The 144,179-nt window shown below is 45.7% G+C and overlaps 1 protein-coding gene across 2 annotated transcripts; it reads left to right on the forward strand.

Annotated features, from left to right (window-relative positions):
• The first annotated feature begins 23,200 nt into the window (after window positions 1–23,200).
• On the forward strand, window positions 23,201–120,467 carry LOC143930753 (cytochrome P450 2J6-like). Of its 2 annotated transcripts, XM_077455328.1 has the most exons (9): window positions 23,201–23,387; window positions 67,112–67,274; window positions 73,621–73,773; window positions 75,786–75,946; window positions 80,153–80,326; window positions 80,866–81,010; window positions 81,218–81,405; window positions 117,572–117,713; window positions 119,986–120,467. In XM_077455328.1, exons 1-9 carry the CDS (start codon window positions 23,226–23,228, stop codon window positions 120,171–120,173), a joined length of 1,476 nt encoding a protein of 491 aa, XP_077311454.1. In that variant the 5' UTR covers window positions 23,201–23,225; the 3' UTR covers window positions 120,174–120,467. The 2 variants fall into 2 exon arrangements, with proteins under 2 accessions (XP_077311454.1, XP_077311461.1); XM_077455335.1 differs by lacking the exon at window positions 73,621–73,773.
• The last annotated feature ends 23,712 nt before the right edge of the window (window positions 120,468–144,179 follow it).

The raw sequence follows: 144,179 nt of genomic DNA on the forward strand, positions 1-144,179 counted from the left end.
GGACGCCTGTGGGTCTAGACGTTCCCTGATGCTGTATCCGGATGAGACCTGTCGATGGGTCGGCTGAAAGAACGACCTCATATCAGAAGTCACCAACACATCTTCAAACTGCCCTCTTCTTGCAAGCGCTGTTGGATTGGTAGATCTTTAAAGAATTACCGAATAATGTCGAAATCATTCGTTATATCCACTAAAATTTCTTTCATATTCGTTGTAATTCGTTATTTTTTTATTCGGACATTCAGATGCATCCGAATGTCCGAAAGACGCAAAATTCGGCCGAATTTCGATTCGTTACAAAACGAATTGCACAAGCCTTACTCTCAGTGCCCATCCATGTGCAAGTCAAGCAGACCACAGGAAGTTGTATTATAGAGAGCAGGACCTTTGTTGAAACGGACCGCCCCAAAAAACAGTTTTTTAAATTTAGTTAGGCCTGACTGTAATTAATTCCATTCAAGACTTCTTAAAACAAACATAAAAATTATGTTTTAAGGTCCTCTGTGTTTCCCAGTACTTTGCCCAGTCTTGGTCCAATCATCTTGTCTGTGTATTTCTCCTAAAGTATGAAACTCAAAAAACATTAATAACACCTCCACTGTAGCTCTCTGGGGGGTTCATAATGGACTAACAAGTAGTGGATGCTTGGAACAGACTTCCAGCAGAGGTAATGAGTCCATCAGCATATCTATACTCTGACTGACAGACAAAAATTATAGGAAAAACTTGGAGGGTTTGTAAATACTTAAATTCTAAGAAGACAACATGTAGACCTATAACCTTCACACATATTAGCATCACAGGAGTCAATTTGGAAAGAAAAACAAAACAAAACACAAGACTTTCTGAATCCATAAGATGCTACAAGGTGCAAAGTAATGTATGATGTAGTTTCCGAGTGTGAGAGTGAATGAAACTTCACTCTAAGCCACAGGAAAGGGGAAAAAAATCAAAACAAAATCCCTACAGTTCCTCAGTGTTATAGGGATCGAGATCTCATATCTGTGCACAGGTTATTTATTGGTGAATATATTTAAACTTGTAAAAAAAAGGTATAAATTTAAACTGGTACCAGTATTGAGCTCATTATAAATGGAAAATAATAATAATAATAATCATACAGTACAAAGCATGCGCATTGGTGTGATCACACTTATTGATGGCCATAAAACAATGGTGAGTACACAAACCAAAAAAAAAAATCTTTGTCTACACATGGACAGTTCACACCCATCCATTCCATTACTCAAACACACACATTCATTTAGATTGAATCCCATACATTCTGGATAGAGCTTTGGTAATTGCACAATGGAATATTATACTTTACCATCTGTTAGGCGTGTATTTACGTATATGTACAGCTATCTACATAGCTGCTTTATATGTACATATAACTTTCAGGAACTCGCTTAACCTGAAAAAAAAAAACTTGTAAACAAGTTATTCTTTTCCCCATTTTTTTTTTTTTTTTGTAGTAATAGTAAGGCCGCGTACACACGGGCGGACTGTTCGCCCAACCTTGTCCGCTGAACAGTGTTTGGGCGGACAGTCCGCTCGTGTGTGGGCTTTCAGCGGACAGTTTCAGCGGACAGTTGGACGGACAAAGTCTTTCGGAAATTCCGAAAAACTGTCCGCTGAAACTGTGTTTGAGCGAACAGTCCGCCCGTGTGTGGGCTTGTCCGCTGTACTTTCGAAATGAGCGGACTGTTCCCGCTCGGAAAGTCCGCCCATTTCGAGCGCGTGTACAGGTAGGCGGGGCCCGCGAAGGAGACGTCGCGGGCTCCGCCGCCTGGAATGGGCTTAAAGGGGAACCCCAACGCCGAAAAAAATCGGCGTGGGGGTTCCCCCCAAGTCCACACCAGACCCTTGTCCGAGCACGCTACCCGGCCGGCCAGGAAAGGGGGGCGAGCGAGCGCGCCCCCCCTCCTGAGCCGTACCAGGCCGCGTGCCCTCAACATGGGGGGTGCCTTGGGGAAGGGGGGGCCGCGCGGCCCCCCCACCCCAAAGCACCTTGTCCCCATGTTGATGAGGACAAGGGCCTCTTCCCGACAACCCTGGCCGTTGGTTGTCGGGGTCTGCGGGCGGGGGGCTTATCGGAATCCGGGAGCCCCCTTTAAGAAGGGGGCCCCCGGATACCGGCCCCCCACCCTATGTGAATGAGTATGGGGTACAATGTACCCCTACCCATTCACCTGTGAACTAAAGTACAATAAAAAACACAACACAGAGAAAAAAATATTTTATTGCACAGCTCCGGGGGTCTTCCGTCTTCGGGGGTCTTCTCGCCGGACTCCTCCGCTATGTGTGTGTAGCTCTTTTGCTAGCGGAGGAGTCCGGCTTTCTTCCTCCCCGCCGCCGGCCTCTTCTCCCGACTTCGGGGGTCTTGTCCCCCTCTTCGGTTCTTCTGCCGGGCCACCGCGCCTGGTCCGGTGGCCCGGTCTTCTGTCGCCGTCTTCCGTTCTTCTGTCGCCGCCTTCGGTTCTTCTGCCGGGCCACCGCGCCTTCTTGTAGCTCTTTTACAGGCGGTGGCCCGGTCTTCTGTCGCCGCCGCCGCCTTCCGTTCTTGTTCTTCTTCTTGTTCTTCTTCTTCTCCTGGAGATGTTGACTCGACGAGCTCTCCGGCCGGAATGCCAGAGCCGCGCTGTGCGGTCACTTATATAGTGACAATGGGGCGGTGTCACATGGTATATGTCACATGGGTTGGTCACATGGGTTGATGTCACATGGGGACTATGACATCGTAAGGGGGCGGGGTCACCATGTGACCAACCCATGTGACATATACCATGTGACACCGCCCCATTGTCACTATATAAGTGACCGCACAGCGCGGCTCTGGCATTCCGGCCGGAGAGCTCGTCGAGTCAACATCTCCAGGAGAAGAAGAAGAACAAGAAGAAGAACAAGAACGGAAGGCGGCGGCGGCGACAGAAGACCGGGCCACCGCCTGTAAAAGAGCTACAAGAAGGCGCGGTGGCCCGGCAGAAGAACCGAAGGCGGCGACAGAAGAACGGAAGACGGCGACAGAAGACCGGGCCACCGGACCAGGCGCGGTGGCCCGGCAGAAGAACCGAAGAGGGGGACAAGACCCCCGAAGTCGGGAGAAGAGGCCGGCGGCGGGGAGGAAGAAAGCCGGACTCCTCCGCTAGCAAAAGAGCTACACACACATAGCGGAGGAGTCCGGCGAGAAGACCCCCGGAGCTGTGCAATAAAATATTTTTTCTCTGTGTTGTGTTTTTTATTGTACTTTAGTTCACAGGTGAATGGGTAGGGGTACATTGTACCCCATACTCATTCACATAGGGTGGGGGGCCGGTATCCGGGGGCCCCCTTCTTAAAGGGGGCTCCCGGATTCCGATAAGCCCCCCGCCCGCAGACCCCGACAACCAACGGCCAGGGTTGTCGGGAAGAGGCCCTTGTCCTCATCAACATGGGGACAAGGTGCTTTGGGGTGGGGGGGCCGCGCGGCCCCCCCTTCCCCAAGGCACCCCCCATGTTGAGGGCACGCGGCCTGGTACGGCTCAGGAGGGGGGGCGCGCTCGCTCGCCCCCCTTTCCTGGCCGGCCGGGTAGCGTGCTCGGACAAGGGTCTGGTGTGGACTTGGGGGGAACCCCCACGCCGATTTTTTTCGGCGTCGGGGTTCCCCTTTAAGCCCATTCCAGGCGGCGGAGCCCGCGACGTCTCCTTCGCGGGCCCCGCCTACCTGTACACGCGCTCGAAATGGGCGGATTTGCCTCCGCCTTACGTGGGCGAGTCCGTTCATTTCAAAAGTTGAGCGAACTGTTTGCCCAACCTTGTTCGTCAAACAGTCCGCTCGTGTGTGGGCAAGTCCGCTCATGCAAATTTTGAGCGGACTGTTTGATGAAACTGTTTGCCGAACAAGGTTGGGCGAACAGTCCGCCCGTGTGTACGCGGCCTAAGGCCACAAGGATCAAATAGGGTGAATAACCCTCTCAGTTTACAATAGAAAGGTAAACACAGCCATGTTTACACCAATGTTAAACCCATTGCAGTTTAAAAAAAAAAAAAAAATCTACCACAAACTCAGATTATCCATTTTTTTTTGTAGGGTTCATCCTTAAAAAAAAAAAAATTCAAGGTATAATATGCTAAACACACTATATAATATATATATATATACCGTATATACTCGAGTATAGGCCGACCCGAATATAAGCCGAGGCCCCCAATTTACCCCCAAAAAACTGGAAAACTTATTGACTCGTGTATAAGCCGAGGGTGAGACATGGCTGTCCATCCCTGTGTGTGTGTCCGTCCATCCCTGTGTGTCCATCCATCCCTGTGTGTGTATCCATCCATCCATCCATCCATCCCTGTGTGTGTGTGTGTGTGTGTGTGTGTATTCATCCATCCATCCATCCCTGTGTGTGTGTGTGTGTATCCATCCATCCATCCATCCCTGTGTGTGTGTGTGTGTATCCATCCATCCATCCATCCCTGTGTGTGTGTGTGTGTGTGTGTGTGTGTGTGTGTGTGTGTGTGTGTGTGTGTCCGTGCAGCCTTGTGTGTGTGTGTGTGTGTGTGTGTGTGTGTGTGTGTGTGTGTGTGTGTGTGTCCGTGCAGCCTTGTGTGTGTGTCCAGCCTACCTGTGTCCCAAGCCTCCGTCCCGAGCCGCCGTCGTCCCGAGCCTCCTCCGACCCGTGCCGTGCCTCCTCCGTCCCGTGCCTCCTCCGTCCCGTGCCGTGCCTCCTCCTTCCCGTGCCTCCTCCGTCCCGTGCCGTGCCTCCTCCGTCCCGTGCCTCCTCCGTCCCGTGCCGTGCCGATGGATCGCCGCTCTTCTCGGCGGCCATTCTACAATTCAAAATTCCGCCTCCGCCTGTGATAGGCGGAACACTCAATTTCCCAGCAGCCTGTGTTCCGCCTATCACGGACATCCTCTCATACTCGTCCGTAGTATGAGAATGAGCGGATGTCCGTGATAGGTGGAACACTGACTGCTGGGAAATTCAGTGTTCCGCCTATCACAGGCGGAGGCGGAGAAGGAGGCGCGGCTTTTAAATTTTAATGTCCGCCGTCTGTCTGCTCGATACGCTGATCGAGCAGTCAGACAGCGGTGACTCGAGTATAAGCCGAGGGGGCACTTTCAGCCTCAAAAAAGAGGCTGAAAATCTCGGCTTATACTCGAGTATATACGGTATATATATATATATATATATATATATATATATATATATATATATATATATATATATTGTATTATTATTATTTATTTTTTATTTTCTTACAACAAAGACAGTAAAAACACAACAAGTATCGTACAGAGGATCTGACATAAGGTAAGTAATAACATGACTTCAACATTGCATGTGCATGGGGTATTCAACGACATCAATCTATTTTCCAGAATATGCAATGTACATATCGCTGAATTGTATCATTGTATAGTGAGCATTACATTGAGGGGCGGTCATAGGAAGACTATAAGTAAATGGAAGCATCTGGACTATGTTGGTCCAGTGGGGGCCGACCTTGTCCCCCCCCCCCCCCAGCCAGGAGGGCAGGGGGGAGAGGGGAAGGGGGATCCCCACCTCTGGTCAAAATTGAACAGGATATGCCCCCAAGATCTAGGAGGGAGCGATCACGGTCTCTTCCACAGACAAGGGTGATTTCTCGGTACGAGGCGTCTCCCCTTGACAGGGATTCAACAGCATGCGTTGACCCAGTTTGATCAGACTTTATCATACTTCTGTGGACAATTTCTACTTTCATACGTAATGCGGTATAGTGGCAACACATTATTTATTGTCTTTTGCCATGCTTCCTTGGATGGGGACACTTTTAGCTTCCATTTAAGGAGTATTTCCCTTCTAGCATAGAATAGTGAGTAGGTTAAGGCATAGTTTAACAGAACGGTCACCTTCTATATCCTCCAGGTGGCTCAGTAACAGGGTTAGGGGATCTAGTGGTATCGTAAACCCCACATACCATTCCCAGGGTGTCTGCCACTGTACTCCAGAACAGGTGTAGTTTAAGACAGGACCAGACCATGTGAAAGAAGGTGCCCGTTTTGAAGTTGCATCTAGTACAATTGGGGCTAAGTCCAGGGTAAATACTCGCTAGCCTTTGTGGCGTGAAATAAGCCCTATGTATACATTTTTAATTGTGTGAACCTGTCCTCAGACGCAATCATGGATGGAATAAATGTAGCTAGGCACTCCTTCCATTCCTCCTCTCCTAGAGAGGGGATATCTGCCTGCCATTTGATCATGGACCTGTTATTTTTAATATCATGGGCTACTGTTACATAGAGGTATAAGGAAGAAAGAGAGTTTTTCCAGCATCCCAGAGATCAAGAGGCGCTCAATTGAATCTGGCTCAAGCATGACCTGGGAGGGGAATTGGGCTCTAAGGGCATACTGCAACTGCCAGTACCAAAAAAAAAAACTTCTCGGTAGGTTGTGAGCTTGTTGCAACTCTCGGAACAGGGCTATGACTCCACCTCCCCCCCCCCCCCACCCCCGTGACATAACCTGTTTTAGTGTAGTGATACCCTTCTTGGCCCAGCTTGCCTGATCTAGGATAGTGGACAGATGAGGAAGCATGGGGTTATCCCAAAGTGGGGTGTGGGGTGAGATGCATGTTTGCTTCAGGAGGGCTGCCCTGGAGGATCTCCACACCTGAATCGTTTTCATAGGACCCGTCACAGCCGAATTGGCCCTAGCCCCCCTGTATGGTAAGTTGGACAGCGCTGCGTATGATCCTAGGAGGGCTGCCTCCATGGTAACAGCTGGGTTTTGCTGCGGTTACGAGAACCACCACCTCACCGTCACTAGGACTGCCGCCCAATAATATACCAGGAAGTTGGGCAGTGCCAATCCGCCTCCAGATAGTGGAAGGTAAAGTATGTTTTTTGATACCCTTGGGGTTTTCCCTGCCCATATAAAGGAAACAGCTATACTTTCAAGCCTGCGAAAAAAGGATCATTGATGGGGATTGGGGTGTGCCCAAAAAAGTACAGGAATTTTGGTAGGTAGATCATCTTTAAAAGGTTAGCTGTTCCTACCGGGTCAAAGGGAGAGATCTCCAGGTGGAACACTTCTGTTGGAGTTGGGTCAGCAATGGGTATACATTTTTATCCATTTTGTTTCCTATTCTGACTCCCAGATAGGTAAACTTCTCCACCCATTTCAAGGGAGTTCCTTTATCCAGTAGGGGCAGTGACTGGCAGAGGGGAAATAGGACCGATTTGTTCCAATTTATTTGGATACCTGAAAATCTGCCAAATTGATCAAACACGGCTAAAACTGCTCGTAAGGAGTGCATGGCATCTGCCAGATACAGGAGTGAGTCATCGGCATATAGGGAGATCTTCTCTTCCACTGTGCCCACCTGTAAGCCCTAACTGACTCGTCTGCTCTAAGAAGAATAGAAAGGGAAAATGCACCTTATTTTACCTTTTTAATAATACGATTTCTCAGATATTAGCTTCAGCATCAACACCAGCATTCAACAACAAGACTTCTACAGTTTTGTACTTTAACTGACAACAATGATAATATTACTGCTTGTAAATTCCCACAGCTAAAACAAACAAACTACTCTCTTGCAGCTATGTTCACTGTCCTACACACCAATATTATGCATTTAGTGGACACACCATTTAAATGAAAACAAAAATCTGTTGAACCTTTTCAACAAAACCAAGACCACACTCAAACAGTGTCTTTCCAATGAAACAGATGTGCTCCCCATGCAGCACACTCAAACAATGGTTAGAGAGCAATGAAGCTTGGTGAGCACAAGAGAACAAAATGGGGGAGAAAAAAAAATTCCCCGCCAAGTTACTTCCTCCCCATTACATTGACCGGAAATAATGGTACTTCCAAAGAACTTTTTCAATTAAAATTGGGGGATATTAAGCGAAACAAAATATGTGGTGTATCCTCCCTCCTTTTTAGAGTTATTCTAATACCCACTGATAAAACCAAACATTTACCTGTATTTTACCCTAGATAGATTTGCTGTGACCTTCAATCTCCCAGGACAAATTACCCCCAATAACCTTAATCTGCATTACACAAATCTTGGTATTATATTAAATACTTTCAGTCCTGTACTCGTTGGTCGCCACTACTCATAAGGCAACACCTTCCCTAACAATCCATAGAGCCACGCAATGAATGCCCGGTATGCAGTTTTCCTTAATCGCCTAAAAAAAATTAATAAAGAAAAGAAAAATTATAAGTAAAATGCGTACTAAGACGGAGTTATATTTATTTTACATTAAAAAAATAAAAATAAAATTATAGTATAAATAATCGATTTACCTATTGTTGTTGGCATCCACGACAGGTAGGTCCTCTAGATGCATGGTTATAAATATTAGCCTAACATGTTGCAATTTGGGAGCAGAACATATCTGCATTTATGATGCATTTGCTGCCTAGGACCTCTTGTATTTCAAGACGAGTGATGGGCGAACTTCCGACGGGACGTTTCGCGAACCGTGAACGCGGCCAAAAGTTTGCGAACCGTAAAGTTTGCTGTGGACACCATTGACTTTAATGGCAGGCAAACCTTAAAAACCTACAGGTCATATTTTCAGCCACAAAATACTTAGCTGTGCACACATAGTCCCACAACATGGACACTGACATAACAAAAGTATTAAGTGAATCTGGGATCGACAACGACAAGCATTCTTTTTTTATCTGTGAAATTTTGACAATTCAGGAGCACATGAAGGCCATGGAGGAGAGGCAAGGTCAGGGCAGGCTATGAAGGGGGTGCAGCAGATGATCAGGGCCACAGTCAGGGCAGCACAGTCCTGTGCCAGTGTCCCAGTGTGCCAACCTGTGCTTGAGCCCCTCCCTCTGCCCGGCCCTTACCCCCACCTATGCAGGGCTCCACTGCGGTGGTCCAGAGGTGCCAGTCCAATGCTGCTGGCACTGCCTGCTGATTGGCTTCTCCGCTGCTATCTCCCTCACTGCCTGAACGTCCTTTCGGACAGAACACTGGACGAGGGGCAAGCCAACAGTTCCATTGCAAATTGGGCAAGCTCTGGCCAGAGGTCACAGGTCACAGACCCTTGTCCGAGCACATGGCTTTATGTCACATGGGTTGGTCACATGGGTTGATGTCACATGGGGACTATGACATCGTAAGGGGGCGGGGTCACCATGTGACACCAACCCATGTGACATAAAGCCATGTGACACCGCCCCTTGTCCCTATATAAGTGGCCGCGCAGTGCGTCCCTGGCATTCCGGCCGGAGAGATCGTAGAGGCAACATCTCCTGGAGAAGAAGAAGAAGAAGAAGAAGAACGGAAGGCAGCGGCGACGGCGGCGACAGAAGACCGGGCCACTGCCTGTAAAAGAGCTATAAGAAGGCGCGGTGGCCCGGCAGAAGAACCGAAGAGGGGGACAAGACCCCCGAAGTCGGGAGAAGAGGCCGGCGGCGAGGAAGAAAGCCGGACTCCTCCGCTAGCAAAAGAGCTACAAGAAGATAGCGGAGGAGTCTGGCGAGAAGACCCCCGAAGACGGAAGACCCCCGGAGCTGTGCAATAAAGTATTTTATCTCGTGTGTTGTGTTTTTTTTGGTACTTTTATTTTACAGGTGAATGGGTAGGGGTACATTGTACCCCATACTCATTCACATAGGGTGGGGGGCCGGTATCCGGGGGCCCCCTTATTAAAGGGGGCTCCCGGATTCCGATAAGCCCCCCGCCCGCAGACCCCGACAACCAACGGCCAGGGTTGTCGGGAAGAGGCCCTTGTCCTCATCAACATGGGGACAAGGTGCTTTGGGGTGGGGGGGCCGCGCGCCCCCCCCTTCCCCAAGGCACCCCCCAATGTTGAGGGCACGCGGCCTGGTACGGCTCAGGAGGGGGGGCGCTCGCTCGCCCCCCTTTCCTGGCCGGCCGGGTAGCGTGCTCGGACAAGGGTCTGTTGTGGACTTGGGGGGGACCCCCACGCCGCGGGCCCCGCCTACCTGGAGATGCGCTCGAAATGAGCGGACTTTCCTCCGCGTGTGTGGGCGAATTCGTTCATTTCAAAAGTAGGGCGGATAGTATGGCGGACTTAGTACGCCGTATTAGTCCGCTCAAAAAGTGGTGTGTGTGGTCAAGTCCGTTCATTCGAAAGTATGACGGACTGTCCGTCGGATTGTCTGACGGACTAAGTTGGCCAGACAGTCCGCCCCGTGTGTATGCGGCTTAAGTTCCGCCTGCTTCTCCTCCCTATCTGCTGGTCCATATCTCCCTCTGAACTCCTCTCTTCTTCCTCTCTTGTGGGCACCCACGTGACATCACTAGACACGTCATCATCAACGTCACCTTCCCCACCTCTATAATTAGAGATCTCAGAGTAGGCAACAACACCGGGGACCAACCTCCTCCTTGAGCTGATCTGGGTACTGTCGTCAGACTGCCGAGTGGCGGTTGTTGCTACCTCCTCTTCCTGATCCAATGCCAAGAATGGCTGCACATCGGAAATGTCTTGTGATGGATCGGAAAATAATTTCTGTGACTCAAGCGGAAGGTATATGGTGGTGTTGGTGGTAGTGTCTTTGGGGGTGCAAACAGCAGAGAGTGAAGAGGGTGCAGATCGAAAGGATGAGGAGGGTGCAGAAGAGTAAGGCTGAGTGAGCCACTCAACCAAGTCTGGTGCGTCATTGACGTAATTGCACACACCTTCTGCAATTTGCCACTTTGGCTCAAGTCTGTTGCTTCTGCGCTACCCCTACCACCCCTGCGGAAGGGCCTGCCTCTTCCTCTGCCTGTCATATTTTTTAAATGACCCTGTGACAAAAGTCTCTAGAGAAGTGCAGCATGTATGTGGAAGAAGGTATATAACACCCCACTTCAATCTGTTGTTTTTGGGGGCCACTGGTCTATCACACCAGTTATAATACTTTTTTTTTAATTGCGTTTGTCACTCTTTGTAGTATCGCTGCAGAACCACTCAGCAGTCACAATGCTGCACAGTGGAAATGCACTATACTATGCTTTCTATATGTGCAAGTATTTTATACGTGTATTACACCCCTATATACTGCACACCAAATAGTACACCTATACCAGTCCTTACAAGGACCTTTGTGGACCTAGTAGCTAGTGATTTGCAGACTGTCCCTCAGTCCCTACACTGATAAAAGACAGCTGCAGAATCGGTCAACACTCAGCTCAGCAGTCAAGTATAATAGGCTTGCTATATTTGAAAGAAAGTATATTATACGTTTACAACCCTATATACTGTACACCTATATCAGTCCTTAAAAGGACCAATGTGGACCTAATAGTAATAGCTAGCGATTAAACTGACTGTCCCTGCTCCACACAGCGTCCTGTCCCTACACTGACAAAAGACAGCTGCATAATCGGTCAGCAGTGCACTCAGCAATCACCAGCACAGCAGTGCACCAGAACCCTATATACTCTACACCTATACCAGTCTTTAAAAGGACTTTTGTGGATCTAGTAGCTAGTGATTTGTGTCACTACAGTCTGTCCCTGCTCCACACAGCAACCTCTCCCTACACTGACAAAAGAATGTAAAATGGCCGCCAGATCAGGTCTATTTATAAGGTAGGGGGAATGTCCAATTGTCTATGTGCTGAAATGTCTCAATTGGCTGTCCTGTACCCCATGATGAATGTGTCATCATGGGTCAAAGTTCTTTCACAATGTAAACGCATATGTCCGCCACGTGAACAGCGCCACATGGCCAATAGTTGTGCTATTAGCAGATTTCACTTAAAAAAAAAAAAAGATTAAAAAAATAACATAATATTTAGGTATGCAAACAAACTAGACAAAAAAATATATTATTCGTTTTATAATGTAACCAAAAAATACAGCATTTAAATAAAAAAAGTTTTACTTTTGCACAAGTTAAAAAGAAAAAAATCAACGATAGAATGATATATGTATACATTTTTGTTATTATATTGAAGATATTACTTTACTCTTTCCTCTTGTGTCATGGAACTATAACTCTTGGATACAGATCCTGTGTATTGTCCTAAAAATAATTAAACAAAAAAATGACAATTATTAGTTATAGAATAAAAAATTTAAAATATAAAATAAATCTTAGAATGTAAATATTAAACATTTACTTACCATTTCAACGTAAATAAAAAAAAAATGACAGTTACGAGTATATATTCTATTTTCTGAAATAAGAGAAACCCACATTTAATTTAAACATATGTGTACCATTGCTATCGAAAGAGATAAGATAGCATTGAAACCTTGAAATTATTAACTAGCTGGTTAGTCAAGCAAAAAAACAGACATTTGAACTCAGCCATTTAGTCATAAATGTGCATGTGATGTTATATATATATGTATATATATATATATATATATATATATATATATATATATATATATATATAATATTGAATGACGTTAAAAAAATGATGTGATAGATATACATATATATTTAAATGAATTTAAATAACAAAACTTTTTTTTTTTTGCACACCTTTTTTTATTTTAATTTTTTTTTTTTTTTACATCTCTATCTCTCTTGCTCTCTTGCTCTCTTGCTCTTGCTCTCTCGCTCTCTCTCTCTCTTTATATATATATATATATATATATATATATATATATATATATATATATATATATATACACACACACACACACACACATGGAGAGAGATTTATTTGTGCAGCAGTATAAAAATATATATCTCAAACGTGCTAATTAATACTGAAATATTCATAATTTTAAATATTTCAAATCAAAATATATTTATTGTTTTAAATATATATTTAAATCAACATGATTATAAAAGGTAATATTTTAAATAAATATATAGTTAATGTTTTATTTTTCTGGTGTTGTCTAATCGTATATTGCCAGAGCGCCTAACCTTTACAGATGCTGGTCTCTCCCCGTAGTGAGCTTTGCTTTGCTATCTATTTTGTTTGTATAGGTTTGGTTGCCATCACAACGGGGCGGGAACTTCCGACAACGGTGTGCGTTGTGATGGGAGCTCAGCATTCACCACATCCAGGAAATCAATGCTTGTGGGCTTCACATGCCCACAAGGAAGATGGAAACGTCCATCGTCACATTTTATAAGTTCTTCTTAAGTACAAAAACAGACAGAGGCGGAAAAACCCAAACTGTGAGTATTACTTTGGGATTAAGAAAGTGTCTCAATGACCTAAAAAAAAAATGTGGTCGCCGGATTTCCGCTTTAATGTCTAAACCACTGGTAACAAGTGAAAATGCCCAAATTGGGCCCAAAGAGTCAATATTTTGTGTGGCCGCCATTATTTTACACCATTATTTCCCAGCACTAGGCTTGTGCAATTCGTTTCGTAACGAATCGAAATTCGGCCGAATTTTGCATCTTTTGGACATTCGGATGCATCCGAATGTCCGAATAAAAAAATAACAAATTACAACGAATACGAAAGAAATATAACGAATGAATTCGAATGAATTCGACATGATTCGAAATTATTTCAACCGCATTCGAAATTATTTCAACATTATTCGACATTATTTCAACTGCATTCGAAATGAATGTTTCTAGCACCAAGTGACCCCGAGATACATGGCCCTAAAGTTGGGTCACAAAATATTTTCGAATGTGGTTGAAATAATGTCAAATCATGTTGAAATCATTTCGAATGCGGTTGAAATAATGTCAAATCATGTTGAAATCATTTCGAATGCGGTTGAAATAATGTCGAATCGTGTTGAAATCATTTCGAATCCGGTAGAAATATTTTCGAATTTGGTTGAAATATTTTCGAATGTGGCCGATTTTTTGAATTCGGTAGAAAACTAAACGAAATCCGAAAACGAATTTAAGGAAGTTAACGAATATAACTAAACGAAATGAATGAATTAACGAATTAAAACGAAACAAAACTAAACAAATTTTTTCCTTTTGCACATGTCTACCCAGCACTGCCTTAACTCTCTTGGGCATGGAGTTCACCAGAGCTTCACAGGTTGCCACTGTAGTCCTCTTCCACTCCTCCATGATGCTTAATAGGGTTTAGGTCTGGAAGCATGCTTGCCAGTTCATCACGTTTACCCTCAGCTTCTTTAGCAAGGCAGTGGTCATCTTGGAGGTGTGTTTGGGGTTGTTATCATTTTGGAATTCTGCCTTGTGGCCCAGTCTCCGATGGGAGGGTATCATGCTCTGCTTCAGTATGTCACAGTACATGTTGGCATTCATGGTTCCCTCAATAAACCGTAGTCAAGTGAAAGAAAGAGGTGGAAGGCGTGTGATCTAACACTTGAATCATACAATTTATTCATATATAAAAAGCATACAAGAAAGTGTCTACGTATTCATAAAAACTAGGTTACAAAATATACACATTAAAAGTTAAACATGTCCATGCAATGGCAAGTGCTCAAAGTTAGGCTAATGCGTATCGAGGAGTTCCCTCTTCATCAGAGCCTTGGAAAACAAAAAGAAAAGGCTGTACAAAATGGTAGACCAATATAAAGAGGAGTGGCTAATTGGGAGGTGTATCACATGGTAAGTGATGGATTCTCCTTTTTTCTAGAATTGTCCACATCCCAGCACTCTACATTGCGTAGAGAGATATTTTGTGTGTTTTTATGGAGATTCCATGTGTGTCTGTCATTTGTACCTGCATCAGAGTTTGTGTTCTCACATGAAAGATATAATAAAATATTTACCAAAAATGTGAGGGGTGTACTCAATTTTGTGAGATACTGTACATGGCAATCAGTTTTTTGTATTTTTTTTTTACCTTTTTATTAGGAATGCACCAATACCAAGCATTTGCATGAGTATTGGTACTCGTGCAAATCCTCTGACGCCTAATCCGATACCTGTTGTATTGGACCAAGCATCCTCAAGCACAGCAGGGGGTGGGGCAGCCTCCCAGGTGACTGGTGCGGCGGTGGGGGCAGTTAAAAGCATCGGTCTCCCTGTATAGCTTTTCTGACAGCCGCTCCTTCTTCTCTCCCTCCCGCAGCTATCAGGTGCTTTGTTGAAAGTTATACAGGGAAATCGGTGCTTTAACTGCCCCCACTGCCGCACCGATCACCCCTGACTGTCCCCTGTGTCCTCCTCCCTCTCAGCTGTGTCCTCCTCCCTCTCTCTGGGTCCCTGACTCCCTGTGTTCTCTTCCAGTCCCCCCCCCCCCCCCCGTCCCGGATCTATCAGGATGGAGAGCGGAGGAAGTAGCCAGTAAATCTGTAATTCACTGACTGTCCATTCATAACTGAAACATTGTAACCTGTGTTTACGATGCTTCAATTTATGAATGGAGAGGAGCCACTGTCTCCTGTCCATTCATTTTCAGTGCAGCTGAGGCTACAGAGAAAGGAACTGGGCAATCTGTGTCCATTAGGGATGAGCTTCGAGTTCGAGTCGAACTCATGTTCTACTCGAACATTGCCTGTTCGCCTGTTCAGCGAACAGTGAACAATTTGGGCTGTTCGCAGCAAATTCGAAAAGCCGGAACACCCTATACAAGTCTATGGGAGAAATCTAAAGTGCTAATTTTAAAGGGTAATATGCAGGTTACTGTACTAAAAAGTGTTTGGGGACCCGGGTCCTGCCCCAGGGGACATGGATCAATGCAAAAAAAAGTTTTAAAAACGGCCGTTTTTTCAGGAGCAGTGATTTTAATAATGATTAAAGTGAAACAATAAAAGTGTAATATTCCTTTAAATTTCGTAGCTGGGGGGTATCTATAGTATGCCTGTGAAGGGGCGCATGTTTCTGGTGCTTAGAACTGTCCCTGCACAAAGTGTCATTTGTGCAGGAAAAAAAGTCTTTTAAAATCACTTGCGGCTATTGTCGGGTCCTGTAATACAGAGAACACTCAATGAGTGTTCTCTGCATTAGCCGACAATTCATTCATTCATTGATAAAAAAAAAAAAAAGCGTGGGGGTTCCCCTAAATTCAATTACCAGGCCCTTCAGGTCTGACATGGATATTAAGGGGAACCCCGTGTCAAATTAAAAAAAAAATTGATGTGGGGGTCCCCCTAAATATCCATAACCAGACCCTTCAGGTCTGATATGGATATTAAGGGGAACCCCGCATCAAATTTAAAAAAAAATTCACGTGGGGGTCCCCCTAAAAATCCATATCAGACCCTTTATCCGAGCACGCAACCTGGCAGGCCGCAGGAAAAGAGGGGGGGACGAGAGAGCGCCCCCCCTCCCTCCTGAACCGTACCAGGCCACATACCCTCAACATTGGGAGGATGCTTTGGGGGTCTGTGACCCCTCAAAGCACCTTGTCCCCATGTTGATGAGGACAAAGGCCTCATCCTCACAACCCTGGCCGTTGGTTGTGAGGGTCTGCGGGCGGGGGGCTTATCAGAATCTGGAAGCCCCCTTTAACAAGGGGACCCCCAGATCCCGGCCCCCCCCCTGTTTGAAATGGTAAGGGGGTACAAAAGTACCCCTACCATTTCACAAAGAAAGTGTCAAAATGGTTAAATAAGACAAACACACTTTTGAAAAATTCCTTTATTAAAAATAAAAAAAATAAAAAAAAGATTCCAGCGGTGCTCATCCAGCGACGGGTCTCCGGGGTCCAGCGATGGATGATCATATCCAGCGACGGGGGATCTCTCAGTCCAGCGCTGTCCATACATCCTTCTTCTGTCTCCACTCCGGAGACACTGCACAGATCCCAGCGCTGACGTTTCTTATATTAGGAGGGCGGGGCCACCCGTCACCTGACCCCGCCCCTCTGACGCTGGAGAGGGAAGCCAGGGGTTCCCCAGTGACGTGTGGGTGACCCCGCCCCCTCTGATGTAACGGAAACCTGCAAGAGTGGATTAGCACCGCTGGAATCTTTTTTTTATTTTTTTTATTTTTAATAAAGGAATTTTTTAAAAGTGTGTTTGTCTTATTTAACCATTTTGACACTTTCTTTGTGAAATGATAGGGGTACTTTTGTACCCCCTTACCATTTCAAACAGGGGGGGGCCGGGATCTGGGGGTCCCCTTGTTAAAGGGGGCTTCCAGATTCTGATAAGCCCCCCGCCCGCAGACCCTCACAACCAACGGCCAGGGTTGTGAGGATGAGGCCCTTGTCCTCATCAACATGGGGACAAGGTGCTTTGAGGGGTCACAGACCCCCAAAGCATCCTCCCAATGTTGAGGGTATGTGGCCTGGTACGGTTCAGGAGGGAGGGGGGGGCGCTCTCTCGTCCCCCCCTCTTTTCCTGCGGCCTGCCAGGTTGCGTGCTCGGATAAAGGGTCTGATATGGATTTTTAGGGGGACCCCCACGTCAATTTTTTTAAAATTTGATGCGGGGTTCCCCTTAATATCCATATCAGACCTGAAGGGTCTGGTTATGGATATTTAGGGGGACCCCCACGTCAATTTTTTTTTTTTATTTGACACGGGGTTCCCCTTAATATCCATGTCAGACCTGAAGGGCCTGGTAATTGAATTTAGGGGAACCTCCACGCTTTTTTTTTTTTATTTTTATTTTTTTTTTATCAATGAATGAATGAATTTTCGGCTAATGCAGAGAACACTCATTGAGTGTTCTCTGTATTACGGGACCCGACAATTTAGCCGCAAGTGATTTTAAAAGACTTTTTTTCCTGCACAAATGACACTTTGTGCAGGGACAGTTCTAAGCACCAGAAACATGCGCCCCTTCACAGGCATACTATAGATACCCCCCAGCTACGAAATTTAAAGGAATATTACACTTTTATTGTTTCACTTTAATCATTATTAAAATCACTGCTCCTGAAAAAACGGCCGTTTTTAAAACTTTATTTTGCATTGATCCATGTCCCCTGGGGCAGGACCCGGGTCCACAAACACTTTTTAGGACAGTAACCTGCATATTACCCTTTAAAATGAGCACTTTAGATTGTGAACGTTCAAGTCCCATAGACTTTAATAGGGTTCTAAAGTTCACACGAAGTTTAGGTCTGTTCGCAGGTTCTGGTGCGAACCGAACAGGGGGGTGTTCAGCTCATCCCTAGTGTCCATAAATAAAAATTGGGGAATCCGTACCCCAAGAAAAGAAAGCATTGTAAAAAAAAATAACAAAAAAAATGTAAATTTTAAAAAATAATAAATTATAGAAAATAAAAGTGTAAAAATAAATAAAAAAACGACTGACACAGTCCACACCTCATCAGTGCCTATCAGTACTGCATATTAGTGCCACTGTCACATGACATTAACAAAAAGTATTGGTAAACTGTATCAGCAAGAACTTGTAAAAAAGTATCGGTACTTGTGTCTTAAAAAAGTGGTATCAGTGCAACCCTACCTTTTTATGTAATATACTATAAGTAAAGAATTATCTGGTTCTACAGGTTGGCACCTTTCAGGAGGCCACAGCAAGATGGTCTTGAATATGAAGGGCCCCTGCTATGCTCATGTGAACCTCTGTGCTAATTAAATTGCACCCAGTGTTTCTGTTAAAATCAGTTTTTTGTGGGTATAAGCCCTTGTACACACGGTCGGACATTCCGACAACCAAATCCGTCAGATTTTGTCCGACGGATATTGTCCGAAACTGTTGCATACACACGGTCGGACAAAGTTGTCCGAAAATCCGATCTTTCAGAACGTGATGACGTAATTTCGTTACGATGGGACTACGTTCAGGCTAGTAGCCAATAGCTTTGATGTAGGAATTTGATCTGAGCATGCGTGGCACTTTGTCCGATCGGAATTCTCTACACATGATCGGAGTATGTCCGATCGGAGCAGTTTGTCGGAAAATATTTCCGGCAAGTTGGAAAATTTGGTCCGACGGATATTCCGATGGAAACAGTCCGATGCATACCACACACAGTCGGAATATCCGACAAAACGCTCCGATCGGACACATTCTGACGGAATCTCCGACCGTGTGTACAAAGGCTTAGAGGAGAATAACAAAGGTCACACCCACGCAGGGGCTAAAACATCTGATTAGCTAATCAGAGTAACAATGAATAAACATTTCGGGGCCTATGTGAAGGTAATTCTAGAGGGCTCTTTGAAGGGCTGTAGTCCCAGATGGGTCGACAAAGGCCACAAAGACAAAAAAAAAGACTAAACACTCCTAATCTGAGTAACCTAAACAATTTATTAAATACTAAACAAAGGGCAGTAAGCGTGAAAGCACCAGGCTAGCTCCCCTAAAAAAAGCACATACTCCACTTCCCCACCCAGCATGAAACCTCCACTAAACCACTCTCTCCAAAAGCAACACCAAATGGAACCACCCCACAACAAATGCAGAGGAGTGGGTTGGAGGATACAATCCCACAAGGGAGCTAAGCCTACCCTTCCCAAACAGACCCCCTAGAGATCAAAGGCCCTAACAACCACCTCAACGGAGACATGTCTAGCCCCACTGTTTGTGGAGTCGCACCTTAAAGCCACAATGGGCAAATGGGCCACCTCATCACAGTACGACACACTATGGACCCATCCGTAGTAACCCACTAATGGCCAGCAGTATTGTATCATAAAGCAAATAGTCAGTCAGCTGAATGTACAAAGTCAGATATAGTGGTATCAAAAGTACTCACAGCTCTATGTCCATGCCGTTCATCCATAAACAGTAGTTGGACCCAACCACCGTTCACTCCAGGACTGACAACTGACTGACAGTTCACTTCATTGTTATCTTTGTCCAGGTCTCGAGGACCATTACATTCACTGAGAAAAATGGTGCAGTTTTTCTGGGCTCTCTAGTCCAAGGGGTGCTCAGAATTTGTAAAAATGTGGATATAAGTTGGGAGCTGGATGTATTAATTGATGTCCACTTTCTACAGAAATATTTGGCCTCTTCTCTTACTCTGTGCTGTGCAGTAGACACAGGGAACCTCTGTGTCATTCAATAACCACTTTGCATTAGCCCCACAAGTTACACCTTCCACTACAGTTGGTCAAATGGGAGACCTCAAAGAAGCGAACAAACAAAGAGACTAGACAATGAGTGTCTTGTGATGGTGGGAGTGTTCTTGGAACAAAAGAGGTCCACCTTCAACTGCATCTCACCCCAGGCACCTGAGGAGCTTCTACCAACTCCGCTATCTCACTCCGTCCTTCTCTGCCTATGTAGCTTGTTCTGGGCAAGGCAACAATTGACATCATAAATACATTCAATATATAAGCAAATGTTAGCCATATATACCAAGCAAGAAATAAGTAAGAGCAAAGAACAATACCAAAAGCAACATCAGAAATGAGTAATGAAAATGGAAATGAAAAGTAGGAGAGGAAAATGCTCTAATTTAGGCTAAGAAAACAATTGTGTCTGACCATTTACTGACTGATTTCTATTACCTTTAGCCCCGGTTCACACAACTGCACAGAAATGTAGTGTGTAAATCTAGTGTGAACCAAGGCTTAAAGTGAAACTACATTCTAATATAAAATACATGAATTGATTACATTTGTCTTTCAACTGTGAGCAGTATATGCATTTGATTTTTACCTGGCATCAGTCTCTTACATTTCCTTGTACAACAGAGCTTGGACTGGGTGAGGGAGAAGTTGCACAAGCAGCCGATCATGTGGTTATAAAAAGCATGCTGATAAGAGAAGGCTGCTGGAGGCAAAAGACCTGTAAGTGTTAACAGAAACCAACTAAAATGCCAGGCAGGACTGTGCTGTGTGGCAGAGCAGTGTACATCTCAGGACTGGAATAAAAGAACTACACATTCTTTGGCAGGTACAACAGCTCCCATATACTGTATGTATTTCATCTTGTGTTTAGCCATGTAATGCCGCATACACGCGATCAAACAATCCGGTGGAAAAGTCCAGCGGACTCATGTCCGGCGGACAATCCGCCTGTGTGTAGGCTCCGGCGGACTTTTTTTTTACCCAAAAGTCCGGTGAACTAAGAAAGTCGTTTTGCACACCAATCTGTCCGCCGGACTCGCATTTCGGCAGACAGTACGGCTGTGTGTGTGCCAGTCCACCGTCTTTTGAAATGAACGGACTTTTCCCACCCGGAGAAAAGTCAGTTAATTTTGAGCATGGCTCCAGGTAGCCGGGACCAGCGAAGGAGGCGTCGCTGGCCCCGTCACCTGGTATGGACTTAAAGGGGAATCCCTACGCCGAAAAAAACGGTGTGAGGGTCCCCCCCAGGTCCATATCAGCCATATCAGACCCTTATCCGAGCACGCTACCCGGCCGGCCAGGAAAGGGGGTGGGGACGAGCGAGCGCCCCCCCCCTCTCCTGAGCCGAACATGGGGGGTGCCTTGGGGAAGGGGGGGCCGCGCGGCCCCCCCACCCCCACCCCAAAGCACCTTGTCCCCATGTCGATGAAGACAAGGGCCTCTTCCCGACATCCCTGGCCATTGGTTCTCAGGGTCTGTGGGCGGAGGGCTTATTGGAATCCGGGAGCCCCCTTTAATAAGGGGCCTCCGGAAACCAGCCCCCCTCCCTATGTGAATGAGTATGGGGTACAATGTACCCCTACCCATTCACCTGTGAAAAAAATGTAAATAAAACACAACACACAAGGGTTAAAAATTGTTTATTGCACAGCTCCGGGGGTCTTCTTCCGTCTTGGGGCATCTTCTCGCCAGACCGCTATCTTCTGCTCTTTTGCTAGCTCTTTTACTAGCGGAAGGAGCCCAGCTTTCTTCTTTGCCGCCGTCCGGGGGTCTTCATCCTCTGGGACTGTGATATCATAATGAGCAGGGACATCATCCGGCGATGTCCCTATATAAGTCGCCGCACGCCGCGTGCCTGTCATTGTGACCGGAGACAGCGACGAGTCAACACCTCAAGAAGAGAAGAACAGAAGGCAGCGGCGACGAAGACCAGGCCACCGCTTGTAACAGAGCTAGAAGAAGGCGCGGAGGCCCAGCAAGAAGAACCGAAGAGGGGAACAAGACCCCGGAAGTCGGAAGAAGACCCCCGGATGGCGGCAAAGAAGAAAGCCGGGCTCCGGCTAGCGGAGGAGTCCGGCGAGAAGAACCTCCAAAATGGAAGAAGACCACCAGAGCAGTGCAATAAACTATTTTTAACCCTTGTGTGTTGTGTTTTATTTACATTTTTTTCACAGGTGAAAGGGTAGGGGTACATTGTACCCCATACTCATTCACATAGGTTGGGGGCTGGTATCCGGGGGCCCCCTTATTAAAGGGGGCTCCTGGATTCCGATAAGCCCTCCGCCTGCAGACCCCGATAACCAACAGCCAGGGTTGTCGGGAAGAGGCCCTTGTCCCCATGTTGTCGGGAAGCGCCCCCCCCCTTCCCCAAGGCACCCCCCATGTTGAGGGCACGTGGCCTGGTATGGCTCAGGAGAGGGGGGCGCTCGCTCGTCCCCACCCCCTTTCCTGGCCGGCCGGGTAGCGTGCTCGGATAAGGGTCTGATATGGACCTGGGGGGGGGACCCCCATGCCGTTTTTTTCACCGTAGGGATTCCCCTTTAAGTCCATACCAGGTGACGGGGCCAGCGACGCCTCCTTCGCTGGTCCCGGCTACCTGGAGCCGTGCTCAAAATTAACGGACTTTTCTCCGGGCAGGAAAAGTCCATTCATTTCAAAAGTATGGCGGACTGGCACACACACGGCGGACATATTTTGGTGCAAAACTACTTTCTTAGTCCACTGGACTTTTGGGTAAAAAAAGTCAGCCGGAGCCCACACACGGGGGGATTGTGACTTTTACACCGGATTGTTTGATCGTGTGTACGCGGCATTAGAATTCCTACACATATTTTACCAACTGATGTCAGTCTAACTGATGGTGTTACGATAATACATTTTTTTTTAAAAAAAGGGTCATTTAAAAAAAAAAAAGAAGGTAATACGTATATAAAAGGTATTTAATTATAATCATATTCTGAAACCGCAAATTAATTTTTATTTTTGTGTAGAAAGAATTCTGGTTAATTTTTTTTATACTTTCTAATTATGTTTCCTAATCCTCTTACCAAATGATCATTTTTTGGACCCATGGCATTACAGGTTACAGCAAAAAATGAGAAAAAAAACTTTTTTTGAAATTGTGATATTTTTATTTCTATTTTGCGCTGTCCTGTGTATACATTAAATCAGAGTTATATATTTAAATTTATATAATTCCTTGAAATACTTTTTTGTTGTGTCTTTCTGTATTGTGCTGAGCAATTTTAATCCTATTTGTACTCATCACTGTTGTGGTTAGAACTCAAAAATCTTGTTTTGTCGGTTTAACTAAACACCAATGGGGATCACATCAGACTCTGAGGGAGGTGTAGTCTCAGTGTTGTACTTTGTGTTCTAGGACGTAGAAACAGACAGTGTGAATTCTCCATCATGGAGCTGAGTACTGCACTGCTGCTGGGCATCCTCCTCTTGGCTTTGTTATGGAAGAAATTATCTCGGCCAAAGGATTTTCCTCCTGGTCCTCTAGCATTGCCTGTACTGGGTAATATACTGCAATTGGACTTCTCTAATCCTTTAAAGAACCTGAGAGAGGTGAGTTAAAGGATGATAATAATAAAACTAAAGAACATCTATATATATGCTGACAGTAGCTCAGCAATGAGTATTATAGCCACCCACCTGATTTAGAAGGTCAATCTAGGGTTTTGAAGATTTAGCATTGAATATATTTGCTTGTGGAAAAATGTCCTGTTCTCAAAAGTCACAATATATATCAACAGCAAACCGAGGATCATCAAAATTAACGTCCAAATAATTATTTGAGAGGATCACAATACAGTGGTAAGGTGCAACATTTCGTGGCCATGCTTTGTCAGGCATGTGATCCATGTCTGATGAAGGTGCCTTGTGTGGCCCCAAAACATTGCACCTTACCGATGTTAGGTGATCTTAGCATATGTTTGAACATTTTTACAATTCACGGTGTGCTAGCAATATATATTTTGATCTATGGTGTCACCAGTCTCCAGCTGGTATCTGCTACTAGTGATGGCCGAACGGTTCGCCCGGCGGTCGTTTCGCGGCGAATTTCCGACTTTCGCCGTCCGCGGGTTCGAACGCCTTTTTCCGTCGTTCGCCCCGGCGGACTTACGTGTTTAATGTATACAAGAACTTTAACCTTTCGTGACACGTTTATCATGTGTTACAGGACAACCAATTGAGACATGACAGCTCATGGACACTTGGACATTCCCCCTAACCTATAAATACACCCGATCCGGTGGCCATTTTACATTCTTTCTTCTGTCACTGTAGGGAAAGGATCCTGTGTGGAGTAGGGACAGAGAAAACGCTAGCTATTTGGTACACAAAAGTTCTTTTCAGGACTGGTATAGGTGTTAGGTCAGCAGCCTGAGTTTCTTTTGTCAGTTTAGATAAAGGGACAGAGCGCTGTATGCTGCTATTTTAGGGACAGCTCAGCCAGATTAGTCTTTCTTCATCATCATCATCATCATCATCATTAGCTGTTACTATCAGGTCCACAAAAGAGCTGTTCCAGCTAATCGTTCCAGCCTACTCTTTTTTGCCAATTTGTATAGGGACAGGCAGGAAGCAGTGTTGTCAGGCAGTGAGGATAATTTTAAAGACTTGCTGTTACTATTAGTTCCACAAAGGTTCTTTTCAGGACTGGTATCAGTGGTACGGTAATAGGCTTGTACACGTATAATATTCTTTCTTCCAAATATAGAAAGAATATTATACTTGACTGCTGCCCTTCTGCTGCAGTCTGCTAATCATTCACAACTCACTTGTTCCACAAAAGTTCTTATAAGGACTGGTAACTTGGTCTGTCTAGGGTGCTACGGTACATAGGCTTGGGTGCGGTACAGTCTGCTGTTCTGTAAGGACCGCTATCGGTCCACAATAGATAGGGTTGCCGTGCACTACTGCTGACCGCTGCCCTATACTGCAGCAGTCCTTCAGCGGTATAGGGACTGACGCACAGTCTGCTAAACACTAATACACAACCTGCTTGGTCCACAAAAGTTCTTATAAGGACTGGTAACTTGGTATAGGGTGCTACGGTACATAGGCCTGAGTGCGTTACAGTCTGCTGTTCTGTAAGGACCGCTATCGGTCCACAATACATAGGGTTGCCGTGCACTACTGCTGACCGCTGCCCTATACTGCAGCAGTCCTTCATTGGTATAGGGACTGACGTACAGTCTGCTAATCACTAACACACAACCTGCTTGGTCCACAAAAGTTCTTATAAGGACTGGTAACTTGGTATAGGGTGCTACGGTACATAGGCCTGAGTGCGTTACAGTCTGCTGTTCTGTAAGGACCGCTATCGGTCCACAATACATAGGGTTGCCGTGCACTACTGCTGACCGCTGCCCTATACTGCAGCAGTCCTTCAGCGGTATAGGGACTGACGCACAGTCTGCTAAACACTAATACACAACCTGCTTGGTCCACAAAAGTTCTTATAAGGACTGGTAACTTGGTATAGGGTGCTACGGTACATAGGCCTGAGTGCGTTACAGTCTGCTGTTCTGTAAGGACCGCTATCGGTCCACAATACATAGGGTTGCCGTGCACTACTGCTGACCGCTGCCCTATACTGCAGCAGTCCTTCATTGGTATAGGGACTGACGTACAGTCTGCTAATCACTAACACACAACCTGCTTGGTCCACAAAAGTTCTTATAAGGACTGGTAACTTGGTATAGGGTGCTACGGTACATAGGCCTGAGTGCGTTACAGTCTGCTGTTCTGTAAGGACCGCTATCGGTCCACAATACATAGGGTTGCCGTGCACTACTGCTGACCGCTGCCCTATACTGCAGCAGTCCTTCAGCGGTATAGGGACTGACGCACAGTCTGCTAAACACTAACACACAACCTGCTTGGTCCACAAAAGTTCTTATAAGGACTGGTAACTTGGTATAGGGTGCTACGGTACATAGGCCTGAGTGCGTTACAGTCTGCTGTTCTGTAAGGACCGCTATCGGTCCACAATACATAGGGTTGCCGTGCACTACTGCTGACCGCTGCCCTATACTGCAGCAGTCCTTCATTGGTATAGGGACTGACGTACAGTCTGCTAATCACTAACACACAACCTGCTTGGTCCACAAAAGTTCTTATAAGGACTGGTAACTTGGTATAGGGTGCTACGGTACATAGGCCTGAGTGCGTTACAGTCTGCTGTTCTGTAAGGACCGCTATCGGTCCACAATACATAGGGTTGCCGTGCACTACTGCTGACCGCTGCCCTATACTGCAGCAGTCCTTCAGCGGTATAGGGACTGACGCACAGTCTGCTAAACACTAACACACAACCTGCTTGGTCCACAAAAGTTCTTATAAGGACTGGTAACTTGGTATAGGGTGCTACGGTACATAGGCCTGAGTGCAGTACAGTCTGCTGTTCTGTAAGGACCGCTATCGGTCCACAATACATAGGGTTGCCGTGCACTACTGCTGACCGCTGCCCTATACTGCAGCAGTCCTTCATTGGTATAGGGACTGACGTACAGTCTGCTAATCACTAACACACAACCTGCTTGGTCCACAAAAGTTCTTATAAGGACTGGTAACTTGGTATAGGGTGCTACGGTACATAGGCCTGAGTGCAGTACAGTCTGCTGTTCTGTAAGGACCGCTATCGGTCCACAATACATAGGGTTGCCGTGCACTACTGCTGACCGCTGCCCTATACTGCAGCAGTCCTTCATTGGTATAGGGACTGACGTACAGTCTGCTAATCACTAACACACAACCTGCTTGGTCCACAAAAGTTTTTATAAGGACTGGTAACTTGGTATAGGGTGCTACGGTACATAGGCCTGAGTGCAGTACAGTCTGCTGTTCTGTAAGGACCGCTATCGGTCCACAATACATAGGGTTGACGTGCACTACTGCTGACCGCTGCCCTATACTGCAGCAGTCCTTCAGCGGTATAGGGACTAAGAGTTTTGTCACAGGGTGATTTAAAAAATGACAGGCAGAGGAAGAGGCAGGCCCTTCCGCAGGGGTGGTAGGGGTAGGGCAGGAGCAACAGCCTTGAGCCAAAGTGGGAAGTTGCAGAAGGTGCGTTCAATTACTTTAAAGGACGCACCAGACTTGGTTGAGTGGCTCACTCAGCCTTATTCTTCTGCACCCTCCTCATCCTCTCGATCTGCACCCTCTTCTTCACTCTCTGCTATGTGCACCCCCAAAGACACTACCACCAACAACACGACCACCACCACCACCACCACATACCTTCCGCTTGAGTCACTGGAATTATTTTCCGATCCATATCAAGAGGACATTTCTGATGCGCAGCCACTCTTGGTATTGGATCAGGAAGAGGAGGCAGCAACAAGCGCTACTCAGCAGTCTGACGCCAGTACCCAGATCAGCCCAAGGAGGAGGTTGGTCCCCGGTGTTGCTGCCTACTCTACTTATAGCGGTGGGGAAGGTGACGTTGATGATGACGTGTCTAGTGATGTCACGTGGGTGCCCACAAGAGAGGAAGAGGAGGGGAGTTCAGAGGGAGATATGGACCAGCAGATAGGGAGGAGAAGCAGCAATGACTTACATTGCACAGCAGGGACAAAGCAGACTGCAAATGTATCAGGAGCGAGTCATCGACCATGTACGGTCACATCTGGCGCTCCCAGGACACCGGCACATGGCTCCGCAGTGTGGGCTTTTTTTAACGTGTCCGCTGCTGACAATAGCGTTGCCATCTGCAATCTTTGCAGTCAACGCGTTAGTCGCGGTAAGCCCAATACTCACCTAGGGACGACCGCCTTAAGAAGGCACATGAGCAGCCATCACCGAGCCCAGTGGGAGCAACGGAACACACAAAGCCACACTGCAGGCTCTCACCGTCCAGCCTCGTCTTCTACTTCTCCTTCTCCTCTCTCCTCACAATTGTCCTCCACTCCACCTTCCATCACGCCAAGCTCACATTTTTCTGCAAAAAGGCAGGCTTCCGTGGGCCTAATGTTTGAGCGTAAAAAAATGATGACGCCGGATAACCCTCTTGCCCAACGGTTGGCGGCTGGCTTGTCAGAACTCATAGCCCGCCAACTACTGCCATATAAACTGGTGGACTCGGAGGCCTTTCGCAAATTTGTGGCCATTGGAACACCACAATGGAAGGTCCCAGGAAGGAAGTATTTCTCAGAGAAGGGCATCCCAGAGCTATATGGCCATGTTCAGTGGCAAGTGAATGTATCTCTGGCACACAGTGTCGGTGCCAAGATACATCTGACCACAGACACGTGGTCTAGCAAACACGGGCAGGGAAGGTATATCAGTTTTACTGCCCACTGGGTGAACCTTCTGACGGCCGTCAAGCATGTAACCCGTGGCACCCGTGTAGATTTGGTTTTACCGCCACGGATTGCATGCAGGCCTGACTCTTCTTCTCCTCCTCCTACTCCATCCTCCTCCCTCTCCTCCTCAGCTGCCTCCTCCTTTTCCGCTGCTAGCGTCTCTTCCACTGCACCGCCCAAGCTCCCCAGAACCTATTCCACATGCCAGGTGAGACGTTGCCATGCCGTGCTGCGTCTGTTGTGCCTGGAAGCAAAGAGCCACACTGGCCCGGCACTCCTTTCAGCTTTGCGTTCACAGGCAGATGAGTGGCTAACACCGCTCAATTTGACAGTTGGTAAAGTGGTGTGTGACAACGGTGCCAATCTGCTTAGCGCATTGAAACAGGGCAAAATCACGCACGTGCCGTGCATGGCACACGTCTTAAACTTGGTCGTGCAGCGATTCCTTGTCAAATACCCTGGGGTCCAGGACATCTTGCGGCAGGCAAGGAAAATCTCGGCCCATTTCAGAAGATCTTACACGGCCATGGCTCGCCTTGCTGACATTCAGCGGCGACACCATCTGCCGGTCAGACGTCTTATTTGCGATTGCCCGACGCGATGGAACTCAACCTTCTATATGCTTGATAGGCTGCTCCAGCAGAAACGTGCAGTTAACGTCTACCTGTATGAACTCTGCGAAAGAAACGGTTCTGGGGAGCTGGGTTTTTTTTCACCGCGCCAGTGGCTGCTCATGCGCGACACATGCAGACTTCTGCGGCCATTTGAGGAGATCACCAAACTGGTCAGTCGCAGCCATGGCGCCATCAGTGACATGGTACCTTATGCCTTCTTTCTGGAGCGTGCATTGCGTCGTGTCATTGATCAGGCTGTGGAGGAGCAGGAGCGGGAAGATGAGGAAGTCGCAATGCTGGATGAATTCCCAGGGGGGGCTACTCTATCTGAGACAAGTCAACAACAGGAGTCTGATGAGGAGTCAGAGGAGGATGGTGCCGGGGCGGATGAGCAGGAGCAAGAAGAGCATGCTTTAAACCTTTCTGGGATCCCTGTTGTGCGAGGATGGGGAGAGGAGAATGAAGAGGACGACATTATCCTGGATGATGAGCAGGAGCCAGGCCACCACACCGCTTCCACTTTAGTGCAAATGGGGGCCTTCATGCTCCAGTGTTTTAATAGGGACCCCCGTATAAAAAGCATGAGGGTCAAGGACCAGTACTGGGTGGCAACGTACTTAGACCCCCGGTACAAACACAAAATGGCGGAAATGTTACCGCCGTCGCAGAGGGCTGTCAGAATGCAGCACTTCCAGGCCTTGCTTCGAGAAATGCTGCATTCTGCTTTTGCGTGCGCTGGCAGAGGAGCAATTCCCACTCCCAGAGAAGGATTTGCGGGTACCAATCCAACAGCGCCTGCAAGAAGAGGCCGGTTTGAAGATGTGTTGGTGACTTCGGATATGAGGTCATTCTTTCAGCCGACCCATCGACAGGTGTCATCCGGATCCAGCATCAGGGAACGCCTAGACCGTCAGGTGTCCGACTACATTGGGTTAACGGCCGATGTGGACGCTCTGAGGAGTGATGAACCCCTAGACTACTGGGTGGGCAGGCTTGACCTCTGGCCAGAGCTTGCCCAATTTGCAATCGAACTGTTGGCTTGCCCCTCATCCAGTGTCCTGTCCGAAAGGACGTTCAGCGCAGCAGGGGGGATTGTGACCGATAAGCGTACTCGCCTAGCTCACCACAGTGTTAACTACCTCACATTTCTAAAAATGAATGAGGCATGGATCTCGGAGGAATTCAACACATGTGATCAGTAGACCATGTATATGTCTATAAACAATTTTTGGAATCAAGCACACAGACCTTCTTAATTCATTTGGCTCACTTCCCTGACCCAAAAAAGCACACCGTACTATATGCCCCTACCCTCCTCTTTGAAGAGGTTGAGCGGTGTCATATTTCTACTGGGGCTGCTTATTATGAGGGGTTCCCACCATCCCTGTGCTGTGCTGACTTCCTCCTGGGTGTTCTTATTATGAGGGGCTCCCACCATCCCTGTGCTGTGCTGACTTCCTCCTGGGGGTTCTTATTATGAGGGGATCACACCATCCCTGTGCTGTGCTGACTTCCTCCTGGGGGTTCTTATTATGAGGGGATCACACCATCCCTGTGCTGTGCTGACTTCCTCCTGGGGCTGCTTACGGTGCTGCTGTCAGCGCTGTATGTCACGGAGCTGCTGTCAGCGCTGTATGTCACGGAGCTGCTGTCAGCGCTGTATGTCACGGAGCTGCTGTCAGCGCTGTATGTCACGGAGCTGCTGTCAGCGCTGTATGTCACGGAGCTGCTGTCAGCGCTGTATGTCACGGAGCTGCTGTCAGCGCTGTATGTCACGGTGCTGCTGTCAGCGCTGTATGTCACGGAGCTGCTGTCAGCGCTGTATGTCACGGAGCTGCTGTCAGTGCTGTATGTCACGGAGCTGCTGTCAGCGCTGTATGTCACGGAGCTGCTGTCAGCGCTGTATGTCACGGAGCTGCTGTCAGCGCTGTATGTCACGGTGCTGCTGTCAGCGCTGTATGTCACGGAGCTGCTGTCAGCGCTGTATGTCACGGAGCTGCTGTCAGTGCTGTATGTCACGGAGCTGCTGTCAGCGCTGTATGTCACGGAGCTGCTGTCAGCGCTGTATGTCACGGAGCTGCTGTCAGTGCTGTATGTCACGGAGCTGCTGTCAGCGCTGTATGTCACGGAGCTGCTGTCAGCGCTGTATGTCACGGAGCTGCTGTCAGCGCTGTATGTCACGGTGCTGCTGTCAGCGCTGTATGTCACGGAGCTGCTGTCAGCGCTGTATGTCACGGAGCTGCTGTCAGCGCTGTATGTCACGGTGCTGCTGTCAGCGCTGTATGTCACGGAGCTGCTGTCAGCGCTGTATGTCACGGTGCTGATGTCAGTGCTCTGTATTACGGTGCTGCTGTCAGTGCTCTGTATCTCCTGCACCCTCTTGTTTGCCTACCCTGGTCCCTGACCTTCCCTCTCCTCCATTGCCTTCATTAGCTCCATAGTCCTGAATTGTCAGAACAATTTCCCAAATAAAAAAAAAATGCTTGTAGTTATCGATCCCAAATTCACCTCATACATGTATTATGCTATTGTCCAGGTGGTGGGACTACGTGCTACCCCCTAATAATTACCACGTGGCCGCAAATTCGACCTAAAGGTTTGCGAAATTCGCCTCCCATTGAAGTCAATGGAGCCCGCGGCGAACGGTCGTTTTCGCGAACGTTTGTGCCCGTTCGCGTTTCGCGTTCGCGAAACGTCCCGTCGGAAGTTCGTCCATCACTATCTGCTACAGCCTATGGTTACCCCATGATGGGCAAAGCCTAGAACTAAAGGGCTTTCAATTACATTTTGACTGCTGAACCACATTCAAAATGATTTAATATTTCAAGCCTATAGTTTTAGCCATAGACAGGAGAGCAAACGTATACAGTACATGGTGAAATAATTGCTCTGAAATGACAGAGAATCCTGTGATACAATTTATACATTCTGAAGGGGGTGGCACCTATCCAACTTGGCACCTGGAGTCTTTTGAAGTCCTAATCAATTTGTTGGTTATTTACATGGATAAACAGATGGTCGTTTAGCACCTATACATCCCTTCCAGAGTTCTCTGGGAAAATGCCTTTTCACAGCTGGAGGTGTGAATGGCATTTGACCACAAACACAAACAGCTTCTACATACATCCTGGGTAGGGATGAGCCGAACACCCCCCGGTTCGGTTCGCACCAGAACTTTCGAACGGACCCCAAATTCGTACGAACGTTAGAACTCTATGAAGTCTATGGGACTCGAATGTTCGAAATTAAAAGTGTTAATTTTAACGGCTAATATGCAAGATACTGTCCCAAAAAGGGTTTGGGGACCTGGCTCCTGCCCCAGGGGACATGGGTCACCGGCCGTTTTGGCGGGAGCACTGATTTTAATGATGATTAAAATGAAAAAAAAAGTGAAATATTCCTTTAAATATGGTGCCTGGGGGGTGTCTGTAGTATGCCTGTGAAGTGTCACGTGTTTCCGGTGTTTAGAACAGTCCCTGTACAAAATGACATTTAACGGAAATAACGTCATTTAAAGCTGCTTGCGGTTTTAATGTTATATCTGGTTCCTGCAATATGGTTGAAAATCATTGAGAAAAATGGCATGGGTAGCCCTCCCTGCCCATTACCAGCCCCTTTGGGTCTTGTACACATATTAAGGGGAACCCCGTACCCATATTAAAAAAAGGAAATACGTGTGGCCCCCAGGCCCTATATACTCAGAACAGCAGTATATAGGCGGTGCAAACAAGACAGGGACTGTGTAGGTTTGTTGTGTTAAGTTGAATCGGTTTGTAATTTTCAACTGGTACATTTTTAAAGTGTAGCTCCAGTCAAAAAAACTATTTTTAAGCTTTTTGGAAAACATAGGGAAGGGTTATCACCCCTGTATAATTTGTTTTGCCGTCCGTCTTTTTCAGAGCACGCAGACAGCACACACAATCTCCTAACACTGACTGAGAGCTCTATTTAAAACGAGCAAGATATTTAGCTAGATAGGTGGATATAATGGTGTATACTGCGTTCAGAGCACGCAGACAGCATGCACAATCTCCTAACACTGACTGAGAGCTCTATTTAAAACGAGCAAGATATTTAGCTAGATAGGTGGATATAGCGGTGTATACTGCGTTCAGAGCACGCAGACAGCATGCACAATCTCCTAACACTGACTGAGAGCTCTATTTAAAACGAGCAAGATATTTAGCTAGATAGGTGGATATAGCGGTGTATACTGCGTTCAGAGCATGCAGACAGCATGCACAATCTCCTAACACTGACTGAGAGCTCTATTTAAAACGAGCAAGATATTTAGCTAGACAGGTGGATATAGCGGTGTATACTGCGTCCAGAGCATGCAGACTGCATGCACAATCTCCTAACACTGACTGAGAGCTCTATTTAAAACGAGCAAGATATTTAGCTAGATAGGTGGATATAGCGGTGTATACTGCGTTCAGAGCACGCAGACAGCACGCACAATCTCCTAACACTGACTGACAGCTCTATTATAAAAAATAGATATATCGCTAGATATATAGGTGAATATAGCGGTGTATACTGCGGTCAGGGCACGCAGATAACAACCACTACAGAAGAGCAAGAACGAAAAATCGGCCGATAACGATCGGTGTATACTGTGTTGAAGGTACACAGAACACCCATTAACTGCTACAGATGCCAACACACTACACAAGGCCGCCGCGCTGGCGGCCTTATATAGTGTGGTGCGTGTACTACACAGCCTGAGCTATGATTGGCCACAGGCATCCTGCCTGTGGCCAATCATGGCTCTCCTCGCTGCCGGTGCTGTGATTGGCCAAGCATGCAGGGTCACAGTGTATGCTTGGCCAATCATGAGCCAGCAATGCACTGCGCCATCGCAGTGCATTTTGGGCCATGAGCGCCACACGAATTTGGTGCGAACGGCCCTTAACGTTCGGAATTCGCCGAACGGGCGAACAGCCGATGTTCGAGTCGAACGAAGCTCATCCCTAATCCTGGGCCTTTGTAACAAGTAGAAAGATGTGAAGGGGCGAGTGGCACTACCTATGTGTCAAATAGTGCTCTACCAAATCACTCTTTAGTGACTAATAGGGATGAGCTTCGGCTGTTCGTCCGTTCGGCGAAGTCCGAACATTTTGGTCCGTTCGCGCCAAATTCGTGTGGCGCTCACGGCCCACAATGCACTGCGATGGCGCAGTGCATTGCTGGCTCATGATTGGCCAAGCATGCACTGTGACCCCGCATGCTTGGCCAATCGCAGCGCCAGCAGCGAGGAGAGCCATGATTGGCCACAGGCAGGATGCCTGTGGCCAATCATAGCTCAGGCTATGTAGTGCACGCCCCACACTATATAAGGCCGCCAGCGCGGCGGCCTTGTGTAGTGTGTTGGCGTCTGAAGCAGTGGGTGTTCTGTGTACCTTCAACACAGTACACACCGATCGTTTTTGGCCGATTTTCGATCTTGCTGTTGTGTAGTGGTTGTTGTCTGCATGCCCTGACCGCAGTATACACCGCTATATTCACCTCACCTATATAGCTAGTGATCTATCTTTTATAATAGAGCTTGCAGTCAGTAGTGTTAGGAGCTTGTGCATGCTGTCTGCGTGCTCTGTACCCAGTACATACTGCTATATCCACCTACATAGCTGTTCTCTATTTGAGCCCACTTGCCATCTGCAGGAGTTATTGGAAGTTGTGTGTGCCTCCAGCACAGCACAGTATACATCTGTATATACCCCTTTATCTCTGGTGTTCTATAATAAAGGCATCTGCAGGAGTTAGTGGGTGTTCTGTGTACCTTCAACACAGTACACACCGATCGTTTTCGGACGATTTTCGATCTTGCTGTTGTGTAGTGGTTGTTGTCTGCGTGCCCTGACCGCAGTATACACCGCTATATTCACCTCACCTATATAGCTAGTGATCTATCTTTTATAATAGAGCTTGCAGTCAGTAGTGTTAGGAGCTTGTGCGTGCTGTCTGTGTGCTCTGTACCCAGTACATACCGCTATATCCACCTACATAGCTCTTCTCTATTTGAGACCACTTGCCCTCTGCAGGAGTTATTGGAAGTTGTGTGTGCCTCCAGCACAGCACAGTATACATCTGTATATACCCCTTTATCTCTGGTGTTCTATAATAAAGGCATCTGCAGGAGTTAGTGGGTGTCGTGTGCCTCTAGCACAATATACACTACCCAACTGCTTTTTTACCCAACTCCCTTCAGGCCATTACCATGTCTGGAAGGCCAGCAAGGAGAGGCAGACAGGCGCGTGCCGATAAAAGAGGGCAAGCAGGCTCTGTGTCTAGAGACAACAGTGCTGGTCGTGGACGCGGTGCATTGTCATCAGCACATGGCCATGGGACACGTTTGTCCTTCTTTTTGGCAGCTGGACATGTTGAGCCGCAACATGCCAACGACTTGGTAGAGTGGATGACCAAGCGCTCTTCATCCTCCTCATCCTCTCTCACCCAGTCTCAGGGTACTAGCAAAGCAGCTGCCAACGCATCGTCTTCCCTCCTCTCAATGTCATCATCAGTGACTCCTTCCCTAGACCCACCACGTCCTCCTGAGGAGTCTCCTGAACTCTTTGAGCACAGTGTTGGGTACATGCTCCAGGAGGATGCCCAGTGTTTTGTGGGCTCTGATGATGACACTCAGCTAGAGGAAGGCAGTAGCGTGAGCGCAGAGAGAGGGGATGCTCAAGAAGGACAGCAATCTGGCAGTCATGTTCCACAAGCTGCAGCATACTGCCAGGTTTGCTACAGCGATGAAGAGGGAGGGGATGATGAGGGCACTGACTCCACGTGGGTGCCTGGAAGGAGAGAGGAGGAGGAGGAGGCACATGTCCAATGAGGCAGGATGCCCTCCGGGGGCCAGCTTAGGGGCAGCACACCGACTGAATCACACCGCAGAGCTCCGCCTGTGCAGGGCGCTGCCTCTGCGCGTTATTCTAAAAGTTCTTTGGTGTGGGCCTTTTTTGAGACGAGTGCATCAGATCGCACCGCTGCTATTTGCAACATATGTCTCAAGCGTATCTCGCGTGGCCAAAACATCAGCCGCTTGGGCACCACATGCTTGACCAGACATATGTTGACCTGCCATGCAGCTCGTTGGCAAGCGTACCTCAAAGACCCACACCAAAGAACAAAGCGGACCTCTCCTTGCTCCTCATCAGCTGGCATCTCCAACCCCACTAGACCTTCAGTCCTCTCTGAAACCTGCTCTGAGAGGAATGAAGGTGTAGAATTAGGTGTGTCACAGCCAAGTGCTTCCGGGAACTCTGCTAGCGGTACACCCACGTCCGATTATAGCAGGCAAATGTCCCTGCCCCAGCTGCTGGACCGGCGAAAGAAGTTCACTCCCAGCCATCCACATGCCCAGCGGTTGAATGCTAGCTTGGCTAAATTGCTAGCACTTCAACTGCTGCCTTTTCAGTTGGTAGACTCGGCCCCCTTCCGTGAGTTTGTACAATGTGCGGTTCCTCAGTGGCAGGTCCCCAAACGCCACTTTTTCTCACGGAAGGCGATTCCGGCTCTCTATCGGCATGTGGAAGGCAATGTCCTTGCCTCGCTGGACAGGGCGGTCAGCGGTAAGGTGCATATTACCGCTGACTCATGGTCCAGCAGGCATGGACAGGGACGTTACCTGTCTTTTACGGCCCATTGGGTCACTCTTCTGGCAGCTGGGAAGGATGCAGGACAAGGTGCAGTAGTGTTGGAGGTTGTTCCGCCACCACGCCTCCAAAATGCTACTATTGGTTGTGACACACCTCTCTCCTCCACCCTCTCCTCTTCTTCTTCCTCCATGGCCTCTTCCAGTGCTCTGTCCTCAGAACCAGCGGTGCTTCGTAGGCGTTCCAGGGGCTACGCAAGTACGCAGGCAAAACGATGCCATGCCGTGCTTGCGCTGGTTTGTTTGGGGGACAGGAGCCACACTGGGGCGGATGTTTTGTCAGCTCTGCAGGGGCAGGCCGAGAGGTGGTTGACGCCATGCCAGCTTAAGCCAGGAATGGTGGTTTGTGACAATGGCACCAACCTCCTCTCCGCCCGCCGACAGGGACAACTGACCCATGTGCCCTGTGTAACTCACGTCCTTAACCTGGTGGTGCAGCGGTTCTTGGGCAGGTACCCCGGCTTACAGGATGTCCTGAAGCAGGCCAGGAAAGTCTGTGTGCATTTCCGCCGATCATTTAATGCCTGTGCTCGGCTGGCTGAGCTCCAAAAGGAGTTGAACCTGCCCAAGAACCGCCTTATATGTGACATGCCCACCAGATGGAACTCAACGTTGGCCATGCTGCAGCGGCTGCACACGCAGCAGAGGGCCATCAATGAGTACCTGTGCGACTACGGCACCAGGACAGGGTCAGGGGAGCTCGGTTTTTACTCACCACGCCAGTGGGGCATGATCAGGGATGCATGCACTGTCCTGTCACCGTTTGAGGAGGCCACAAGGATGGTGAGCAGTGACAGTGCATGCATCAGTGACACTGTACCTCTTGTCCACCTCTTGGAGCATACGCTGTGTGGAATAATGGACAGGGCACTTGAGGCAGAACAGAGGCAGGAAGAGGAGGACTTCCTTGCCTCTCAAGGCCCCCTTTATCCAGACAGTGTTCCTGCTGTGCCACCCATCACACAGGAAGAGGATGAGGAGGAGGAAGAGGAGGAGGAGGATGATTGTGTCAGCATGGAGGTGGAGACTGGCACTCAGCATCAGCAGCAGCAGCAGCAGCAGCAGTCTTGTAGGGATGATTTACAGTCCCAAGAAACACGTGGACTTGTACGTGGCTGGGAGGAGGTAGCTGCGGATCATGTTGTCCTTAGTGACCCAGAGGACTCCAGACCGAATGCCTCAGCTAACCTACGCTGCATGGCCTCCCTGATCCTGCAAAGCCTGCGGAAGGATCCTCGTATTCTTCGGATCAAGGAGAGGGACCATTACTGGCTGGCCACTCTCCTTGATCCACGGTACAAGGCTAAGGTTGCCGACCTTATCTTGCCATCGCAGAGGGAGCAGAGGATGAGACATCTCCGGGAGGCCTTGCAGAAAGGTCTGTGCAAGGCGTTCCCAGAGACTGGGAGGTTACAAACTCCTGGTCCTGGACAACTTGTTGATGAGGCATCGGTCAGAAGGAGCGGTGGAGAAGGTGGCCGTCTGACTGATGCTTTCAGACAATTTTTTAGTCCGCAGCCCCAAGGTATGATCGGTTCCAGCACCCATCGCCAGCGTCTGATTTACATGGTACAGGAATACCTAGGGGCAAGGTCAGACTTGGACACCTTTCCCACCGAAAATCATCTGGCTTACTGGGTCTTGAGGATGGATCACTGGCCAGAGCTTGCACAGTATGCAATTGAGCTACTGGCCTGTCCTGCATCCAGCGTTCTTTGGGAACGCACCTTCAGTGCTGCTGGTGGCTTTGTTACCGATCACAGGGTGCGCCTGTCCACCGAATCAGTTGATCGACTGACCTTCATCAAGATGAATCAGTCTTGGATCACCCACAGCTACCAAGCACCTGAAGCTGATGTAACAGAATAATTTTTTTTGAAATATCACATCCCTTCAAGACTGCCTATGCTGATGCTGAGTGACTGTCCTGTTATGTTGATTGTCTATCCTCTTCCTCCTCCGCTGATATGTTGGAAGAACATTTCTGGTTCTGGTTGATGCCATCAGCCCAATTTTTCTGCCCCTGTTTAACAGGGGCGTTTAAGTACAATTTTTGATGCAATGCTTTGCAGCAGGGCTAATTCCTGCAATCAAACAAGAGTATATGGGAGAGGTTGCAGTGTGGTGGCACCAGCACCAGTGCCTAAGGCCCAATTTTTCTGCCCCTGTTTAACAGGGGCGTTTAATTACAATTTTTGATGCAATGCTTTGCAGCAGGGCTAATTCCTGCAATAAAATTAGAGTATATGGAAGAGGTTGCAGTGTGGTGGCACCAGCACCAGTGCCTAAGGCCCAATTTTTATGCCCCTGTTTAACAGGGGCGTTTAAGTACAATTTTTGATGCAATGCTTTGCAGCAGGGCTAATTCCTGCAATAAAAGTAGAGTATATGGGAGAGGTTGCAGTGTGGTGGCACCAGCACCAGTGCCTAAGGCCCAATTTTTATGCCCCTGTTTAACAGGGGAGTTTAATTACAATTTTTGATGCAATGCCTTGCAGCAGGGCTAATTCCTGCAATAAAACTAGAGTATATGGGAGAGGTTGCAGTGTGGTGGCACCAGCAGCAGTGCCTAAGGCCAAATTTTTCTGCCCCTGTTTAACAGGGACATGTATTTACAATTCTTGATATAATATTTCACAGGAGGGCCCCTTTCTGTGCCCACCCAGAGTAACGGTGAGGACTTATAGTGTTGTGGCACCAGCACCACAACCACCAAAGGTTAATTTTTCTACCACTGTTCAACAATGGCATGTAATTACAATTCTTGATATAATCGTTCACAGCAGGGCACTCCAGCGCCCACCAAGAGTCACTTTGAGGGCTTACAATGTTGTGGCAAAACCAACATCTTGTTCCGCCATTTCTGCAGAGCATATAGGGCAGGCCCCTACTTTCAAACATCCAATTTACAAACATCTCCTACTTGCAAACAGAAGGAGACAACAGCAAGTGAGATGAAAAAAGATGGACGACAAAACTAATTATACAGGGGTGATAACCCTTCCCTATGTTTTCCAAAAAGCTTAAAAATAGTTTTTTTGACTGGAGCTACACTTTAAAAATGTACCAGTTGAAAATTACAAACAGATTCAACTTAACACAACAAACCTACACAGTCCCTGTCTTGTTTGCACCGCCTGTATACTGCTGTTCTGAGTATATAGGGCCTGGGGGCCACACGCATTTCCTTTTTTTAATATGAGTACTGGGTTCCCCTTAATATGCGTACAAGACCCAAATAGGCTGGTAATGGGCAGGGAGGGCTACCCATGCCATTTTTCTCAATGATTTTCAACCATATTGCAGGAACCAGATATAACATTAAAACCGCAAGTAGTTTTAAATGGCGTTATTTCCGTTTAATGTCATTTTGTGCAGGGACTGTTCTAAACACGGGAAACACGTGGCACTTCACAGGCATACTATAGACACCGCCCAGGCACCATATTTAAAGGAATATTTCACTTTTTTTTTTCACTTTAATCGTCATTAAAATCAGCGCTCCCGCCAAAACGGCCATTTTTAAAAACATTTTAGGCATTGACCCATGTCCCCTGGGGCAGGAGCCAGGTCCCCAAACCCTTTTTAGGACAGTATCTTGCATATAAGCCGTTAAAATTAGCACTTTTAATTTCGAATGTTCGAGTCCCATAGACTTCAATGGGGTTCTAAAGTTCGTTCGAATTTGGGGTCCGTTCGAAAGTTCTGGTGCGAACCGAACCGGGGGGTGTTCGGCTCATCCCTAGTGACTAAGTATTAAAAGACACAGTGTTATTGTGGAATAAATTATAACAAAACAGTTTGCATAAAGGTGATAGTGTAATAGTTATCACATCTCACCTACCCCAGTAGGTGAGTACTAAAACCCTCTAGGTGTGGACACCAATCCTACACAGGGGTTATCAGCAAAAAATATAATGGCTTACAAATTGGTGTATAAAACATCCAGACATGAATAACATGATAACATGAAAGTATAGTGATCCTCTGCTTGTAACAGTGTGTATAGTGTCCAAGCCTAAAATACAGGATGTGAGTAAACCCAAAAATCAAATCCAAATAAAAATGCAAAAAAATCACACCAAAAAACAAAATGTAATTATCGTACCATATACAAAACATATAAGTGTATATATATATATATATATATATATATATATATATATATATATATATATATCATATATGTCCCAATCATAAAATCAAGGTGTGTATATAAACCGAAAATGCAAAAAAAAATTGCACCAAAAAATGAAAAATTACACCAAGATGCAGTTTATCGCACCGTGTACAGAGAACCCATAGGTGCATTCATCCCAAAGAAGGTGACTGTTCGTGTTTAGAGGAGTTGTAGCAGGTGACTTTATTGATCACATAATCTTGACAGGCGACTTGCATGCTCCCCCTCAAGGGTCCCCACTCACCAGATCGTACTACCCCTAAAGGGGTAATGCGCATGTAGCTCCTTAGGTTGGCAGGCAACCACTGGTGTCAGCCTTTGCAGTTGCTCAAGCAGCGTTGGGATATCTGAATTGTGATAGATGTAATTTTCAGAATCCTCATAAAAAAAAGAAATTGGCTCCCATAGTGCAGTATAACCAAAACTTCTGTTTATTAAAAGATTATTTTTTAAAAAAATGTAACACGTATATCTGCTTAACCACTTCAATACAGGGCACTTTCGCCCCCTTCCTTCCCAGCCCAATTTTCAGCTTTCATCGCTCTAGCGCTTTCAGTGACAATTGCGCAGTCATGCTACACTGTACCCAAATGAAATTTTTATCATTTTGTTTGCACAAATAGAGCTTTATTTTGGTGGTATTTATTCACGACTCCGTTTTTTATTTTTTGCGATATAAGCGCAAAAATGCGGAAATTTGGAAAAAAAAACAATATTTTCTTTTTTCTATTTTAAAAGAAATCCAATAAAATCAAATTTTGTCATAAATTTAAGCCAAAATGTATTCTGCTACATGTTTTTGGTAAAAAAAATTCCGTTAAGTGTATAATAATTGGTTTGTGTGATCACGGACATATGTACGCAAATGATCATGTACATATGTGTGCAGGTGAGCACGTACATACCGTGTTTCCCCGAAAGTAAGACAGTGTCTTACTTTCTTTTTATCCCCAAAAGCCCCACTATGTCTTACTTTCGGGGTATGTCTTATATTGGAAAAAAATTGTCGAATTTTTGGTTTTAACCATAAAATTAACATTTATTAACAACCTGAACAGTATTGTATTCACCACAAAACAGTTTTATAAAAGGAAGTGCCAAGAATGTCTTGTTACAACATTGCATAACATGTAAAACAATGACAAATGGTAAGAACGAACAGTGGAATACTGGAAGATAAAACAGATTTATGTGTGATACAGTACCACCTGCTGTATTTAATACAGTGTGACACCTGCTGATACCCACTGGGTTACATACAGCAGATGATACCCCAGTATGCCAGTGTGTATGTTTTACTGATGTATGATTAATACTGTGTGCATTACTGTATTTTAAGCAGGAGGCGGCAGTGACAAGTGAAGGGGACGGCACGGTGACGTATGGAGAGGGGGACGGCTCAGGCGTGGGTAGGAGGCGGCGCTCATTAAGATCAGAGGGAAATGGCAGACGTGGCGACGTATGGAGAGGGGGACGGTGCGGACATGGGCAGGAGGCGGCGCGCAGCTAGATGAGAGGGAGGCGGCAATACCCCCATGTTTCCCCGAAAGTAAGACATATGTCTTACTTTCGGGGTACGGCTTATATTAGTAGACCCCTCTGAAACTCCCGATACGTCTTACAATCGGGGGTGTCTTACTATCGGGGAAACAGGGTATGTGTGCAGATAATCATTGGGACATGTGATTTTAGTGGGACATATGTGGGGGACATGTGTTTTTATTATTAGGGACATGTGTTTTTATTATTTGGGGACATGTATGTTTTGGGGACATGTGTGGGGACATTGTGTTTATACTGTGTGGTGTGTTTACTGTGTGGTGATTTGTGTGTACACTAGACTGATGATCAGTGAGTAAAAAGCTGTAAAAAACAGCTCATACTCACTGATCATCAGCCGGCTGCAGCGATCCGCTCTCCTCTCCTCAGCGATGACTTCTGTGTGAGGAGAGGAGGAGCCGATTGCCTAGCAACCGGCTGTTTGTTTACATCACATGACGGCCGTGATTGGACACGGCCGTCATGTGATCAGGAGGGCCAATCACAGAGCCCTCCTGCCGATCTGAGATGCGCCGTGTCCGGGTGACACGGGTGCATCGGGATCGCGCCGCTGCGCGGGCACGCGCGCGCGCGATCCCGCTACTTCTGATGGACGTTCCTGAACGTCCTATCAGGAGTAGACGGCTCCCACCCGGCCGTATATGTGCATTGGCCGGGTGGGAAGTGGTTAATCAAAATACATATTTTGATAATCATAACTAAATGATTGATAAATAAATGGCTATTCCATTTACTCGATCAATCCCATCTCTTGGGCAAATTAAAAATGTGACCACAAAATTGACCACATAACTAACAAAACATAACATAACAGCACTATAACAAACAATTCATATACTGGTTGTGGACAGTTGGGTTCTTGACTATTCAGTGTAGAGATTCTTTTGGTGACAGTTAAAGCTGTGTAGGGCCTAACTGGATGCGAAGTCTCATAAAGTCTCATAACACATACAAAACCTAACATAAATGGCATTTTAAAGAAAAGCAGATACAATTGCAATTCCTATCAATCGCTGCTAAATTCCAACATCTCCCTTTAACTGCCTAATCTTAGTTTAAATATATATATGTTTTAGTTCATATTCCTCCTAACCCAATTTACTTCTGCAGAAAAATCTAATTAAAAATATAAAAATACAAAAATGTCTAAAATAAAATACACGTTGGTCTAATAATGTATGAATGCAAAGTCCTTAGTTGATTCCTCTGCTGTAACTTTGACAGCTAGTCCATAAGACTCCACTGCAACGCCTTAAGAACGCATACAATGTTCATACAATCTTCTTTTCTTCAGGACTATCGCAGTTCACATGACAAGAAACTTCCAGTAGGTGTGCAGATTTTTTTGCAATTATAGCAAACTGAGCTTTGATTTTTTTCAGACAGCTGACATGATAAGTATCAAAGTTCTTCAGACATCTAAAAAAGCTTTTCCATCAATGGTGTTTGTGGCTGATGTCATAAAGCCAAGGAATGATGGAGGATACGTTTGAAGATGACGTCACTCAGATTATTAGTCCAACATTAGATCATTAACAAAAATGTCCATAAAGCCGTTGAGTTTTTTTACTGCTGAAGTAAATCTATGTTCTAGAGGTAATAAGACCGAGAAGAAAAGAAAAACGTCTTAATACAAGGAGAAACCATTCTCATTTAGTATAAAATGTTATTCAACTGTAATATAATTTGTCTAGACTGTCCTGAAATCAATGAAACATTTATCATGAACAATAGGCTTCTCGGGGGGGGGGGGGGGGGGGGATAAGTGATCCTGCAGGCAGGGCTGCTGATAGGCCAGTACAACTGGCCCTGTTGTATCGGGCCCAACCAGCAGGGGGGCCCGGGCAACCTTAACAGAAAATGAATTAATGTAATGTAAAAAAAAACAAAAAACTCTTCCGGCCACCATGACCTAACATCGCCCCCCCCCCCCCCCTATAACGACTGCTTCACACACAACCCCCAACAGTCCCCCCCCCCCCCCCCCCACTTTTAATTTTTTTTTTTTACGATGTAGGTGGCTGCAGGGAGAGGGACTATTTCTCCTATTTTGGGCACGGAAGAATGTCAGAATGTCTCCTCCGCGCCCACTCCTCATGCTGGCTCCAGTCCCGGCCAGCGCGTACTCTGTAGTGTCTTCCCTGGCGCCGCGGAGTGATTCCTCCCCCTCTGCTCTGTTCCTCACTCTGCCTGAGAGTAGAAGCAGTGAGGAGAGTGGCGGCGCTGGTGGGAGAAAAAAAAAAGAAGCAGCTGGCATCTGAATCAGATAGTTTGTGGACACTCCAGTCCAGGCAGCAGGATCAGGGAGAAAGTGACTCCTGGGACCCGTCTAACAGGTGTGTGCTTGCTTGGGGGGGGGGGATTCAAGATCTACTACTACTGCAGCAGCATCTATACATTACAGCATTGGTGGCATGGGTGGCACTGTCTCTGCAGGCAGCACATGCAGTACGGGCCATAACGCATGTGCTGCCTGCAGACAATGCCACCCATGCCGTAATGTGCTGCAGACAGTTCTACCCATGACGCTATTGCCATAATGCATGTGCTGCCTGCTGAGAAAGTGTCACCCATGCTGACAATGGCATTATGCCATTGTCAGCATGGGTGGCACTGTCTGCAGCACAATATGGCATGGGGGGCACTGTCAGCAGGCAGCACATGCGTTATGGCATTAGTGTAATGGGTGGCACTGTCTGCAGCATAATATGGCATTGGTGGCATGGGTGGCACTGTCTGCAGGTAGCACATGCGTTATGGCCCATACTGCATGTGCTGCCTGCAGAGACAGTGTCACCCATGCCACCAATGCCGTAATGTGCTGCAGAGACAGTTTCAAGGCGGGGTCTGGGGAGGGGCCACGGGCGGAGCCAGGGGTGGAGCTGAAGGGGGCCCTGTCAGGTAGGCTGTACAGGGCCCCATGATTTCTATGAGCGGCCCTGCCTGCAGGAACATAGAGAGCACAGAATACAGGATTTACAAGAATGACAGGAGTATAGTGCAGTACTGGGGTTCAGGGTTCACAGGAAGTCAGGTACACAAGATACAGTTGATGTGTACAAGGATTCTAAGGCAGGAAGGATACCTAATGGTACAATCTGGGGAGAAAGCAGCATGTCCGCACATGCAACTATGGTGAGGGCCCTTGAAAGGGCTGAGGCGCAGAGTCTAAGGAACTGCCTTGTCTTCTCCAGAGCTCTTGATGGTAGAGATGGTTTGTGCTGCACAGTTCCCCTGTTGCGGCCCTCTTACTCACCCAGGCAGGCAGATACCTAGAACTAAGGGCCAATAGACAAATAAAAATCCCTTACAGCGCTGAGGTTCTGGGATCACTAAACAGTAGGGCAGGGATATGCAATTAGTGGACCTACAGCTGTTGCAAAACTACAAGTCCCATCATGCCTCTGCCTCGGGGTGTCATGGTTGTGGTTGTCAGAATCTCGCTATGCCTCATGGGACTTGTAGTTCTGTAACAGCTGGAGTTCCGCTAATTGCATATCCCTGCAGTAGGGAGTGAAATTCAAGCTGACAGGTGTGTGCCTGGACACACACAGATATTGGGGACAGATCCACAAAGACACATAAGATGGCTAGAAATGAGTAGCCATGCAAACAGTCACACAGCAATCTATAAGAGTAGTGAAGTTGCATTGTGTTACCAAACAGGAAACTAGCTTACAATACAATTGGAGACACAAAGGCAGACTTGCTTGGGACATTATTATTCAAAGCCTAAGGCAATCTGCTTCAGCTTGAAAAGGCAGTACTGGCTGGGCATGTAGCTAATTCAATTAACAGAAGGTCTAATCTAGTCTTAAAACAGGTATTGTGGGACAAGATACAACCGCAGAAGTTATAAATTAAAACATTGGAACTAAATGCCAATACCAATACATTAATCACACACATAGGTTGGACTTAATGGACTTGTGACTTTTTTTTTCAACCTCACCTACTATGTAATACCAGCATACCTGCTGATCTTTAGAAATAGAGGAGATAGATCTGTAGAAAAGCTGAAGATCTAAGCATGTCTAATTTTAAAATCTTAATAATATCCATGTAATCTTAATACTCAATGTAGTAACACTGACATACATGTAGTAATACATAAAAAAAATTTTTTTATCATCATAGGTGTTTAAACTAGAGCAGCAATAATTCAATTCGATCTTAATAACTTTTTCATCTTAAAATAATATACAAAAACTATATAAGGCTCAGTTCCCACTGTATAAAAAGAATAAAAGTTGGAGCGACTTTGAAAAGGTTCTTGTAGTACCTTGATGCAACCTTCGATACAACGCTGATCTAGAGACTGTAAAGATGGACCAAAGTTACACTGCAGAGTCTCTGAATCACGTGACTTTGGGGGTCATTCTAGTGGAAACATAGTTTAAGACAGGAGACGCTTAATTATCTAGGGCATTGAAACTCGTTAAATTTTAAAACTCATACATGTCAGATCATAACACAACAAAAAAGATTTAGCACTTGATACTGTAAATAGGAACAGGAAACTGGGCAGTACAGACTCCAATGGCTGCACCAATATCTAGCTAGTGGGGGGGAGTGAAACCCATAAATGTTTTCCATATGAAAATAAGAAACACTTTAGAACAATACTTCTATTGGTGAATTGTCTTTGAAGGCTGTGGTCTCCTTCTGTTCTGTTCTGAAGACCTTAAATAAATCAACTCAGGGCATAGAACTAATCTGAGGAATATGTAACAAAACACATATTTTCCTCCTAAAAATAAACCAAACGTTAGAGATATTTAACATTTTCTTTCTTAGATGTTTTACCAGTGCACTTTTTCTAATACCAAAAATTGTTTGACGTCAAACTAAATGTTACCACATGAATTTTATGTATGGTATACCACTACTATAAAAAAAAAACTATTATTCACCATGGTTAAAAATGAGCAGCTCAAAAAATTTTTTATTTTTTTATAAGTTCCCCTTTGTTTTGCAAGACAGTTATACTTCACCATACTGAGCATATTGGGAAACTTCCTCAAAAACTGTTTCTTCTATGGAAACCAAGATTAGCATTAATATACACACACACGTAAATATACATTATTATGAGGTATTTTACTTTATTTTTTTTATTTTTTTTTACAGTTCACTCAGCTCACACAATTTGCATGACAACACAGCTGTTCACACACACACAAGCCATGCAATTTAACCAGTGTTAAAGAAGGGGGGGGGGGGGGCGGTCATTGTTCCTATAAAACACCATTTCTTATTTTTAAACTTTAATCATCAGTGAAAAAGTATATTTTTTTTACGTCACTAATCTTTTAACATTTCACTTTAATTATTTTAATAAATTTTATTTAATTGTGTTATGGTGTGGCTTCAAATAACCACATGATTAGCGACCCAAGCAAGTATTTAAATTAACGATTTTCACCTCACAGTTTTTAGATTAACTTTTCTTTTAGAATAGGCAAAATATAATATTTTTACTTTTTCTTTTTCATATTAAACTGACCACAGTGCAAAATGACTACACAGTGCACATGATTTCACAATTTTAAGTCAATTTTTTTTATACCCAAATTGTTCACGATTATAAGTCAGAAACATTTTTTTTAGTCTTTTGTAAGGTCACACTGTCATGGTTATGCAGTAATCTTCCTCTGTCTGCTTACCTCTCCTCATGTGTTCAGACTAAAAGGCCAGCCACTTCCACTTGGTGGTTTTTATAACCTCTCCTCTAAGCCCTTGTACACACGGTCGGAGAATCTGTTGGAATGAGTCTTATCGGACCGTGTCGTCAGATAATCCGACTGTGTGTGGTATGCATCGGACTGATTCCAACCGAATCTCCGTCCGACCCAATTTTCCAACATGTTGGAAATATTTCCTGACCAACTGGGCCGGACGGACCTAATCCGATCATGTGTAGAGCATTTTCATCGGACCAAGTGCCACGCATGCTCAGATCAAATTCCTACATCAAAGCTATTGGCTACTAGCCTGAATGTAGTCCCATCGTAACGAAATTACGTCATCACGTTCTGAAAGATCTGATTTTTCGCAAACTTGGCCCGACCGTGTGTATGCAACAGTTTCGGACACAATCCGTCGGACTAAATCCGACGGGCAAAATCCGACGGATTTGGTTGGCAAAATCTCCGACCGTGTGTACGTGGGCTAAGCGTGGCCCTAACAGGGAACCCTATATTTACCTGTACACTACAAGCCAGCGGTGCTGATCAACCATTGTGTGTTTGGCTTCCTGTTTCCTGCTTGTCGCGTGCTCTATGTTTGTCTCTATTACCGACCTTGGTGTGTTCTCGACTATTCCTGTCTGCTTGTAAACTTGACCTTTTGGCGTGTCTCTGACTATTCCTCTCTGCCTGTGACCCTGAATCTTTGGCATATAACCTGTTGTTCCTGTCTGCTAGTTTCCCTGGCGCTGCATTATCCCTTTACTATCCTTGTTGTTCCAGCCTGCTGTTTCCTTCTCCTGTAGTCTACCGTGAGCTGTGAGACCCTAGGGGCCGTGACCTGGAGCCAGACTGCAGCGCAGTCCATCCTCACCACTAGAGGCTCTGGTGAACACCTGTTGGCTCTTAGACTCCGCACCCTGGGGAATCTATGCTCTAGCTCAAACTGGGATCTGTGTTAGTGATCCAGTAGACCTACTTCTGGAACCTCCCTGGGTACAATCCGCAGCAGTCAGTCCTAGGGTCCACTATCTTAGTGGTGCACTTCCGATTCCTACGGAGTGCATCTGTCACCTGGTTTCAGGTGACCTGACAGTTTGATCAGCCTTGGACCCGGCTGATGTGCTGCTACCCGCAGATGATCCGTTGCAGGGCCTAGTTTGCAGACTTGAGACCCAGGAATCGTATCAGACCCAGGTGATGCGATTCCTTCCTGATTTGGCCTCCAGTTTTGAACAGGTTTAGGCCTCATTAGGATCCCCGGTTCAAAAATCTCAACCTCTATCTGCTTCTGCACCTATCGCACCAGTCGCAGCGACACGTTCATTACAACTGCCAGTTCTGGGCCACTTCTCTGGGGACTCCAAGGCCTGCAGGGGGTTCCTTAGCCAGTGCACAATTAATTTTGAACTCCAGCCCCAAAACTTCCTGTATCGGGCAAAGGTAGCCTATATTATATCTCCCCTGTCTGGCGAGGCGTTAGCCTGAGCTGCTCCTCTGTGGGAACTGAATGATCCAGTGGTTTCTAGCCTGTCTGATTTATTGAAACTTTTTCGGAATATCTTTGAGGAACCGGCTCGTGTCTCCTCAGCGGCTAGCGCTCTTTAACGCTTCCATCAAGAGTCCACTTCTGTGGGACAGTATGCTCTTCAGTTCAATATCCTCACAGCTGAATTGAGTTGGAATAATGAGGCCCTAGTTGCAACCATTTTACATGGCCTCTCTGATAGAGTGAAGGATGAATTGTCAGGAAGATCCCTCCCTGCTGATCTGGACGGTGTCATCACCTTGTGTAACCAGATCGATATTCGCTTTCAGGAGAGGGCCCTGGAAAAAAGATGCCAGCACTCCCCGTTCTTTAGGTAGCCTGAGCTCCCTGTCCCTTCTTTGTTCCGAGGAGCACCCCCTGTCTGCTGAGGAACCTATGCAGCTGGGCCGGACCAAGTTATCTCCCAAAGAACGAGCTAGGCGCAGAACTCTGGGCCTGTGCCTCTACTGTGGGGTCAAAGGTAATTTTCGTGACACTTGTTCTCTTCATCCGGAAAAACGCTTGAGGCTAATACATTATTATTATTAACGCTTTATACAGGGCCAACAGTTTACGCAGAGCTTTACAATGTATAGGGGAGACAGCACAATTACAGTACAATACAAAAGGTACAGGAGGGCCCTGCTCATAGAGCTTACATTTTAAAAGGGAGGGGGTGGTGGTACAAAAGGTAATAGCTGCAGAGAATGATTTGAGACTGACATATCACATTCACCTTCTCGTCTTCTCCTTTCTGTATTCCTTCATGTCAGCGATTCCTCTCGTTCAGTCTCGGCACATCTGGATTCCGGAGCCGCTGGCAATTTCATGGATTGGATAACTGCATCTTCCATGAGACTTACCCTTTTGCCCCTTACAACGCCATTGGTGGTCTTGCCGATTGATGGCACAGTTTTCCCAGGGGGCCCTATCCGATTCCAGACCCTCCCTGTTAAGATGTCGGTAGGGACACTCCACCGGGAGTGGATATCCTTCCTTGTCTTACCTAAGGCTTCATCTCCTATCATATTAGGTCTTCCTTGGTTACGGCTCCATTCTCCACACATTGTACTACTGGACAGATCCTGGCTTGGAGTTCTTCTTGTTCCCCTTCCTGCCTACTCAAGGTTACCCCAAAAGAGAAACTTCCTGTTGCCACCATCCCAGTATATTCTCTTCCCACTGTATATAGCAATTTCTGGGATGTGTCCTGTAATAGTCGGACTGATGCACTCTCTAGATCATGTGACACTCTGGATGAGGAGCACACCTATGAACCTGAGCCGATCATTCACTCCAGTTTGCATAACCATTTACCTTTTCCTGTCCCTAAACTCCCTTGGATGCACAGCCAGGCTAACTTGTCCGCAAGTTTCACAGTCGCTACGCCATGTGATGCGATTGAGATAGGCGCTACACCTAGCGATACTATTCAGTCAGCCTCTGCACCAGTTATGCCAGTCCAGCCCATGCCCAGTGAGCTTCCCTCTTCTTGTTCAGGACCTTCTAACCAACCTGACCTCAGGGATCTACTGACCTCTGCCCAGTCTGATGGTCCTGTGCTGGATCTCCAGCTTATCTTTAAGGGTCTGGGGGACCCTGTTCAGACTCCTGATGGCCTTCTCATGCCCTTACCCATTCCTAAAAAGCCTTTAGTCCTCAATAAGTCCTCTTGTCCTCTCCCTACCTCGGTTCCGGTCTCTGAGGATAATCTAAAATACGAGGTTGGTCAAGTTTTGGATTCCCGGCTCCGTAATGGCATTCTTCAGTACCTCGTACATTGAAAAGGGTTTGGCCCTGAGGAGAGGTCTTGGATCACTGCATCTGAGGCATTTGTTCCTCGTCTGTTGAGATGGTTCCATCTGGAGTTTCCCTTTAAGCCTGGACCCAGGCGGGGGAGGGGGAGGCTTCGTAAGAGGGGGGGTACTGTCATGGTTATGCAATAATCTTCCTCTGTCTGCTTACTTCTCCTCATATGTTCAGACTAAGAGGCCAGCCACTTCCACCTGGTGGTTTTTATAACCTCTCCTCTAAGCATGGCTCCACCCCAGGCCCTATCAGGAAACCCTATATTTACCTGTGCACTGCAAGCCAGTGGTGCTGATCAACCATTGTGTATTCACTGTGTGTCTATCTTCCTGTTTCCTGCTTGCCGTGTGCTCTACATTTTGTCTCTGTTACCGACCTTGGTGTGTTCTCGAGTATTCCTGTCTGCTTGTAAACTTGACCTTTTGGCGTGTCTCTGACTATCCCTGTCTGCCTGTGACCCTGAACCTTTGGCATGTAATCTGTTGTTCCTGTCTGCTAGTTGCACTGACCTTTGCCTTATCCCTTTAATATCCTTGTTGTTCCAGCCTGCTGTTTCCTTCTCCTGTCTACCGTGAGCGTGAGCTGTGAGACCCTAGGGGCCGCGACCTGGAGCCAGACTGCAGCGCAGTCCATCCTCACTACTAGAGACTCTGATGAACACCTGTTGGCTCTTAGACTCCATGCCCTGGGGAATCTGTGCTCTAGCTACAACTGGGATCTGTGTTAGTGATCCAGTAGACCTGCTTCCTGAACCTCCCTGGGTACAATCCGCAGCAGTCAGTCCTAGGGTCCACTATCTTAGTGGTGCACTTATGATTCCTACGGAGTACACCTGTCACCTGGTCTCAGGTGACCTGACTCGCACTTTACAGACAAAATATTTTTCTTGCTTCTAAAAGTTGCAATGACCAACATGTCACTGACTTGTTACCTGGAATTGCCCTTGTGGCAATGTCCTATCACTTTAAAACATATATAGAAAACACAAAACAAATCATCATGCCACCCATATTCATACTGTGTTACTATTATTTCACATACATCAGTCCCTACCCTCAAGGAGCTTACAATCCTAAGGTCCCTAACTCACATTCATACATACACTAGGGCCAATTTAGACAGGATCCAATTAACCTACCAGCATTTCCCCAGAGTGTAGCAAGAAACTGCAGTACCCGGAGGAAACCCATGCAGGCACAGGGAGAACACGCAAACTCCATGTAGGTAAAGTCGTGGTTTGGATTAACTGTTTTGCTGATACAGCACTTTGGGCATATTAATACAATTTACATGGCATAAAAATCCATGGATCACACACACATATATACAACAAACATAACTCTCACACTTAGCCAACTACACCTTGTAGACAAAAATATTAGCACATATTTCTAATAAAACTGTACTTTCCCTTCTTTTTTTTTTTTATAAGTTCACTCATCTACAATGGGCTCTAAGCCATATGTCTACTTGGGTCATTATAAGTAAGCTGGGTGGTAGGGTATAATGTCTTTGCAGTTATTTTAGCAATGTTGTTATTAGGTTCATATTCATATACAAGACAATACGTTTCTTTCATTTCCTTTTTTCAACATTTTTGTCATTTGTTTTAGCCTTCTAGTGGTACAAAACCCCTGTGTGCCTTTGTTCCATTCCTTGAGGGACTCAGCCACTCCTGTTCCCAAGATGAATCTTTGGCAATCCAGGAGAAGCTCCCGGTGGGACCACACAGATACCAATCTGGGGTGTACTCGGTGGTACAATTCCCCATCTCACACAGTGGTGAGACTTCCTCAAGAATTCATCTATTATTAAACCCAATGGTCACACAGAGTCCAGACATACACACTGACCCCCGAGTCACACAGACCAAGGAAAGGGGGGGGGGGGTTCAGTCACAGAAGCTGCTAAAAAGCTTCTACAAAGGAAACTGGATTTAAGATGTAAAAACATACTCCTTTCTAAATAGAAACGGTCCACAATATATAAAAGATACATGCCAGCACATATGACATGCACACAACTGAATAGGGGTTCAGTTACACAAACTGAATGCGGTCACACAGACAGATTAAAACAGTTCAAGAATGTAAAAAGTAGTCCCTTAGACAAGCAACTCGTGCAGGACACACAGCATCACATATTCCAACACATTGTGCAGTACAGTAACAAAAAAATCTCAACAGGAGGAAGTTCTAGAGTATAGATTCTGACAGTTCTGCTTCCCTATCAGTTTATAGGCACTGTGCAGAATGGGAGAGATAGTACTTCTGCTCATTGTGAAGTTTTATGGAGAACTACGCAGAAGAGAAAAGGAAAACAGAATTTCATTTGAAACTGATACAAAGGATTCAATGTTTTTTAAGCAGGCTGTTACCCTCGACAATAAACCAGGGCCTTGCCACACATAGTACCTTATCAGCCATAGACTATGAATGATCCCTTGAATTCAAAGACCTGATTTTTGACCTGGCTGGTCGCCCCAGACTCGGGAACTGCAAAAAATCTTAGCTAAGCACACATTGCACCTGAAATGGGGCAAGCCATTTGCACAACACATGCATGCAAAGACAGTAACGCCAGGTCTGCAGTCAAACATAGACTGGAAGTACACGACTTCATCATCGAGAACAATGTAGACTGCCTCTTCATCACCGAAAGCTGGTTAACCTCTGACTGCAACACCATCCTCACCGAATTGGTGCCGGAAAACTACAGGATCCTAACCGAACACCGGATAGGGAAAAAAGGAGGAGGCCTAGCAGTGATCTTTAAAGGTCACCTGGATCTCACTAAACCATCATCTCAGAACCCAGTGTCTTTTATGGAAACCCTGACGCTACATTTTCAACCAACACCCCATGACACCACTCATATACTACTGTGCTACAGACCACCGGGACCAAAGTCCAATCTTCTTTCACCCCTCACGGAATCCTTTGCAATGCACACCCTAAAATTCAAAAATTTCCTGGCACTCGGAGATTTCAACCTTTGGGCAAACGAGCCTAAAGACCCCATCGCGACTGCCTGCATCAATCAACTAGAAGAACTGGGTCTACAGCAACTGATAAAGACTCCCACACATGGGTCAGGACACACCCTGGACCTCATTTTCAAACAGAACATCGACGTCAACATACTCGACAACATAACTCTGCCATGGACGGATCATCACGCCATCAAATTCAAAATCACTACCAACATCACCAACGCAAAACGGAAACCTGTAACAACGCACTGGACCAGATCGCATAAAAAACTGTACTCCGAAGCCTTCAAAACCACTCTGTCCAAAAAAATATCTACAATAACCTTAAACCACTCTACGGAGGAAACACTCAACTCCCTGAACAAGGCATTACTGCAATCAGCAGACTCGGTAGCACCAAAACGCAGGGCTCTCATCAGGAAGAAAAATGCTGGATGGTTTAATAGCTCCCTCTCCGTACTAAAGCAAGAACGCAGAAGAGCGGAAAGAACATGGAGAAGAAATCCCACCGAGGAAAACCTATTTAACTACAAAGGCCTGACAGAGAATTATCGGAAAGCAATCTTCAAAGCCAAAAAGGACCACTTCTCATATACAATCTCAACGGCCGCAAACCAACCACGGGAACTGTTTAAACTGGTTAATCAATCAATGAATCCGGTGTGCCTAGAACCCCCAGAAAGCGAATCCCAGGATTACTGTGACAAACTGTCTGATTTTTTCATCGATAAAGTCAAAACCATCAGGGAAACAATTTGTCAGAAGAAAACATCCAACCTCAGCCAGCAAATACATAAAGAGGATGTCCGCACCAACATACCGCAACCGCCAAAATTTTCACTATCCCCAATTACCGTAGACACCGCAAAAAACATCATTAATAAACTGCGTGACAGTACCTCACCTATTGACATCATCCCCACAAAACTACTGAAAGAATGCTGCGACATCGTGGCTCCAACCATAACCCACCTCATAAACCGATCATTCCACGAAGGGATTGTTCCCAGCATCCTCAAACAAGGCATCGTCAAACCTCTACTCAAGAAACCAAACCTGGACCCTCAGGATCCAAACAACCGTAGGCCAATTACAAGCCTCGACACCATTTCTAAGATCATGGAGAAAGCTGTAGTACATCAGCTACAACTTCACCTGGATACTCACAAACTCCTGGACCCGCTGCAATCAGGCTTCCGCCCGGGTCATGGAACGGAAACAGCTCTCCTCAAGATTTGGGATGACGCCCTCGAAGCGGCAGATGACGGAGAGCCGTGTCTCCTCGTACTGCTAGACCTAAGTGCAGCGTTTGATACAGTAGATCACAATACTCTACTCATCCGCCTCACAGAAGTAGCCGGAGTCCAAGACATAGATCTCCATTGGTTCGCGTCCTTCCTAGGAAATCGGTCACAGACAGTGAAACTAGGAAAATTCCTCTCCGAAACTCGGGCAGTCACCTGCGGAGTCCCTCAAGGCTCTCCGTTGTCACCCGTTCTCTTCAACATTTACATTCGCCCATTCCTTCAAATCATCAGATGCTCAGATCTCTGCTTCCACTCTTACGCTGATGACACGCAACTTTATTTCCGGATCAATGGAAAAAAAGATCACCAACAACAACTTGAAAACTGCCTCAAATCAATAGAGGACTGGATGACCACCAACTCCCTCCAGCTGAACCAATCAAAGACAGAGCTTCTTATCTTACACCAAAATCATAAGCCCGCAACCAAAACCTCCTGGTCTCCACCAACCGTCTTTGGGCAGACTATCTCCCCAAAGACCAAAGCGAAGAGTCTCGGGGTTATTTTAGACGTACAAATGTCAATGGATGCGCAAATAGGAGCAGTAGTCAGTCGATCTCACCATCTGCTGCGCATGCTTCGCAGACTCATCCCTTTTATCCCAAAGAATGACAAAGCAGTGGTAGTTGGAACAATCATTAATTCACGACTGGACTACGCAAACTCGCTTTACATAGGATTACCACAATATCAACTTGCGCGATTACAACTGATCCAAAACACAGCGGCAAGGCTGATAACAGGAAAAAAACCCTGGGAATCCATTTCTCCTTCACTGAGGAGCTTACATTGGCTAACCGTAAAAAATCGGATCACGTTCAAGACCCTTTGCCTCACCCACAAATGCGTGCATAGAGAAGCTCCGCAATACCTAATGGAGAAAATAAATCATTACACACCAAACCGCAGTCTTCGATCAGCCAACAAAAACCTCCTCCTCGTGCCCAAAGCCCGGTATAAATCCAAGGGGGATCGGAGATTCGCTGTCCAAGGGCCTCGGCTATGGAATGCTCTACCAATCAACATCCGCCTGGAAGAAAATCACCTGGCTTTTAGGAAAAAACTCAAGACCTTCCTCTTTTAGCAGATGATCAAAGCTCGCCACAGCGCCTAGAGGCGATTCAGTTCGCATTGTGCGCTATATAAGTATTTCATTCATTCATTCATTCAGTAAGGGCCGGTTCACACAGCGAGCCGCGGCGAGGCGTCTCCGACTTACCTCGCCGCGACTTGCGGGGAGCTCAGCGGCGACTTGCAGAGGACTTCTGCATAGAAGTCAATGCAAGTCGCCCCCGAAGTCGCCCCGAAGTAGTACAGGAACCTTTTTTCTGAGTCGGAGCGACTCGAGTCGCTCCTCTCAGAACGGTTCCATAGTACTGAATGGGGGCGACTTGCGGGAGCGAGGCGAGGCGAGCCGTGTCGCCTCGCCTCGCCTCGCAGTGTGAACCGGCCCTTATAAGTACAGATAGCATTGAAAGTAAAAACAAACATAAAAAGAACAAAATTCAACAGTCAAGGTTCTTGGAAAGAGTACTCCATGACAACAACTTACAGAAATAAGCACAGAACAAGGGGAAGTCACAGAAAGCAAAAAGTTAGCCTATCTTCACCAGCAGAAGTGAATTCCCAGCTTGTGTTGTTCATTTCTTTGCAATGTCTGTAGAGTTATCATTTCCGGCTGCGAAGGACCAATTGACGGGGAAAGCCCAGAACTTAAGGGCTTTCAATAACATTTTGACTGCTGAACCACATTCAAAGTGATGTATTTAATATTTCAAGCCTATAGTTTTAGCTATAGGCAGGGGAGCAAATGTATATAGTGCATGGTGAAATAATTGCTCTTAAAGGACAGAGAACCCTGTGATACAATTTATACATTCTGAAGGGGGTGGCACCTTGACAATTTGGCACCTGGACTCTTTTGAAGTCCTAATCGGTTTGTTGGTTATTTACATTGATAAACAGATGGTCATTTAGACTCCTTTCACACCAGGGCGTTTTGCAGGCACTATAGCGTCAGAAATAGCGCCTGCAATCCGCCCTAAAAAAGCTGCACCATTGTTTGTAGTGTGAAAGCCCGAGGGCTTTCACAGTACAGCGGTGCGCTGGCAGGACGTCAGGGAAAAATCCTGCCAGCAGCTTCTTTGGAGCGGTGAAGGAGCGGTGTGTTTACCGCTCCTCCACCGCTGCTCCCCATTGAAATCAATAGGGCAGCGCTGTAATACCGCCGGCAAAACGCTGCTATTGCGGCATATTGCCGGCGGTTTTAACCCTTTCTCGGCCGCTAGCGGGGGTAAAAGCGCCCCGCTAGCAGCCGAAATGCGCCGCAAATCCGCCGGTAAAACATCGCTAAAAATAGCGGCGTTTTACCGCCCACGCTATGGGCTGTGTGGTGTGAAAGGGGTCTTGGCACCTAAACATCACTTCCAGAGTTCTCTGGGAAAATGCCTTTTCACAGCTGGAGGTATGAATGGCATTTGACCACAAACAGCTTCTACATACATCCTGGGCCTTTGTAACAAGTGTAGCACAGGTGTTTTTGCAACCCAAATTGTAGTATGAGTGTGATATTCTTTGGACAGAGTTTGGTTCCCTCTAGTGTACTTCCTTTATATTTATATTGTTAAGACTTTTGTTTGGCTTTTACAATAGCCAGCTCCAATGCATTGTGGGGTATGTAGTGAATGAGGAAGTGACTCATATGTAAATTACCAGTCAAGGAACTACCTATCCACAATGATCACTTACCTACCCACAAGGCCTAGTTAAAGAACTGCATGCTGGGTAGGGGAATAAAAGACACAGAGCGGCCATGCTTCGCTCTCTTCCTCCGAGGACGCCATTGAGGACCTGCCTGCAGGGAGCTGCGACTGTGTGACTGTGGCCTGTTTGGCGTGGAGCGGTGTCGCGAGGCCTCTAAAGAGTTCTGGAACACAGTAATGCTGGATCAGCATGTGTACGGTGAGGAGGGCCACAGATAAACCTGCATTACGGTCACCAGTCATTTGACTGAGTGGTGTGTTGTGACGGTGCCAGCTTGGTGCAGGACTGTACTATCTGAAGCAGAACAGGACAAACGTCTGGGCCCTGTGTGGTGAGTGGGCACTTTCCCATATAGATATAACACTCTATTGCTACACAAACTAGTTTCAGAAGGCTGGTGTAGCCTTCTGAACCTGGACCTGTAGTCCCACAGGACAGTTTTCATTTGATTAGACTGTGTACAGCGAGGCCTCAGAATTTGTTTTACTCTGCCACCAAGTGAATGCAGTGTTGCACCCTTCAGTATGCAGAGAAGTTCCACCAGTGCTCTAGATAACACAGCACACAGTTACTTACATCATCTTTTCTGGATTACAAATACTGCAGTCTAAATGCTAGCTGAAGAAAGAAGACCAAAGACTTTGCTATTCACTATAAAGCGCTTCTTATGCCGCGTACACACGTAGCCGACTATCCAACGGACTTAGTCTGGCGGACTTCCCATCAGACTATCCGTCTGACTTTTCGAACGGGCTACTTGCCCACAAACGCCACTTTTTCAGCGGACTAATACGGTGTACTAAGTCCGCCGTGCTATCTGCCCTACTTTTGAAATGAACAGACTCGCCCACGCACGCGGGGGAAAGTCCACTCATTTCGAGCGCGTCTCCAGGTAGGCGGGGCCCGCGAAGGAGACGTCGCTGGCTCCGCCACCTGGTATGGACTTAAAGGGGAACCCCAACGCCGAAAAAAATCGGAGTGGGGGTCCCCCAGATCCACATCAGACCCTTCTCCGAGCACGCTACCCGGCCGGCCAGGAAAGGGGGGGACGAGCGAGCGCCCCCCCTCCTGAGCCGTACCAGGCCGCGTGCCCTCAACATGGGGGGTGCATTGGGGAAGGGGGGGCTGCGCGGCCCCCCACCCCAAAGCACCTTGTCCCCATGTTGATGAGGACAAGGGCCTCTTCCCGACAACCCTGGCCGTTGGTTGTCGGGGTCTGCGGGCGAGGAGCTTTTCGGAATCCGGGAGCCCCCTTTAATAAGGGGGCCCCCAGATACCGGCCCCCCACCCTATGTGAATGAGTATGGGGTACAATGTACCCCTACCCATTCACTTGTAAAATAAAGTACAAAAAAACACAACACACAAGATAAAATAGTTTATTGCACAGCTCCGGGGTCTTCCGTCTTCGGGGGTCTTCTCGCCGGACTCCTCCGCTATCTTCTTGTAGCTCTTTTACTAGCGGAGGAGCCCGGCTTTCTTCCTCGCCGCGGCCTCTTCTTCCGACTTCGGGGCCTTGTCCCCCTCTTCGGTTCTTCTGCCGGGCCACCGCGCCTTCTTCTAGCTCTTTTACAGGTGGTGGCCCGGTCTTCTGTCATCGCTGTCGCCGCCGCCGCCTTCTGTTTATCTGTTCTTCTCTTCTTCTTCTTCTTCAGATGTTGCCTCGTCGAGTCCTCCGCTCACAATGACGGGGACCGGGCACGCGGCGACTTATATAGGGACATCCCGGATGATGTCCCGGCCTATCATGATGTCACAGTCCCAGCAAGGAAGAAAGCCGAGCTCCCCGGAGTCACTTCCGCTAGTAAAAGAGCTACAAGAAGATAGCGGAGGAGTCCGGCGAGAAGACCCCCGAAGACGGAAGACCCCCGGAGCTGTGCAATAAACTATTTTATCTTGTGTGTTGTGTTTTTTTTTGTACTTTATTTTACAGGTGAATGGGTAGGGGTACATTGTACCCCATACTCATTCACATAGGGTGGGGTGGGCCGGTAACCAGGGGCCCCCTTATTAAAGGGGGCTCCCGGATTCCGATAAGCCCCTCGCCTGCAGACCCCGACAACCAACGGCCAGGGTTGTCGGGAAGAGGCCCTTGTCCTCATCAACATGGGGACAAGGTGCTTTGGGGTGGGGGGGCCGCGCGGCCCCCCTTCCCCAAGGCACCCCCCATGTTGAGGGCACGCGGCCTGGTACGGCTCAGGAGGGGGGGCCGCTCGCTCGCCCCCCCTTTCCTGGCCGGCCGGGTAGCGTGCTCGGACAAGGGTCTGATGTGGACCTGGGGGGACCCCCACGCCGATTTTTTCAGCATTGGTGTTCCCCTTTAAGTCCATACCAGGTGGCGGGGCCAGCAACGTCTCCTTCGCAGGCCCCGCCTACCTGGAGACCCCCTCGAAATGAGCGGACTTTTCTCCGGGCGGGAAAAGTCTGCTCATTTCAAAAGTACGGCAGACTGGCACACACACGGCCTGATTGTTCGCTGAAATGTGAGTCCGGCGGGAAGATTGGAGTGCAAAACTACTTTCTAAGTCCGCCGTACTTTCGGGTCAAAAAAGTATGACGGAGGCTACAAACGGGGAGATTGTCTGGCGGACTTCAGTTTGCCAGACTTTTCCACCCGCTTGTTTGATCATGTGTACGCGGCATTACTTTTCCTTGTGCACTCTGAGGACTGTAGTACAACCTAGGGGAAGCCCTTGAGCATATGACATAAGTATATGTGCTGTACTACACTGCTGTATTGTACTTTATAGCATATTGCAGGTCTAATGTGTGTGTATGCTCTGAGGAGGGAGTGGAATGTGCTCAATAGAAAGGATATACCATATTGAGTGCAGATTCCACTTTTAGCCTGTCTGCTAATGCTCTCAAATGATTGAGTTTGGGTGTTCACATAGACCCTGATTATTATTATTATGCTGTCCTTTCTTATATCAGAATTACCACTGTTACTAAAGTGTTTAACCAAGTTCCAACAGTAAACTGTTTATGTGGTTAATCTACAACTTGTGTGAGATTCTATCTTTTATCACAGCCGGAAGAGTGAAGGATTCCCGGGTAACGGTAAATTGCAGTATATTGTGTTATAATTGTGTTGCTCTGTATCATTGGGTCCCACACAAACATTACCACACAGTTGTGTCTAGGGGGTCGAGCCTATATTCAGGAGTTGATAGGCAGAGTGCAGGCCCAAAACAATTATCAGCAGCTCCTGAGGGGGTCAGTGCTACACAAGAATATCTGCTTAATCAAAATACATGTTTTGATAATTATAACTAAATGTTTGATAAAAAAATGTCTATTCCATTTACCCGATCACCCACAAACTTTTCCAGGTATGCACGCATTAGGAATATTATTTTCATTATTATACAGGATTTATAAACAGCAGTGGCGGCTGGTGTTTTTTTGTTGGGGGGGGGCGGCAAACACCCCCCCGCAGCACTTCAACACCCCCCGACTGTCTGATATCTGTCTTACCCCATCGGCAGCGGGGATCGGCGGGCACACAGTATCGGGGATTGGCAGGCACTTGAGTCAGGGGATCAGGTAACGGCGGCCATCTGTCTTCTGAGATCACGGCAGCTTTAGCCATCTCCTCCCCTCCTCCTAGGTGTCCAATAGGATGCACTTTCAGCATATCAGACCCGCGCTTCCTGATTGGCGGAGAGGCAATTCAGTGTTAGACAAGCGAATATTCATTTGCTTTTCTAACACACCTGGGTGGGATCCAAGCACATTGCTCTGCACTCTGAGTCTGCCCTATTTTTAAGCCTATTAGAGCCTATGGCTCTAATCTGGTGATTCAAAAAACGCCCACGCCACTGTAATTCATGTGTCCTGAAAGGGGCCGGACACATGAATAGGGGAAAATAAAAGAAAATAAAAGAAAAGAAAAAGAATCGCGCTACAAATTCAAATATAAAATTATACACATCCAATACTGCTGCAGTTCTACTATATACCAAAAGTTATATACATATAAACATGACCCAAGAAAAGAACCGCGCTGTCATGAATAGGGGGTGGACGTGGTGGCCATGGACAAATTCATGTTATGCATGAATCTATCCATTAACCATATAGGGGGTGGCATGGATAGAGGGGGCGGCGTCCGTGCGCCCTTAATGGATTGCCGCCCCTGATAGACAGTATCTCCCGAAAGTGAGTACACCCCTCACATTTTTGTAAATATTTTATTATATCTTTTCATGTGACAATACTGAAGAAATTACACTTTGCTACAATGTAAAGTAGTGAGTGTACAGCTTGTATAACAGTGTAAATTTGCTGTCCTCTCAAAATAACTCAACACAGCCATTAACCACTTGACCACTGGACACTTAAACCTCCTTCCTAACCAATTTTCAGCTTTTGGTGCTCTCACACTTTGAATGACAATTACTCAGTCATGCAACACTGTACCCATATGAAATGTTTTTTTTTAAAAAAACAAATAGAGCTTTCTTTTGGTGGTATTTAATCACTGCCGAGTTTATTTTTTGCCCTATCAAAAAAGACTGAAAATTCTGTAAAAAAATAAATAAAATTCTTTGTTTCTGTTAAAATTTATTGCAGAGTATTGGCAAGTATTGCAGAGTATTTCATAGTATGGCAGAGTATGGGCACTGAGCGGAGCTGTGGGCTGGATCTGTAGTGCCCACAGTGATGCAAACGATCTCTCCCTCTCTCCTCTCACACTGTAATGATCAGTACAGAGAGGGGAGAGAGAGGAACCGGCGTTATGACATGACGCCGGTTTGTTTACAAGTGATGCTCCATCATTTGAGGGAGCGATCATGTGGTAAACGGCCGCTATCAGCAGTCATTTACCGTGATCCGTCATGTGCTGGGTCCCCCGACTACGGCTTTCACGGATGTCCACCCAGAATAAGCTGACCGCACTGTAGCAGTATTTCGGCTATGGCCCGGTTGGCATGTGGTTAATGTCTAAACCGCTGGCAACAAAAGTGAGTACACTCCTAAGTGAAAAAGTGTCAATATTTTGTGGGCCACCATTATTTTCTAGCACTGCCTTAACCCTCTTGGGCATGGAGTTCCCCAGAGCTTCACAGGTTGCCACTGGAGTCATCTTCTACTCCTCCATGACGAGATCACGGAGCTGGTGGATGTTAGAGACCTTGCGCTCCTCCACCTTCTGTTTCAGGATGCCCCACAGATGCTCAATGGGGTTTAGGTCTGGAGACATGCTTGGCCAGTAGGGATGAGCCTGCGGTTCAAGTCGAATGTAAGTTCGACTCAAACATCGGGTGTTCGTTTGTTCTAAAATTAATCGAACATATGGGGCGTTCGCTGGAAATTTCGAGGGAATATAGGAATATGGGACGAGATCTCAGTGCATTGCTGTATGATGTTTGGCCAAAGCATGCACCTGACCTGCATGCTTTGGCCAATCACAGTGCGCTCTGCTGAGAGAGCCATAATTGGCCAAAGGCAATGTAAGCAGCCTCATACTATATAAGGCTGCTTACAGAGCGTCTGTGTGTAGTGTTGTTGGCGTGGACAGAGATATAGCTTGAGTTAGATTAAGCAGACAGGTTATTCAGTTGGTGGCAGTGTATTTGATTTTATATATATATATATATATATATATATATATATATATATATATATATATATATTACAGTCAGTCTAGTGTGTATATGATATTTGATTGGGTCTGTACTCTGCTCTCTTACCCCCAAATCAATTGGCTCAACCCGCTTGACACAGCTGTGTAACAGTGTTGATATGAGAATTAACAGCCAGGAACAATCCCACAATAACAATGTGCATATAATGTTCCTTTGCCGTTACCTGGGCATCCGTGGTTCCACCTGTTAAAATAATGAACAGGCCTCACACCAATAGTGATTAACCAGAATATAATTTTACTGTAGTTGATATAAAATAATGGTTACAATAAACTGTATCAACATCCGAACTTATTGTGATGATTCAGTGAGTATTCACAAATTATTATGTAGCACTGACCCCCAAAGGAGCTTCTGGTTTTATTGAGCTTACCGTTACCTTCTTGAGTGCTTCTCTGTCTAGGGGTTCCCATGGTAGATGGCCCAAAGAACTGTGAAAACTGATACTGAATCTTCTTTTGGGTTACTTATTTGAAGCAGAAACAGAATCTCACAGGTTAGGGTAGAGGGTTAGGAATAAGTTCAGGTACTTTTGACTGCCAAAAATTGAATGTCTCTTATAGAAAAAATCCAGAGAATAGCAACCCTTTCACAGCTGGACTCCACAACCTCCAGATAGACCTCCTCTCACTAGGCCTAGCAGCCGGCAGGGTGCTAAGGAAAGTCTCTGCCACAGACTTGAGCGTAGAATACTTGAGTAGAAGTTTCTGTCACAGACTTGAGTAACTGAGGGACATAGACAAATTTAAAGAGCTATCATACGGTGCCAGTATCTCTCAGCCGATCCGGCGATACCGTATGAGTGTAGATCCATGAAGTGTCTTTCAACTGAGCCTCCAGGCTCCTTCAGAGATGCCAGCCTTGCGCATGGGCCTTCTCCTGAAGAGCCCTCCCCTGGGGTTTCTCCAGTTGCTGGGCCCCTCCATTAGTAGGCCCCGAGATCCATTCAGGCCTGTCCCTGCAGTTGCGTTGCCTCCTGCTAGCCAGCCCCGAGACTTGGAAATGCATGGTTCCACACCCCAGGCCAGGAGGTGTACACCGCAGCTCGTCCCAGAAATGCAAGCAGCCCCATTGCCAGGAAAAAGGCACTTTTAAAAGTAAGGAGCCATTTGGCTAAACATTTTTTATGACTTTTAATAAAATTGTGGTACGCTATGGAGGCTCTCTATCTGTTTTTCATATTCCATACTTCTCTGTGAGGAGGAAGGTTTATACTATCTACAGGTCAACATATGTGAGCAGGCACAATCCTGCACAGGCGATTATTGATCTTTTTCAGTAAAGTAGTCAATGACATCTGGTAAGCTGAACTATATTGCATGTCACGTTTTGGGTATTGATTACCTAGGCTGTGGTGAAGGATCACGTGGAAGGTTGTGGATACATTCTTCTATACTAAAGATCTGTTATCGTTCTGTGTATGCAATCACATCACGTTCAAAGGATTTATGAACTGGGACACTTTGGATTACAAACACTTTATTATTTTATTTTTTTTTTCTATATTTTTATATATTTTTTGGAACATTTGTTGTCACCAGGGTGTTGTTGCACAAGTTTTTTGTGTTCTTTTAAATATGAATATTTAATGGAGTTTATCATGGATCACTGTACTAGTTATATTTGTTGATTAATAGTATAACAGTACTGATTATTAGCGATAGTGGAATTAATCACGTTAATATTTTTTTTTGATAAATAGTGCCCCCTACATGTTATTTATACATATACTACCCTAGTCTGCCCATATACACTACTATTTAAAACATAAAAGGTTGGCGTTAACTCTCATATGTTTTTAGCTATGAATATAGTGCATACCATATAACCACACAAATAAAATTAAATCAAATAGTGTCCATATAGTACCCCGGCCTGTCCATATACTACCCTAGCCTGTCTATATACTTCTAGAGCCTGTCCATATACCTGTGGACCACAGCTGGCATGAGGAAGCAAGCCGGTGCCACCACGATTTGTCTTCAGACCGGGTCCAGAGGCTGAAGAAGAAGGTGGAGAGGTGCCGCAAAAATATCCACCTCCAACGTATACATGGGCAGGGCAAAGGGGGTGGAGTCCGGGGTGGAGCTAATGGGGGAGCGCTAAAATTAGGTTTCACCTGGGTGTCAAAAATCCTTGCACCAGCCCTGCCACTAACCCTGCACTGTTCATATAATGGAACTGGGAACTTCATTGGTTTACCGCTTGCCAACCAGTGCACACTGATGTACGATGGCAGAATGGCACTGGAGGGCAAAAGGGAATACAGGTATGTCCCCTTTAAGAAACGGTCTCCCGGGGTGTGCACACGCACCTGCCGCAATCTCCATGACCGTGACCGTGGGTCCTGCAGACTCGATGTCCGTCGGGTGCCCACAATCGTGTCACAGAGTGCAAGAATGGGAAGATGCTTTTGTAAACAAAGCATTTCCTGGTTCTGCCTAGTGACAGGACAGTGATCACAGCTCTCTGTCATCGAGAGCAGTGATCGCTGTCCTGTGTGTTGAAGCCTAGCCCCCTCGCAGTTAGAATCACTCCCTAGGACATGCTTAACCCCGTCACTGCCCCCTAGTGGTTAACCTCTTCACTGCCAGTGTCATTTACACAGTAAACAATGCATTTTTATAGCACTGATCGCTGTATAAAGGACCAAAATAGTGTCAAAAATGTCCGATGTGTCCGCCATAATGTCGCAGTCCCGATAACAATCGCAGATCACTGCCATTACTAATAAAAAAAATTAATAAGAACATGCCATAAAACGATCCCGTATTTTGTAGACCGTATAATTTTTGTGCAAACCAATCAATATACGCTTATTGCAATTTTTTTTACCAAAAATATGTAGAAGAATATATATTGGCCTAAACTGAGGTAAAAAAATGTTTTTTTATATATTTTTGGAGGATATTTATTATAGCTTTTTTTTTGTTTATAGCGCAAAAAATAAAAACCGCAGAGGCAATGAAATGCCACCAAAAGAAAGCTCTATTTGTGGGAAAAAAGGACTTCAATTTTGTTTGGGTGCAGCATTGCAGGACTGCACAAATGTCAGTTGAAGTGACGCAATGCCGAATCGCAAAAAATGGCCCGGTCATTCTGCAGCCACATCCTCCGGGGCTAAAGTGGTTAAATACAGTTGAGATTTAACTTTGTGCAGTTTTCATAAATCAGTTCTCCAGTGTTTATTTATAGCATACAAAACATTGTTTGTAATTTTTCTTCCAGTTTTCCAAGGTGTACGGCCCAGTGTACAGCATTTACTTGGGATTTACCCCGGCTGTGGTCATCCGAGAGTTCAAAGACCTCAAAGAAGTCCTGGTGAACAAGGGAATAGATTTTGCAGACAGACCTAAAAATAGAACATTGGAAGCAATTTGTGATAACCGAGGTAATGTGATTTTTTTATTGACTGTGAATATTTTAATTAGATTACTGACCAATTTGGTCACACAAATTACACAGAACTGACTTAACTTTGATAATTTACCAGTTACATCAATAAAAAATATAAAGTTGTATACACAGAAATATAAAACACAATTTAATTTATTGCATCATTTAAAAAAATATAAAATGTTTATACAGTTGTGCTCAAAAGTTTGCATACCCTTGCAAAAATCATGAACTTTTAGCATTGATATTGAAAATAGGATTGATCATGCCAAAAAACTGTCTGTTATTAAGGATTAAGATCATATGAAGCCATGTATTATCACATAGTAGTCTGGCTCCTTTTCAAATCATATTGATAACAGAAATCGCCCAAATGGCCCTGGAATATTTGGTTTTGGTACACACACACACACACACACACACACACAGTTTAAAATTGCAAATAAAGGTTAATTTCCCATATCTGCAATTAGTGTCTGTGTATAAACAGTTAATGAGTTAGCTCTTGCGTGGATGCACTCAGTAGGCTAGATACTGAGTCATAGGGAGCAGAAAAGAACTGTCAAATGACCTGCGTAACAAGGTAATGGAACATTATAAAGATGGAAAAGGATCTAAAAATATATCCAAGTCTTCAATATGCCAGTCAGTACTGTTCAATCACTTATTAAAGAGGAAGTAAACCCTGATGAGTTTACTTCCTCTTTCATTCCCTGCAAAGGCAAAGCATAATGGACTACTATGTATCGCATAGTAGTCCATTATGTGTCACTTACCTGACACAGGAGCCAGCGGTGTCACCGCTGTCCCCTGTAGTCCGACGCATCCATCTTCTCGATGGGGTCTCGCTGCTCCGCCGCTGGCATGCGCATGGGAGCCGACACGTGCAGCATCTTCATCGTTGACGGTGCCGCGCTCAGTGCGCCTGCGCGCCGCTGTCTACGGCGCATGCGCCATAGACAGCGGTGCCTGTCTTTCGGCAAATATCTCCTAAACCGTGTAGGTTTAGGAGATATTTCTTGGACCTACAGGTAAGCCTTACTCTAGGCTTACCTGTAGGTCAAAGTATGTTGTAAGGGTTTACAACCACTTTAAGATGTGGAAAATTAGGGATCTCTTGATACCAAGCCAAGGTCAGGTAGATCAAGAAAGATTGCAGCCACAACTACCAGAAGAATTGTTTGGGATACAGAAAAAAAACCCACAGGTAACCTTAGGAGAAATAAAGGCCACTCTGGAATAAGACAATATAGCTGGTTCATGGAGCAAAATATGACGATAGTTGAACAAAACTGAGATGCATGGTCGAGTTGCCAGAAAGAAGCCTTTACTGCGCCAATGCCACAAAAAGGCCGGTTACAGTATGCCTGAAAACACCTTGACACGCCTCATAGCTTCTGGCACACTGTAATCTGGAGTGACAAGACCAAAATAAAGCTTTATGATCACAACTATAAGGGCTATGTTTGGAGAGGGATCAACAATGACAAGAATACCATCCCCCCTGTGAAGCATGGTGGTGGCTCACTGATGTTTAGGGGGTGTGAGAGTGCTAAAGGCATGGGGAATCTTGTGAAAATTGCTGGCAAGATGAATGCAGCATGTTATCAGAAAATACGCACATTCTTCTGCACAAAAGATGCACATGGGGCACTCTTGGAATTTCCAGCATGACAATGACCCTAAGCACAAGGTAAAGTTGACACTCCCAGTGGTTACAGCAGAAAAAAGGTGAAGGTTCTTGAGTGCCCATCACAGTTTCCTGACCTTAATATCATTGAGACACTCTGGGGAGATCTCAAACGTGTAGTTCCTGCAAGACAACCAAAGACTTTGCATGACCCGGAGGCATTTTGCCAAGATGAATGGGCAGCTATACCACTTGCCAGAATTCAGAGCTTCATAGACAACTGTTACAAAAGACTGCATGCTGTCCTTGATAATAAAGGGGGCAATACACATTATTAAGAATTAGGGGTATACAGACTTTTGAACAGGGGGGTCATTTAATTTGTTTACGTGTTGCCATGTGTGGTTTTTATGATTGTGGCATTCTTTTATGACCTACAGTTGAATACGAATCCCATAAGAAATAAAAGAAATGTGTTTTGCCTGCTCACTCATGTTTTCTTAAAAAATGGTACATACTATATATTACCAATTGTCCAAAGGTATGCAAGCTTTGAGCACAACCGTATGTAACTAACATTCAACATCTCCTGTCCTGATATCCCAGGGACAGCAGAACTCCAATGGGAGCATTATTACTGTGTAGAGTGGTGTCAATCAACATCCTAAACATGTTCACAGTAGAAGAGTCCTAATGTTAGCAGCTGATAATGGTAGAAAGTTTCTAGTTTAAGTGTTTCTTTTTATTGTCTAACAAGTTATAAGAGATGTAAGCTTTTGGGATCTAAACAGACCCCAAAGCTTGCATCTTTACTAGCTTAAGTTAACCAAAAAAGGTATCAGCAGGGAAGCTTCCTGATGATGCAATACAATTTGCGAAACGCGTAGAGGCTGTTGGGAACTAAGTTTCATCACTTCCGGTATCATGAAAAAATGAGGCTTGGAACGCACCCGGAGGCTGTGGGACGCCCGCTACTTGGAGGGGATAGGAGCGATAGGGTGACAGACCTGGACCCCATCCCCACGTACACGGCTGGACATGCTTGGTGCCGGCATAGGCACATGCACATGTGAGTTTAAACTTTGTTTTTTACCTTTAAATACATTTTTTTATTATATACTACACTATGATGGCTATTCCTATATCTTTATGAGAAACAATTAGCGCGAGAGGCTCCTAGAAAAAGGAAAGGCTGTTGGGGAAATCCTTAATGGAGTGGTTATCCTAAATGAACTAAAGGCGCATATACAGATTTAATCTGGTGAGTGACCATTTTGGCAGGTGGTGGTGAAGTCACTCGGTTGGTGGATAAAAGAAGCACTTTATAAAAGAAGCACTTTATACAGGAGGAATTTATTGGCATTGGAGTGATCACTCCCTTAGGACATTCATTTTTCACTGGAATTGTTTTTCTGTTTATATATATATATATTTTTTTTTTTTTTAGGTATTGTTTACAATAATTGCACTTTATATAGCCAGATAGAAGATATATGCTCTTATTAAGGGTGGAGTGAGGTATCTAATTGATGCTCGGCACTTTTTGTTTTTTATAAAACACTGTGAAAGTGACATTTGATATTGAATACTTGTGGTGGTAGTTGGCACAATCCATATTACACGTATATATTGCTAAATTGAAGAGTTTGTGCATTACTAGGAACTATAAACCACTTATATACAGTGCCTTGAAAAAGTATTCACACCCCTTGAAATCTACAACCAAAAATAAATGTATTTTATTGGGATTTTACGTGATAGACCAACACAAAGTGGCACATAATTGTGAAGTGGAAGGAAAATGATAAATGGTTTTAAATTTTTTTTACAAATAAATACCGTATGTCAGGGATATGCAATTAGCAGACCCCCAGCTGTTGCAGAACTACAAGTCCCACCAGGCATAGCAAGACTCTGACAGCCACAAGCATGATACCCAGAGCCAGAAGCATGATGGGACTTGTAGTTTTGCAACAGCTGGAGGTACGCTAATTGCATATCCCTGCCGTATGTGAAAAGTGTGGCGTGCATTTGTATTCAGCCCCTTGTACTCTGATACCACTAACTTAAATCTAGTGGAACCAATTGCCTTCAGAAGTCACCTAATTAGTAAATAGAGTCCACCCATGTGTAATTTAAATGGGTTGTAAACCCTCTAGATTTTTCACCTTAATGCATTTTATGCATTAGCCCTGGTTCACGCTGACTGCAGGAATAAAATTGTGTGTCAATAGACGCAGCAGCAGGACACAGGAGCACGGCCGCTCTCCAACGGGGCACTCGAGAAGAGGAGGAGCCAAGAGCGCCACTGAGGGACCCCATAAGAGGAGGATTGGGGCCACTCTGTGCAAAACCAACTGCACAGAGGAGGTAAGTATGACATTTAAAAAAAAAACAACTAACCTTTAGTTACCCTTTAATCTCAGTATAAATACAGTTGTTCTGTGAAGCTCTCAGAGGTTTGCTAGAGAACCTTAGTGAACAAACAGCATCATGAAGGCCAGGGAACACACCAGAGAGGTCAGGGATAAAGTTGTGGGGAAATTTAAAGCATTGTTAGGTTGTAAAAAAAATCCAAAGCTTTGAACATCTTACAGAGCACTATTCAATCCATCATCTGAAAATGGAAACTGTATGGCACAACTGCAAACCTACCAAGACATGGCCATCCAACTATACTGACAGGCTGGGCAAGGAGAGCATTAATCAGAGAAGCAGCTAAGAGGCCCATGGTAACTCTGGAGGAGCTGCAGAGATCCACAGCTCAGGTGAGAGAATCTGTCCACAGGAAAACTATTTGTCGTGCTCTCCACAAATCTGGCCTCTATAGAAGAGTGGCAAGAAGAAAGCCACCGTTGAAAGAAAGCCATAAGAAGTCCCGTTTGCAGCTTGCGAGACGATATGTGGGGGACACAGCAAACATGTGGAAGAAGATGAGACCAAAATTGAACTTATTGGCCTAAAACCAAAACTGTGTGTGTGGCAGAAAACTGACACTGCACATCACCCTGAACACACCACCCCCTCTATGAAACATGGTGGTGGCAGCATCGTGTTATGGGGATGCTTTTCTTTAGCACCTGTTAGCCCTTGTACACACGGGCGGAAATTCCGACCACAAAATCGGTCGGATTTTTTCAGATGGATTTAGTCTGAAACTGGTGTTGCATACACACGGTCGGACAAAGTTGTCGGAAAATCCGATCGTTCGGAACGTGATAACATTCGTTCGTTCCGACAGGACTACGGTCAGCCTAGTAGCCAATAGCTTTGCTCTCATACTTTGATCTGAGCATGCGTGGCACTTTGTACGATCGGAATACTCTACAAACGATCGGAAAAAGTCAGATCAGATTTTGTTGTCGGAAAATTTGAGATCCTGCTCCCAAATGTTTTCCGTCTGAATTACAAACAGAAAAAGTCCGATAGAGCCCACACACGATTTTCCGACAACAAAATCCGATCGGACCGCTCCCTTCGGAATTTCCGACCGTGTTTACAAGGGCTTAGAGTCTGCAAAAGAATTGAAACTGGGGCAGAGGTTCACCTTTTATCATGGCAATGACCCTAAACATACAGCCAGAGCTACAATGGAATGGTTTAGATCAAAGCATATTTATGTGTTAGAATGTGTCAAAGTCCAGACCTAAATCCAATTGGGAACCTGCGGTAAGACTTGAAAATTGAAATAGTGTGCGAATGGTGTGCTTATTCTAATCACCTTTTATGCCAAAACATGCACCGTGCTTGAAATAATCAGATGAATAGTCCTTCTAAGGTAGGGCTAGCAAGAACTAAACAGTTTTCTGCAGTTCAAGTGGCTGACAAAACAATGTGCATGCCATACTTGGAATAATAAAATGATTAATCCTTCCAAAAAAAGGGGATGTAAATAAATACTAGCAAAAACTATACAATTTTCTGTAGTTCAAAATAGCTGAAAATAACGAGATAGGGGCTGCTCCACACCTTTAGGAGAAATGGCCGCTCACTTCAAAGTTTTGACCAAACTGGTCAAACAGCGTTTATATGCTGGCATAAGATGGCCAAGATAAATGTTCTCCAATACATGTGACACTCCTCCCCAGCGTGGTCTGGATCTCTGGGTCAGATAGCCTCTTACAGGGCTTTCGGTTTGCAACACTTATCTCTCAAAGGATGTTGTTCAAAGCAAAGGGAAAAGGAAAATCTTAGCACAATACTGTTAATAAAAACACATTTATTTGAAGCTAAAATCCATCTGCTTGTGACCAATGACGCAACACGTTGGGTGGAGCCAGTGACATCAGTTTCAGTGACTCAGATTCCCAGAAGTGCGGTGAGGAGGGGATTCCTTTTGTTCCTATTGTTCTATGTGTTTTACAAGTTTTCTTCATGTAAGCAGATGTATTTTAGCTTCAAATAAATGTGTTTTTATTAGCAGTATTGCGCTATGATTGTCTTCTCCCCTTGGCTTTAAACAACATTTTGAGAGATACGTTTTGCAAACCGAAAGCCCTGTAAGAGGATACCTGACCCAGCGATTCGGACCAGAAATCATTTTATTTTTTATTTTTTAGAAATCTAAAAGTTCATCCAATAGAGTGAATAATAGACTCCGCATTGGCAAAGTCGATTTTCATTACTCGTTCATCACTGCTATGGAAGTGATAAGCTGTACGTAAGACTATTGGATTAGAGTACATTATTTTAATAATTTAGCTTATTCCAGGTCTGGTGGGTGCACCCTATGGGCGAGCATGGAAAGAACACAGGCGCTTTACCCTGTCCACACTGCGTAACTTTGGCCTGGGCAAAAAGTCCATGGAGGAGAGGATTCACGAAGAGAGTGTGTACCTAATTGATGAATTTAGGAAGAATCAAGGTGAGATTACATGGCATAGGTGTCCTAGAGCCCAGTGCCAAAAAAGTTCAGCCACCTGTCTCCCTTAACTTGCCTGGCAGGGGGGCAGTAGTGTGAGCACCTGGGGCAATTGTCCTGCATCTCTTGTAGGGTGACAAGGGTCACAAAATGCCATGATATTCCTTTTCTTAACAGCCAGCATCTCTTTTAATCCGGGGTGGGGGAGGTCACAGCCAGCTATCATATCCAAGATGGCCACATGCCCCGTACACACAATCAGACATTCCGACAACAAAACCGTGGATTTTTTTCCAAAGGATGTTGGCTCAAACTTGTCTTGCATACACACGGTCACACAAATGTTGTTGGAAATTCCGAACGTCAAGAACGCAGTGACGTACAACATGTATAACGAGCCGAGAAAAATGAAGTCCAATAGCCAGTGTGGCTCTACTGCTTGATTGCGAGCATGCGTGGACTTTTGGGCGTCGGACTTGTGTACACACACTCGGAATTTCCAACAAGTTTTGTTGTCAGAAAATTGGAGAACCTGCTCTCAAACATTTGTTGGCGGAAAGTCCGACAGCAAATGTTCTATGGAGCATACACATGGTCGGACTTTCCAACAACAAGCTCACATCCAACATTTGTTGTCGGAAAAAAAACATTGTCACAATGTCCAAAACATTCTACTTTATCCACTCAGTGAGTAATCTTGCAGCCAGTTTTATGCCTGTAAGAATGGGAGGGGAGATTTATCCAGAGGTTCTTGTTGCTTAGGAGTCACTACAGCAATGGATGGATCTGGAAAGGCCTAACCAGCCCAGGGATTGAGTTCTACGGGTTACAGTCCACACAAGAGAATGCCTTTTAACAGAGATGAGAGATTTTTCATAGTTTAGCCATTTTATGAAGGTGCCGGCACACAGCTTAAGTTACAAACAGTCCATAGTTCAGAAAAGTGTGACATGAGAGGAGAGCTCAGACTATTGCATTGGGGTGTGCACCCCAAAGCTCAAACACATATGTGCAAGTAAGTATATACTGAATATAGAGCGTCAGCTGCACTGGACAGTGATTGAATGGGACATGAACTGTACTGTGTTGCTTCCTGTTCGTTTACAAACTGAAGCCTAGTAAACGCAGTTTACTAAGGCTTCAATTATGAATAAACATAGTGAGTGATCTGTACCAATCACTCTCTGTGCTCATTCAGAAAAGGAAGCGGCCAGTAAATGACATGAGCCCAGGCAGCAGGGGGAATCTACACCACACGGAGGTGATTACGGTGTGCCCAGGCATTCCTGGCACACCCCCTGCGCACGCCTATGGAGGATAGACAAAGGGCCCATTACTCACAGAAGGGTTGTCCCAGCATGCGGCATCCCTATCAATTCAGGCTTCCCCCTAAGGCTAGCTGCCTATATACAGATCTGGTCCGGTCCACCCACAGAAAAAAGCAGTAGTCACTTTCCTTGTGGTAACTAACCCAGGAAGATCATTCTTTTCCTTTCCTAGGGTAGCCATTTCCTGGCAGGGGCAGGGCTGGCACTTAGTTCATACAGCTTCTAAGCAAAATATCACCCTCAAGCTATAGGGGCATTTAATGGTCAATGTGGGAAAACAACGGGCCATATCCATGCCCTACCCTACAAAAGTATAATTAAAAATGTAAACAACAGTATACAAGTAACTTAAATCACTGCCAAATATATAAAAAGGAACAAAAACACATATACAAACATTCAATAAAAAAAAACTAAACTAAAAAAAAACAAAAAAAACCTCAATATAAAAAAAAAAAACAAGCTCCTTTTTTCAAGTACATTTCATCTCCATGAGTGAAGTTTCTGCTTTGACAATAATCCACAAAAGCAATCATTTAATCACATTGATCACATTTATTGTCATTCTGCAAAATAATTACAAAATAATTGGAGAAAATAGGAAATTGTTCATATAAATTATGTTTATACTTATCTAACTCCATAATTAACTAAGTAACAGTAAGTAACTACTACTGTCATTTTCAGATACACTGGTTGACCCCCATTTTGTTATTGAGAATGCTGTATCCAATATTATCTGTTCCACTGTGTTTGGGAGACGCTATGGCTATGATGATACCACATTCCGAGATATTCTTAATGTCATCCATGAACATATGAAGATGGTCACTGGATTTTGGTGTCAGGTAGGGTAGGTCCTTCTCTGAATGTCCAGGTAGGGTAGGTCCTTCTCTGAATGGCCAGTCCTAAAGTAGAAGTATTTATTCAATAATGAAGTGCAAAAATAAGTCACTCTCGACTAATCAAATGGTTTGCTAAAGCCAAATGATGTAAAGCTAAATTCCTTGTAGATATACAGTGGTGTGAAAAAGTGTTTGCCCCCTTCCTCATTTCCTGTTCCTTTGCATGTTTGTCACACTTAAGTGTTTCGGAACATCAAACCAATTTAAACAATAGTCAAGGACAACACAAGTAAACACAAAATGCAATTTGTAAATGAAGGTGTTTATTATTAAAGGTGAAAAAAAATCCAAACCATCATGGCCCTGTGTGAAAAAGTGATTGCCCCCCTTGTTAAAACATACTATAACTGTGGTTGTCCACACCTGAGTTCAATTTCTCTAGCCACACCCAGGCCTGATTATTGCCACACCTGTTCACAATCAAGGCATCACTTAAATAGGAGCTGCTTGACACAGTAAGGTCCACCAGAAGATCCTTAAAAGCTACACATCATGCCGAGACCCAAAGAAATTCAGGAACAATTGAGAAAGAAAGTAATTGAGATCTATCAGTCTGGAAAGGGTTATAAAGCCATTTCCAAAGCTTTGGGAATCCAGCGAACCACAGTGAGAGCCATTATCCACAAATGGCGAAGACATGGAACAGTGGTGAACCTTCCCAGGAGTGGCCGGCCGCCCAAAATTACCCCAAGAGCGCAGCGACGACTCATCCAAGAGGTCACAAAAGACCCCACAACAACGTCCAAGGAACTGCAGGCCTCACTTGCCTCAGTTAAGGTCAGCGTTCATGCCTCCACCATCAGGAAAAGACTGGGCAAAAATGGCCTGCATGGCAGAGTTCCAAGGAGAAAACCACTGCTGAGCAAAAAGAACATCAAAGCTCGTCTCAATTTCTCCACAACACATCTTGATGATCCCCAAGACTTTTGGGACAACATTCTGTGGACCGATGAGACAAAAGTGGAACTCTTTGGAAGGTGTGTGTCCAAGTATATCTGGCGTAGAAGGAACACTGCATTTCATAAAAAGAACATTATACCAACATTAAAATATGGTGGTGGTAGTGTGATGGTCTGGGGCTGTTTTGCTGCTTCAGGACCTGGAAGACTTGCCGTGATAAAAGGAACTATGAATTCTGCTGTCTACCAAGAGATCCTGAAGGAGAATGTCCGACTATCTGTTCGTGTACTCAAGCTGAAACGAACTTGGGTTCTGCAGCAGGACAATGATCCTAAACACACCAGCAAGTCCACCACCGAATGGCTGAAGAAAAACAAAATGAAGACTTTGGAGTGGCCTAGCCAAAGTCCTGACCTGAATCCTATTGAGATGTTGTGGTATGACCTTAAAAAGGCCGTTCATGCTCGAAAACCCTCTAATGTAACTGAATTAGGACAATTCTGCAAAGATGAGTGGGCCAAAATTCCTCCAGGACGCTGTAAAAGCCTCATTGCACGTTATCGCAAACGCTTGGTTGCAGTTGCTGCTGCTAAGGGTGGCCCAACCAGTTATTAGGTTTAGGGGGCAATCACTTTTTCACACAGGGCCATGATGGTTTGGATTTTTTTTTCACCTTTAATAATAAACACCTTCATTTACAAATTGCATTTTGTGTTTACTTGTGTTGTCCTTGACTGTTGTTTAAATTGGTTTGATGTTCCGAAACACTTAAGTGTGACAAACATGCAAAGAAACAGGAAATGAGGAAGGGGGCAAACACTTTTTCACACCACTGTAACATATAACATCAGTGCGGCTTTGTATTCATCAATCTATCAAAGCAAACAATGTTGCATTGAATCTGACTTGGTATTAGCCTCTTGCAGTCCAATGTGCAGCAAAGACAATACTAGGAGTCCTAGAAGCTGCACAAGGAGGCAATCAGATTGGCCGCAGTACTCATTTTCTAATGCCCCGTACACACGATCAGACTATCTGGCGGACAACCCAGCGGACTTTGCAGCGGAGGTCCGCTGGACTCTCCGAATGAGCAGACCTACCCACACACGACCAGACTTTTCCAGCCGACAAGCAGCCGGACTATGGCAGGAGTCCGCCGGACTTTTGAAATGAACGGACTTGCCCACACATGGAAAAAAGTCCGGGCCCCCCACCCCAAAGCACCTTATTCCCATGTTGATGAGGACAAGGGCCTCTTCCCGACAACCCTGGCTGTTGGTTATCGGGGTCTGCATGCGGGGGGCTTATCAGAATCCATGAGCCCCCTTTAATAAGGGGGCCCCCAGATTCTGGCCCCCTACCCTATGTAAATGAGTGGGGTACGATGTACCCCTACCCATTCACCTGGGGAAAAAAGTGTACGTAAAAAAACACAACACAGGTTTTTAAAATACTTTATTAGACAGCTCTGGTGGTCTTCCATCTTCGGGGGTCTTCTCGTCGGACTCCTCCGCTATCTTCTGCTCTTTTGCTAGCTCTTTTACTAGCAGAGGAGCCCGGCTTTCTTCTTTGTTGCCGCCATCCGGTGGCCTTCTTCCGACTTCGGGGGTCTTGTCCCGCTCTTCGGTTCTTCTTCTTCTTCCAGCTCTTTTACCAGCGTTGGCCCGGACTTCTGTCGCCGCCTTCTGCTTCTTTTGCTTCTGCTGCTTCTTCTTCTCCTTCTCCTTCTTCTTCTCTTCTTCCGATGTTGACACTACGCTCTCTCTGGCCGTAATGACAGGGACGCGTTGTGCGGCGACTTATATAGGGATAAGGGGCGGGGTCCTGGGGGATGTCACGTGGTGACCCCGCCCCTTACGATGTCACAGTCCCGGAGGATGCTGGGACTAGGGGTTCCCCTTTAAATCCATACCAGATGATGGAGCTAGCGAGGTGTCAATCTCGCAGATGGAGGCGGCGACATTGACTTCCTTTGCTAGTTCCGTCTACCTGGAGCCACATTCAAAATTTACAGACTTTTCTCCATGTGTGGGCAAGACCGTTCATCTTAAAATCCTGGCAGACTAGCACACAGACAGGCAGATTGTCTGCTGGACAATTTTGAGTCAAGATTTCTTTCTAAGTCCGCCGGACTTTTGGGAACAAAAAGTCAGCTGGAGCCCACACATGTGTGTACGCGGCATAAGAAGGAACATATTGATAGATGGAGAGAGAGGAGTGACAATGGTATAACCTCAGAAGTCTGCTACTCATTTTCATTTCATTCAATTTCACAATCCATTCACACGCTGGGGAGGGGACATGAACCAGGTCTCCTTGATTGCAAGATAGGGCTGTGCTGTTTGTCAAAGCTGTTTAAATCTCAGGACTGGATGGACAGATTTTCGAATCTTTCTTCTGCGTGTACTTACTTTCACTGGCTTCTTAAATTTATCTATGGGCAAATGCAATATTTTATTTCTTAAGCTTCATTACCATATACACTTGTATTCTATACAGAAGAGCAGTATGTTACCCAAAGTAACTGATCTTCAATTACAATAAATCTGTCCTTTGAATTGCATTATCATATACAAGTCTAAGACCGGCCATAGATGGAGCGATTTTATTTTCTGCAACCTCAGGTCAGTGTTGATGGGGGAATCCATCCCTCAGAGTCGTTGTGTTCTTCCGGCAGGGGGGCCGGGGAAGCCACCCCGGGCTGGGAGAACACAGTGATTATTGCTAGTGGCTGCTGGCTAATCACATATAAAAAACCAACAGGCTGGTTGTACTTAAGTTGATTGATTGATTGATGAACTTGGGTACATTCAGCCTGCCCAAACATGTCTGAACATGGTTCCTGCTGAACCGGCCGAGATTCCAACTGTCTTTGGCCGGCATTAGGTATTACACATAAAACCCCAATAATAGCAAGAAATGTCACATATTTTAGCACTGTTTGTGACAATCAGGCCATGTAAGAGATCACTAGACATCAATCCAACAGATTATCGCACAAACACAATCAGGTGGTGATCAATGCTTTTGTTTGGAGAGAAGTTTGGAAACAGCTATCTGCATGCTCTGTATCGTACCACCAACCAAGATGGTGACAGGCACCCAGGAAGATCGTCCCTTACATGGCCACCTCTAATGTATCAATCAACTTTAAGTACAGAAACTTTATATGTAACATATCTGAATATAAAAGGAAACACGAAACCAAAAGAACCTATGAATGATCTTTTGTTCATTTTTTCCTCTCAGCTCTATAATGCATTTGGATTTGTGAAACATCTTCCATTGCCACATCAGAAGATATTCAGAAATTTTAAGACAGTCTATGCATTCCTTGGTAAGGTTGTAGAAGAACACAGGAGAACCAGAGTGCCTGGAGAAGCCAGGGATTACATAGACTGCTATCTGGAGGAACTTGATATGGTAATCTTTAACATAACTCTTAATTCACACACACAAATAAATTCTTACACATATTGTCATGTATTGAATGAGCATTGGAAGCAAGAGCCTTTGCTAGCATGAGCAAAGTAAAATATTCTTCAGGGACACAGTCCTCTAAGGACCAGTATCAGCACAGATTACGAGTCATGTTGCCAGCACACCAACAATCTCTGAGAAATCACAAAATAGTGATGATATTTCGGAGAAATTCGGAGTCACACAGGCCTTCCTCTTTGGCCATGTCACCGTCACATGTCCTGCGTGACCCCGAAACCTTGCTATTTTATGGTGTGATGTGATTGTTTTAATAAAACTTTTGGATGCTGTCTCAGAGATCCTTGTTGTGCTGGTGACCTATCTCTTAATTTTATCTAGCATGAGTAAGAACCATGCCAAGGAATATCCTTGTGAAAGTCTGAGTGAACCTTGTGCTCTCCAGCAAATCCAATGCTGTGTACAATCTTGTAACATCGGACTACTAATAAGTAACTTAGTGTAATCTCTTCCTATATTTTCAGGAACATGAAGATGGTCACAAGTCAAACTTTGATGCTGAGAACCTATTCACATGTGTGGCAGATCTCTTTATTGCTGGGACAGAAACTACCTCTACCAGTCTAGAATGGGGTCTGCTTTATATGATGACCTATCCCAACATTCAGGGTAAAGTCTTCAGAAAATAATTTCCTTTTTGTATCTCTTATTTTCTAGTAGCTTTGTTCTATAAGTGTCCGTTACAACCCAGCACTCGGGTGCTTTCACTTTCTGTCACCTGCAATGTTATTAATTTTTAGCTAAAGATTTTATAATACAAACCTATGCTGCCTTACATCTGTAGTATGAGTATTATACTGTGCTTGTTCTTTTCAGAGAAATGTCGGGAAGAAATAGATAAAATTAGAGGAGACAGAGACCATCTTGACTATGATGACAGAGTAAAGATGCCGTACACACAGGCTGTTCTACAAGAAATCCATCGCTTTGCCTCCGTTGTGTCCCTAGGAATTGCTCATGCACCCATTAAAGATGTTCAGCTGAATGGATATTCTATACCAAAGGTCAGAAGATACTTCAAGTATATGTCTGAGCAAAACAAACAGAAACATATTCAATATATCTCTGCAATACAAACACAGTTCCCTATATTTTATCTCTATAAAAACACTGCAAGTAAAAAAAGAATCTGTTGATCTGCCAGAAATCAAAGGAGCTCCTAACTTTTGACAACCCAATGCCTACCCTGATGATGTCATTTATGATGAAACGATCGTTGGGACTGATACGTACTCATGCTACAGATACGTACTCATGCTACTGTGCATACGCGATCACTATCTGGCCATTTACAAGGGTTTCGTTTGGATTTATGTATCTATCTGCCTGCACTTTACTAACCTGATGTAAAAGCATTACTTTTTATTAAATTTGAAGCTGATACAGTATCACACTATGTGGAGTCTTTTGTTCAATATATACTTCAGCTAGCTGATCCATTGATAGTTTTTGGCACTACTTCCTGGTTTGTTGAGAGCCTTCTGGTTTACCAATTAAGGACACCTGAGAGAGCACCTGGAACTCCCTGAGTAATGCTGGCCATACACTATATGAAAAATCAGCCAAACCCATGTTCGAAAAACCAACATTTGGCTGGAGAGCATACAATAATGCCATCATGTAATGAGTGATAAATCATTCAGTGGACATAAATGAATCAATCTTTTGTTTTACTTTACATATGCCTAGTGCAAACAGTTTGGAGGGGAAATACTTTAACATTTAAATTTATCGTTTGTTCGGCAGAAAATTTCCAAAATTGTCCTTTGTTTTTTTGGCTCAAAAAATGTCCCAACGATTATCGATTTTTCTGCCCATTGACTGGCCGAAAAACGAACAAACTGTCTAAATGACCGAATTTCGGACAATTTTTTGCATAGTGTATGGTCAGCATAGGGGGGGGGGGGGGGGGGGTTGCGGGATTTCTGTTAAGCCTCAATTTTTTGCTTTGGTGATGGGTGTCACACAACTGGGTGTTTGATCGTCATTTCAACACAGTTTTGCAATGGACTTTACACATGGACTTTAGTCCCATATGATTTTGTGCAGAGATCTGCAGCCCTTTTATATATTGCACTGATATTTATGCTTGAAATTTATCCCTAGATGATTTTTAGGTTTTGCACAATTGATGGCACTTATTGCACTTTAAAGAGGAAGTAAACTCTCCCACTCTGATGCTTCTTTTCATTTAGTCCATTATAATAAGTCATTATCAGACTTGGGCTGGATAGCCACTGTAATCCAGCCCAAATCGCATATTACTTACTGTTTAAAGAAACTTTAAAAAACTTGTTTCCGGGGGTTAGGCAGCGTCATCATAAGTATTGTTTTCTGAGTCCACGGTGGAGTGTATTTCCGCCCTTACATTTAGCACTTCCTGTACTGTTAACCAAGCCTCCTTCTCAATCCAACGTTTCTATGGCAACCCTGCTTCCCTGTTCATAGCTTACTTGTTTATTTCATAGTATTTACTTGTGCTGATGTCTAATGTTTCCCTTTGTCAGTCTTATCAGCTTCAGCTGATAAGACTGCAGTAATCGCCAAGTTTAGACTGTATGTCATGTCACATGGTCACATGGTGTGTAGGAGGAAGCTCTGAGTGATTAGCAGAGTTCAGAGCTGTGCCGTAGGAAGTCCTGATAACAGATAGATAAGACATCAGGGGAGATCTGGGCATGCTCAGTGACTTCATTCTACAGAACAACAAGGATTACAACAATACTAAGCAAGTAAGGAGATATCTACAAGCAATGTTCATTAGGGTTTTTTTATGCTGATTTACATGGGACAAAGTTGTGGGGGAGGGTTTACAACCACTTTAATTAGTACATGGTTTATTAAAATTTTTGCATATTTTTTTTTATGCAATATTTTGCTATTGATTACCTATATTGTTCATACACTATTGATAGCACTGAATGTACGTTATTAATCTTTGCACCTGTTAAATGCATTGTGTTATATATTGCAAATATATTTTTAGCGCTGCACTCTTCATTTACAATCCAATGCCTTTGCTATACTTAAATTTTAACCAGCATGGTCAGCCTTGCCTACTTGATTACAGGACTCTGCCAATCACCGCCCATCTCTGTCCCACTCCACATGCATACATTCATTTCTTTGCCAAAAAAACAATGATTGTAAAAATTGTATCCACGCTTAAAAACAAACAAAAAAACAGCACAAACAATATGTAAATAAAGAGTGCAGTGCTAAAAATATACTTGCAATATTAAGCATGATACATATAACAGGTGTAAAGATTAATAAAGTACAAGTACAAGTGCAATCAATAGTGTATGAACAATAAAGGAAATCAATAGCAAAATATTGCATGAAAAAGAAATGTAAAAAAAAGAAAGAAAGAAAAAGAAAAAAATGTAACTAAAACATGCAAAAATGCTAATAATTTAACTAAAACATGTACTAATTAAAGTGTAATAAGTGCCAGCAACCTAAAATTCAGCTAGAGATGAATGTCAAGCATAAATATCAGTGAAATATATAATATAAATATATATATATATATATATATGAAATATGGTGCAGGTCTCTGCAAAAAATCATATGGGACTAAAGTCCATGTGTAAAGTCCATTGCAAAACCGTGCTGAAATGATAATCAAAAACCCAGCTGTGTGAAACCCATCACCAAAGTAAAAAATGGAGGCTTATCAGAAATCCTCTGACCCCCCCTTAGGCCCCTTTCATACTGGGGCGGCGTTGGCGCTAACACAGCGCTATTTTTTGCGATGCTTTACCATCTTTTTAGCGGCGATATTCGCCCACTAGCGAGGTGGTTTTAACCCCCTCTAGTGCCAGAAAAAGGGTTACCACCGCCCACAAAGCGCCGCTTCAGCAGCGCTATGTTGGCGGTATAGCCACGGTGCCCCATTGATTTCAACGGGCAGGAGCGGTGTATACACCGCTCCTTCACCACTCCAAAGATGCTGCTAGCAGGACTTTTTTAGCGTCCTGACAGCACACCGCTCCAGGTGATCTTTCAGGTGTCCTTAATTGGTAAACCAGAAGGCTCTCAACAAACCAGGAAGTAGTGCCAAAAACCATCAATGGGATCAGCTAGCTGAAGCATATATTGAACAAAAGACTCCACATTGTGTGATACTGTACCAGCTTCAAATTTAATAAAAAGTAATGCTCTTACATCAGATTGGTAAAATGCAGGCATATAGATACATAAATCCAAATGAAACTCTTGTAAATGGCCAGATAGCAATCACACATGCACAGTAGCATGTGTACGTATCAGTCCTGATGATCGTTTTGTCATAAATGACATCATCATTGCACTGATATTTATGCTTGAAATTCACCTCTAGAATTATAGGTTTTGCACAACTGATGGCACGTATTGCACTTTAGTACAAGTTTTATTAGAATTTTTGCATGTTTCTTTTTTATGCAATATTTTGCTATATTGTTCCAATGAAGCCCACACACAGTCGGATTATCCGACAACACGGTCCAATCGGACATTTTCCATCGAAATTATTAATGAGTCTTCTGAGTAACAGATGGTTCATTCAGAGATTTCACTGCTAATTCCCATAGATGAACTTCCAACTTTCAGCAGGCTTCCATAACATGAAAAACAAAGAACAAACAAGACCATTGCACAGATAGTATAACAAAGTGATCGCTATTTAGTTAGGGTGAACCTCACTCACGCTTCCCCGCAAGATAGATCACATATGAAATGATCAGTTACAGCATAACGCTGGGATCTCCTCATACGCTGACAGTGCACACAAAACATTGCTGGTAACGTCAAAGGCTCCTCCTCCCGACTAGTTGCATCGCTGGACACGTGACTTTTTTCAAGGGTTCATAATTATTTACTTAATTTGGTGGTATACTGTGCAATATTAGTAGGTTAATATTAGCGCAATTATTAATTTAAAACATTAATCAGTAATGTCAGAAGAAACAACCTCTGCTGTCCCTAGCAGCCTCTTAGTTCAGAATATCCGTTCATGTCGGACATTTCTAAATAGTAAAAGTTCTATTATTGGGTTTAGGTAGTGTCTTATATGTATTCAATTAGCCAAATATTCAATTACATTTTAGTAGGTATGTAAAGAAATTAGTTAACTTTGACTTTCTATCCTGGAAAGATGGCATCTGAAATCTGTTTAATTGCTCTGGGCAACACAGGTGAGCAAGACAAAGGGCACCTCCTAAAACACAACTCTGATTGTTCTGCTGCTTTAGACCTGGGATTGTGTATCCATCCCATAAAGCTTACAGGTAATGTTTTGACACTTCCATATAGTGTTGAATCTTGCTACTAATTGCCACCTCAACACATTGCTATTGGCTGATCACTATGGTAGGCAGTTGTCCTGGCCCAAAAGAATACACAGAAAGCAAGAAGTGACAGGCAACGCTATCAGCAAGAGCTCAAGCTTTGCCGGAGTTTCGAAAAAGTGATGGGAATATTAAGGAAGCTGTGAAAGGTATGTGTATCATAGTTGCCTGTACCACATTCCTGCAGCCATGGGTGTTGGTAGCACCAGATATCTGTTGCTTTGTGTCTGGCATTGAAGGCCTTAGATCAGAGTGGCAAAATGTGTAATTTAGGGCTGAGGGCTCTGAAGGCTCATATGACACAGCAGAGGGTAGACCTGGGAGGACTTTACTAACTATGCCAGGTGCTGCTGCATCTGATGTATATGATTAGATTTGCGCAGTATTTGTCCTGAGGGCAAATTGAGCTTAGGGGGGTATTTGGGCTTAGCGGGGAAGTGGATTTCTACTGGGGGGGGGGGTTGTATTAGGAAGGGTGAATTTTTATTAGGGTAGGATATTCGCTTGAAGAAGGGGTTTGTGCTGAGAAAGGGAGAATAGGGAGGGACACTCTGTGCATTATGTAGCCTGACCCCATGCACTTTGTGCTACATACTCCGGCACTTTGCGTTTCATGCTCCAGACCCCTGTATTATGTGGGTTGCACACTGCTGACCCCAGTGGTCTGTGCATTACAAAGTCCCAGCACTCTGTGAATTACATAATCCCAACCCCTGCACTTTGTGCATTACATTTCATATTCCTGACCCGTCAACTTTATGCATTTCATACTCCTGACCCCTGCAATTTTTATATTATATACTCCTGACCACTGCATCATGCCACTTGCACAATTTGCCAGAAATACTTTCTACTATGGCGTGCTATGCATCACATCATTGCTTTCCTCAGAGTGCTCCAGGTGCACCAAATGTTTCACAATCCTAACAACACCCTGCCCTGCAGCAGTTTTTCTCCCTCTCCCTAGTGAACAAAATCTATTTAAGGCCACTCCCAGTCCACAAAAACCCCTCCAGCTAGTATGTGGGAGTTTTTATATTTTTTTAATGGGGTAGATTTAGAAGCAAGATATTCTCATATAAACCAGAACTTACGGAATATGCCAATGTTAGTAGCTTGCCAGCCCATGTCTAAGTTACACCCATACTTTTCAAAATATTGCTTCTCTCTATGCCAGCTATGCAAGGTCCATACATACATTTAGTGTTTTGTTAAGAATCTGGCTTCCTCTGCCTTGTAGGAAACTCCACTTGTGGTATTCTCCCACCACAATCCCAGTAGTGCCCAACTGTTGCAACCACAAAACAACTGCATATGGGTATCATGACTAGGGTAGTTAAGATAACTTACTACCCCAACTCAAAATTGTACCTACCACTCCCACTTATTTCTAAACAAGGACACTGACACTGCATTGGATTTAAATGGGTGGTTAGGCCTTTATTAACTCAAAACCAAAATAAAATATAAACATTATTAATCACTTAAAGACCTTAAGGACTCTTTTTTTAGATGTGTTGTTTACAAGTTAAAAACATTTTTTTTGCTAGAAAATTACTTAGAACACCCAAACATTATACTTTTTTTTTTTTTTTTTTTTTCTAACACACTAGCGGTCTTACAAGCTCACTTTTTTGGAAAAAAATAAACTTTTTTGAAATAAAAAATAATTGATACCCAACATGTCACACTTCAAAATTGCGCCCTGCTCATGGAATATCAACAAACTTTTACCCTTAAAAATCTCCATAGGCTACATTAAAAAAATTCTACCGGTTGCATGTTTTGAGTTACAGAGGTGGTCTAGGGCTAGAATCATTGCTCTCGCTCTACCAATCGTGGCGATACCTCGAATGTGTGGTTTGTACACCAATTTCATATGAAGGCTCTACTTAGGTATGCGTTTTCTTCTGCACGCGAGCTTGGCGGGACAGGGCGCGTCTAAAAATGTTTATTTTTTTTATTTATTTTACCTTTTTATTTTTACAATATTTAAAAAAAAAAATTAAACATGCCTTGTAAAAGAAAAAAGCATGATAGGACCACTTAAATGTGACATCTGGGGACAAAAAGACCTCAGATCTCATATTTACACTAAATAAAAATAAATAACTGGTTGCCGGTCCCTGACCACCCCATCTTCCCAACTTTGGAATCTGTGGTACCTCTAAATTAGGTTCTGTCAGCAGCCACCAAATACCGCCTCGAGGACTTGCTAATTGACCACAGACCCCTACCACCTTACTAACCGGTAGTCTAGACTGAACCAGACCAACCGGGAGGACTCTACACCTGAGATGGGTCCCACCGTTTTCTCAAATACCTCATGTTCTATACCCATCGTCAAGGACCCAACCGCCAAAGCAGCACAAGTGACACCTTACACTTGTGCCCACTGCCACACAAGAAACACCCTTTGGATACCATCCTGCAAGCCCAAAGCCCATAGGTCGATCCCGACTGCCTTGAGATGCACACCATCCCCACTCAGGTACCTCTATGTATCAATCTCCAGCTCTAAATGCCTGACAACCACCCCACCATTATGGGCAATGAACCTCCCCACCTCCTTATTCACCTTTTATACTGGCCTTATTAAGTTTTTTAATCGATCTGGCCCCTCTCCATGACATGCGGGCCACAATGTCTGACCACACAATAATCATGTCAGGAAAAGAGGACCTCAATCGAAGGAAATCCCACTGTATATCCTTTATGACCTGCTGCATGGGACGTAGTCCCAAATCATTGCCTCCCACGTGTAGGACCAAAATGTCTGGTGGCTGGCCCAGGCATGAAAAACTGTGGATTTCTGGTTTAACTTTGTGCCACATCATCCCAGGCACACCAATCATCTAACCCTACCCTCCCCTCTTGCCTGTCCTCTGGCCTGACTTCAGCCCTCTTAGCCCCCCAAAAAACATACAAATGTCCCAATATCCAGATGGGACATCATGGGGAATCTGAAAAGACACAATAAGAACCTTGCACAGAAAGAAACACAAAACATAAAGAACAAAAAGACAAAACACACAGATGTGGTAGAAAATTCACAACAAGTGGGGACAAACATATATACGATATCTAGTGGATTCCCTCCTACCAATGCGCTTTATTACTTCCTCAGGAAGGACCTACCGAGCCTCCTCAGTGGCATCCAGCAAAAAGGCCGCCCAGAACAGAATCTACTTAAAGCCTGGGGAACAGAACTTTTCTAAACTTGCAAGAACCGAACCCAGAACTGAAAAGGAAACCGGGCGCCTGGAATCCTTGTTGGTACTACCCTTACAGTAACCTTTAAGCGCCTAGCAAAGTCCACATGCCCTGCCAACTTAAATAAAAATGCCAGGGCAGCCAGTTTCCTGCCCATCACGGATCCCAAGACACCTCGCGTTTCGTTACTGCAGATGAAGAACAACACCCAGGATGACATATCTGACCCGTCAGATACCCCCAACTACCTCCTCCAGCAAAGAGAACCATTCTTGCCAAACCTTGCAATATGCACCCAAGTTCCAGCGCTGAGTGAATCCCATATCAATCCAGCCGTGAGTCCAGCGCAATGTTCCAAAACTGTTGAGGACAGGGTACTCCCAATTTTTCCACCTCTGGTGCCAGAGCACGGAAATCGTCTCACTGAATACGAGACAGAGCATCTGCTAAATTGTTGGTAGCCCCTGGAATATGCACAGCATAATTAAAAGTATTCATCCTCCAACAACTTAACACTAAATAACATAACACTCAACTACCGGAGGAGAAGAAGCCGATATGCTGTTAATCACCGACACCACCCTCATGTTATCACAATTGAAAAGCACTTTTGCTGTTTTACGAAAGGCCTCTCCCCAAAGCTCCAATGACAGGACTATGGGAAACAGTTCCAACAGAACCACTTTTTGTTTAGGAACCCAGCCTCCCGCCAAGCTGCTAGCCATGGTTCCGCACTCCATTGTGGAAATCCAAATAATGAATGACCGAGTTCACCCCCGCTACCTCCCTAACGACCCTTTCCAGAAACAAACTAAATGCTTCAAACAAAGCACATGAGATGGAATAGCCCATCAATCTACAAAGTAAGACCCTTGCCAACAACACCCTAACAAGCGAAAACTTTGGGGATGTACTGGCAGCAGCTGGAATGCAGATTCAACATCAGATTTTTTCCATGAGGGATCCCTTACCATACTTCCTAACCCAAGAGACGGCAGCATCAAAAGATGTATAGGTAACCGCACAAACCTGTGGGTTAATACCATCATTCACGGAGTTGCCCTTGGGGTAAGAAAGATGGTGAATCATCCTAAACTGCCCTGGTTCCTTCTTTGGAACCACACCCAATGGGGAAACCACCAGCCCTGGTAACAGCGGATCAGGAAATGGGCAATGCGACCCAACGCAACTTCCTTGAACAGCTTGGCCGACACCACATCCTGATGCAAAATTGACAACTGTAAATTCTTGGACACAGGAGGAACCTCCCGCACCTTACTGGGAATGTGAAAACCTTCCCTAAACCCCGACTCCAAAAGGTCAAAACCTACTTAGAAAAGGCAGTATCTTCTCCAGTGTCACCGGCGTCATCCCTTTTTCCAGTGGCATCACCGGCTCGACCCTTTCCCTGTTTAAAACAACGCATGAGGGGATGTGCACCGCTGCACCCTGAGCATTCGTGCTTTTATTGACACGGGCTGTCAAACCGACATGTTCCCTCATTAAACTTCCAGCATACCCCCTTTCTCCTAGGGGCTGGCGATCCAGAGGAGGAAGCACCACCAAGCCTCTGGGGAAAAAACTGGCCCGTAGCCCTGGAAGAAATCATCAATTTCATCCATAGACTGATATCTTTGTGATCCCACCGGATGGAGGGACGAATGGCCTTCCGCTGGCAAAATTGCTTGTCATGTTAGAGCAATGCCAGGCCCCCATACACCCTGTGCGCTTCATTGATGGCCTCTAAGTAGCAAAATAAAGCCGAACAATTCTCTGGGGCTTTTTCTCCTATCACACTTGCAAAGATCGCAAACGCCTGTAACCAATTTGCGAAAGTATGCGATATAAGCCTATACCTCCTCTTTTTTCTTCCTCTTCCTTTTTGCTTTCATCCAGCTTCACCCGATCTAAGTTGAATTTTTCAAGCGGGAGCAGTGAAAATATTTCCACAAACTCCTCCTTCCAAATCTTTTCCCGAACTTCCGGTTTTAGATGAGCCCCCGCGGTCCCTCCACGCATATATATACTTCGCACCTCGCCGGGTCTGCCAAACGCACTCTTTCCGCCTTCCTTGTCTTTGGTCACTACCACTGGGACCGCTCCCACAATGTCCTTATCCTTCTGTGTGCTGGTGACCACCCCCGCCAGCTGCTTCTGAGGGGCAGTACCAACTGTGGCAGGAGATTCCCTAGCCTGAGGGAGGGAGCCCATGGCCTAACTGGGGCAGAGTGCTGCGACGCAGTAACTCCCGCAGGGAATCCCATAGCCCCACTTCACCCACCTCCCAGCCCCAGGCACCCCCCTGTCCCATGGGAAACTGCTCACTCCCACCCCCACAGTAAAACTGTGCATTGGAGACATCATAAGAGACATAGAAGAAACAGAAGGAACAGCTGATTTACCAGGCTGCAGTGGGCGAGAAGACCCTCCAGCCGCTGATCCCAACAACCCTGCCGTCCCCAGGGGATCCACCGCCAGCTCCCCCTCCTGCGAGCTGCTTGCCACCTCTGCTACGCATGTCACCGCCTGCCCGTATGGCCACTGCTGGTTCCCCTCCGCCCGGCCTCTCTTCCTGGGCACCGCAGGTGTTTCCTGCAGCAGTGGACTGACATCCCCTTGAGGGCACCATTCTCCGCTGCTACGGCTCTCTTCAATGACATCATCAGCCCGCATGGCCGCAGCAGCCAGCGCACAGCCACCGCTCTGGCCAACCCTCCAGGCCCCGACTTGGACCTGAAGGCGGGTTTTCCAGAGTGACGCGCTCCATAGGCCGCAGAGCCCTCCCCACGAGGTGTGGTGTCTTCCTCATGGAGTCGGCTGCATCTGATGCCGAACCTCTCCCACACCGGGCTGACACCCTGACCAGACCTTCCCCAGAAGTTTCAGCCACATGCACCTGTGCCCTATGCCCTGATGACCAAGAAGGGGTGAGTGTCGTCCCCCCCCCCCCGCGCGGACTCTGCCATGGACGGGGATTTCTCCCAGGCATCCCACTAGCAGAAGCAGGTGTTTGCTTAGCAGGGGGGCCTGAAGGGTCACAACTGGGGCTCCCAAGCCAGCGCTGAGACCTAGGGGTATTATCTGGGCTAAGGCACTCCGGAAGCCTATATAGAAAAAGTAATTAAATTGTGCAAGAATGTACTGTGATGTATCAATGAGGATAACAAGTGTAAATCCCTATTGCTAGTAAAAGCAACATAGATAGTAATTGATTAATCTAATAACCAAAAACCAGCCAAACAAGCTATGTGGATAAAAAAATGTAAAAAGTACAATTAGCTTAATACATTAGTGAAACATAATTATAAACAGTGGGAAAAAAATATATATTGTAATGTCCATAAAGTCTTTAGAAAAAAAATATGCTTGCAATAACTCCACGGTGATACAGTGACAGCAAACCATCCAAAATTAATGTGAATAGTGCACGACCTCCACCACAGATATTACTGCCGCTTACCGAAGATATATGGTTCCTTGTTACAGAGAACCATACAGCGCAAGTGACTGACTCCCCCAGTCCAGGGTATTCACAGGTGGATACAGGAAAATACAGGAACCCGTTATTTCTCCCAGCCTCCAAACAAACTTCCTCTCATCAGTTGTCATAAAGGAAATAAAACTCGCAATAGTGTAAAACCCAAGTGATTTAATCGCCTAGAGGCAATTCAGTTTGCATTGTGCGCTATATAAGTATTTCATTCATTCATTCATTCATTCAACAGATTGCGCACTTACAAAATGTCACTTAAACAAGTCACGTAACAGATTCGAGCCGGCCGGTTCTCGATATGCAGCGCCCAATACTTCCGGAACAAACACGTGAGCTAGTGGCGTCAGGACGACGCTCCTCCTCCCTACGCGTTTCGTCACTATGGGACGTGGTCACGGGGTACAGGCGGCGTCCTGACGCACCGCTTAAATAATGGAAACAAAAACCAAGCCTCAGTCTGACCCCGGAACTGAGACGGAAGACGCCATCTTGGTTTAGGGAAAATAGCACTAACTAGTGCTGCGGGAAAAACACCCTCCTAACGGGCATGTTAAATATGTATAAAAAATAAAAAATAAATGAAATGTACAAGTTCAGATATTATATACCCAATCCGGAAGTATACACACTCAAGTGTTTGGGAAAAGAGAAAGAAAAAACTCCCGAAGGTATTTAATCAAATCAGGGCAAGTATAGTCAAATTACCATAATAATCACATTATAGGAGGGGAAAAAGGAAACCTTATATCTTTTTCTAAAAAGCATATAGAAACCCCCACATAAATATTGACATTTATAAATTAGCCCACTTAATTAGATTTACCACATGGGGGATCCGCCAAGTTCTAAAGGTCAAACCATTAGGCTATACTTTATACAAGACATCAATTTATATGCGCCAATAACCAAACTAAAAAAATATAGCACTCATGGAATTAGGTACATATAAACATTAAACAGTACATGAAAACTGTAAAATATAAAATTATATAGAAAAATTCATACATATAAAAAATATATGTATAAAAAATATATACATAGAAAATATATATAAAGCTAAAAAGATATAAAAAATATACTAAATAAATATGTGCAAACCTAAATAATACGGTCCTAGGAGTTATCAATGAAGCAATTGACGTCAACGTCGATATTTAACCCAAAGGGGGTATAACTCTTTAGCTTATATACCCAAGCCATCTCTAATCTAGAGATGCTGCGGACAAAAGAACCACCCCTCCAATTCGGCCTGTATTTGTCTATGCCAAGGAACAACGTATTGGAGGGATCCCTATTATGGACAGTTAGATAGTGCTTGGAAACTGAGTGTTTAGTAAACCCTTTTCTGATGTTGCTTATATGCTCGTTAATGCGGACCTGTAGGGGTCTCTTGGTCCGGCCCATATACTGCAGGCCGCACGGACACTGAAGCAAATAAACAATACCAGTAGTGGAACAGGTAATGAAAGAATCAATAGAAAAGGTTTTGGAAGTACAAGAAGAAGAGAACATAGTGGTCCTTCTTGTGGTGCATCGATTGAGATGGCACACCTGACATCTCTTGCATTGATAATACCCTTTTAATTCGGAGAACAAATTTGTTCTCTCCTTTGGGGGGTTTAGAACATTAGGGGCCAATTTATCTCTAAGATTGGGCACACCCCTAAAGACCACCCTTGGTTTATCTGGTAAGATGGCATTTAAGACCCTGTCACTCTTCAAGACGTGCCAATATTTATTCATAATATTCTTCACGCTGAAGTGTTGGCGTGAAAAAGTGGTGATAAAAGGGCATCGGTAAGAACCGAGATTGCCCTCATTACTAGTTTTAGCCTTCAATAAATCACCACGATTAGTGCAAATGACCTGATCTAGGGCATTTTTAAGGAATACTGAGCTATACCCCTTAGCCAGAAAACGCTTAGTGAGGACTTCGGCCTGTGCTAAGAAGATGTTATCCTCTGAGCAGTTACGTTTAATTCTGAGGTATTGACTTTTTGGGACTGAATCAAGCCATGATCTATGATGGCAACTATCTCGGGGTATATAGGCATTCCTGTCTGTAGGCTTAAAGTAGGTGGACGTGATAAACCTATCTTCCTTGACAGAAATAACCAAGTCCAAAAAATGGATCTGTTCCAAACTCGCTTCGTAACTGAGATATATCCCTCTATTGTTGGTATTTAGGAATTCCATATACTCAGATAGAGCAGATAGGTCACCGTCCCAAAGGAGGAGGACGTCATCTATGTACCGGACCCAGAGGATGACCTCTGACCTGGGTTCCGCATAGATGACGTCCTCCTCCCATTTAGCCATAAATAGGTTAGCCAGACTGGGGGCATATTTCGCCCCCATGGCAACTCCTCTATCCTGGCGGTAAAAATGCACATCAAACCAAAAAAAGTTATGGGTTGCTGCATAGTCCAACAGGACCATAATAAAGTCAATCTGCTCTTGTGGTAAGTTCGACCCCCTTTCAAGGAAAGAACAAACGGCTTCTAGGCCCAAGTTATGAGGAATCACGGTGTAGAGTGAGGTAACGTCGGCTGTTACCAGCCACATCCCTGGTTTTGGTTTGTAGTGAGACAAAAGGTTAATAATATCTCTAGTATCTTTTACATAAGAAGGCATAGAACGAACTAAGGGTTGTAAAAAGAAATCAATGTACTTGCCCACCCGGGACGTAACCGAATCTATTCCGCTAATAATAGGACGACCCGGGGGGCAAGTAACATTTTTGTGTATTTTCGGCAGGCAGTATATTATAGCAATTCTGGGTGCCTTAGGCACCAAGAATGCTTTCTCCTTTTTATTTAAAATGGAATTTTCAAAACCCCTAGCAACGATAGATTCTAATTCTTTTTTGTATTTTTCATTAGGATTATAACGTAACGGAGTATATGTATTGGTATCACCTAAAATACGACGCATCTCATTCATATAGTCATCCTTATTAAGGACGACTATTCCCCCTCCCTTATCGGCTGGGCGGATGACCAGATTATGGTTCGTACAAAGGGATTCAATGCCCTTATCTATCACCTCCTTATTTTTCACCTGTCGAACCCGCATGGCCTCAAGATCACCAAGGGCCAGATCCCTAAACACCTTTAAGGACGGAGCTAAATGTCCAGGCGGGTTGAATAAAGAAGCATTCGCTAGGCCAGAATGAGAAAAAGTAGATAACAAGGCTCTAGGTGGATTGTATGCATTAGAAGCCATGTACCGCTGAACGTTGAGTTTGCGTACATATTTTTGTAAATCCATGTATGTTTGGAATTTGTTAATATTACGAACAGGAGCAAATTTTAAGCCCCTATCCAAAACCTCCAGTTCCGAATCAGTTAAAACATGAGAACTTAAATTGAAAATACCTGTCCCCACTAAGTCCTTGCTCTTTTTGGGCTTAATACGCCTCCCCCCTCTAGTTCCTCTCGGAGCTCGACTACTCTTTTTATTCCTTGGCCGGTTTTGGGAAAACCCCAATTTTGTTGTGAGTATGCACTGGTATTTCGCATGTCTTGATGTCCCCCATGCTCAAAACCGTAATGACCACCACCAGTATGGACATTAGTTTGTGGTCCCAAAGGGGGGTCGTAAAAACCCTCATTTGGGTCCACAATATCTCTCAGTGGAAAATAATGGTTATAAACTGGAACATTATAGTCAGGTAATGCACTACCATCAAAGTGCATCACCTGTTGGTCCTCATAACGGCCAGGTGGACCATAACTGTAATTGGAGGGCTGTGATGGACCATAGCCCTGATCAAAAGGGTAAATAGGTCCAGAGATATAACTATCAGTGTGCTTAGAATTAAAATTGGAACCTCGTCCCCTAGGAGGACCCTGACTCTGCCCTCGACCTTGATTGCGTTGGGGACCCCGCGATTGACCTTGTCCGAAAGGTCTCCCAGTCGGAGCCCCAATATGGGGACCCCCTCCTCCCCTATTATGATTGGGAAAAGAAGGGGGACCCCCTCCTCCCCTACTAGAATTGGGAAAAGAAGGGTGAGTTCCACTCCCCATCTGATTAAATGATCGTGTGACTCCACTTGGAGATCGGTCTTGTCCTACTATTGGAACAATTGGGTAATAAGGGGGACCTGGAAAATTATTAACCCCAGGGTTAGAACCAGATGGTACTATGTCCATAGCTACATTAATACCATCCCCTTTTTTAGCAAGTATTTTCTTTTGCCATTCAAAAACCAATCAAGACTCATAATCAGCCAGGTCTCTATTATATATTTTTTTCTTTTTGATTTTTTTGTTCTTTCTCTTCTTTCTCCAAAATTTTGAGTAGACTCTTAGATCTCTCAATATATTCATCCCCTGCATTGAATGGAGCTAATTTATCCTTAATTAACTTAATCTCATCATCCAATCTGGTTAGTTTACATTTTTTCCTATCAGTCAGAAACCTGAGCAAATTAACGCCAACTTCATTAAAGTATTTATACCAACCCTCAAGGTCCACTTCCCCTTTTTGGGGGCTCACTTCCCAACGCAAACTACGTGGCACCATGTGGTTCTTTATATAAGTTTCCAAAAAAGCTATCTCCCATTTCGTATGAATTTCTGAGACAGTTAGATTTTTTAGTCTCGTGAAGAGACCACCCAGATCATTATCACCATTTTTAAAGGGTTCAAAAACGCCATCTGAGTCAAAGACTCTCGTGGCTCTAAATTCAAAAATATCCATATAGTCCCTATGAAGAGACCAAAGACAGCAGCAGTAATCAGTATAAGAACACAATATAGAAAAAGGAAAAGGGAAAAACCGCGCTTGTCAAATGATCAAAAAATAATTAAAGAAAAGTGAGCAGCAAACCCAAATGTTATACTACATTTGGCATAAAAGAAAAAAGAGTGGGTTGCGCTAAAATAAAAAATATGGGCAAAATTACACCAATGTGGATAACTGAAACAATAATTTTAGCAATCCTGTGCAAAAAGGAAATAAATTGTGCAAGAATGTACTGTGATGTATCAATGAGGATAACAAGTGTAAATCCCTATTGCTAGTAAAAGCAACATAGATAGTAATTGATTAATCTAATAACCAAAAACCAGCCAAACAAGCTATGTGGATAAAAAATGTAAAAAGTACAATTAGCTTAATACATTAGTGAAACATAATTATAAACAGTGGGAAAAAAATATATATTGTAATGTCCATAAAGTCTTTAGAAAAAAAATATGCTTGCAATAACTCCACGGTGATACAGTGACAGCAAACCATCCAAAATTAATGTGAATAGTGCACGACCTCCACCACAGATATTACTGCCGCTTACCGAAGATATATGGTTCCTTGTTACAGAGAACCATACAGCGCAAGTGACTGACTCCCCCAGTCCAGGGTATTCACAGGTGGATACAGGAAAATACAGGAACCTGTTATTTCTCCCAGCCTCCAAACAAACTTCCTCTCATCAGTTGTCATAAAGGAAATAAAACTTGCAATAGTGTAAAACCCAAGAGATTTAATAAGATAAAAAAGAACAGATTGCGCACTTACAAAATGTCACTTAAACAAGTCGCGTAACAGATTCGAGCCGGCCGGTTCTCGATATGCAGCGCCCAATACTTCCGGAACAAACACGTGAGCTAGTGGCGTCAGGACGTCGCTCCTCCTCCCTACGCGTTTCGTCGCTATGGGACGTGGTCACGGGGTACGGGCGGCGTCCTGACGCACCGCTTAAATAATGGAAACAAAAACCAAGCCTCGGTCTGACCCCGGAACTGAGACGGAAGACGCCATCTTGGTTTAGGGAAAATAGCACTAACTAGTGCTGCGGGAAAAACACCCTCCTAACGGGCATGTTAAATATGTATAAAAAATAAAAAATAAATGAAATGTACAAGTTCAGATATTATATACCCAATCCGGAAGTATACACACTCAAGTGTCTGGGAAAAGAGAAAGAAAAAACTCCCGAAGGTATTTAATCAAATCAGGGCTCCGGAAGCCTAGACCTCCGAGCCCGTGAGCTGGCATCAGAGCTGTTCAAACGCACTCACTCATTCGCACTCTAACACAGGAAACGCAGCACCCGGCTAGACCAACAATTTTCCACCACGATTTCTGTCTCTGACTGATGTGTCTCTGCTCCACCCCCACACTACTATCGCACGGCTCCTCCCCATCTCCCCGTGACTCCTCCAATCCGGTAAGAGCAAGTTCTTTTTATCTGACCAGCACCTGACTTAACCTATTCCAGTCTGGCAGTTACTTCCACCCCATCATGTATGTCTTGCGCTTACATTTCTTTCCAGCTGCGTACATGTCTGGTTCTTCTGTGGATTGTCCACAAAGTATGTGGGGGGGGGTTAGCTCAAGGGGGATCACATTCCCTAGGAAACAGGCAGGCCAACGGGGCAGGTCTTTTCTTAAAAAACAAACAAAACAGAAAATATATCCTTACTACCTAGGCGCTAACTAAACAGTCCAGGTTCCTATCTCACAGATGAAGGGCTTTTCCCAGTCACCAACCAAAAAACAAGTGTTTTGCAAACCTTTTTCTTTCACTTAGGTTGCATTCGCACTTTAGCATTTTGATTGTGCTGCAATCGCGGCAACATGCATTACGGGAAGTATGTCGCCCAAAAAAGTTCAGGAGCTTGTTGTGATGCGTGTTGCCGCAATTGCAGCATGATCACAATGCTGAAGTGTGAAAGCAGCCTAAATTGCTGTGATTTTAAGTGTCATTCTAATGAATGGCATCTCAAATGCAAGTCCCGCGATTTGTCATTCACACATTAGCGCTTTCAAATCGCGGGCAGATTCCTGGCAAATCTTCCCGCAATTCAAAATCCTGAAGTTTGAATGCAGCCTTACAGATCAATCTTCACGTAGCTCTCTCAGGTATTAGTCCCAGGCCAGAGCAATCTCTTGTTCCAGTCCTTCCTTATTTATACCACACTGCCAAGGTGGACTGGAAAACCCGGACCGGATTCCACCTTAGCTTCCCACCTGAGAAAAGTCCCAAGTAAAATAGAAAAACAAACAGAGACGCCATCTGGAAAAAGGTAATACTTTTAATATAGTGTTGTGTGAGGTAAAAATACACGTTTTCTTGCAAAACAATTACAGTATTAGGGATGAACAAAAATTCAGGACTATGCTGGGTACATCCTGACATCTGCAGGACAGAGAGGGGAAGACTATTATGTGAGCAGCCTAAAAGATAATTATTTACTTCCAAAATGAAACACAATTTTTTTGCATTAAATTGGTTGTAAATCCATTACAACCACTTTAACCTGCAGGTAAGCCTAGATTAAGGTTTACCTGTAGGTGCAAGAAATATCTCCCAAACCTAAAAGGTTTAGGCGATATTTGCAGAATACCCGGAAGTCACTCTGGTATAGATGGTGGCGTCGGAGGAGGTGAACGAGGGCCGATGCAGGGCTTGGATCTCAGGTTAGTAATTCATAATAAGCTAGTATGCTATGCATACTAGCTCATTATGCCTTTGTCTTGCAGGGTGTAATTTTTTTTTTTCATTTTACTTCCTTTTTAAGGAGATGCATTGGGACATTTTTTAAAAAGTACATAAAGGTGAACTAACCCTTTAACCACTTCAATACCAGGCACTTAGACACTGTCCTGTCCAGGCCAATTTTTAGCTTTCAACGATGTCGCAATTTGAATGACAATTGCGCGGTCATGCTACATTGTACCTAAACAATTTTTTTATCATTTTGTTCCCACAAATAGAGATTTATTTTGGTGGTATTTGATCACCTCTGCAATTTTTATTTTTTGCACAACAAATAAAAAAAGTCCGAAAATTTAGTTTTTCTTTGTTTCTGTTACATTTTTTTTGTAAATAAGTATGTTTTCTTCTTCAATGACAGGCACTGATATGGCTGCACTGATGGGCACCGATGAGGTGGCATCAATGAGATGGCACTGATGAGGTGGCACTGATGGGCATGATTTTAGCTTGTACCTTTTCAACACCAGCAGATTCTCATTCTCCCTCTTAACTGTGTGAGAAAAACATGGGATTGTGGGTAAATCTTATACCCATAAACACATGTTTTTTTTCTTGTAGTTAAAGCGGTTCTGCACTCATAATAAAACATTTGCCCATTCTGTTGCCTCTAGACCATATATTTGATAATGCCACCTGTTTTTTTTGCACTCATAATAAAACATTTGCCCATTCTGTTGCCTCTAGACCATATATTTGATAATGCCACCTGTTTTTTTTTTTTTGATTCATCTACCTTTTGTAATCCGTAGTAGTTTATTTTCATCCCCTGCGGCGATGGGCGGTCTCTTGCGGGGATCAGCATAATTTCCTGCTGAAGCCCGCACTGTCTCCTGGGATCTCGTTCAAGTAATCCCAGGAGACATTGCGGCTAATGCACCCGACATCTCGCGAGATTTCGGCTAATACAGCCGACATCTCACGTGATTTTGGCTATTACAGCCGAGATCTCGAGATCTCGGCTGTAATAGCCAAAATCACGCGAGATGTCGGCTGTATTAGCCGAAATCTCGCGAGATGTCGGGTGCATTAGCCGCAATGTCTCCTGGGATTACTTGAACGAGATCCCAGGAGACAGTGCGGGCTTCAGCAGGAAATGATGCTGATCCCCGCAAGAGACCGCCCATCGCCGCAGGGGATGAAAATAAACTACTACGGATTACAAAAGGTAGATGAATCAAAAAAAAAAACAGGTGGCATTATCAAATATATGGTCTAGAGGCAACAGAATGGGCAAATGTTTTATTATGAGTGCAGAACCGCTTTAAAGAGGTGGTCCACCTAATAAATAAAAAATAAAATATTAAAAGCCAGCAGCTACAAATACTGCAGCTGCTGACTTTTAATGAATGGACACTTACCTATCCCTGGGTCCATTGATATCGGCAGCCTAAGCCATCCTCCCTGAGGGAATCAGGAAGTGCGGCTTCACTTCCCAGTTCCCTACCACACATGCGCGAGTTGCGCTGAGCGTCCTAACTGGTCCCCGCTATCTCCTGGGACCCGTGTGCGTCCCTGCAGACAGCACACGGGGTGGAAAGAGGCGTAGACTACCGTGGGAGTCTATGTCTGGAAGTGGGTGCAAATACTTGTCTTAGACAGGTATCTGCACCCCCCTCCCCCCTGAAAGGTGCCAAATGTGACACCGGAGGGGGGGAGGGTTCCAAAAAGCGGAGGTAAAATTTTTGTGTGAACCTCCACTTTAAAGCAGAGTTCCACCCAAAAGTGGAACTTCCGCTTTAGGCACTCCTCACCCCCTGATGTGCCACATTTAGCATGTACTTTTTTTGGGGAGGGGGCAGTGTGTACCCTCTTTTTACTGGGACTTCCTGTCCCACTTCCTGTTCTCAGCTGCCTAGGTGACTCCTCCTCTCGCCCTAGGCCCCTCCCTGCCAGCGATCTTCTGGGACACAACACAGGTCCCAGAAGATTGGCTGGCCAATAGCAGAGCACAGCGTGACTCGCGGATGCAAAGTTCCCACAGTTGCTATGGCGCTGAGGAGAGGAGGGGGAGAGGAGCAAGGCCTGGTGGCTGCATCGCTGGACTGTGGGACAGGTAAGTGTTGGTTCATTAAAAGTTAGCAGCTATGCTTTTTGTAGCTGCTGACGTTTAATAAACGAAAAAATGGGTGGAACTCCGCTTTAAGAGGGCTGGGCTGGAAGGGAGCATTTGTCTTTTAGACACATTCCCCCTTCTTTTTATTGGACAGCTTGGGCTAATGGTACTTTACCACTGATCCAAGACTCCAAGGTGTCCATTGAGCTCAGTGCCTCTGACAAGAAGTGAGAGGCACTGTGAGCTCAACCTCTCAGTCTGCTGTAGAGTGTGCGAGCTTGTATTTTTTTTTTGTTTCAATATATTTTTATTTTCAAGCAAGGAAAGAAGTAACAGTACATGGAAATACAAAGACATAATGGGGCCCATTGGCCCTATGTTAACAATAATCTCCAATTGGGTAACAAAACATCAGAAAAAAGAACACAAAAACCAAAAGCCAGGTTAAGGCACTGTCAAACGGTTTACATGACCAGTCGATCCAAGTGGACAGTGGGTCAGGACAGCGAGTGGGAACTCGAGGTCGCTCAGTCGATGACTCTCGCTTGTGGAAGAGCATAGCAGAAGGGGGGCACCCCGCCACCCCAATAGGGATCACACTGTGGCAGAACGCCCCTATCCCCAACCCCCTGGCCCTAATTTTAGGAGTTGTAAAACCGTATCAATCTTCCAACAAGGCTTAAAATGGGAAGTGACTAAACGGTTCAATTGGCCTCTGAGCACCTTGCAGCTGTCAGGCTGGAGCAAATAATGTGTATCTGACCATTGATATACCCTTGTGGGGGGAAAACCCCTAGAAACTCAATCATACCATCCCCGTCACCAGAGAGACTCTAGAATCAGAGAGAAATGCCCCTACCGGGTAGCGAATGATATCTGACCCTGGTTATGGGCTGGCTACTTTGTAGGGATGCCTTGACCCTGTAACTAAAAAGGAAAGAGAGAAGGAAGACAATGAGAGAAGGAGTGGAAGAGAGAGGAGTAGAAGAAGAGATAAACGGGAGTTAGTCGTCTGGGGGGCATGGTCCAGTGTGAGGTACTCTTGAGGTTAATGCGAGAGTGTGACACCTACAAATGACGCCCAAGGTTCCCAAGTTTGGAGGAATTAATCAGAGCGGTCCACGATTACACTTGCCATCTTTTCTTGGTTCATGATCCAGGAGATCTTTCTTCTAGCCAGCAGGGTTGAAACAGATGGTTGTTTCCAGGCTTTAGCCAGGGTAAGCTTGGCCCCCAGCAATATAAAGTGGATGAGGCATTGTGTAATCTTGGAGGCTTCCTTCACAGGGAAATTGAGAAGAACGGTAAGGGGAGACGGTTGAATAGACATTCTGGTGATTTTGCTGATCCATGAGAACATTTTATGCCAGAAATGTCGTATTCTGGGGCAAGACCATCAAACATGGAGCATGTCACCCCGTAAGTTGCAGCCCCAAAAACAGAGGGGGGTGCCACTGGGAAAATGTTAGCCAACTTCGAGGGAACCAGATACCATCTAGTAAAAACTTTTATGCTAGCTTCTATGAGACCAGTATTAAGGATACCTTTGTAGGATTAGGAGAAATTCCTTTGCCAAGTTTCCAATTTCCACTGCTGGGTTAAATCTTCCTCCCATGCCAGCATGGAAGGCGTCTTGGACTGCTTGGATGATAGTGCTTTGTAGATCAGCAAGATCCCTCCCCTCTGCTCAACGGCCTGCCCACACCAGTGTTCATAAGGAGTTATTTGTAGGCCGTTCGGAAGTGATTTACATTGTTTGTGTAAGAACGCAGATATCTGAGCAAATCTGAGGAATTCAAATTTGGGCATATCCAATTTACTGATGCAAAATGATTTAGAAAGTGGGCTAAGGGGTCTAAGGAAGTGTCCTATTCTGTATAACCCTTTGTCCAGCCACCACTGAAAAGCTTTTATGTCAAAGCCCAGGTAGAACTCCAGGTTTTGGAATAGGTGTTTCAATGGTTCTGTGGGGGAGGTTAAATGAACATTGCATTTCAGGATGTCCCAAAGGGCGAACAAATGGGACAGAGTTGGGGATGGAATTGGAGGTCTTAGTTTCCTAGGACTCCAGAGGAGATAGTCTAGAGTGTGAAGGGGAACCGCCTGCCTCTCGATGTGTATCCAGTCAGGATGCTCCCACCGTGCGTAAACTGTTGAAAGCTGAGCCAATTGCGCTGCTTGGAAATACCAGAGCAATTTGGGAAAGCCGAGCCCCCCTTCCAACCTGGGTCTAAATAAAACAGCTTTTGAAAATCTGTGGCCACCCTTACCCCAAATTAATTTGATGATTTTGGCTTGAAAGTGCTTAAGGCGAGTTTTGTCTACTGGGATCGGAAGGGCTCTAAACTAATATAGTATGCGGGGGAGTAGGGTCATCTTGATCGTATTGATTCTGCCCAGCCAGGACAATAAGAGCCATGACCACCGGGATAGCTCTTCCTCCAGTTTTTTATATAGTAGTGGATAGTTTGCTTGGTAGAGGAGCTCAACCCTGGGGGTCAATTTTATCCCCAAGTACATGATTGATGAGTCACTCCAAGTGAATCGAAAGCTCTCCCTGAGCCTGGCTCTGAGAGAATCCGGAATATTGATGTTAAGTGCTTGGGACTTGTTATAGTTGACCCTGAGCCCCGACACCACTTCAAATTCGTCCAAGAGATGACAGATATTGGGGAGGGATGTCAGTGGGGAAGAGACAAACAATAGTATGTCATCTGCAAGCCATGCGCATTTGTGAAATTGAGAGCCACATTGAATGCCTTGGATGTTCGGATCATTTCTGATGGAAATTGCCAAGGATTCGATTGCTATGGCGAAAATCAATGGGGAGAGTGGACACCCTTGTCTTGTGACTTTTGATATGGGGAAAGATTCTGAGTAAAATCCCTGCATACGCACCTGAGCTGAGGGGGTGGAGTAGAGGGCTCGCAAAACGTTGAGGAACGAGTCACCAAAGCCCCATCGCTGTAGTGTTGAAAAGATGTATGGCCATTGGATGGAATCAAAAGCTTTTTGGAGATCAAGGGACAATAAGCAACCCTGCCTGGGTGCCCCCTTGTCCTAATTAGAGTTAAGAAGAGATATCAGGTCAATAGCACGTCGGGTCTGGTCCGGTCCCTGCCTCCCCGGGATAAAGCTCACTTGGTCTTTGTTAATGTATAGGCTAATGAAGGAGGCCAAGCGGTCTGCAAGGATTTTAGTCAGAATCTTTAGGTCATTATTAATCAGAGATGTTGGCCTATAATTGCTGACGGAAATGGGGTCTTTGTCTGGCTTGGGAATGACCGCTATATAGGCCGTGTTGATGGAGGTGTCTAACTTACCTCCCTGTCTAAGATCGTTATAGAAGCGGGCCATGTAGGGAGCTAGTGTGGTGGAGAAAGATTTATAGTAGGGTACAGAGAAGCCATCCAGGCCAGGTGCCAAATGAGCCTTCAACTGCTTAATGACTGCACAAACTTCCGTAGGTGAGATAGGTGCATCTAGTATCTGTTGGTGTTTGTCATCCAAAATGGGGTTCTGGATGGAGTTCAGGAAACGATCCACCTCAGATTGAGATGGACTGTCCTTATTACTGTATAGGGTTTGGTAAAAGGAGTGGAATTGCCCCATGATACGTTGAGGATTCTGAGACAGAGTTCCACCATGGATTTTAATTTTGGGGAGCGCAGTGGGTCTAAACTTCGGGGAGAGTCTGCCCACTATCATCGAGCCTATTCTATCTCCATGACAGTAAAACCAGGATCTGTTCCAGCGCAACTATTTCTCAGCCCTAGTGGTGAGTGCTAGGTTTAGAGTCATCCGGGCTGCATCTAGTGTATAAGTGGGGACATCCTTAGGGTTAGCCTTGTGCATTTTAGATAGGGCTGTAAACTCCCGCTCCAACTTATCTATGTCAGTCCTATGGGCTTTGTTAATTTGGGAGGCTATTTGAATTAGGTAACCTCTGATGACGGCCTTGTGTGCTGCCCAGAGGCAGGAGGGACCAATATCTGGCGTGTCATTAGCGTGGAAGTAATTTTTGATTTTGTGTTCGATCTCTGCAGCTCTGTCGGGGTCACTCAACAAGGATTTGTTAAGTCTCCAGCACCTACTGGGTTTGTGAACCTCCGGGCGTTGGAGAGTCAAGACCACCATGGAGTGATCCGACCAGACCACGTCTTTGTATGCCATGTTCATCAGTGGGATGGAAGTAGTGGCGACCAGTATGTGATCTATTCTTGAGAAAGATTGGTGGGGGTTAGAGAAGTGGGTGAAATCTCGAAGAGTGGGGTTCACTTCTCTCCAGATGTCTACCAATCTGTGCTGAGAAATCAATTTGGCTATGCGAAGGCTCTGTTTGGTGGGTCTAATGAGGCGCTTGTCCAACCCCTGGTCAAAGGCCATGTTAGAATCACCCCAAAAATTACCGTGCCCAATGGCGTAAGAGTTTCCAGCAGGTGCTGAAAGAAGGGTAGCTGGCCCTTGTTGGGGGCATAGTATGATATGAACGAGTATAGTTGGTCATCCAGTTCCCCTACCACCAGAATATATCTACCCTCTGGGTCTTTGATTTCGTATTTGAGAGTGAACTTGCAACGTTTAGAAATGAAGGTGCCTACTCCCTTAGTTTTGTCATCAGCATTAGCCAATGAGAAAGAAGGGAAGTTGGAATGGATAAAGGATGGATTGAAACATTTAGGGAAGTGTGTTTCCTGGAGTAGGGCCACATCCACTTTCTGTGTAGGCAGATATTGGAATACTTTATGCCTTTTAGCTGGGGAGTTCAGACCTTGAGCATTGTGTGAAACTAATTTAAGGGGCAACTTTACTGGGGGAGCCTTAGCCATCGAGCATAGGAAAAAGGAGCTCTAGAAGATCATTGGCACTTACCAAACACAGTCCATGGATCTCAAGGTGTTCCAAGGTCCCGCTGGCAACCTCTCTGAGCGTTAGTAGGTATCGGGAGGTACCCCCCCAGACGACATCTGAAAAAGAGGGATAAGTAAGACTATGTAGGAGAGAGAAGAAAAAAGAACAAGGAAGAAAGACGGAGGACAAGAGAGTCTCCCGTAAGAGAGGAGGGGACAGAGTCCTCTATCAGATAGTGCGTGACCCTCTGAGAATTCCCTCCCACAAGGGAAGGAAAAACAGGGAGTGGTCCTGTCCAGAGAAGGGTAAAACACCATCCCAGCAGGTAGGCCTCTTACAATAGATCGTGAAAAATAGACTAGGGCTCTAGGAACAGCAGTACTATGATTGCCCTATCTCGACCCCCCTTCAGTGAAAGCAGAAGGAGGATGAGAACGTGGCAGCAAGTAGACATCAACAGTTACAGAAAACAGTCAACTTGGCTTCACATTGGTAACCTGAAGTCCAGCAGAGTAACGAAACCCGGGTGGATTAGGGGAGGGAGTGAAAAGGGGAAGGGAGAGGGGGAGGCATAGCTGAATGGGCTGGACCTCAGAGCGACAAGACTGTATAGAAGGGATCCCTCAGGATACGTGGAGATGTCGCCCTGTAGCCTCCACCCTTGCACAAAGGGAGTAGATAAGTGCAGCGCTAAAAAAAAAAGTAGAACAAAGAGTCTTTCCCGTGTGGGGTAGCCCACGAACCCGCCTCAGCTGAGGCGTGGAGGCACTCCAACGGGTGCCCGTCCCGCTAGGGACCAAGGGGATAACCAGTCCTCCCAACTTATAGTTGGGGAAAAGAAAAAAAGGGAGAAAAAGACCATCACATGAGATTCATGGGGGAACATTGTCCTTTGATTTCTTTGATCTTACAGATTCCCAGACCGGATTCAAGGGGCTGGTTGGGAGTTGTCTCTTCGCCGATTTTGGTTGAATACCCTGCTGCAGACAGAAGTGTGGCATGGCAGGGCTGTGTGGATTAGTTATGCCACATCCGTAAAAATGGTTTATAAAAAGGAATCCCCTGGGGGTGGATTTTAAAGGCACGTACAAAACACTCAAAATATTTTATTACATAAAACAAACAAGGAAGTAATGTACAATATACATAAAAGGTATATCTCTGGGTACAATTATAGAGACACTGTTGATGTTAGGTACCTGGGTGGTGAACCTGACTTGACGGAAGAAGACCTCTCTTACGGCTCTGGTTCAAGTCCCACTGAAGTGAGAACAGTGGTACGAGAGCACAGCGGGGTAGGAGTGTCTTGCCGGATGCAGCAGCAGATGCAGGCGAAGCGGCGAACCTCCAGATGCTGGAACCACAGGAGCTGGTCGAAGCAGGAGACGGCTTGGCAGAACTGGCAGTAGCGGCAAGGCTGGCAACCCGATGAACCTGGAAAGCAGTAGCGGATCCTGGAAGGTCTCAGAACGATATATAGGCAAGATAGGTCAGGCAGGCAGGAACCAGCAGACAGGTGGCAGATAGCGCAACGTCAAAAACAGGCAGAGATTCAGCAACAGTAAGCAGTCCGAAACAAGGTCAGGCAAGCCGAGGTCAGGGCGGGAGAGAGCAGCGAAGTCAGACGGGAGCCAGGTCAAACAATCAGGAACAAACAGGCAGAAAACGGGATTCTTCAGGTACTAGCTGCAGACAAACAGCACAGAGCATCTGCAGCTGTACCTTTAAATAGGGCCACTGGTGCCAATTGCGTTAGCGTGCACACGTGTGCGAACGCCGTGCACGCGCGTGCGCCTGGGGCGCACGACGGTGCGCACACCCTCGGCCAATGCCCAGGCTGACTAGCGGCGTGAGTGCGCATGCACGAACGGCGGTCCGCTCGCACTTTCCTTGACATTGCCCCCCCACAAGGGGCAACCTCCGGGTGCCCCTAACGTCTCTCTTTTCAGGGTGTGCGGAGAAAAAGGCCCGAATTAATCTCTCAGCGTGCAGATTATCATCAGGTTCCCAAGAGTTACTCTCTGGGCCATAGCCTTTCCATTTAATCAAGAACTGACCTTATCCCTGCCATCTTCTAAAGTCCAGAATGGCGTCTACCTCGTATTCCTCATTCCCGTTGACAAGAACAGGCTCAGGCGGTCTCGTACCTCTATTAGGAAAGGGGTCAGGTACGAAAGGTTTAAGCAGGGACACATGAAAAAACGGGTGTATTTTCATGGATTCAGGTAAAGACAGTTCATAAAATACCGCATTAATCCTCCTTTTAACCGGAAAAGGCCCCAAAAACTTGGGTGCCAGCTTCTTGGAAGGACAGGCTAATTTAAGATTAGAAGTTGAAAGCCATACCTGATCCCCGATTTGAAGAACCAATTCTCCCCTTCTCCTCCGATCAAAGGCCTTCTTACTATCCGCCTGAGCCTTGGATATAGCTTCCTGTAGAATCTGGTTGTTGCAGTGAAGAAAGGTCACCGTGTCCTGGACTGCCGGTACGGAAGATTCTGAAAGGAAATCAGGAAGAAATAAGTGGAACCCATAATTGGCAAAGAACGGGGACTGCCCTGTGGTTGAATGACTGGCATTATTGTAGGCGAACTCCGCTAAGGGCAAAAGGGATACCCAATCGTCCTGCTCAAAAGACATGAAACACCTGATATACTGTTCAAGAGTCTGATTTGTACGTTCCGTCTGTCCGTTGGTCTGGGGGTGGTAAGCAGAAGACAAGGCCAGTTCTATCTTCAAAGTCTCACACAGGGCTCTCCAAAACCGGGAAGTAAACTGGACCCCCCTGTCAGACACAATATTAGTGGGTACCCCGTGTAGTCTAATGATCTCCTTAATGAAGATACGGGCCGTCTCAGATGCTGAAGGAGTTCCTTTCAAAGGTAGGAAATGGGCCATCTTGGACAGACAGTCTACAACTACAAAGATGGCTGTACAGTTCTCGGAGGGTGGAAGTTCGACTATAAAGTCCATGGTGATCATTCACCAGGGTCGATCAGGTGCAGGGAGCAGTTTCAGCAGTCCCCAGGCCCGGTTCCTGGTAGCTTTACTCCGGATGCACACGGGGCAGGAGTTAACGTATTTCTTGCAAAATTCCTTAATGCCGGGCCACCAGAAAGTACGCAGCACGAGTTCCAGAGTCTTACGAGCCCCAAAGTGCCCTGCTAGGGGATGATCATGAAGAAGGGTAAGGACCCTTATCCGGACGTTCTCAGGGCCAAAGATTTGACTGTCCTTCCACAGCAGACCCTCTCTGGTTGTCAATGTAGTCCCCGGAGGACAAGGAAAATTAAGAGATGCTTCTCTTATCTGTGACAGCAGGTCTGGCTGAACGAGCAAAAAGGTGATAGCAGGAAGAATGGTGTCTAGGGGTGCAGCATCCTTAGAACCGTCATACATGCGTGAGAGCGCGTCCGGTTTCACATTTTTTTAACCAGAGCGGTATGTAATGTGGAAGCAGAACCGAGAAAAGAACAGGGCCCAGCGGGCCTGCCGGGGCTTCAGACGCTTAGCGGTTCGGAGGTACTCGAGGTTTTTGTGATCGGTGTAAATCAATACAGGATGGACAACACCTTCAAGCAAATACCACCATTCCTCTAATGCTGACTTGATGGCCAGCGGCTCTCAGTCTCCCACGTAGGGATGAGCTTCGTGTTCGAGTCGAACGTACGTTCGACTCGAACATTGGCTGTTCGTGCGTTCGGCGAATTCCGAACGTTTTGGCCGTTCGCGTCAAAATTCGAGTGATGCGCGCGCGGACCACAATGCACTGCGTTGGCGCAGTGCATTGCTGCCCGATGATTGGCCAAGCATGCACTGTGACCCCGCATGCTTGGCCAATCGCAGCGCCGGCAGCGAGGAGAGCCATGATTGGCCACAGGCATCCTGCCTGTGGCCAATCATAGCTCAGGCTGTGTAGTGCACGCCCCACACTATATAAGGCCGCCTTTAAGGCGGCCTCCTGTAGTGTGTTACTTTGCATCTGAAGCAGTGGGTGTTCTGTGTACCTTCAACACAGTACACACCAATCGTTTTTGGCTGATTTCCTATCTTGCTGCTGTGTAGTGGTTGTTGTCTGTGCCCTGACTGCAGTATACACCACTATATTCACCTCACCTATATAGCTAGTGATCTAGCTTTAACCACTTAACAACTGCCCATTGCCGATTAACGGCTTCAGGGCGGTTGTTTAACTCAGAGAGGCCGTTAATTAACGGCCTCCCAGAATTCTGCTCTCGCGTGCCCCGAGGTGTGCGCACTCGAGAGCATCCGTGACCGCCGGGTCCATAGGACCCGGCGCATCACGGTAAACGGCCGCTCATAGCGGCCGTTTACCACGTGATTGCTCCGTCAAATGACGGAGTGATCACTTGGAAACAAACCGGCGTCATGTTATGACGCCTGTTCCTCCCTCCCCTTTCTGTACCGATCGGTACAGCGGAGGGGAAAGAGATCGGTGTCAGCAGCGATGTGGGCTGCATCTGCAGTGCCCACATCGCTGCTCACCGAATTTAACCCCTCAATTCCCTGCCAATACTCTGCAATACCAGTGCATACTCTGCAGTACCCTGCCATTACTCTGCAGTACCCCGCCATTACTCTGCAGTACCCCGCCATTACTCTGCAGTGCAGTACCCCGCCATTACTCTGCAGTGCAGTACCCTGCCATTACTCTGCAGTGCAGTACCCTGCCATTACTCTGCAGTACCCCGCCATTACTCTGCAGTGCAGTACCCCGCCATTACTCTGCAGTGCAGTACCCCGCCATTACTCTGCAGTGCAGTACCCTGCCATTACTCTGCAGTGCAGTACCCTGCCATTACTCTGCAGTACCCCGCCATTACTCTGCAGTACCCCGCCATTACTCTGCAGTGCAGTACCCCGCCATTACTCTGCAGTGCAGTACCCTGCCATTACTCTGCAGTACCCCCCAATACTCTGCAGTACCCGCCATTACTCTGCAGTACCCCCAATACTCTGCAGTACCCTGCTATTACTCTGTAATACCCTGCCATAAATTGCCATACCCAGCCATACTCAGAGATACCCAGCCATACTCGGTGATACCCTGAAATACCCAGCCATAGACGCCCCTCACCGCCCTCCGGTGCTTCTACCAACTCGCCAATACGATCAAAGCCAGAATCTTTTTTTTATTTTTTATTTCAGGCTTCCCAGCCTAGAGGTGAGATGTGGGGTCATATTGACCCCCCAGATTTCACTGTAAAGAGGACCTGTCACCCCATATTCCTATTACAAGGGATGTTTACATTTCTTGTAATAGGAATAAAAGTGATCAAAAATATATTTTTGGGAAAAAAAATGTCAAACTAAAATAAATAAAGTAAAATGAACAATAAAAAAATAAAATAAAAATTAAAGCGCCCATGTCCCCATGTGCTTGCATGTGCCACACATGTGAGGTATCGCCGAGAATGTTAGAGCGAGAGCAATAATTCTAGTCCTAGACCTCCTCTGCAACTCAAAACATGTAACCAGTAAAAAAATATTTAAAGCGTCGCCTATGGGGATTTTTTAAGTAGCGACGTTTGGCGCCATTCCACGGGCATGTGCAATTTTGAAGAGTGACATGTTTGATATCTATTTACTCAGCATAACTTCATCTTTCACTTTATGCAAACATTGGGCTAACAAGTGGTTAATAATAGAGCTTGCAGTCAGTAGTGTTAGGAGATAGTGCGTGCTGTCTGCGTGCTCTGTACCCAGTACATACCGCTATAATATAGGGCAGGCCCCTACTTTCAAACATCCAACTTACAAACATCTCCTACTTGCAAACGCAAGGAGACAGCAGCAAGTGAGATGAAAAAAGATGGACGACAAAACAAATTATACAGGGGTGATAACCCTTCCCTATGTTTTCCAAAAAGCTTAAAGATAGTTTTTTTGACTGGAGCTACACTTTAAAAATGTACCGGTTGAAAATGACAAACAGATTCAACTTAACACAACAAACCTACACAGTCCCTGTCTTGTTTGCACCGCCTGTATACTGCTGTTCTGAGTATATAGGGCCTGGGGGCCACACGCATTTCCTTTTTTTAATATGGGTACGGGGTTCCCCTTAATATGCGTACAAGACCCAAATAGGCTGGTAATGGGCAGGGAGGGCTACCCATGCCATGTTTCTCAATGATTTTCAACCATATTGCAGGAACCAGATATAACATTAAAACTGCAAGCAGTTTTAAATGGTGTTATTTCCGTTTAATGTCATTTTGTGCAGGGACTGTTCTAAACACGGGAAACACGTGGCACTTCACAGGCATACTACAGACACCCCGCAGGCACCATATTTAAAGGAATATTTCACTTTTTTTTTTTCACTTTAATCGTCATTAACCCTTTCATGACTAAGCCTATTTTTGGAATTTGGTGTTTACAAGTTAAAATCCATATTTTTTGCTAGAAAATTACTTGGAACCCCCAAACATTATATATATTTTTTTAGCAGAGGCTCTAGAGAATAAAACGACGATTGTTGCAATATTTTATGTCACACGGTATTTGCGCAGTGGTGTTTTAAACGCAACTTTTTGGGAAAAGGGACACTTTCATGAATAAAAAAAAAAAAAAACAGTAAAATTAGCCCAATTTTTTTGCGTAATGTGAAAGATAATGTTACGCCGAGTAAATAGATACCAAACATGTCACACTTTATAATTGCGCGCACTTGTAGATTGACGGCAAAGTACGGTACCTAAAAATCTCAATAGGCGACGCTTTAAAAATTTTTTACGGTTACCAGGTTAGCGTTACAGAGGAGGTCCACTGCTAGAATTATTGCTCTCGCTCTGACGATCGCGGCGATACCTCACATGTGTGATTTGAACACCGTTTACATACGCGGGCGCGACTTCCGTATGCGTTTTCTTTGCTTCGCGAGCTCGCGGGGACGGCGGGCGCTTTGAAATTTTTTTTTTTATTTTTTTATTTATTTTATTTATTTTAAAACGACTAAATTGTTTTAAAAAAAAAAAAAATAATTTGATCACTTTTATTGCTGTCACAAGGAATGTAAACATCCCTTGTGACAGTAATAGGTGGTGACAGGTACTCTTTATGGAGGGATCGGGGGTCTAAAAGACCCCCCACCCCTCCTTTACACTTCAATGTATTCAGATCGCCGAAAACGGCGATTCTGAATACCGGATATTTTTTTTAAACCGGCGCCATTGGCAGCCGAGTAAACGGGAAGTGACGTCATGACGTCGCTTCCGTGTTTACGATGAGGAGACTGGAACGAAGCCGATTACGGCTTCGTTCCAGTTCCTCTGCAGCAGCCGGAGGCGTCGGACCACTGATCGGTGCTCCCGATCGAGCGGGAGCACCGGTAACAGCGGCGGGAGGGGGGGACGTCCCCTCCCGCTCCTCCGGCATAACAGCCGAGCGGATTTTAGCCGCATCGGTTGTTATGGCTGGAAAGCCAATCGCCCGCTGTAAAAAACGGTACCGGGATGATGGCTGCAGGTGCGGGCATCATCCCGGTATACCCCCCGGAAGCCGAGTACGCAGATCTGCGTACGCTCGGCGGGAAGGGGTTAAAATCAGTGCTCCCGCCAAAACGGTCGTTTTTAAAAAAATTTTTTGCAGTGACCCATGTCCCCTGAGGCAGGAGGCAGGTCGCCAAACCCTTTTTAGGACACTATCTTGCATATTAGCCGTTAAAATTAGCACTTTCCAATTCGAACGTTCGAGTCCCATAGACTTCAATGGGTTTCTAACGTTCGTACCGAACGCGGGGGTCGTTCGCAAGTTCTGGTGCGAACCGAACCGGGGGGTGTTCGGCTCATCCCTACTCCCACGTCATAGTTCCTTTCAGCAGGAGGAAGTTTCCGGGAAAAGAACCCTACGGGGTGCATCAGGTCATTACTGCCTTGACGTTGCGATACCACCGCCCCCACAGCCACTTCGGAAGCATCGACTTCAAGGATGTAGGGCCGAGATGGGTCAGGATGGCTGAGAATAGGAGCAGAAGTGAACAGGCTTTTGAGCCTCTCGAAGGCCTCTTGTGCCTCAGAGCCCCAATGGAAGCGTACATTCTGCTTAGTGAGTTGAGTGATGAGGGTGATAATGGCAGAAAACCCCTTAATGAACTTCCTATAAAAGTTTGAAAAACCCACAAAGCGCTGTATCCCCTTCTTGTCTGTGGGTGCCGGCCAGTCGAGTACAACAGATACTTTCTGTGGATCCATCCTGATGCCTGCAGGGGAAATCTCGAGACCGAGTAATTGAATGTTCCGCTGCTCAAACCTGCATTTCTCGGCCTTGGCATATAATCCGTGCTGGCGGAGCCGGAGCAGCACCCTGCCAACATGTCCCCTATGTTGCTCCAGGGACCCGGAGAAAATCAAGATGTCATCCAAGTAAACTGGCAGGGGCATTGCAGAGCCCAAAAGGCATCACAAGATATTCGTAGTGCCCAAAACGAGTTCGGAAAGCTGTCTTCCATTCATCACTAGCCCGTATGCGGACCAGATTGTATGCCCCCTTAAGTCTAATTTAGTAAAGATTGTGGCCGAACTCAACTTCTGGAAAAGTTCTGGTATCAAGGGCAGAGGGTAGCGGTTCTTGACCATAATCTTGTTCAACGCGTGGTAATCCACGCAGGGCCGAAGCGACTGATCCTTCTTGGTGACAAAGAATATTCCGACGCCTGCGGGAGAGGTGGAATGGCGAATGAACCCCTTCTTGAGGTTCTCTGTAATGTAGACCTTCAGGACCTCCTGTTCCTTCTCGGACAAGGGAAAGATGCGTCCGAACGGGATCTCAGCCCCTGAAAGGAGCTCGATGGGACAATCATACGGACGGTGCGGAGGAAGGGAGTCCGCCCCCCGTTTACTAAAAAACATCCAGGAACTCATGATACGGTTCGGGCACAGATTGACATAAGTTCTGATCAGAGTCCAAGCAGAGAAGTGTTCCAGGCCGGACAGATGCCTCAGGGAAACAGTGATCTAAGCAATAGGGGGACAGGAACTTCACCTCTCCAGTGGACCAGTTAATAGTGGGGTTATGGGCCTGTAGCCAAGGTATGCCCAGGATCACCGGAAACAGGGGTGATGAGATCACATCGAAGGTAAGTAGTTCCTTATGCTGGCAAGGGGAGATAGCTGGTAGGGGAAGTGTCTCCTGGGTTACTTGGCCCGACTTGATGCGAGAACCGTCTGCCAGAAAAATGGATAGTCCGTGGGTCTTCCTCCGAAGAGGTATGGTATGCAGGCTGGTGAAGGCGGAATCGATAAAGCAGCTGCAGGCCCCTGAATCAATGATGGCATTGACGAAGACCGTCTTTTCCTGAAGCTGCAATGAGAGAGGAAGAGCAATGTGGGTGGTGTTGGCTGGCAAGGGTACAGGACTGGCAGACACAGAAGAGAGGCACTTACATGTCTTAGCAGGGCAGTTAATTACATAATGTTCAGATCCACCACAGTAAAGGCATAAGTTCAACTTCTGGTGACAAGGTGGGTCGCAACAGCGACTGGGGCAGAGCTGGCAGGACCCCCTTGTGGCGGAGGTGAGAAAAAGGGCGCAGGATTTGGAACTATCGCAGTCATCCAAGCAGGGCCGCGCGGCCCCCCCTTCCCCAAAGCACCCCCCCCATGTTGAGGGCACGCGGCCAGGTACGGCTCGGGGGGGAGCCGCTCGCTCGTCCCCACTCCCTTTCCTGACCGGCCAGGTAGCGTGCTCAGATAAGGGTCTGATATGGACCTGGGGGGGGGGGGGGTTTCAACGTAGGGCCTTGATCTAGGTATTTTTTATTATTATTTAATTTATTTAAATTCTTTTTACACACTTTTTTTTTCTGTGCAAGGACAGAGAGAGATACAATGTTTCTCTTTCCTCCATTCACATAAAAAGACACAATGACTGATCACTGTGATAGCCAATCAGAGAATATCACAGCGATCAGGTGACCTGGAATCTTGCGTTTCCGGTCCCGATCATTAGTATGGGGCCTGGGCTCACGGTGGGACCCTGATCTCTGTGATGTGCAGTGCGCTCCCAGCACAAAGGGAGGTGCACAAATATGCAAACCCATGGCAAAAAAGCCTAGTCCAGTGGGGCCACATATTTTTCTGACATCTGTGTGAAGGAGTTAAAACCAAAATCAAGAATGTTGTGTATTGTTGCCTAATAGTGCTTAGATGTATGGACTGCTTTCATTTACTTATTTACTTTCCTTTCGTTTCACCAAATAATCCTGCAGAATAACACGCTTCTTGTCCTTTCATGGCCACATTATTTTCCCCATGGTATCTATAGAAGGCACAATGGTTGTTAAAAAGGCTGACTGCCTTTGCTTATCTCAATTACAGGATGGTTGTTGAGTCTAGTAGTTTATACAATATGGATAAGGTTCTTTGTTTTTTTTTTCCTAAATCATAGGAAGAGACAAGGACATTTATGGCAGAATCAACTGGTATTTTCTGTAATTGCTAAAAAAAGGTCTTAGCCCTAAAAATAAAAACTAAGGCAGACACCATGTGTAAGAACTGGTAATCTGCAGTATATAAAATATTGCTTTCAGGTTTAGATTTTCTTAGAAACTGATAACCAATTACATTCACTGATGTTCACCCAAAACCTATACTACAGTTTTGGGTGGGCACTGGTGAGTTAAATCTTCAACTTCTAGCTGTTATAGGTTCAGTTCCTTTATCTTAAACTGTTTTTTTTCATTTTGTGTCTCCAGGGAACACTCATCATCACAGATCTGTCATCAACACACTATGATGAAAAATATTGGAAGTATCCAAATGAATTTAATCCAGAGAATTTCCTGAATGAGGATGGAGAACTAGTGAAAGTAGAATATTTCCTTCCTTTCTCTGCAGGTAAATGATAGTTACAATAAAGGTGATGACTTCAGAAGCCCTAGATATTTGCATTAATTATTAACAGAATATTTAAAGCCAGTGACGGCTGGTGACGTTTTATTTGACCCCTCCCACTTCTCATAAGACCCACCCCTTATAGAATCCACCCACTCTGTCCCCTGTATTCCACTTGCTTTCCCCCATAGTGTGGGGAGTATACAGCTCAGCGTCACAGGACAGAATATACAGCCCCAGAATCACAGGACAGGGTATATAGATCAGCATCACAGGACAGAGTATACAGCTCAGCATCACATGACAAAGCATACAGCTCAGCATCACATGACAGAGTATACAGCCCCAGAATCACAGGACACAGTATACAGCCCCAGGATCACAGGACAGAGTATACTGCCCCAGCATCACAGGACAGAGTATACTGCTCCAGCATCACAGGACATTGTACATAGCTCAGCCTCACAGATCAGCGTATATAGCTCTGGCTCACAGATCAGGGTATATAGCTCAGGGTATACGGCTCAGACTCACAGATCAGGGTATACAGCTCAGCGTATACAGCTCAGCCTCACAGATCAGGGTATACAGCTCAGCCTCAAAGATAAAGGTATACAGCCTAGCCTCACAGATCAGGGTATACAGCTCAACATCACAGATCAGAGTATACAGCTCAGGGCATACAGCTCTGGGTATACAGCTCAGCCTCACAGATCAGGATATACAGCTCTGGGTATACAGCTCAGCCTCACAGATCAGGATATACAGCTTAGGGTATACAGCTCAGCCTCACAGATCAGGGTATACAGCTCAGGGTATACAGCTAAGCCTCACAGATCAGGGTATACAGCTCAGCCTCACAGATCGGGGTATACAGCTTAGTCTCACAGATCAGGGTATACAGCTCAGCATCACCGATCAGGGTATACAGCTCAGGGTATACAGCTCAGCATCACAGATCAGGGTATACAGCTCTGGATATACAGATCATCCTCACAGATTGGCACTGACAGCACTGGTCACTCAGCCTCACTGATCAGCACTGACAGCACTGGTCACTCAGCCTCACTGATCGGCACTGGCGCTAGAACAGTGCACCCCCTGGTGGCACTGACAGCACTGTACCCTGCAGGCTCACGGGTCTGCTCTGACAGCACCCACCCGCAGCTGGTCTGGCACTTACCGCCGGACTGTGGTATCCTCTCTGAGTGCGGAGTCCTGACTGTATTGTCTCCACCAGAGCAGCAGTGGTAGCGGAAGTATCCTTCTTCGAGTCCAGCGCGCGTCTCCTCTGCTAGTGCATCCTCTTCCTAAGTGGCAAGCATCCAGTAGGATCGTCTGGCGCTTTGGCCAATCGGGTTGGGAATGCAGAATTGTAGTCCAACCAAAATAAACGGTTCAGCCGGATGGGGAACCAGTTGTGGTCGGAGGTAGAGGGAAAGTGGCGCCACTAAGGGACCATCCACCTTGTTACCGGAGACCACTGTAAGTAAGCTGGAGCCAGTACCAGAGCAATCTTCTCACCAACCGTGGACGGTGTAAAAGTGGGAAAACTTCAGCAAGTGCCAAGCCAAGGACTCTGCGGGACAGCAGAGGTGACGCTTGAGGAGCATCAGTGAGCATCAAGCCAGGGACCTAGCGGATCAGCAGGGGTGAGGCTTGAGGAGTATTTGTGAGTGCCAAGCCAGGGACCCAGCAGGGAAGCGGGGGTGACGCTTGAGGAAGATACCGAGTTATGGAAGTGGAGGAGCTCCAGGGATCCAGTGGCGATTGGGTCTAAGAGTCTAGTGAGAGACTGGGAGCTTGGTGAGTGAAGACCTACAGTGAGAGATTGTAGAGTGTGAGGAGAACTATCTGTGTTGCCAATAGTTAAATAAAACTACTGTTAGTGACTGTATTGTTGCCATAGGAGACAGTGGTCCTACCTATACAGAAGTGGTATCTGGCTGGAGGCCTTCTCCTGTATAGCTGTCTACCTATAGAAGTCTCAGAGTCTCCCGATTAACATTGTATCTACTTAAGGGTGTCCTGGCACTAACCCTCTCTCCCACAGTTCTGTTAAGAGACAATAAATCTCTTTTGCATTCAAAAAGTGTCTGGTGCCCATCACTCCATCTTGCATTACACCCACCATGACTTGTAACCCACTCTACAAAGACAGATGTCAACTCTCCCTAACTCTGGAGGTCACCCTTAGGCCTTTAGAGGTCAGGGACCTTGCTACATAAGTGTTACTTCCCTGAGTTCCCTCTGACCTTCATCTGTTTCTCTTTAGGCCCCCGTGTTTGTCCTGGAGAGAATCTGGCCCGGATGGAGCTCTTCCTCTTTTTCACTACTCTGATGAGACACTTTGAATTCCACTGGCCGGACCCCAAGTCTCCTCCAGACATCACCCCAGTTTTTGGAATCACACAGAAACCAAAGCCTTTCAAAATGAGACTGGTACCGCGCACATCGAACTGACCATATGGACTCAAAGGACTCAAAAGTGCACTCAAACAGTGCCCAGTTATCATTCACATGAATAAAAAGTATTTTGTTTTATTTACAATATATTAGATAATTCATACACACTATAATATAGTAAGTGGTATCACAAACTTGGAAAATGTACCATAAAATGTTATACTTTTTGATGTTAAGAATTATATTGTTATTCATGTCACATTACAGTGCCATCTATGGCAAGAGTATTAAAAAAAATTATGTGGACCTGTTCTGGGTTTAAAAAAATAAAATCATACTATTGTATTATTATTTACAGTGGATTGTATTGCTTTTTTTACACAAATATTTTGTTTATCAATTTACATTGCATCAACATTTCCCATTGCTCCTTAGTTAAAGTTGCATTGCTTGCAGGGCATGGATTATAAGGTGTGAGCTGATCACATTGGCTTTTATATATAAAAACCTGAATACTCTTTTTAGACTTGTGCGGGCTTGGGATTCAACTTGCGAGACCCCAAGTCGCAGGACATGTGAAATTCAATGTATTTCTATGAGAAACATTCCTATAATGCCACGTACACAGGAGCGGACTTTTCAACGGACTAGGTCCCGACGGACTTTCGGCGGAGTTCCGACGGACTTTCCAAATGAACAGACTTGACCACACACAATCACACCAAAGTCGGACAGATTTGAATGTGATGACGTACGACCGGACTAAAATAAGTAAGTTCATAGCCAGAAGCCAATAGCTGCCCTAGAGTCAGTTTTTGTTCAACGGACTAGCATACACACAAACAGATTTCTCGATAGGAACTGGGTCCGGCGGAGTTCCAGCTGAAAAATTTGAAATATGTCTTATTGACCCCATATCTCACTGTAAAGAGGACCTGTCATGCCATATTCCCATTACAAGGGATGTTTACATTCCTTGTAATAGGAATAAAAGTGATCAAAACATTTATTTTTGGGGAAAAAAATGTCAAACTAAAAATAAATAAAGTAAAATGAACAGTAAAAAAAAAATTTTTTAAAGCGCCCCTGTCCCCATGTGCTCGCATGTAGAAGCGAACGCATACGTAAGTCCCGCCCACATATGAAAACGGTGTTCAAACCACACATGTGAGGTATCGCTGCGAACGTTAGAGCGAGAGCAATAATTCTAGCCCTAGACCTCCTCTGTAACTCAAAACATATAACCAGTAAAAAAATAATTAAATTGTCGCCTATGGGGATTTTTAAGTAGCGACGTTTGGCGCCATTCCACGAGCGTGTGCAATTTTGAAGAGTGACATGTCAGGTATCTATTTACTCAGCGTAACTTCATCTTTCACATTATGCAAAAATTGGGCTAACTTTACTGTGTTGTTTTTTTTTTTAAGCACAAAACTGTTTTTTTTTCCCAAAAAAAGCATTCGAAAAATTGCTGCGCAAATACCGTGCGAGATAAAAAGTTGCAACGACCACCATTGTATTCTCCAGGGTGTTTGCTAAAAAAACATATATAATGTTTTGGGAAACTATGTAATTTTCTAGCAAATAAATTATGATTTTTACATGTAGGAGAGAAATGTCAGAATTGTCCTGGGTGCTCCAGAACACCTGATGGCGCTCCCTGCATGTTGGGCCTCTGTATGTGGCCACGCTGTGTAAAAGTCTCACACATGTGGTATCGCCATACTAGGAAGTAATAGCAGAATGTGTTTTGGGGTGTAATTTGTGGTATGCATATGCTGTGTGTGAGAAATAAACTGATAATATGACAATTTTGTGAAAAAAAAAAAAAGTAAAAAAAATCTTGATTTTGCAAAGAATTGTGGGAAAAGATGACAACTTCAAAAAACTCATCATGCCTCTTACTAAATACCTTGGAATGTCTTCTTTCCAAAAAGGGGTCATTTGGGGGGTATTTGTACTTTTCTGGCATGTTAGGGTCTCAAGAATTGAAATAGGCCGTCAGTACTTCAGGTGTGATCAATTTTCAGATATTGGCACCACAGCTTGTGGACTCTATAACTTTCACAAAGACCAAATAATATCCACCAATTTGTACTTATTTTTACCAAAGATATGTAGTAGTATACATTTTGGCCAAAGTTTATGAAGAAAAAATTACTAATACATTTTATAACAGAAACAAAGAAAGATTCATTTTTTTTACAGAATTTTCTGTATTTTTTCTTTTATAGCACAAAAAATAAAAAAACGAGCGGTGATTAAATACCACCAAAAGAAAGCTCCATTTGTGTGAAAAAAAGGACAACAATTTCATATAGGTCCAGTGTTGCATGACTGAGTAATTGTCATTCAAAATGTGAGAGCACCGAAAGCTGAAAATTGGTCTGGTTATTAAGGGTGTTTAAGTGCCCAGTGGTCAAGTGGTTAAAACTGATGCGGCTGTAATGTAATGTCAGGTCCCGGCAATATGAATGAAAATTATTGAGAAAAACGGCATGGGTACCCTCCCCCCCCCCTAGCCAATTACTGGGCCCTTTGGGTCTTGTATGGATAATAAGGGGACCCCGCACCCAAATAAAAAAAAAGAAAAGGTGTGGGGCCCCCAGGCCCTATATACTCTACTCTGAAAAGCAGTATACAGGCGGTCCAAACAAGACAGGGACTGTAGGTTTGTTCTTAAGTATAATCTGATTGTAATTAGGAACAGGTACATTTTGTAAGTGTAGCCCCAGCCAAAAAATTTTAATCTTTTTGGATAACATAGGGAAGGGTTATCACCCCTGTAACCTTTGTTTAGCTGTCCGTGCCCCTGTTCAGAAGATTTCACCTCACTTTCTGTCCCTATGACAATTGGATTTTTCAAATTTGGAGTTATTAGGGAAAGAAGGATTGGTGATAAAGTATAAGTGGAGACACCTTTTTCCCATATTAACTCTTAGCCCTTGTACACACGGTCGGAGATTCCGACAACCAAATCCGTCAGAGTAATTCCGACGGATTAATTCCGGAAGAGGTCCGGAAGTGATGTTGCATACTAAGGACTAAGTCGGACTAAGTTGTCGGAAAATCCGATTGTACATAACGTGATGACGTTATTTCGTTACGACGGGACTACATTCAGGCTAGTAGCCAATAGCTTTGGTCTAGGAATTTGATCTGAGCATGCGTGACACTTTGTCCATCGGAGTAGGCTACACATGATCGGAGTATGTCCGATAGGAGCATTTTGTCCAAAAATTTTACCGGCAAGTTGGAAAAGTTGGTCGGTCGGATATCTAGACGGAAACAGTCCGATGCAGAACACACAGTCAGAATATCCGACAAAACGGTCCGATAGGAAACATTCCGTCGGAATCTCCGACCGTGTGTACAAGGGCTTACAGGAGAGAATTTCCCTTCCTGGGTTAGATCTCCTCTCATTTCCTGTTGTCTCCCTTCCTTTGTAAATAGGAGTTGTTTGTAATGCCAATGTTTGAAAGTAGGGGACCGCCTGTATATAATATACGGTCTGCCCTATATACTCTGCAGAAAATTGGCCCTTAGGTGTTGGTGGTACCAGAACACTATAAGCCCTCACAGTTACTCTTGGTGGGCACTGGAACAGGCCCTGCTGTGAAATATTATATCAAGAATTGTAATTACATGCCACTGTTAAACAGGGGCAGAAAAAATTGGGCCTGTGGTGGTGGTGCCACAACACTGTAAGCCCTCACAGTTAATCTTGGTGGGCGCAGGAACGGGGGCCCTTCTGTGAAATATTAGATCAAAATTGTAATTGCATGCCCCTGTTAAACAGGGGCAGAAAAATTGGGTCTTAAGAAGTGGTGGTGGTGGTGCCACAACACTGTAACCCCTGTTGTTGAGCGCAGGAACGGGCCCTGCTGTGAAATATTAGAACAAATATTGCAATTACATGGCCCCTGTTATACAGGGGCAGAAAAATTGGGCCTTAGACGGTGGTGGTGGAACAACACTGTAAAGCCTCACCGATACTCTTGTTGAGCGTAGGAACGGGCCCTGCTGGGAAATATTACAGCAAAAATTGTAATTACATGCCCCTGTAAAACAGGGGCAGAATAATTGGGCCTTAGGCACTGGTGGTGGTGCCACAGCACTGCAACCCCTCACAGATACTCTAGTTGAGCGCAAGAATGAGCCCTGCTGTGAAATATTACAGCAAAAATTTTAATTACACGCCCCTGTTAACCAGGGGCAGAAAAATTGGGCCTTAGGCACTAGTGGTGGTGCCCTGAAACAAAAATGTTCTTAGAAGCTATCAACATGAACATTGAGGAGAAATAGGATAGTCACTCAAAATAACAGGACAGTCACTCAACAAAGTAAGTCTACAAGGGATCTCACATTCATAGAAAAATTATTCGGTTACATCAGCATCAGGTGCTTGGTAGCTGGTAGCTGGCCCAGTAACCCAGTGGATTTTCGGTTGGAAAGGTCTCCAAGTCTGATCTTGCCCCTAGGTATTCTTGCACCATGTAAATCAGACGCTGGCGATGGTTGCTGGAACCAATCAGACCATGGAACTGTGGAATAAAGAATTGTCTGAATGCATCGGTCAGGCGGCCACCTTCTCCACTGCTCCTTCTGTGACTGACCGAAGCCTCAGCAACACGTTGTCCAGGAGGACCAGGAAATTGTAACCTCCCAGGCTCTGGAAACGCATTGCACAAACCTTTCTGCAAGGCTTCCCTAAGATATTTCATCCTCTGCTCCCTCTGCGAAGGCTGGATAAATTCCACAAACTTACCCTTGTAACGTGGATCAAGAAAGGTTGCCAGTCAGTAATGATCCCTCTTCTTGATACCACAAAGCCGAGGGTCCTTTTGTAGGTTTTGCAGGATCAGAGAGACACCGTGCAGTGAAGGTTTGCTGAGGCATTCGATCCGGAGTCCTCTGGGTCACTAAGGATGACATGATCCACAGCTACCTCCTCCCAGTCACATACATGTCCATGGGTTTCTGGGGACTGAAAACAATGCCTTGAAGTCTGCTGCTAATGCTGAGTGCTAGGCTCCACCTCCATGCTGACACAATCCTCTTCTTTCTCCTCTTCCTGTGTGATCGGCGGGCCCGCAGGAATACTGTCTGGATAAAGGGGGCCTTGAGAGGTAAGGAAGTCCTCCTCTTCCTCCCTCTGTTCTGCCTCAAGTGCCCTGTCCATTATTTCACGAAGCGTGTGCTCCAACAGGAAGACAAGAGGGACAGTATCACTGATGCATGCACTGTCACTGCTCACCATCTTCGTGCCCTCCTCAAATGGTGACAGGACAGTGCATGCATCCTTGATCAGTAGCCACTGGCGTGGCGAAAAAAAGCCAAGCTCCCCTGACCCCGCCCTGGTGCCATACTCTCACAAGTACTCATTGATGGCCCTCTGCTACGTGTGCAGCCACTACAGCATTGCCAACGTTGAGTTCCACCTGTTGGGCATGTCACAAATGAGGCGGTTCTTGGGCAGGTTGCATTCCTTTTGAAGGTCAGCCAGCCGAGCACTGCTATTATATGACCGGCAGAAATGCCCACAGACTTTCCTGGCCTGCCTCTGCACAAGAACCGCTGCACCACCAAATAAATGACGTGAGCCAAACAGGGAACATGGGTCAAGTGTCCCTGTCGGAGGGCAGAGAGGGGGTTGGTGCCATTTTCGCAAACCACCATTCCTGGCTGAAGCTGATGTGGTGTCAACCCTGAGTCTGCCCCTGCAAAGCTGACAGAATCCCTGCCCCAGTGTGGCTCCTGTCCCCTAAGCAGACCAACTCAAGCACTGCATGGCATCTTTTTGCCTGAGTGCTTGTCTAGCCACTTGAACGCCTACGGAGCACCGCTGGTTCAGAGGAGAAATCTGCAGAGGAAGAGGCCATAGAGGAAGAAGAAGAAGAGGAGGGGATGGAGGAGAGAGGTGTGGCCGAATCACCACTACTAGCAATTTGGAGACGTGGTGGCGGAACAAGCTCCAACAATACTGCACCCTGTCCTGCATCCTTCCCAGCTGCCAGTTGAGTTACCCAGTGCACCGTGAAAGAAAGATAACGTTCCTGTTCATGCCTGCTGGACCATGAGTCAGCGGTAATATGCACCTTATCACTGACTGCCCTGTCTAACGAAGCCAAGACATTGCCTTCCACATGCCGGTACAGAGTCAGAATGGCCTTCCGTGAAAAGAAATGGCATTTGAGAACCTGACACTGAGGTACCGCACATTCCACAAATTCACAAAAGGTGCCAGACTCTACCAGGCAGTAGTTGGAGTGCTAGCAATTTAGCCAAGCTAGCATTCAGCTGCTGAGCATGTGGATGGCTGGGCCCGAATTTCTTTAGATGGTTTAGCAACTGGGGTAGGGAAATTTGCCTGCTACAATTAGATGTTGGTGTAGCAATAGCAGATTGCCCGGAAGTACTTGACACACCTAATTCTACACCTTCATTCCTCTCAGTGCAGGTTTCTGAGAGGGCTGAAGGTATAGTGGGGTTGGAGATCCCAACTGATGAGGAGCAAGGAGAGGTCTGGCTTGTGCTTTGGTGTGGGTCTTTTAAGTAATGTTGCCAACGGACTGCATGGGAGGTCGACATATGTCTGGTCAAGCATGTGGTGCCCAAGAGGCTGCTGTTTTGGCCACACTTGATATTCTTCAGACATATGTTGCAAACAGCAACAGTGTGATCTGCTGCACATGTATCAAAAAAGGCCCACACCAAAGAACTTTTCAAAATACATGGGGAGTCAGCAGCGCCCTGGACATGCGGAACTCTGTGGGGTGATGCAGTCGGGTGGCTGTCCTCAAGCTGGCCCCTGGAGGGGATCCTGCCTCATTGGAGATGTGCCTTCTCCTCCTCTGCTCTTTTACCAGGCAACCACGTAGAGTCAGTGACCTCATCATCCCCTCTCTCCTCGTCACTGGAGCAAACCTGGCAGTATGCTGCAGCTGGGGCAACATGACTGCCAGTTTCTTGTCCTTCTTGGGCACCCCCTCTCTCTGGGCTCACATTACTGTCTTCCTCAACCTGAGTACCATCATCGGAGCCTTCAAAACCCTGCGCATCCTCCTGCAGCATGTCCCCGACACTATGGTCAAACAGTTCGAGGGACACCTCCGTACATGATGGGGGGGCTAGGGAAGGAGTGACTGATGACATTGAGCGATGGAATATGTTGCTTTGGCAGCTGCATTGGCAGGCAAACTACTCTGAGCCTGGGTGACAGAGGATGAGGAGGATGGGGACGGCTTAGTTATCCACTCTACCAACTTTTCTGCATGTTGTGGATCAACACTGCCAGCTGCAGAAAAAAAGGACAAGCGTGCCCCACGGCCACATGCTGAGGATGCACTTTGTCCATGACCAGCACTGTTGGCTGTAGACACAGAGCCTGCTTGCCCTCTTTTAGTGGCCTGTGAACATCTCCCTCTCCTTGTAGGCCTTCCAGACATGCTGTAAAAATTTATTAGCAAAACACCACCTGAAGTTTACTAGAAAAAGTACACCAGGAATGGCCTGGAGTCAGATATAGGCTTGACTAGACTAGAATGCAGTGGATATATATACATATGTAGGAGACTGCATTTATATATATTTTATGTACTGCAGATCACTGAATCACCTGCCTGCCTGAAAGTATATTTGAAAACGTACACCAGCAATGGCCTGCAGTCAGATATAAGCTTGGCTAGAATAGAATGCAGTGGATATATATGTAGGAGACTGTGTGTGACTGTATATATATATATATATATATATTAGTATGTATGTGTGTATATATATATATATTATGCACTGCAGATCACTGAATCGCCTGCCTGCCTGAAAGTGTATTTGAAAACGAACACCAGCAATGGCCTGCAGTCAGATATAGGTTTGGCTAGACTAGAATGCAGTGGATATATATATGTAGGAGACTGTATATATATTTAATGCACTACCTGTAAATTCTTTACATAACATTTTACTCAGGTTCTTTCTGTGAACAAGATCTTGAGTATAAGCATCAGTAAATTCAATCAGTGTGCAAGATGCCAAAAAGCAGCAGGTTTTTCTTCCACCACTATATAGTATTTGACAGCTTCTTTGTTCCACTCTCAATGATTGTTAATAAAGCGTCAAGTACCGTTACCCAGCCTCATTCATTTATTGGTTGGAAACTTCTGACAAAGTAGCCAGGCATTGTTTACAAAAATAACAAAATGGCACTTGGTTCCAACATAATTCATACCAGACCCTTTAGATCTGGTATGAATTTTAATCCCTTTAATTCTACCCAAGCAGATAAACTCTTACAAAATGCCATCTTGCCTATCTTATCACAAACCAGGATAGATAATAAGGAAGCTTCAGTAACCGTGTCAGAAGTTCTCAGCGTCATCAAGGTCCTTGCATAAACCCTTGGTCCTAATGAATATTTTTAGGAGGCTTAATATGTCTTATTAAAGGGGTTGAAAACCTTGTGTTTTTTCACCTTAATGCAGTGACCGGCCCCCCAGCCCTCCTGTTTTACTTACCTGAGCCCCGTATTTCCCTCGGCGGAGATGTGCTGTCCCTCTCTGCAAGCAGGCCCTGGCTCTTGATTGGATAGATTGATAGCAGTGCAGCCATTGGCACCCGCTGCTGTCAATCAAATCCAATGACGCGGGTGGCGGGGCCAAGTCCGGCATTTGTTTCTATGAATGCCGAATGCCAGACTTGGGAGCATGCCCACAGGATAACCCCCCCCCCCCGCTTCTCCTAGGGGGTTATCTGATGTGGGGAGGAGCTACCAGTGCCGCCAGGGGACCCCAGAAGAGGATGATCTGGGCCACTCTGTGCAAAACGAGCTGCACAGTGGAGGTAAGTATGATATGTTTGTTATTTTAAATACTTTTTTTTTTTTAATGAGTGTTTACAACCACTTTAACCTTCTAGACCTTGTAAATTATGTGTGTTGGGTGTCTAACTGATTCATATTTTAATATACCTTAGTGTAACCACTTTCTTGGAACGTAACTTGATTACCAAAGAAGTGGAGTTATGAAATATGAATTACAGTTGAGAGTTTGATATGTATAACATTTTAACTTTAGGTTGGTTTGCCAGTCCCACAGATCCATTTTTTCTTAAACTGCTCTCTCCACTGTATATGACTTATCTGCTGTCAAATATGCCTTAAAGCTGGGATTGTTTGATTGTTAAAAATAAGCTACCTTTGTAGTGGGGCCCCCCTGCTTGAGTACATTAGGGGGAGGAAGACTACCCAAGCAAGGAAAAAAGTAAGGATTACACCTTTTCCTTTACCTCTATATAAAGCAGTACTCAACCTCCCCAGTTGTTATTTTGCCTCTTACCTGTAGTGCTACACATAGAGTGAATCCAGCATTTTTCTCCTGTGAATCACTATTCGAGTTACAAAAACCAGGTCTCGATCCACCATCTTGATCCGCTTCATCTGTCTGCTTCTTCCGGGTGCAAGCAGCCAGCTACCAATGTTTTGCTGGGTAATCCTGCTGATCCATTCTCTGAACGTTCTATTTGCCCAGTCATGCAACCTACTGGGGGATGTGATGTAACGAGGTTGCAGGACCAGGTACACATCTTTCTGGCCTAGGCCAAATTGGTAACAGGGGGCAGGCCAAAGAAAATAAGCAAATAAACAGGAAAAAAGGCAACTCAGCCTGAGGAGTGTTGGGAGTGTTTAAACAGAACTAACCCCCCTTTGAGAGTTAAGTTCCACTGTAACAAACATATAACTCTTGCCATGTAGGGACCCAACTGTGGGGGTAATTTTGTTTTGCCTGGAGTGAGGCTTGAAGCTGTACTGCAATTTGTCAAATGTGTCACCTTATCTGGCTGCCTAGCATAGACGTGAGATTTAGGTCTACCATTACTATTTACATTACTGGAATCACTAATGTATTTTTATTATACGATAAGTTCATCAACTTAAAGTGATTGTAAAGTCTTGTTTTCTTTTCTCTAAAAATAACAAACATGTTATACTTACCTGCTCTGTTGCAGTGGATTTGCACAGAGCAGCCCGGATTCTCCTCTTCTCAGGTCCCTCTTTGGTGCTCCTTGCCCTTTCCTCCTGTTGAATGCACCCACAGCAAGCAGAGGTGGCAAGGGGACATGGCTGCACATACAGATGGGGATATCCTTTTGCAGTTATATTCCGCTCTGAATGTTCCTCCTTCACACTGTGCACATCTCCCAGCTTTCTTTACTTTCCAGGGTTTGGAACCAATCCAAGTGCCAAACTGGTTGCTGCGAATCCGGAAACCTACCGGCCGTGCAGGCCCACCTCTCGGCAGACTTAACCAGCCTGCCCGACCTCAGAGATCCAGAGGAAGGTCCCGAGTTGCACCCAACGTTGGTTCACGTGAGTTGTAAACACAATACATAGCCCATTTCATATAAGCTGTTTTGTTATTCACTGGCTAGCCAGGACACTCCCCGGTGGACACGTTTTATGCACTGGTGACCCCTTCTTCTTCTCCCCCCCAATACCACACCGTGAGGTCATTCTGCCTCCCACAACCTAGGTAAACTGCATACGGCCAAAAATCTGATGGACACACAGATGCTTGAGTGCAGCCTACTACACAATAGGCTAGCAGAGCCACACCATTGCAGCAGAAAGGGAGCCTAAGTATGGTCTGACCAGAGGAACTGTGGCCGTCCCTACACCCTTGCCGTTTTCCCCACTCTCTCATGATCCCGTAACCCCCCAGTATTACTTACACCAGCATACCTGGACAGTCATCCACAATACAGAGGGAAGACCACAGTGGAACCATTCTACCAGACACCTACACGTGACCATGTGGTAGCCTCCCCTCTCCCTCTATGCTATCTTATGGACAACAATGCCTGGAGTGGGAGGAGTGGCCTGATTTGTCTCCCCAAAACCCACACCTTACTCCTTTGTGACAACCTTTATTTGGCCTCCGTTGGGGGAGTGAACACTATGCCCTAGGACCACTTGACAGCAGGACACCCCGAGGAGAGGGCCCACGTAAGTCGCCATGCCAATGGCTCAGGTCGGTGGGTGGGAGGGGGGACGGCTTATGTCAACCACTACTACGGGTTATAGAGTGAAGTTTGGTTGATATCTCTCCACTATCCTGCGATAGGTTGGATGCTGGTGCTGATATGGGTGCCCTGTGAGACGGGGTTGTGGGTTGTGGGCTGTAAACTGGAGTTGTTGCATTTCTAGATGGGGGGGCTGCGGGAGGGGGGTGCTGAGCAAAGTTTATAGAGGAAACACAGTGATCTACCCCCCCTCCCGATCTCTCGGGGGTCACCCCCAAGTTACTTGACTACACCTGTCGGAGCATTTGCTCCGCTGAGCCTTGATCCCTGATGGGTGGAGGGGAGAACCATCAGTGAACCTGGGGACCTACTCCATTTCAAATATGTTATATTTATGGTCAGCCATAAATGGTTATGCTATAGTACCATTGTTTTATAGGATTTATATGTTATTGATGCTTATTACCTTAAAGGGATTTCCCCTTCATATGAAGACTGTTCCTGTTCACACAGATGTCGTACATGAGCTCACACTCTCAGACACATCCAAGGCACAAGGCCCTGGGATGGGCGGGGGACCCCCTCCTTGTTGGTTTCGCTAGAGACACCTTCACATAGGCAAGCGTTCTCCCGGCTAGTCCCAGTGGACATTAGAACAGCAGTTTTGCTGAACTTCTAGGTAATTGACACCGCTGGATGGTGTCTATTGAGAGCAACCCCTCTCTCGGGTTGCTTTCGGGTACCCATTCTCTCTCCTCTCTGCTAGTCTCATTGCTCCCTCTATATTTCTCTAAAAACTCCCTTCCCCCATCCTCCCTCCTGCCTCTCTCCCCCCCCATCTTCTCATGGTCATGGATGCGCTTCAGGTTGTGTCACTCTAAATGCCAAGGCGCTTAACATCCCAGAAAAGAGGCAAATGTTGCTAGATGATATGAAACAAATGAAAGCTGACATTGTCTTGGTTCAGGAAACACACTTCCGGGAAAATAAATTACTGATTCTAAAAAATAGGTTCTAGTAGTGTAGTGTACCATTCCACTCATTCGGCAGCTAAATCCCGTGGTGTTTCCATTCAGATTGCAGCAAGAATCCCTTGGACTCTGGTTGACATGAGAGCAGACCCGGCGGGGAGATTCCTATTTATTAAGGGGCTGATTGGGGATGTGAAGGTAACTATTGCGAACCTCTATGCCCCAAATAGCCAACAAGAATCTTTTATTAAAAAACATCTAGAAAAACTGCAGGATTTCTCAGAGGGCTAACTTATCATAGGAGGTGACTTAAACATTCCCCTGCTCCCCACAGAAGACACGTCGAAAGGAACATCCTCAACCTCCCGATGTGCACTTAGGGTAATCCACACAGCACTTCACGCCGCACGGTTGGTGGACGTCTGGCGCCTCTTCCACCCTGGTGAAAGAGATTACACTTTATTTTCCCGCACACACCAAGTATACTCACATATAGACCACTTTTTGATACCACACAACCAACTCCCGGCAGTTAAGAACACGGCTATAGGGTTCATTACATGGTCAGACCATGCCCCAGTCACAATGCAATACGCGCTGACTGACTTTTATGAAAGACAGAGACGACCATGGAGACTCAATGAGAGCCTTCTCCACGACCCAGTAGTATTGGCAGATGTCACGAAAGAAATCACCCAGTATTTCCACACCAACATTACATCTGAAAGTGACATGGGTCTTATCTGGGAAGCGCACAATGCGGTGATACGTGGGGTGTTAATAAAACATGGAGCGAGAATTAAAAGACAGAGAACTGCCCAAATAACATCACTACTTGATAAACTCCAAAAATTAGAGGTCAACCACAAGAAGGCACCGATCAGTGCATTGGGGGGAGGGGGGGGCTAGATGTAGTACGCGCACAGATAACTGACCTACTCCACTTCAAAGCCAAGGCGGCACTCCAAATCACCCATAGGAAGATATATGAATCAGGGAATAAATGCGGCAGATTGCTAGCACAATCTCTATGATCCCAGACATCGGCTTCCTATATCCCACATGTATACTCCCCTATGGGACAAAAAAAAATCCTTACCACAGCACATAACCTAAGAATTCAAGTCTTACTATAAGTCCCTGTACAATCTACGCACAGAAACACCTCTTCCGGAACGTATAGCGAAATACATAGCTGACTCCACAAGGCCCACTCTACCGTCTGAAACGCATGACCTCCTAAAGGAACCCATAAAATTGCCAGATATACAGAAGGCAATTGGTAGCACTCAGCAAGGAAAGGCCCCAGGGCCAGATGGTATTACAATCCAATATTACAAGACTCTGCTACCATTCCTAGGAAACCATTTAGTCAAACTTTTCAATGACCTGGGTAAGGGGAGCAGCCTGTACAACACTACGTTACAAGCCCAAATAGCAGTGATTCCTAAAGAAGGTAAAGACCTGACCCAATGTGGGAGCTATCGCCCAATATCTTTGCTGAACACAGATCTCAAGCTGTTCACTAAAATCATAGCCTCTAGACTGCAGCTCCATATACCCCACCTAATACACCTAGATCAGGTGGATTTTGTCCCAAATAGAGAAGCTAGAGATAATACTATCAAAGTCCTGAACCTGCTCCATCACGCCACCCTAGCCAACACGCCAAGTGTCTTTCTCAGCACTGATGCTGAGAAAGCCTTTGATAGGGTAAGCTGGGCCTTCATGTTTGCCACACTGAAACATGCAGGCATAGGTAGAAGCATGAAGAAATGGATCTCGGCCGTATACACGACACATACAGCGAGGGTCAGAGCCAATGGCGTACTTTCAGACCCCTTTCCAATTATGAACAGGAAACGTTAGGGATGCCCACTTTCACCCCTCCTATTCGCACTATCCCTTGAACCCTTCCTGTGCCACGTACGATGAAACCCCCACATTACGGGAATTGCGATCAGCCAAACCCAATACAAAGTATCTGCCTATGCAGACGACCTGATGTTTTCCCTCTCAAACCCAACAGTCTCCCTCCCAAACCTCCTATGCAAATTTACAATTTACGGGACACTCTCCAATCCAAATCCAGCGATTGGCGTGAAGATACCGATAACACAACTTACATATCTTCAGTCTAGTTTTAAATTGAAATGGACAAACACTGCCCTAAAGTATTTAGGTACACATATTCCCCAGTCACTTTCAAAGCTGTACGAACTCAACTTCCCTCCCCTCTTAAAAACAATAAAAATGTTACTAAACCAATGGCAATCTGGTTTACACTCCTGGCTGGGCCGCTGCAATATCTTAAAAATGACTATACTCCAGAAATTTCACTATCTAATAACTGCCTCATGCAGGTTCTGCCCATACATATGCCAACCACCTACTTCAGACAAATACAATCTACATTTACAGACTTTGTCTAGGCCAAGAAAAGACCTGGCTAACACACTGCTCATCCTCCCCAAGATGTCTGGGGGCTTGGCGCTCCCCAACATCCGTGCTTACTATCAGGCCGTGCACCTAGGAAGGCTCATAGATTGGTGTCGTCACCAAGAGACTAAATTGTGGACCCAATTAGAACAGGCACAAAGTACAGTTCCCCGCCGCGGCATCCCATGGTGTCATTCAGGATTACCGCCAGAGGTCAAGCTCCACCCACTGTTTAGCAACACAGACAAATAGCCCAGACTTCTCTCTCCTCACAGAATTCACCTATATATCCCATATTGGGAAACCCACTTTTCACGCCAGATGTCTGCGATCGGCCCTTCCGGAACCTAGCTGACTTTAGTTCTGGTGGGCGTTGGAAAGCGGCACAAGAACTCTCAGACCCCACAGGCCCGTTTCGCCTGGACTTTATGAGGTCTCTTCAGCTAAGCCATTTCCTTAGCTCCATCCAGCCTCCTACGGGTGGTGACCAAACACTCACTACACTAGAGGAAATTTATAATACCGCGGGAAGTCTACCACACACACTCTCACTGACCTACACCCTTATAAATACACCCCCAGAGGATTTTACACCTCCAGGACTGCTCAAATGGGAAGAGGAAATGCACACCCGATTTAACACCACCAAGAGACAGCATATCCTTAGATATACGCATAAATCCTCTATTTGTGCCAAGATCCAAGAAACTAAATACAAAATCTTATGACGGTGGTACAGGACTCCAGTGCTACTGCACAAAGTATTTTAAACAACAACGGACTTATGTCATGCTCTAAACTGTTGCACTTCTGGAAAGTAGTACGTGACACAATACAAAAACTCACTGAATGGACCATTACAGATGACCCGGCATTTTTTCTTCTACATGCCTCCAACATTCCTGAGTCCTGACAGAATCTATAAGAAATCAGTAATCCGCCATCTATTGGTTGCAGCTAAGGCCTGAGTCCCGCTTTGCTGGAAATCTGCTCTCCCGCCAACCATTGATTTATGGCTCCAAAACGTGGAGGAAATCAAGAAAATGGAGGACCTTATCCTTACAGCTCAAAAAAGACAGGAGACATTTACCAAAACCTGGCAACTAGGGATGAGCCAAACACCCCCCGGTTGGGTTCACACCAGAACTTTCGAACGGACCGAAAATATGTGCGAACTTTAGAACCCTATTGAAGTCTATGGGACTCGAACGTTTGAAATAAAAAAGTGCTCATTTTAATGGCTAATATGCAAGATATTGTCCTAAACAGGGGGACCTGGCTCCTGCCCCAGGAGACATGGGTCAATGCCCAAATTTTTTTTTAAAACTTCAGTTTTTTCGGGAGCACTGATTTTAATGATGATTAAAGTGAAAAAAAAGTGAAATATTCCTTTAAATCTCATGCCTGGGGGGTGTCTATAGTATGCCTGTGAAGTGGCACGTGTTTCCCGTGTTTAGAACAGTCCCTGCACAAATTGAAATTTAACGGAAAAAAAGTAATTTTAAAACTGCTTGAGGTTTTAATGTAATATCTGGTTTCCGGCAATATGGATGAAAATCATTGAGAAAAATGGCATGGGTAGCCCCCCTGCCCATTACCAGCCCCTTTGGGTCTTGTACAGATATTAAGGGGAACCCGTACCCATATTAAAAAAAGGAAAGGTGTGGGGCCCCCAGGCCCTATACACTCAGCAGTATACAGGCGGTGCAAACAAGACAGGGACTGTGTAGGTTTGTTGCGTTGAGTAGAATCTGTTTGTAATTTGGAACTGGTACATTTTTAAAGTGTAGCTCCAGTCAAAAAATCTATTTTTAAGATTTTTGGAAAACAAAGGGAAGGGCTATCGCCCCTGTATAATTTTTTTTGCCATCCGTCATTTTTCATCTCACTTCCTGTTGTCTTCTTCTATTTGCAAGTAGGAGACGTTTGTAAGTTGGATGTTTGAAAGTAGGGGCCTGCCCTATATGCTCTGCAGAAATGGTGGAACAACATGTTGGTGCTGCCACAACACTGCAAGCCCTCTTGGTGGGCGCTGGAGTGCCCTGCTGTGAACGATTATATCAAGAATTGTAATTACATGCCATTGTTGAACATTGTTGAACAGTGGTATAAAAATTGGGCCTTTGGTGGTTGTGGTGGTGGTGCTGGTGCCACAACACTATAAGTCCTCACAGTTACTCTCGGTGGGCGCAGGAACGGGCCCTGCTGTAAAATATTATATCAAGAATTGTAATTACATAAAGTACAACTGGAGGCATGGAAACATCTGCCGCTGTCTCTGATTGGTAGGGTTAACCTACTTAAAATGAAAATCCTGCCGGTTTTTCTCTACCTTTTGCGGAACACTCCGATTTGGATTCCCTGTTCTTTTTTTCGACGGGTTAATAGTCTTTTTAACTCCTTTTTATGGGCCGCTGGACATCCCAGGATAAGTTTGCGTACTTTACAGGAACCCTGGGGTCAGGGCGGATTGGCGCTACCTGATCTTTTCAAATATTTTATAGCGGGACAGATGGTGATTGTTAGGCGCTGGTTGACGAAGGACGCTGGGGATTCAGCGACAGTATTGGAGGCAGCCCGTCTAGGTTCTTATGAGAGTTTGTCCTATCTAGTCTATAGGGGCCCACAGACTGTCTCACCCTTGACCGCCTCCATGCGAATGACAGTACGCGCGTGGGATAAGGCACAGGCTTTGATGAAAACAGAGGTAGGGAGCTGGTCACAGGACACCCCTCTCTGGTTTAATCCCAGACTGTCTCATTTTGGTGCGATTCCGGATCCAGTAATTTGGGCCAGAGTTGGCATCAAACAATTGAAACATATAGTGGGGGGGACAAGACTGTACACATTTGATCAACTGAGAGAAAAATATACCCTTCCTAATTGGTATTTCTTTCGCTACCTCCAGTTGAGGCACGCCTTCCTTACTCAGTTTGGTTCTGATGCTGTGGAACTGGGTGTGTCTCCCCTGGAGAGCATGCTGCGAGGGGAGGACCTGATAAAACCCCTCTCTGCAGTTTATAAAGAACTATTTGTGGAAAGGCCAAAAATGCTTACAAAGTGTAGAGACACATGGAGTGCATTGGTTACGGATTTCGGGGGGGAGGATTGGGATGATATGTGGGATTACCCATTTAAGACGCTAGTATCAGCCAGAGATAGGCTTATTCAATTTAAGTTTTTACACAGGGTGTACTATACCCCGGCAAGGATAGCTGGGATATATGGCATGGATACGGCAGTGTGCTGGCGCTGCCCGGACAATAATGCTGACTTCGACCATGTGTTCTGGCGGTGCCAGCAGATACAGGTATTCTGGAAGGGGGTGACACACACTATACAGACGGTGCTTTCGGTGCCGATTCCTGTTACGGTAGCGATCTGTTTACTCGGGCTGGTGGAGGAGTTGGCGCCCAGAAGGGCACAACGAATTATGATTTCTCTTTCTTTGTTCTATGCCCGTAAGGCTATTCTGTTGTGTTGGAAGAGTCCAGAGCCACCCACGGTGTCATTCTGGAAAAGTATAATTAACAAATCGCTACCAATGTATAAAGCTACTTACTTGAGCAGGGGATCCCCTAAAAAATTTGAGAAAGTGTGGCAATGTTGGCTAGATGCTAATGGTACTGTGAATTAATCCATCGTGTTGGGGCTGGGTTTTTGATTTCAGGCTTGCTATGCTGGGCGGGGGAGTGATATGAGTATGATATTTTTCTGTATGTGGGTTAGACGGTACTGTTATGGATGTCTTAGACATGTAATATTTGTTATAGTTGGAAATATGGAATGTGATTTAGTATTGGTCGGAAGGCTGCACAGGGGATTAAGGGGGGGGGGGGGGGTTGGTATATGTGTGTTGTACTGTGTGTGTTGATAAAACTGTTAATAAATAAAAATTTACAAAAAAAGAATTGTAATTACATGCCCCTGTTAAACAGGGGCTGAAAAATTGGGCCTTAGGCACTGCTTGCTGGTGCCACAACACTGCAACCTCTCCCAGATACTCTAGTTGGAGTGCAGGAATGAGCCCTGCTGCAAAGCATTGCATCAAAAATTGTATTACATGCCCCTGTTAAACAGGGGCTGAATAATTGGGCCATAGGCACTGGAGCAGGTGCCACGACACTGCAACATCTACCATATACTCTAGTTGGAGTACAGGAATGAGCCCTGCTGCAAAGCATTACAACAAAAATTGCATTACATGCCCCTGTTAACCACTTTCAGACCGGACCATTTTGCTGGTCAATGACCAGAGGTCTTTTTACAATTTGGCACTGCGCTGCTTTAACTGGTAATTGCGCGGTCATGCAATGTTGTACCCAAACAAAATTTGCGTCCTTTTTTTCCCACAAATAGAGCTTTCTTTTAAAGGTATTTGACTGACTGACCGTAAAAAGACTGCAAATTTTGAAAAAAAAATGATATTTTCTACTTTTTGTTATTAGAAAAATCCAATAAACTCAATTTTAGTCATACATTTAGGCCAAAATGTATTCAGCCACATGTCTTTAGTAAAAAAAAAGTCAATAACTGTATATTTATTGGTTTGCGCAAAAGTTGTCACATCTACAAACTAAGGTACGTTTTCTGGAATTTACGCAGCTTTTAGTTTACGACTGCCTATCTCATTTCTTGAGGTGCTAAAATGGCAGGGCAGTACAAAACCCCCCCAAATGACCCCATTTTGGAAAGTAGACACCCTAAGGAAATTGATAAGTGGCATGTTGAGCCCATTGAATATTTTATTTTTTTGCCTCAAGCGATTGAATAATGCCAAAAAAATTTTTTTTTTTTTTTTTTTTTTACACAAAGTTGTCACTAAATGATATATTGCTCACACATGCTATGGGCATATGTGAAATGACACCCCAAAATAAATTCTGCTGCTTCTCCTGAGTACGGGGATACCACATATGTGGGACTTTTTGTGAGCCTAGCCGTGTACGGGGCCCCGAAAGCCAAGCACCGCCTTCAGGCTTTCTAAGGGCATACATTTTTGATTTCACTTCTCACTACCTATTACAGTTTTGAAGGCCATAAAATGCCAAGATGGCACAAAACCCCCACAAATGACCCCATTTTAGAAAGTAGACACCCCAAGCTATTTGCTGAGAGGCATGTTGAGTCCATGGAATATTTTATATTTTGCTACAAGTTGCGGGAAAATTACAAACTTTTATTTATTTATTTATTTATTGTTCACAAAGTTGTCACTAAATGATATATTGCTCACACATGCTATGGGCATATGTGAAATGACACCCCAAAATAAATTCTGCTGCTTCTCCTGAGTATGGGGATACCACATATGTGGGACTTTTTGGGAGCCTAGCCGCGTACGGGGCCCCGAAAACCAAGCACCGCCTTCAGGCTTTCTAAGGGCGTAAATTTTTGATTTCACTTCTCACTACCTATTACAGTTTTGAAGGCCATAAAATGCCAAGATGGCACAAAACCCCCACAAATGACCCCATTTTAGAAAGTAGATACCCCAAGCTATTTGCTGAGAGGCATGTTGAGTCCATGGAATATTTTATATTTTGCCACAAGTTGCGGGAAAATTACAAACTTTTTTTTTTTTTCACAAAGTTGTCACTAAATGATATATTGCTCACGCATGCCATGGGCATATGTGAAATGACACCCCAAAATAAATTCTGCTGCTTCTCCTGAGTACGGGGATACCACATATGTGGGACTTTTTGGGAGCCTAGCCGCGTACGGGGCCCCGAAAACCAAGCACCGCCTTCAGGCTTTCTAAGGGCGTTACAGTTTTGAAGGCCATAAAATGCCAAGATGGCACAAACCCCCCCCCCCCCCAAATGACCCCATTTTGGAAAGTAGACACCCCTAAATTTAGGGGTACACTAGTGAGACTAGGTAATAAATGGCGGGTGCCCTGAAACTATAAAAAAATAACTAACCAACCAGCGTCACCTGTAACAGTTATATGGTGATCACTGGTGAAAGGGTTAACTAGGGGGCAATCAGGGGGCTTTATGCGGTAGTATATGGGGGTCCCTGGCGCTATAAAAAGCTGCGGCGAACCTAAATACCTACCTGCCTAACTAGCGTCACCTGTGACACTAATACAGCGATCAGAAAAACGATCGCTTATTAGGCTGGGTTCACACTGGAGCGATGCGGGAACGCCATGAATCCGCCGCGGGTTCCCGCATCGCATGCCTCCCGGCGGCAGTTCACACTGCCCTATGCAAACTGCTGGGAGTGTCAGTGAAATGTTAATGACACCCCCAGATCAGTTCGCATATCGCAGTGCGATCTGCAAACTCGGATCGCATGGTGTGAACACCCATGCGATCCGATTCTGCTGCGGACCAAAAAAAGGGTCCCGTGCGAGTTTGCGGCGGGTGCGGCGGGTGCGACGCAAATTCAGACATACTATCTGTATGGCTGAACTCGAATCGCACAGAGATCGGATGTGATTTGCACTGCAGTGCGGTGCGAATCACATCCGTTCTCATAAACCGCTGCAATGTGAACCCAGCCTTAGTGACACTGGCGACGGGGGGTGATCACGGGGTTAAACCTTTATTGGGGGGGTTAGGGGGGTACCTTAGAACTAAAGGGGGCTAACCCTAACTGCCCTAACAGTTATTACAGTCACAAATGACACCCGCCGGGTGATCAGGGGGTTAAACCTTTATTAGGTAATAAATGGCGGGTGCCCTGAAACTATAAAAAAATAACTAACCAACCAGCGTCACCTGTAACAGTTATATGATGATCACTGGTGAAAGGGTTAACTAGGGGGCAATAAGGGGGTATATGGGGGTCCCTGACGCTATAAAAAGCTGCGGCGAACCTAAATACCTACCTGCCTAACTAGCGTCACCTGTGACACTAATACAGCGATCAGAAAAACGATCGCTTATTAGGCTGGGTTCACACTGGAGCGATGCGGGAACGCCACGAATCCGCGGCGGGTTCCCGCATCGCATGCCTCCCGGCGGCAGTTCACACTGCCCTATGCGAACTGCTGGGAGTGTCAGTGAAATGTTAATGACACCCCCAGATCAGTTCGCATATCGCAGTGCGATCTGCAAACTCGGATCGCATGGTGTGAACACCCATGCGATCCGATTCTGCTGCGGACCAAAAAAAGGGAGCCGTGCGAATTTGCGGCGGGTGCGGCGGGTGCGGCGCGAATTCAGCCATACTATCTGTATGGCTGAACTTCGAATCGCACAGAGATCGGATGTGATTTGCACTGCAGTGCGGTGCGAATCACATCCGTTCTCATAAATGTGAACCCGGCCTTAGTGACACTGGCGACGGGGGGTGATCACGGGGTTAAACCTTTATTGGGGGGGTTAGGGGGGTACATTAGAACTAAAGGGGGCTAACCCTAACTGCCCTAACAGTTATTACAGTCACAAATGACACCAATGCAAAAAAAAAAAAAAATGCAATTGGTGTCACTGTGACTGGGGGGGCAGGGGTAATTGGGGGGGTGATCGGGGGGTGAAGGGGGGGGTGTGAGTGTGCCTGGCATGTTCTACTGTGTAGTGTTGGTGCAACTCACCGATCCTCTCTCCTCGGTGCCGGAACGAAAAATACCAACACGGAGGAGAGATTACATCACTTCCTCTGCCTGTGTTTACATTACAGGAGAGGAAGTGATGTCACGGAGCATTTCCATTCGTCGGGAGCGATCGCGAGGGGGTGTCCATGAATGAATGGCCGCCCCCTCATCCCGGATCACTCCCGAACGAATACCGACCGCCGCAGGCACCGGGGGGGGCCCGATCGGGCCCCCCACCCGCGGGAAGGCAGGGACGTACAGGTACGCCCATATGCCTGCCCATGCCATTCTGTCGACGTATATCGTCGTGCGGCGGTCGGCAAGTGGTTAAACAGGGGCTGAAAAATTGGGCTGGTGGCTTCACCCAGAACCAAAAATGTTCTTCCAAGATATCAGCGGAGGAGGAAGAGGATAGACAGTCAACATAACAGGACAGTCACTCAGCATCAGCATAGGCAGTCTTGAAGGGATGTGATATTTCAAAAAAAATTATTCGGTTACATCAGCTTCAGGTTCTTGGTATCTCGTGGTGATCCAAGACTGATTCATCTTTATGAAAGTCGATCAACTGAGTCGGTGGACAGGCACACCCTGTGATCGGTTACAAAGCCACCAGCAGCACTGAAGGTGCGTTCCGAAAGAATGCTGGATGCAGGACAGGCCAGTAGCTCAATTGCATACTGTGCAAGCTCTGGCCAGTGATCCATCGTCAAGACCCAGTAAGCCAGAGGATTTTTGGTGGGAAAGGTGTCCAAGTCTGACCTTGCCCCTAGGTATTGCTGCACCATGTAAATCAGACGCTGGCGATGGTTGCTGGAACCGATCATACCCTGGGGCTGCAGACTAAAAAATTGTCTGAACACATCGGTCAGACGGCCACCTTCTCCACCGCTCCTTCTGTGACTGACCGAAGCCTCAGCAACACTTTGTCCAGGACCAGGGGTTTGTAACCTCCCAGTCTCTGGGAAAGCGTTGCACAGACCTTTCTGCAAGGCCTCGCAGAGATGTCTCATCCTCTGCTCCCTCTGCGATGGCAAGATAAGGTCCGCAACCTTATCCTTGTACCGTGGATCAAGGAAAGTGGCCAGCCAGTAATGGTCCCTCTCCTTGATCCGAAGAATGCGAGGATCCTTCCGCAGGCTTTGCAGGATCAGGGAGGCCATACAGCATAAGTTAGCTGAGGCATTCGGTCTGGAGTCCTCTGGGTCACTAAGGACAACATGATCCGCAGCCACCTCCTCCCAGCCACATAGAAGTCCACGGGTTTCTTGGGACTGTAAATCATCCCTTCAAGACTGCTGCTGCTGATGCTGAGTGCCAGGCTCCGCCTCCATGCTGACACAATCCTCCTCCTCCTCGTCCTCTTCCTGTGTGATGGGTGGGACAGCAGGAACACTGTCTGGATAAAGGGGGCCTTGAGAGGCAAGGAAGTCCTCCTCTTCCTGCCTCTGTTCTGCCTCAAGTGCCCTGTCCATTATTCCACGCAGCATATGCTCCAACAAGAGGTACAGTGTCACTGATGCATGCACTGTCACTGCTCACCATCCTTGTGGCCTCCTCAAACGGTGACAGGACAGTGCATGCATCCCTGATCATGCCCCACTGGCGTGGTGAGAAAAAAACTGAGCTCCCCTGACCCTGTCCTGGTTCCGTAGTCGCACAGGTACTCATTGATGGCCCTCTGCTGCGTGTGCAGCTGCTGCAGCATGGCCAACGTTGAGTTCCACCTGGTGGGCATGTCACATATAAGGCGGTTCTTGGGCAGGTTCAACTCCTTTTGGAGTTCAGCAAGCCGAGCACTGGCATTAAATGATCCGCGGAAATGCACACAGACTTTCCTGGCCTGCCTCAGGACATCCTGTAAGCCCGGGGGGTACCTGCCCAAGAACTGCTGCACCACCAGGTTAAGGACGTGAGCCACACAGGGCACAGAGGTCAGTTGTCCCTGTCGGCGGGCGGAGAGGAGGTTGGTGCCATTGTCACAAACCACCATTCCTGGCTTTAGCTGGCGTGGCATCAACCACCTCTTGGCCTGCCCCCGCAGAGCTGACAAAATATCTGCCCCAATGTGGCTCCTGTCCCCCAAAC

This window comes from Lithobates pipiens, unplaced genomic scaffold, assembly GCF_037356315.1.
Source record: "Lithobates pipiens isolate NorthernLeopardFrog02 unplaced genomic scaffold, aLitPip1_a1.2 Scaffold_10, whole genome shotgun sequence".
Classification (NCBI taxonomy): Eukaryota; Metazoa; Chordata; class Amphibia; order Anura; family Ranidae; genus Lithobates; species Lithobates pipiens.

Excerpts from the sequence above, each read along its gene's own strand:
- LOC143930753 (XM_077455328.1), top strand. The coding sequence starts at position 23,226 with ATGGAGCTGAGTACTGCACTGCTGCTGGGCATCCTCCTCTTGGCTTTG. Across the intron at positions 67,275-73,620 it reads AGCAATTTGTGATAACCGAG|GTCTGGTGGGTGCACCCTAT; the intron begins GTAATGTGATTT and ends AGCTTATTCCAG. Across the intron at positions 75,947-80,152 it reads TCACTGGATTTTGGTGTCAG|CTCTATAATGCATTTGGATT; the intron begins GTAGGGTAGGTC and ends TTTTCCTCTCAG.